This window comes from Muntiacus reevesi, chromosome 3 (assembly GCF_963930625.1).
Source record: "Muntiacus reevesi chromosome 3, mMunRee1.1, whole genome shotgun sequence".
Taxonomy (NCBI): domain Eukaryota; kingdom Metazoa; phylum Chordata; class Mammalia; order Artiodactyla; family Cervidae; genus Muntiacus; species Muntiacus reevesi.
In genome coordinates, this window is record NC_089251.1 from 264,573,155 (window position 1) to 264,695,946 (window position 122,792).

Genomic DNA, 122,792 nt, shown 5'->3' on the forward strand with positions numbered 1-122,792 from the left:
TGGGATTTATTCCAAGTATGCCAGTTTGGCTGGTTCAATAGTAAAAAATTAATTGATGTAATCTAAGATACCAACATGATAAAGAAGATAACTCATATGATCATATTAGTGATGCAGAAAAGAATGACAAAATCCAACATTCATTCTATAATTGAAAACTTTCAGCAAACTAGGAAGAGGGAATCAACTTGATAAAGACCATCTACTAAAAAACCCTACAGCTAATCTTATACTTAGTGGTGAGAAACTGGACCTTTACCCTATGACTAAGAACAAGGCAAGCATATCCCCTTTTACCACTCCTACTCAAGACCTTACTGGAAGACCTCCTGGAAGGAGGGCATGGCAACCCATCCAGTATGCTTGCCTAGAGAATCCCCATGGACAAAGGAGCCTGGCAGGTCTATTGAGGGGTCGCAAAGAGTTGGACATGACTGAAGCGAGCTAGCACAGCACAGTACAAGGAAATAAAAACTATACAAACTGAGAAAGAAGAAATAAAACTGCATTTGTTCACAGACAGAATTACTGTTTATGTAGAAAGTTCTGAAGAATCAACAACAAAAAAATCTGTGAATAGAGCAACATCACAGCACACAAGGTTAGCAGTAGATAAATGTGGGCCACTCTCGCATATACCACCAGAGAACAATTAGAATTTGAAATAGAGAATTCCCTGGAGGCCAAGTGTTTAGGACTCTGTGGTTTCACTGCCAAGGGCCTGGACTCAATCCCAAGCTGGGGAACTAACATCCCACAAACCATCCCACTAACACCCCACAAGTGTGGCATAGCCCTCCTGCCCCCACAAAAAAGTGAAATAAAAATACAGCACCATTTACAAAAGTACACACACAAATGAAAGACTTAGGTATAAATCTAGTGAAATACATACAGGCTGTACATGAGGAAAACTACAAAACTGATTAAAGAAATCAAAGATCTAAATAAATGAGGAGATAGTCCAAGTTCATGGACTAGAACACTCAACATTATTAATATGTCAATTCCTTGCCAACTTGATCTATAGAGTCATGTAATACTAGTCAAAATTTCAGTAAGCTTTTTGTAGGTATTAACAGACTCTAAGGTTTATATGAAAAGACAAAAGACCTAGAATAGCCAACACGATACTGAAGAATGAAGTTGGAGAACTGGTATTTTCAACTTTAAAACTAACTGTAAAGCTACAGTAATCAAAACAGAGTGGTACTGGCAAAAGAATAGACAAGTAGGTCAATGGGACAGAATACAGAACCCAGGAAAATACCTCCACAATTACAGTCAACTGATCTCTGGCAAAGGAACAAAGGCAGTTTAATTAAGAATAGTCTTTTCAAGAAATGGTTATGGAACAATTGGACATCCATGTGCACCCCCCCCATACCCAAACCAAAACACTCCACACAGATCTTACAAATTTCACAAAAATTATCTTAAAATGGATCATGATAGCCTAAATATAAAACACAAAACTATAAAACTACTATATCAAAACACAGGAGAAAATCTAGGTGACCGTGGGTTTGGTGATGAGTCCAGATATAACCCAAAAGCACAATTCATAAAAGAAAAAACTGATGTTGTACAGCATTAAAATTAAAAACTGCTCTTCAAAAGGCACTATTAAGTAAATGGCAACATAAGCCACAGAGAGGGAGACAATATTTGCAAAACACCTACCTGAAAGAGGACTGGTATCCAAAATACACAAAAGGCCCTTAAAACTCCATCAGAAAACAAAGAAGCTAATTAAAATACAGGCAAAGATGTGAACAAATACTTCATCAAAAATGACATAAAGGTGGAAAACGAGCCTTTTGAAAGAAACGCTCAACTTCACGTCATGAGAAATCACGAGCACCAGTTCGAACGGCTAAAACTCACACACTGACAGCACGACCTGGCGCTGGGGACATGGGGCAGCAGCGCGTATGCTGCTGGTGGGGGTGTGAAATGGAACAGCTGCTTGGGACGGTGGTTTGGCGGTCTCTTATAAAACTAGCCATGGTTTTACTTGATGACCCAGCAATCACATTTCTAGGTTTTTACCCGACTGACGTGAACACTTATTTCCACGTGAGAACCTGAATTTGAATGCTCACAGCAGCTTTACTCATAGTGGAGAGCTTGAAGCACAAGCCGTCCTTCAGTGGGATAGCAAGGAAACAGACTGCGGCACAGTCACACAGCAGTAAAAAGGAACAACTCAGGATACACTGAGCAGACGGAAGAATCTCAGATCATGTTGATCAAAATAGCCAGACACAAGTAAGTACATACTGTGTGATTCCATTTACACGAGGTTCAAGAATAGACAAAACCAATCTATGGTGAGGGGCAGTAGATCAGTGTTTACCTGGGGGTTGGGGGGGGTGCAGAAGTGTACTGACTACAAAGGGGCACTGTTTCTAGGGTTATACAGTAACGCCATGGGCTCTTTATTTGGATCTTAGCCATGGCTGTATGCGTGTGTCAAAAAACACAAAACGGTATATTTAAGATGTGGGTATTTAACTCTCTGTAATTATACCACAATAAAATTATTTTGGGGTAAAAGTTAAGATGGTTATTTTAGAGGGAAGAAGAGGGCTGTGATTAGGATACAGCAGTTTGTGACTAGCAAAGTTATATTTCTTACCCTGGGGGATCATTTCAAAGTTGTTCTTTTAAGAACTTACAAGGCTATATATTTGTTTCACATACTTTATCTGTGCTGTGAAAGTGAAAATTAAGTCACTCAGTCGTGTCTGACTCTTTGCGACCCCATGGACTGCAGCCTACCAGGCTCCTCCATCCATGGGATTTTCCAGGCAAGTGTAGTGGAATGGATTGCCATTTCCTTCTCCAGGGGATCTTCCCAACCCAGGGACTGAACCTGGGTCTCCCGCATTGTAGGCAGACGCTTTACCGTCTGAGTCACCAGGGAAAATTTTATAATAAAAAAGTACATCTTTTCAAACGTGTCCCTTTCACCACAGGTTAGGTTGGACTATATAACCTCTAAAATAACTTTAAACTCTCAAACTGTGACTTTTAATTACTATGATAAAAAAAAATTAGGTATTTTCTAGTTAATGATCTTTTGCAATACCCAGGTTTTAAAAAATATGATAAACTTGTGAGTGATAGTTTTCTGGACCAGGAGCCACTGGGTGTCTGGACTTAGCACCATCTCCTGGTCATAAATCCCTGGAAAATACGACTAAGACAAAATCACCAGTTAAGTTGTATACCAACATTTGTTCATACATCTGTAATAACGAAAATCTAACAACCTGAATGTCTTTCTACAGGTGGACCGAGAAGCAACTTGTGGAAGGAATATACATATTCAGATGACAAAATGCTTGCCCTTTAGCAATAAAAAGCAATGAACTATTGAAATAAGCCGTAAGAGTAAATTTCAGCATAAATTTCCACCATACTGAGTAAAAGAAGCCAGACTGCCTCCCTCAAAAAATAATATAATGTATGATTTCATTCATATGAAATCACAGAAAATGCAAACTAGACTGGCAGAAAGCAGATTAATGTTTGCCTGGAGATGGGTGGACGGCAGGTAGGGGTGAGAGGCAAGATGTCATGGAGGCGCAAGGAAACTTTTGCGTCTGATTTCTCCCCTCTCTTGATTGTGGTGAATATTTCATGGGTATTTACGTAGGTTAAATCTTATCAAACTGTACACTTTAAGGTGCTTAATATGTCAATCGATGCTCCATAAAGCTGTTCTTAAATAACAGTGTATACACAGATGATTCACTCTCTCCTCCATCCCCTCCCATCTTCTCATCACATTGTCCTCATAAGGTGAGGGAAGACAGAAAACACCACTGTTCTCACCTGCCCTGACATCAAAGGCTGCACTGACAAGCTTCTTTCGACCAGGGTTATCGAATTATCGAAGTTTTGTTTAAACAGAGATAACAAGTCCTTGGGGTGGCAAAGAGTCGGACACGACTGAGTGAGTGAGCACACACTATACTTTTAGAGAGACCCGCTCTCTGATGTAGGATCCCAAATACCCGGGTCCTGTCCGTCACAAGCCAGCGCACCATGCATCGCGAGGCCACACACACAATGAGAAACAGAGGCAAAGGAGCCCTTTTCTAACACTGTCACTGCGTTGCACACAGCACTATACTGGAGTCCAGTGCACACTCAGCAATGGCTTCAGGTTGAAACACTCTAGTGAAGCAGCCTTGACTCTTCTGAGGACCTCTTTAGCCCAGGCTATGCAGGCCACGTGGTCACACCGGAAGAAGGCAGAAAGCCTGCTTCGTTTCTCTTCCCCAGTCCTATAACCAGATGAGAGTTCACCACTCCAGTTCAAGGAAGGCTGTCTCAGGAGAACCAGACTCTCGTGGTGGTGCACAGGCTTAGCTGCCCTGTGACAGGTGGGATCTCAGTTCCCTAGCCAGGGTTCTAGAGATCCCACATCTCAATGAAGATCCCCCATACTGCAACTAAGACCTGACTCAGTCAAAAAAAGAAGCAAGCAAGCCTTGGCTACCTTCCTACTCCAGCGAGTTCACAGAAGGTAACCTCATAAAGAAAATCCACTCTCCTGGAAGTCCTTCCCCCATTATCGCAGCCTTAACTGTCCTATAACATGACCAATTTATAACATTGGTTCTAAAGACTGGATCGAATGTGGCATAGACTCTCAGATTTGTTTAGGACAAGGTAAAAAGCCAGTCTGGGGACTTTACTGGTGGTCTAGTGATTAGGAGTCCGCCTTCCACTGCAAGGGATGCAGGTTAGGTCCCTGGCTGGGGAACTAAGATCCCGCACGCCACAGGGCAGCTAAGCCTGTGCACCACAACTAGAGTCTGTGTGTTGCAACTAAATTAGATCCCGCATGGCTCAACAGAGATCCCATGGGCTACAGCTGAGATCCAATGCAGCCAAAAAAAGAGAGAGCAAGCCTAGGATACCTTCCCACTCCATTGAGGTTGCAGAAGACAACCTCGTAAAGAAAATCCACTCTCCTGGAAGTCCTTCCCCCATTGCCGCAGCCTTATTTTTTGTACTATAAAATGACCAATTTATATCTACAATGAAGTACAATGTAGTCTCATATTTAAGATAATCAAAAGCTCACAGGCTTTACCATCTGTGACATCTTCAAGATACCAAAGTAAGTGGAACTCTGTGTGGAGCAATCAAACTTTAACAGAGTAGACTCAGTAATGTGAGAGAAACGCCAGAAGGGTAAACGCTCAAGTGATGTACAGTACAGCACTGATGAGCTTCATAAAAAGATGCAAACTGCTTATGTACAAAACCTCTTTGAGTCCTTTATTAACATTTGGAGATGTGCCATACGTATAATTAACAGCATCACACCAGTTACAGAAGTACAGATAACCAAGAATGTACTTCAGAACAAGGATCTCAGAGCAACTTATGGTGTTGCCTGCTCTGAACCTCCACAAAAACCCAACTCAGACACACGCAGGACAGACAATATAACAATTTCACTTTGAAACGGTTCTTTAGAAAATGACAAGAATTGGCAGTTCAAACCCTTTAGAGTGAGATGTGGCAGGTCTCTCAAGTGCCATGGCACTGCTTTAGAAGGCCAGCGTGGGCATCTGAAGGTCAGACAGAGTAAGAACCGACTGGGCCGAGGGGAAGAGGTTTGATTTTCAGTGTAGAGAGCGCACAGATGGTCCAAGTGGATGCTTTCAGTTCAGGCTCAGTATGGGTCCTGCAGGAATCCATCAGATAAAGTTTATCAACTGGAAGGCTGAAAAACGCCAGCCTGTCACTTGTGTCACTAATTCCAATCGGGAGACCCTGTTGCAACAGGAGTCAGGCACGACACAGAAAGCCTGAAAGAAAGACTGGAGTCCACTGTCAGATCAGTTCTGATCCTTCCACATCCCTGGATGTTCTGGGTCCCTCTGCTTCCACGTGTGAATTAAGGAACGCTTGCCTTTACCTCAACGTTCCACTTTGAAAACAACCAATCCCTTCCCCCACCCCCAACATCATTCTCCATAAATTCTTTTTCCAAAGTCCTGATTTGGGGTCTAGACTTTTTCCTTTCGCTTCAATTTTGACACCTTCTTGACAGTCCCATTCTTGTTTAGAAGCTTCAGGACACGATCTTTATGATCTAAAACTTTAAGCATGGAGTCTCTGGCCTCACTGATTTGATCCATCACAAGTTTACACCTCTGCATATTTCCCTGAAACAAAAGACATGACATCATCAATCAGTAATCTTCAAGACAGTATGGCTTTTAAAGAACCTTTCACCTTTGAATTGAGGCATTTTGAGGCTTTCACATAGGAAAAAAACACTTTACTGTTTCTGGATAATGCAGGCTGAAGAAAATAATCGGTTTTTACCAAAGGTATTAGTGGAGAGAAGGGAAGGGAGAAATAAGGGGAGGGAAAAGGCTCCTTCAAACCTGTATTAGTTCATTTATTCGGTGTAAATCATCATCAGTTGCTGCTTTTTTCTTTGGGATAATCCCTTCCTGTAGGTTGGTGAGTCTTTCGTAAACATCATGTTCTAGATTCGTCTGCAACAAACAAGGAGGGAATCATGACCTCAGAAATACTATTCTTCATCAAATTCAGGCAAAAAACCCACCTTGAATCACCTGTGTAAACTGCTATCAGGTCTGTTTGGGTGATAAAATCATTTCTCCCAGTGACTAAGCTACAGTACAGCAAGGAAAGTTAATCAACAATTTACATCACAATTGGCCGTAATTCAGAGTATCTTCTAGGGTAACTTTTCTTTTGCCTGCACCATGCAGCATGTGGGATCTTAGTTCCTTAAGATATCCAACCTGACCTCCTTGCAGTGGAAGCTCAGAGGCTTAACCACTGCACCACCACGGAAGTCCAAGGACAGCTTTTAAATTCTCCCCCAAATACACAATTTCTCTGAAAAACAAGTCTGTAAGTTCCATAAAAATATGCTTTTATGCTAAACTTAAACCTAGCCATGGTACTACTTAAAAAAAAAAAACAAAACTCATAAAAAGACAACGTTCTTCGGATCATGGCTACTCCAAAGACAGAAAGACTTTGTGAGATCAATTTGATCGGCTCCTCTTTATCTTGTTGAAGGAAGGAGTCTCGCCCAAGGGTTATGGAAAGGGCTGAACACAGAACGCACTGGACAGATGAGGTCAACAGCAGTTTACTAGTCAGTATACTCAGGGCCCAGGGGAGGAGGACACTGCCTGCCACGCCGAACCACAGCGGGGCGCACTCCATGACAGAGAGAGAAGACAGGCAGGCAACAAGCAGGGGCTGCAGGAGACAGGCTTCGTAGTACTAGGAGGGCATGGCGCGCCCTGGTGCTCCCAGGAGGGTATCACTGGCTTGTTTGAGTATCTCCAGTTGGCAGAGAACTGAAGCCCACTACTCAGGGAGAAGGAGGAACTATGCCTGATTCCCACAGTGAGGAGCAGAGTGAGAATGGGTTGACAGGCCACCTGAGGCCCCTTCTGTTTCAGATGTCACAGCAACACATAATATGAACCTTAACTGTAGGCCTTACAAACTAAAGTTGTTCAGTATATTTTGGTTATAGGGAAACAAAACTAAGATACATTTAGATTACATCCATGTAACAGATAGTTATATTACACAGCACACATAAAAATTCCACCATGACCCATGTTAACTGGGAACGCTTCAGAATCACTCTAAAGAAAATGTTCTATGAACACAGCTGTCCTCAGCAGGATGTAACTGCTAGACTGCCACCTACCAGCTGCAGCAACTGGGCAGCACAGAGGTGAACCTTCCAGCCTTGGGCACGACACGATACTCCTTTCTGATTAGCTATTTCCTGCAGCATAGCTTTCTTCTCCTCTGGAACCATAAAAAAAATATTAAAAAAATTAAAATATATATATATATATATATATAAAAGTCATTGAGAATATAAGCCACAATATGAATAAAAGCTCTTTTGGTTCACTCCAGCAAAATAAGACTTACTTTGCTAATCTAATGAGTTCAAAAGAGAGGAACCTAATATTCTAAAGTTTTAAATGAGGGAAATAGTCTTTAGTGGGTTGGAGCCTTGCTCATGGGTGATGTTTGCAAGCATGTGGGCATTAAGCTTAGAAGCTCTGTGGTGTTATTTAGATCTTGGAAGAAATCATAGGGCTCCAACTTGAGTAACATTTAAATTCAGGTGGTAAAGTCCACGAATCAGCACTGTAGTAAAATAAATAAGAACTTTACCATTTGGACTGGGGAAAGACAAACTAGGACTGAGGGGCACCTGTCAGAGGTGAGTTTAGATGTATCTGTGAAGTTTTAATATTACTGATCACCAGGACTTAAAATGGATTTACACATTACATGGATAATCAAAAACTATTTTTGAAAAATCAAAAAAATTATATTATTGAAAAAACTAATATTTTTTGTTTAAAAATTCTGGCTGCACTGGATCTTTGCTGTGGCACTCAGACTTTCTCCAGCTGCAGAGTATGGGCTCTAGAATGCATGGGCTCAGTTGTTGTGGTATGTGGGATCTGAGTTCCCCACTAGGGACTGAACCCTCACCCCCCACACTGGAAGGTAGATTTTTGACCGCTGGTCCACCAGGGAAGTCCCTAAAAAATTAATCTTGGAAAAAACCCTATATATATTTGTCAAAACTGATATAATGCATAAGACCAAGACTGAACCCTACTGTAAATGATAAACTCTGGGTGATAATGATCTCGGTGTAGGCTCACCAAATGAGCCACTGTGGTGAGGGAGGCTGTGCATATGTGGGGACAGGGGATGGGGGGCAGATGTGGGAAATCCCTATCTTCCGCTCAATTTTGTTGTGAACCTAAAACTGATAAACTTCACTTCCTAGAGCAATTAACAACAACACAAAAACCCAAACTTATCTGGTAGGCAACTATTAGCAAGAAACTAATTTAAAAATCTCCAACTTTTTGAGATAATTATTGATTCACATGCAAATGTAAGAAATAATACAGAGAGGTCCTACGTATTCTTTATCCAGTCTCCCTCAGGGGTGGTATCTGGCAAAACTGCAGTACAACATCACAACCATGCTACTGACAAAGTCCACTGACTCTGTTCAGCTTTCATCAGTTTTATGTGGTCTGTGTCTGTCGTTATGAGCATTATAAAAAAACGTTTCAGCTTAAAATAATTATAGATTCACAGAAGCTGCAAAGATAGTATAGAGATATATCTGGTAAGAGACCTGTATTTAGAACATAGGAAGAATTCTTAACACTCAACAATAAAGACAAACGAATTAAAAAGGGCAAAATATCTAAACATACATTTCTCCAAAAAAACATATACAAATTGCCAACAAACATGAAGATATTCAACATCATTAGGCATTAGTTCAGTTCAGTTCAGGCGCTCTTTGCGAACCCATGAATCACAGCACGCCAGGCCCCCCTGTCCATCACCAACTCCCGGAGTTTACTCAAACTCATACCCATCGAGTCGGTGATACCATCCAACTATCTCATCCTCTGTCGTCCCCTTCTCCTCCTGCCCCCAATCCTTCCCAGCATCAGGGTCTTTCCCAATGAGTCAACTCTTTGCATGAGGTGGCCAAAGTATTGGAGTTTCAGTTTCAGCATCAGTCCTTCCAATGAACACCCAGGACTGACCTCCTTTAGGATGGACTGGTTGGATCTCCTTGCAGGCCAAGGGACTCTCAAGAGTCTTCTCCAACACCACAGTTCAAAAGCATCAATATTTTGGTGTTCAGCTTTCTTCACAGTCCAACTCTCACATATATACATGACCACTGGAAAAACCATAGCCTTGACCAGATGGACCTTTGTTGGCAAAGTAATGTCTCTGCTTTTTAACATGCTATCTAGGTTTGCCATAACTTTCCTTCCAAGGAGTAAGCGTCTTTTAATTTCATGGCTGCAGTCACCACCCGCAGTGATTTCGGAGCCCAAAAATTTAAAGTCTGACACTGTTTCCACTGTCTCCCCATCTATTTCCCATGAAGTGATGGGACCAGATGCCATAATCTTAGTTTTCTGAATGTTAAGCTGTAAGCCAACTTTTTCACTCTTCTCTTTCATCAAGAGGCTTTTTAGTTCATCTTCACTTTCTGCCATAAGAAAGTGGTGTCATCTGCATATCTGACGTTATTGATATTTCTCCTGGCAATCTTGATTTCAGCTTGTGCTTCTTCCAGCCCACCGTCTCTCATGATGTACTCTGCATATAAGTTAAATAAGCAGGGTGACAATATACAGCCTTGATGTACTCGTTTTCCTATTTGGAACCAGTCTGTTGTTCCATGTCCAGTTCTAACTGTTGCTTCCTGACCTGCATACAGGTTTCTCAAGAGGCAGGTCAGGTGGTCTGGTATTCCCATCTCTTTCAGAATTTTCCAGTTTATTGTGATCCACACAGTCGAAGGCTTTGGCATAGTCAATAAAGCAGAAATAGATGTTTTTCTGGAACTCTCTTGCTTTTTTGATGATCCAGCGGATATTGGCAATTTGATCTCTAGTTCCCCTGCCTTTTCTAAAACCAGCTTGAATATCTGGAAGTTCACAGTTCACTTATTGCTGAAGCCTGGCATGGAGAATTTTGAGCATTACTTTACTAGCGTGTGAGATGAGTGCAATTGTGCGGTAGTCTGAGCATTCTTTGGGATTGCCTTTCTTAGGGACTAGAATGAAAACTGACCTTTTCCAGTCCTGTGGCCACTGCTGAGTTTTCCAAATTTGCTGGCATACTGAGTGCAGCACTTTCACAGCATCATCTTTCAGGATTTGAAATAGCTCAACTGGAATTCCATCACATCCACTAGTTTTGTTTGTAGTGATGCTTTCTAAGGCCCACTTGACTTCACATTCCAGGATGTCTGGGTCTAGGTGAGTGATCACACCATCGTGATTATCTGGGTCGTGAAGATCTTTTTTGTACAGTTCTATGTATTCTTGCCATCTCGTCTCATTAGGCATTAGGGAAATGCAAATAAACACTGCAGTAAAGTACCATTTCAAACCCCTTAAGATGCCATAATAATAATAAAAAAAGAGTAAATGTTGGTGAAGATGTGGAAAAATCAGAAGTCGTATGCATTCCTGGTGGGAAAGTAAAATGTATTTGCTTTGGAAAATACTCTCAAAGAATTCCTAGAATGTTAAATATAGTTACCAAACAACCCAGAAATTCCATTCTTAGGGGTATGTACAAGAGAAATGAAAACAAATGTTCCCATAAAAATGTAGACACAAATGATCATAGGAACATTATTCATAATCAAAAAGTGGAAACAACCCAAACGCCCATTGAGTGATGAATGGATAAATAACATGTGGTATATATCCATAAAACAGAGTATTATTTGCCAGGAAAACTGAATGAAGTCCTGATACATGCCATACGGATGACTCTTGAAAACATTAAATTAAGTGAAATAAACCTGTTACAGAAGACTGCATGGTATATGATTCTATTCATAGGAAATGTCCAGAAATGGGAAATCTAAAGAGGTGGCAAGTAGATAAAAGAGGTTTCCTAGGGTTGGGGGTAGGGAGGAGTGAAGATGGCAGGACTGGCAATGATAGCTAATAGCTAAGTATTGTACCTGTTGGGCTAATGAAAATGTTTTAAAACTAAATGTAGAGATAAACATGCAACTTTGTGAATACACTTAAGAATCACTGAATTGTACATTTTAATAGGTTAATTGCATGCTACATGAATTATAGCTCACTAAAGCTTTTGCTGGGGAAAAAAATAAAAAGATGGTAAAGAGAGGTCCAGTATTTCCCGTCACCCAGTTTCCCCTCACTGTTTACATCTTGGTAACTGCAGTACAGTTATCACACCCAGGAAAGTGCCACTGATGTAAAGTGAGTATGTGTCATTGCATCCCATGTAAATTCATGTGACTGCTCTATCAATCCAGGTTTAGAGCTACTCATCACCACTCCTGTGCCACACCTTTATGGTCACACCACCCCCTCCTCACGATTAACCCTCGATCCACTCATTTCTTCTCTGTCTGTATAACTTTGTCTGTCACTTTGAGATTATATAAATAGAATCACATGCTATGTGTCTTTTTTTGGGGAAGGAAGGGGGTGTGTGCTTTGAAAATTGATTTTTTTTTTTCCAGTAAGCCTAAGCACAATGCCCAAGCTGTTGCATAATCAATAGTTCTTTCCTGTCCATTGCTGACAGGATTCAACGGCTCGTTTGTTTAACTGTCTGACGCCATCTGTGTTATTTCCAGCTCTTGGCTATTATCAAAGCCGCTGCTATGAACACCTCTAGATTTTTGTGTGGACAGAGGGTTTTCATTTTTATGGGATAAATGCCCAGGAGAGCAACTGTCGGGTCATATGGTAAGTATATGTTTAGTTTTTATGAAACTGCCAAACTGTTTTGCAGAGTAGCTCCGTAATGTGTAAAAGACAGCTGAATTATGATATGACAGTGTTCTGCTAAGCAACTTCCCCAGTGGAACTGGAGAAATAAAAAAAAAACAACAACCCTTTAAACCTCTGTAAAAAGGTCCTAAGGGCAAACAGCAAGGCAGAAACATCTATTCAAACCAATATGCTAAAAGGTGAAAGACGAGCAAGTCTGTGGCATCTGAACCAAGACTGATCCCTCTCTCCTTCTCCCTCTAGCTTAGAAGGCGGAGACTGTTCCAGATTGCTGTAGCCCCAAGCATAGCGTTCCCTCTCCTCCAGTTCCCAGAAGGAGCAGGGCATTTCTCATCCTGCTCCCTGTTGCTGAGGGCTAAATCTCAGGTCCTGAGTCTAGTCGACATGTGGGGGCTTCCTGCTTTTGCTCAATCGCCACCTGAAGGAGGGAGACTGTACCCTAGGCAAGGTGAGCTGAGAATACTGGGGCCCAGGAGTCCTTCTCCTGGCTTGTGAAGTGGTGGCATCATCCTAGGAGAGGCAGGCCAAGTGGAAGACAGGCTGCTCACCCCACCTCCCCTCCAACGAGCACTCACCTGCTAAGCTGCCACTGGCCCATCCCCACCTCCAGAGCCCTAGGCTCAGAGATTCTGCCTGGAGAAAGAAACAGGCCATAAAACAGGAAGCTTCTAATCTCTTCCCAAAGGAGCTGGCTCCATTTTCAACAGAGTGTGAAGTTCAAACCTAAAGGTGCTCCCAAGAGCAGTGGAGGGTGTAGGTAAGGCAAGTGGGAGGAAATGTGCAGACATAGTGAAGACACAGCCTAGACTGTGGGCTGACCCATTTGCAGTAAAGAACAAAGAGTGAGATAGCTGGCAGGAGCTCTCCTTGGGGGCAGGATGATTATCAAACAGTGACCTCAGAAACCATTCTGGCAAGGAGCTACAATACGACTGGATTAGTTTGCAGAGGAATTTGTGTTTAAGGGCAAATTCCAGTACTGTGTTCTTTACAGATCAACTGGCAAGCAATAAGTGGGGTTTATCAGTTGGACGTGGTCAGGGAAACAGTAGGAAAGAAGCCTACTAATGCTACTGTCCTCCCACGGTGGCTCTGGGCACACTCAAAGCTATGTCTCCCCAAGGAGGAACATCAGAGGTTTAACACTTGGTGGTGCTGGTGGGGTGGAGCTGATCAGACTTGACTAAAAGAATCCAGCCAGTCACTAAACAGCTAAAAACGCAAATAACTATAGCGGGTCTTTGAGGAGGCAGCAAGACCAGCACCTGGAGTTGCTACCTTATCTGAAATGTCCAGTTCCCAACACAAATTACAAAGCGTTCAAATAAGCTGGGAAGTATGACCCGCACAGGGGGGAGAAAAAGAAACAGGCACCAGAAACTGCTTGACAGAGTGATCAGATGTCAGATTTAACAGAAAAAGATTTCAAAGTAGCCATTATGATAAATCCACAGAATGAAAAGAAAGTACGAGTGAAGAAGTAAAAGAAAGGATGATAATCATGTCACATTAAAGAGAGTATCAACAGAGAGACAGAAATTGTACACCATTAAGAGCACCAATGCATGTATAGTGGAGTACCAAAAGGAAAAGAGATAAAGGAGAAGAAATACTCAAAGAAAAAATGAATGACTAAAGATTTCCCACATTTACTGAAAAACAGTAACGTATGTATCAGGGAGCTGAAGGCTAACTCCAAAGAAGATAAATGCAAAGATACAGATAGATATCATAGTAAAAATGTTGAAAGTCAAAGCTGAAAATATCTTCAAAGGAGTACGATAAAACGATGTTATCACTTACAATATAATCCCATTAAAGTCAACAGCTGACTTCTCAGGAGAAACAATGGAGTCTAGAAGGCAGTGGGATAACAATCAAAATACTCAAAGGAATGTATGAGAAATTCAGTTTCTCTACATCCTCAGCACCATGTGTCTTTATTAGTATTTCTAATACTGTGTTTCCTTATTGATTTTGTCTGGATGATCTGTCCACTGATGAAAGAGGCGTGTTAAAGTCTCCCACTACTATTGTGTTACTGTCAATTTCTCCCTTTATGGCCATTAGTGTTTGCCTTATATACTGAGGTGTCCCTATGTTGGGTGCATATATTATTTACAATTGTTACACCTTCCTGGGTTGATCCTTTGATCATTATGTAGTGTCCTTTGTTTTCTGCAAGTCTATTTTGCCTGGTACCAGTACGAGTACTGCTACTCCAGCTTTCTTTTGATTTCCATTTGCACAGAATACCTTTTCCCATTCTCTCACTTTCAGTCTGTATGTGTCCCTAGATCCGAAGTGGTTCTCTTACAGACAGCATCCTTATGGGCCTTGTTTTTGTATCCATTCACCAGTCTATGCCTTTTGGCTGAAGCATTTAATCCATTTACATTTAAGGTAATCATTGATAGGTATGTTCTTAACTGCCATTTTATTGTTTTGGATTGTTTTCATAGGTCTTTTTTCTTCATAGGTCTTCTTTTGTTCTCCTGTCATTTGATGACTAACTTTAGTGTTGTGTTTGGATTCCTCTTCTAAGTGTGTATCTACTGTCAACTTTGTTTGTGGTTACCATGAGGTTTTGATACAGCAGTCTGTATATAGATGAGATTGTTAATAATTAGCTGCTGGTTTTTAAATTTCAAATGCATTTCCAATATCCTACATTTGTGGTCTCCTTACAATCGCTGGTTGTGATATCATGTTTGTGTGGATATGATTTCCTACCTTTACATTTGCCTTTACCAGTGAACTTTTCCATTGGCAATTTTCTTGTTTCTAGTTGTGGTCTTTTCCACTTAAGAGAAGTTCCTTTAGAATTCGTTGCAAAGCTGGTCTGGTGGTGATGAATTTTGTCAGCTTTTACTTGTCTGTAAAGCTTTTGATTTCTCCATTGACTCTGAATGACAGCCTTGCTGGGTAGAGTATTCTTGGTTGTAGGTTCTTTCCTTCCATCACTTTAAATATATTGTATATTACACCATTCCCTTCTGACCTGCAAAGTTTCTGCTGAGAAATCAGCTGATAACCTTCTGGGAATTCCCATGTATGTTATCTGTTGTTTTCCCCTTGTTGCTTTTAATGTTTTATTTTTGTCTTTTTGACAGAAGTTACTATGTGTCTTGGTGTGTTCCTCCTTGGGTTTTTCCTGCCTGGGACTCTGTGCTTTGTGGAGTTGGGTGACTGTTTCCCTTCCCATGTTAGGGAAGTTCTCAGCTATTATGTCTTTAAGTATTTTCTCAGATCCTTTCTCTCTCTCTTCTGGGACCCCTGTAATGTGAATGTTGGTACATTTAATGTTGTCTCAGAGGTCTCTCAGACCGTTTTAATTTCTTTTCATTCTTTTTTCTTTATTCTGTTTTATGGCAGTGATTTCCACCATTCTGCTTTCTAGATCATGCATACGTTTTCCTGCTTCAGTTATTCTGCCATTGATTCCTTCTAGGGTAGTTTTCATTTTAGTTACTGTGTTGCTCATCTTTGTTCTTTAGCTTTCCTAGGTCTTTGTAAAACATTTTTTGTATCTTCTTGATCTACCCCTCTGTATTTTTTCCATGCTGGATCTTCTTCACTATCATTATTTCAAACTCTTTTTCTGGTAGGCTGCCTATCTTCACTTCACTGAGCTGTTCTTCTGGGGTTCTATCTTGTTCCTTCATGCGGGACACGTTCCTCTGCTGTCTCATTTTGTCTAGCTTCCTGTGACTGTGGTTTCCATTCTGCAGGCTGCAGTACTGTAGCTGCTACTTCTGCTATCGCTCTCTGGTGGATGAGGCTGTCTAAGAGGTTTGTGGAGATTTCCTAATGGGAGGGACTGGCTCCTGCCCAGGGGAGGGTGGAGCTGGGTCCTGTCCCTCTGGTGGTCAGGGCTGTGCTCCGGAAGACTTAAGCTGTCTGCTGGAGGGCACTAGTGGTAAAGAACCCCCCTGCCAATGCAGAAGATGCAAGAGAGGCAGGTTTGATTCCTGGGTCAGGAAGATCCTCTGGAGTAGGGAACGGCAACCAAACTCAGCATTCTTGCCTTGAGAATCCCAAGGACAGAAGAGCTTGGAGAGCTATACTACCAGATCAGAGGGTCAGACAGGACTGAAGTGGCTCAGCACAAGCATGGGCTGATGGGTGGGGCTGTGTTCCTGTCATGTTGGTTATTTGGCTTGAGGCACTCCAGCACTGGAGCCTGGAGGTTGTTAGGTGGAGCTAGTGGCAGCCTCTGGGAGGGCTCATACCAATGAGTGCTCCTCAGGACTGCTGCTGCCAGTATCTCTGACCCTATAGAGAGCCATGGCCATCCCCATGTTTAATTTCCATGGGTTAGAAGTTTTTCTGTTATCTGTCACTGGTTTCTAGTATGAGTCTATCATGGCCAATGAAGATACTCTACCATTTTTCAATTCTCCCCAATTCTCCCCAAATTGTTGAGGTTTATGATCCTAAATAAGGTCTATGTGCATCTTGAGAGAATATGTATTCTGCTGCAGTTCAAGTGTCCTATAAATGTCTACTAAATGTTGGTTTGTGGTATTCACTTCTTGCATATTTTTGCTGATTCTCTATCAAGTGCTTCTATCAATTGCTGAGACGAGTATGTTGAAGTTCTACCTATAGCTACATATTTGCCTACTATTTCTTTCAGCTGTTTCTGCCTCATATTTCTGAAGCTCTTGGTTTTTGTTGACTGTTTTTAAAATCAGTATGTAACGCCTTTCTTCATTTCTGGTAATTTTCTTTCCTCTGAAGTTTATTTTATTTGATATTAATATAACCACTCTTTTTTAAAATTAATTACTGCAATGTTGGTCTTCCATCCTTTTTACTGTCACTCTAGGGATACACTGTATCTGAAGTTTCTTACAGACAGAATACAGTTGGATCTTTTTTTCATTCTCTCTGCCAATCTGTGTCTTAACTGATATATTAGATTATTTACACTTAAGATAATTACTGATATGAAGGCTAAGTCTGCCAAGTTATTTGTTTTCTGTTTGTTTCCTGTGCTTCTTGCCACTTCTTTTTTCTTTTCAAGTGAATTACCTGTTTTCAGTACTCTGTCTTTGTTTATATGAATATGACTTTAGAGCTTAGGCAAAACAGTTCAATTAAAGTTTAATAGTCAAGAGACTTGGCACAAAGTGATTAATACATACATAATTGAACAGAAGATCTAGGAATCATCAATATTTTCAGCTGTCAAATCACCTTTCTTGAGATAGGTTATGAAGAGTGAATTCCAATAAGCAGTAAGTATTTTCTTTAATGGCTTAAAATGTTATTAGGGAAACTGTAAATATTTTCTTGCTACAATATGGAATTCTGTGGTGTGAAAGAAATGTTTGGTGGCTCGTATCCTACTTTCACCAAAGGACATTCTCTGATTTCTCTTTGGAAGTCTCACCCTCTTTTCTAAACTCAGGGTACACCATGAGGAAGAAAAGCTGGGCAGTGCAGCCATCTCTGTGCTTCCATTCAGAGACTGAACTGTCAGGATCTTCACTCCTGCTCAAAGGCTTCAGTCCACACCATCTAACTTGGACTCATCTTGAGGCTTCAAGGGAACCCTCGGAGAAGCTTCCAAATACAGTTTATTTGAGGGAATGGAAAATATGGCCAATTCTCTGAAAACTCACACTTCTCTATGCAATGATTATATTTGAGATTAATAACACTTGAAGTCTATCCATAGAAATATTTGCAGATTCAAGCAAACTGCTATCAGTCATTTTCACTATAAGTGGGCTTATTAGAATGTTATTCTCAAGTTCAACAATCACAAAAACATTTACTGTGTGCTTACGCTAGATCATCCCACATATGTTTGAACAAATGCTGAACAAAAGATCTTTTGTTTCACATATGTTAAACAAAAGGTCTTTTGGAAAATATACTTTCTAGGGCTTATGCTGAATGCACATCTGAGCATCCTGGGACGACTGTGGTCTATGTCCTGTAACAATCTAGTATAGCTCCTCTTCAACTACTTTAGGGGCTAAGGAGGTCATCTGTCACTACTTGGGGAGCTGGCAACATAGGCAGTCACTTATTCATTAGACTGTGCTTCCAGTAAAGTACATATAGCTTTCTAAGGCAAAGGATAATTCTCCAAATTTTATGGTCAACTGCATATTATGATTAAGAGTAAACAATAAAGTCGAGATTCATAACAAAACTGACGGGATTCTTTTTCAAGCTGGAAAACTGTGATTCTATCTTTTCATTCTACTGTGACTTTAACACAGCTGAGTGAAAGACTAACTGCATGAGTCAACACTAACCATTTCTGGCAAAACTGACCTTTGACCCGGACATCACTGTACCGCTGAAAGTGGTGGTAAGCAGCCTTCCAGGGGTTCCGATAGTGACGGAGCAAAGTAATGGGAGGTCTTGGACGCACTGGGACATACCTTACACCTTCTTCATCTATTTAAATGAGAAGAAAAAGAAAACATTATATAGCTTACTATATATTTGCAACAATATTGCTGGTACGATTTCTGCAGATGATCTGTAAGTGAAATCCAGCTCTTGTAAACAGCGTCAAGGAAGCTTTCTATGACAAAAGCTAACTCAAGGGAGCATTACCAATATACTCCTTGGGAGGAGACTTGCGCTTCTCTGCCTTCACCAGAAGGCTCTTGGCAGTGGACTTCTCGTCATCAGTGCTGTTGGTCTCCATCATGTCCCCTTCTTCTGTTGAAATCACGTGCTGCTGCTTCCGAGGCTTTTTCCTTGGCGAAGCACCAGGGGGTAAGTCACTTGTAGGCATGGACAGGTTGTTAGCCAGCAATGCCAGAGACGGAGACACAGTGTTGGTAGCCAGAGGAGGAACTGCTATCATAGGAAACAGGTTGCACATGTATGAGAACCCAAACACGGTGGACAGTGTCAGCTGATCTCCACCACAGAGAAAGTTAACACAGACAGAAGAGAGAGCTAACATTTAGACGTGCCCAGGATGGTGCTAAAGCACTCTAACTGTGGCAGAGGTTGCCCACTGCTTTCTGACACCTCACACCTACATCTCCCTTAGTACAAGTACCCCTCACCCTGAAATGGGCACACTACCGCTCAGCTGAAAGACCATATTTACTAGCTTCCCTTACAGTATGGTATGGCTATTTGAAATGAAAATCCTAGTGCTCTGCAGAAATTTTAAGAAGTTTCCTTAAAAGAAAGAAAGCCTTACCCACTCCATGTCTTCTTCCTGTGACCCTGGAACTCAGATGGGATAGCTGGAGTTCCAGCAGCTATCTTGAATCAAGAGCATTAGGGTCAAATGCTAGGGGTGGTAGAAGTCTGGATCCCTAAAGATTTTATGGAATCCACATATCATGCCTGGACTGTCTGCTTCAGGATTCACTTTAAGGGAAACAATAAAAACTTACATGTTCAAGCCAGTATTTTTCAAGTCTTTCAGCAGTAGTTTCTAGGAAATAACCCATTACCTCATATAATCTTAAAAAATAATCTGAGTAAGTAGACAATATTATCCCTCAATTTAAAGATGAGATAATGTGGCATACATCACACAGAGAGAAAGATGGAGAGCTGGGCACTGACAGAGGCAGTCTGGTTTCAGAGCACAGTCAGTCCAGTGCCTCCAGATAAAGAGCATTCTAAATACAAAGTCAACAACATTTGTTTGGGCTTGTATGGATCATATATCTGGTGACTTGCAATTCATGATAAAAGTTCACCTCAACTCTTCTACTGTATCCTTGGTCCATCCTTTCCTTCTACCATTCCTCAGCCATCCATTCCCAACAGTCATAGCCTTAACTCCGTCATCAAATCTCAATTTCTAACATCTGACTTTCCAGTCAAAAGCAACTCTCTTTCCAGGTCACTTCTCTTAGCAACTCACCTCCAACAATTCTTATACACCACTAAGAACTATTTTCCATTAATCATAGTAGTTTTTTGCTGTCATTCATTGCTCTAATATCTTCTCACTCCTATCACTGGGTTTTAGCTCTCCTATCAATTTTATTTATTCACTACTGTCTCTTCTCATGCTATGCTGCACTCACTAAACAAAAAGTACCGCAGGTTAAACCCAACTCTCCAACTATGAACATACAAAACTCATTTGTCCTGTCTTAAAAATAACTTTTGGGATTTCCCTGGTGGTCCAGTGGTTAAGAATCCACCTGCCAATGCAGGGGACATGAATTCGATCCCTGGTCTGGGAAAATCCCACATGTCACAACCACTGAGGCACACATGCTTAGAGCCCATGCTCCACAAGGGAAACCACAATGAGAAGTCTGTGCACCATGACAAAGAACAGCAACCAGAGAAAGCCCGTGTGCAGCAACGAAGACCCAGTGTGGCCAAAAAGAAAACTCTCTTGGCATCATTTCCCTTCAGGTATTGTCCCTCCTTTTCCTAATGCTTTATAACAAGTCCCTCAAATGCTGTTTATACTCAATGTCTCTCACAGTTATCTCCCAGCTTTCTCCTGAACCCACACCCCACCGTAGCCCGATATGATTACATGGCAACTGCTCTTCTCAAGATCTGCATGACCTTCATGTTGTTACACCCAATGGTCGCGGCTCAGTCCTCACCACTGAGAGATGCACTCCATCTTTCAGCAGCTGTGACCCCTGTCCTGGCTTTCCAGGACATCACACACTCCACGTTTTATTCCTATCACTCCCGCCTGTCCACTCAGTCTCCTGTGCTGGTTCCAGACTCCCCTCCTTTCTCAAAATGTTGCAGCGCCCCAGGGCTCCGTTTATAGCCACTTCTGTTTCTTATCAGCACTCATTCCTCAGACCATCCTATCCACTATCCATCCAGGCTCGTGGCTTTAAACACAATTCATACATACAATGGCAACTCCCCAATTTACACTGGCAACTTAAATTTTCTTCCAAAAGCTAGGCTTACAGATCAGACTACTTGATGTCCACTTGAAAGTCTAACTCAAACTCACAAGGGCAAAAACTCACTCCTAACCTCTCCCTACACAATGGAGGCCCCCTGCTGTACTGAAGAGGAGGGTTTCTAGTTTTGTGTTTGTACTCGGTCGCTCAGCCATGTCTGACTCTTTGAGACTCCATGACTGCAGCCTGCCAGGCTCCTTTGACCATGGAATTTTCCACGCAAGAATACTGGAGTGGGGTGCCATGTCCTACTCCAGGGGATTTTCCTGACCCAGGGATCGAACCCGGGTCTCTTGCACCTCCTGCAGTGGCATGTGGATTCTTTACCACTGCGCCACCTGGGAAGTCCTATGCTTCCAGTTACTAAGATCAAAACCTTTAGTCTCCCCCGATGCTGTTCCTCACACACAATATCCCACTTTAAAGAAATTCTCTCAGTTCTTCAATAGTATATCTATACTCTCACCAGGTCACACCACTGGTACTGCTACTACCTTGGCTGAAACCTTTGCTGGTCCCTGCTGTTAAAGCCGTAGCCTCTAAAAACATCTCCCTAATTCTAATCTTGTTCCCAGTCTTTTTTCTACAGAGTAACCAGAGTGGTCTATTAGAAACAGAAGTGAGCTCAAGTCCCTCCTCTACTCAGAACCCTCTCACAGCTCCCAGCTCCCTCAGCAAAGTCACAGTTCTTACAGAGGCTCACAAGCTCTCAGTCCTGACCCTGCATCTCTGGCCTTCTCTCTCCTACTCCCCTCGCTTACTTAGCTCCATCTGTCAATGCCTCTGTGCTATTTGTTGAGCACAAGAGGCATGTTCCTGTTTTAGGCTTTTACATTTACTGCTCTCTTAGTCTGAAATGCTTTTTTTCCAGATACTCTCACGGCCAGCATTTAATCTCTTTAATGTCTCTATTCAAAAATCATTTCTTTGGTAAAGGTTTCCCTTTAAAACTCTTAAAAAAAAATCACACATCCAGCCCTAACTTTCCCTTACATTTTGTCCTTTATTTTACTGCTTACTACTCTTGCTAAAATGCAGTCTCCAAGAAGATGGAAGATGTGGATGATCTGTACACAGTGCCTGGTGAAGAGCTGGACAGAACCAAGGCTGGTGCCAAGCCCGACAATTTGAGGAAGAACTAGGACCACATTCCCAGTATGGAAAGGTAAGAGGAGCTATCTAGAAGGATGACAGAGCAGATGAACAGCATTTCATTTCCCCTCCAGGGTGACGCATAGGATCTTTCAAAAGAAGTGCTGAGGAATCATAGGGTGTTACCATATAGGATGTTTCATGACATTATAAATGGAAATAAATAAGCAAATAAATACACAGCAGATTTACAAACTGTAGGCACAGCAAGACCACACCTATTAACTGAATGTGTGTTATGGGAGGTGGGGGCCTTCATGCCGAAATGGTAGAGGGTAATACTAGGTAACTATGGCAAAAAGTGACTTGCTTTTCACTTTGGCTTTGTCTGTTTTATATAAATTTCATACACTGAATGCTACTTTTATAGTCAAGAAAAATAAGACTCAACAATAAATAATGGAAAAAACAGAAAACAGGGACTTCCCTGGCAGTCCAGTGGTTAAGAACCTGCCTTCCAATGCAGGGGACGGACATGGGTTTGGTTCCCTTGGCAGGGAACTAAGACCCCACATGTCGTGGGGCAACTAGGCCATGTGTTGCAATGAAAGATGTGACACGCAACAGTGAAGATCCTGAGTGCCACAACAAAGATTTTGTATGTCTAAACAAGGGCCACAGCCAAAAAAACGCCCAAAACAACAAAAGCTCAAAAAACAAACAAATGCCCAGAATTCCAAGCAAACAGAAAGAAAATCTCTAAAGTGACCTGCCTTTTTACAAACTGGAAGTTTAGAGTTGAGAGAAAAGAAAAAGGGAGAGTGGTACTTTTGGGATTTTACTAATCATAAATAATGTTTATCAAGAGGCTATTTTTAACAATGCAAATCTTACTTTATTGCATACACAAGGCAAAAAAAAAAAAAAAAACTGGCAGGAAATAAATCATAAATTAATCAGCACTTAGCTATAATCACATTGAGAAGTGGAGTGTTACCTGCCATATGAATCAACAAGGATGTCACACTCATCTAGCTCTCCAAGATAACCAGGAAGGAGAACTATACCTGTGATTTGGCAGGTGGTAAGCTCTGAGGAAAAATGAAGGATCCTGGCCACAGACAGCTGAGTTACATATGAAAGGAATGATTTTAGTGGGCCCAGACTTTCTCATCTTTTTACACTAAAATTCCTTAACTTGAGATATCTGGTTTTCTTCAACTTGCAAAAATATTTTCAAAGTTCAGACTACCTGCCCCGTGTTGCAAACTTCTATATAACCTGACTCCTCCCCCTGCCTCCTCAGAGCAGCTCTTTAAGGGTCACTTGAGATGCTGTCTCCCAGGCTAAAAGTCCTAAAAATTTCCGCTGAATAAAACATAACTCTCAACTTTTATATTATGATTATTCTTTAAGTCAACAGTATTGTGATCCTCTTTATATGGTAATACTTCCTTAATGAATATAACAAGCTATGTTTAAAGACACTCTTGGGGAAACAATCTTTTCATTGATTTGGGTGAGAAATAAAATTAATTACAAAAATGGCAGCAATATGGTTTCAGTTTTGAAAAGGATGCATTTTTCTATTTATTAAAAACTAATGAAATGGAAATTTCAAATGGGCATGTAGGAGTCAGGCTTCCAGACTGAGGGTCATATAAGAGTTTGGACTCTTGAGGAGAGTAAGAAAAGGGGAAGAAGTAATTGCCAGCAAAAAGTATCCTACAAATGAACGTACCAGAAACTGGTCTCATGATGTCCATTGGTTCCACTTCCTCTTTAACTTTTATCTCAGGTACAGGAGGGCCCAAAACAGAAGACAGACTGCCACCCACAGCTGCTGATGGGGGAGGGGCGGCGGCAATGGTAGTGATGGGTGGAGTGATGGGAACTGCTCCAGGAATGGTTGGAAGGGCGACCGCTGGTTGTGATGGGGGGCTAGCTGCTGCAATCATAGTTGGAATGGCTGGTGGAGGCTGCTGAGTGGTGGGTGGGACTGCAATGGTGGGCTGGTCACTATTTTGACTGGACAACGTCTCCATAGACACAGTGACTGGAGTGGCCATTGATACGTGGATTTCTGACTTGGGTTTGGCACTGAAAAACAAAAGCAAAGATGATGTAGCAAATAACAGAAAATTTACTTAACTTGGATCATCTCAGAACGTGAATATTTGTCCAGCACACAGCACAGCTAAAACTCTATTCCTTGATTTTAGAAGCTGAACTTCAAGGTAACTTTTATAGGGAATTCAAGTTTTAGAACCATTGCCATCACGTTTTTATAGGCAGTAATAAAATTAACTTAGAAAACAAAGAACAGTTTAAAGAAATTACTGAAAGTCACTTCACTGAAAGGCAATCAGTTTTCATCAAACTAGTGTATTTTTCCCTCCAAGAATTTGTTACTGTGTATGTTGCCTTAGGAGCTTTAAATATTGAGCAGATACAAAACAATACAAATTGAGAATAACTTCCCTCCACTTTGCATACCCAGCCCTCTACCCACAGGCACCACTCTTATAACTTTCCAGTATATGTTTCATCAGAGATACTTCAGACACCTACAAATATAGTGTTCAAAAATGTATTGATTTTTGCCAGCTTTATACAACAAAATTAATGTCCTTACAAATTCTTCTCAAACATTTTTTAAGTCAAATATTTCATTTAACAGCTGTAAAAGTTTGCCTATTTATATTACTACTGAAAATTCAAAAGTATCAAAAGCAACACAAGGTAATACCCTGCAAGCTCAAGGCCAAAAACAACTGGACTTGTATAGGCAAAAAATTCAACATTGACTGAGACCTCAAAAAATGAACTAAACAGGGATCAGAAATCTAAATGCAAAAATGTAAAACCATGAAACTTTTATGATCAGAATTCTTAGACATGATACTAAAAGCATAATCCATAGAAGAAAAAAAAACCAGATAAATTGGGCATCATCAAAATTCAAAAATTCTGCTATGCTAAAGACTATTACAAGAGGTTGAAAAGACAAGGCACAGATTGAAAAAAAAAAAAAAAAACCAAAAAACCACCTGAGAGGTGCATCTCAGGACACTGTACTAAGTAAAATAAGCCAATCACAAAGACAAATACAGTTGGTACTTTATATACCTGGCAGGCTCCACATCTGTGGATCCAACCAGCAGGGAACGGAAAATATTCAGGGAAAAAAAATTCCAGAAAGTTCCAAAAAGCAAAAACTTGAACTTGCTGCATACTTACTATGACTTACACAGCAATGACACTGTATGTATTGTAAGTAATCCAGAGATGCATAGGTTACATGCAAATAATGTGCCATTTGATATAAGGGGCTTGAGCTTCTATGGATTTTGGTATCTGCAATGGTATGGGTTATGGAAGCAATGCCCCAGGGATATCGAGGGGGTGATTGTACTGCAGAACTACATTTATATGAGGTACCTAGAGTAGTCAAATTCATTGAAAAATAAAGCAGAAAGGCGATTTCCAAATGTGCACTCATCTGTGGGAACACCAAAATCACAACTAGCTGCTGAACAACCACTGACACGAGGATGTTTGGATCAAAAAAATGACACCCCATGTCCAAGGACAAAGGAGAAACTGCAACGAGATGGTAGGAGGGGCGCAATCATGTTAAAATAAAATCCCATACCTGCTGGGTGGGTGACCCAGACAGAAGACCCACAATACCAAAGAAATTCTCCTACTGCAAAGGATCTAGGCCCCACCCACATCAGACTTCCCAACCTGGGAATTCGGCAAAGGGATGGGAATCCCGGGAATCCAACTTTGAAGGACAGCGGGATTTGATTTCAGAACTTCCACAGGACTGGTGAAAACGGAGATGCTTGTAGGGCACAAACAAAACAATGTGCGCACCAGGACCCAGGGAAAAGGAACAGTGACCCCATTAGAGACCGGCACTGGCAGTGGCCTGCCTCAGGGACCGGGCACTGGCAGCAGCAGTCCTGGGAGCTGCATGTTGGCAGAGACGCTTTTGAAGGTAGCCTTCAGCCTTACCATAGAGCCTGTATGACTCCAGGACTGGGGCGCCTCAGGCCAAACAACTAACAGGGAGGCAGATAGCCCCACCCACTAGCAGACATTGGATTAAAGATTTAATGAGCATTGTCTGGCCCATCAGAGTAAGACCTAGTTTTCCCCAAGTACAGTCCCTCCCATCGGGAAGGTTGCACAAGCCTCTTATCCAGAAGAATCAAGTGCTACGATACCACCCTCCAGAACAAAAAACACATCACAAAAAGCTAACAAAAATGATCACAAGGATCACAGCCTTGTCTGACTCAATGAAGCTACGAGCCACGACATCCATGCAGGGCCAACCACGGTGGACAGGTCATGGCGGAGAGTTCTGACAAAACACAGCCCACTGGAGGAGGCAGCAGCAGACTGCTTCGGTGTTCCTGCTTTGAGAATCCAGGGAGCAGTATGAAAAGACAAAAAGATATGACACAGGAAAATGAGCCCCCCAGGTTGGCAGGTGTCCAATATGGTACTGGGGAAGAGCAGAGAAACAGCTCCAGAAAGGATGAAGAGGATCGGCCAAAACAGAAATGGCACTCGGTTGTGGATGTGTTTGGTGCTGAAAGTAAAGTCTGATGTTGTAAAGAATAATACTGCATAGGAACCTGGAATGTCAGGGTCATAAATCAAGATAAACTGGACATGTCAAGCAGGAGATGGACCAGAATGGGCAAATTTAATTCATATGACCATATCATCTATTACTGTGGGCAAGAATCCCTTAGAAGAAATGAAGTAACCCTCATAGTCAATAAAGGAATCCAAAATGCAGCACTTGGGTGCAATCTCAAAAATGACAGAATGATCTTTGTTAGTTACCAAGGCAAACCATTCAACATCACAGTAATCCAAGCCTATGCTCCAAATACTAATGCTGAAGAAGCGAAGATGAATAATTTTACAAAAACCTATAAGACCTTTGACAACTAACACCCCCCAAAAATGTCCTTTTCATTGTAGGGGATTTGAATGTAAAAGGAGGAAGCCAAGAGATACCTGGAATAACAGGTAAGTTTGGTCTTGGAGTATAAAATGAGGCAGGGCAAAGGCTAACAGAGTTTTGCCAAGAAAAAACACTGGTCATAACAAACATCCTCTTCCATTAACACAAGAGATGACTCTACACATGGACATCACCAGATGGTCAATACTGAAATTAGACTGATTATATTCTTTGCAGCCAAAGATGAAGAAACTCTATACACTCAGCAAAAACAAGACATGGAGCTGTCTGTGGTTTCAATCCTGAGCTCCTTATTGCACAATGCAGGTTTAAAATGAAGAAAGTAGGGAAAAACCACTAAACCATTCAGGTATGACCTAAATCAAATCCCCTTATGATTATACAATGGAGGTGACAAAGAAACTCAAGGGGTTAGATCTGACAGACAGATTGCCTGAAGAACTACAGATGGAGGTTTGTAACAAGATACAAGACGTGGTGACTAAACCATCCCAAAGATAAAGAAGTGCAAGAAGGCAAACTGGTTGAGGTCTTATAAACAGCAGAAATAGAAGAGAAGTGAAAGGGAAAGATATACCCAACTGAATGCAGAGTTCCAGAGAATAGCAAGGACAGATAAGGAAGCCTTAAGTGAACAATGCAAAGAAATAGAGGAAAATAATAGAATGGGAAAGACTAGAAATTTCCTCAAGAATATTAGAGATAGCAAGGGAACATTTCATATAAAGATGGGCACAATAAAGGACAGAAAGGCAAGGACCTAACAGAAGCAGAAGAGATTAAGAAGAGGTGGCACAAATAAACAGAAGAGCTATACAAAAAAGGTCTTTAATGATCTGGATAACCATGATGATGTGATCACACTCCAGGCATCCTGGAGTGTGAAGTCAAGTGGGTCTTAGGAAGCATTACTATGAACAAAGCTAGTTCAGGTGATGAAATTTCAGCTGAGCTATTTCAAATCCTAAAATATGATGCTGTTAAAAAGTGTTGCACTCAATATACCAGCAGATTTGGAAAACTCAGTAGTGGCCACAGGAAAAGATCAATTTTTATTCTAATCCCAAAGAAAGAAAACATCAAAAATGTTCAAATCACTGTACAATTGCACTCATTTCACATGCTAGCAAAGTAATGCTCAAAATCCTTCAAGCTAGGCTTCAATAGCACATAAATCAAGAATTTCCAGATGTACAAGCTAGATTCAGAAAAGATAGAGAAACCAGAGATCAAACTGGCAACACATGCTGGATCACAGAAAACGCAAGAGAATTCCAAAAAAATGTACTTCTGCTTTACTGACTAGGCTAAAGCCTCTGGCTGTGTGGATCACAACAAACTATGGAAAATTCTGAAAGAATACCAGACTATTTCACCTGTCCCCTGAGAAACCTGTTTGCAGGTCAAGAAGCAACGCTTAGAAATAGACATGGAACAACGGACTGGTTCAAATTTGCGAAATGAGTACATAAAGGATGTATAATGTCACCCTGCTACTTAACTTATAGGCAGAGTACATCATGCAAAATGCTGGGCTGGATGAATACCAAGCTGGAATCAAGATCGCTGGGAGAAATACCTAGGACCTCAGATATGCAGGTAATATCACTCTAATGGCAGAAAGTGAAGAACTAAAGACCCTCTTGATGGAGGTGAAAGAAGAAAGTAAAAGAGCTGGCTTAAAAATCAACATTCAAAACATTAAGATCATAGCATCAGGTCCCATCACTTCATGGCAAACAGATGGGGAGAAAGAGGAAATGGTGGCACAGTTTATTTTCTTGGGCTCCAAAATCACTGAGGACAGTGACTGCAGTCACGAAATTTAAAGACACTCGTTCCTTAGAAGGATAGTTATGACAAACCTAGACAGTGTATTAAAAAGCAAAGGCATCACTTTGCCGACAAAGGTCAGTATAGGCAAAGCTATGGTTTTTCCAGTAGTTATGTGTGGATGTAAGAGTTGGACCATACAGAAGGCTGACACTGAAGAACTGATGCTTTCAAACTGTGGTGCTAGAGAAGACTCCTGAGAGTTCCTTGGACTGCAAGGAGAGCAAACCAGTGAATCCTAAAGGAAACCAACCCTGAATATTCATTGGAGGGATTGGCGCTGAAGCTGAAAAGTTCCAATGCTTTGGCCACCTGATGTAAAGAGCTGACTCACTGGTAAAGACCCTGATGCTGGGAAAGATTGAAAGCAAAAAAGAGGCTAGCAGACAATGAAATGGTTAGATATAATCATCAACTCAGTGGACATGAATCTGAACAAACTCTGTGAGATAGTGAAGGACAAGGAAGCCTGGAATGCTACTACATTCCACGGTGTTTCAAGAAGTCAGACAAGACTTAGCTACTGAACCAACAATACAATCATATATATTGATAACTGCCTTAGAGTAAATGGATTAAATGTACCAACCAAAAGACATAAGACTGGTTGGATGAAAATAAAAACAAGACCCATGTGAGACCTAGGGACACTTACAGACTGAAATTAAGGAGATGGCAGAAAGTATTCCATGCAAATGGAAATCATAAGAAAGGTGGAATAACAATATTTGTATCAGATAAACTTTAAAACAAATATTGTTATAAGAGAAAAAGAAGGACACTGCATAATGCTCAGGGGTTCAATCCAAGAAGACAATATAACAATTGTAAATATATATGCACTCAACATATGAACACCTGAGTATATAAGGCAAATACCAACAACCATAAAGGGATAAATAGACAGTAACACAACAATAGATGTAGTTTAATACCCCACTTTCAACAATGGACAGATTATCTGGTAGAAAATTAATAAAGAAACTCAGGGCTTAAATGACATGTTAGACCAGATGGACTTAACTAATGTTCATAGAGCATTCCAACCAAAGCAGCACGCTACACATTCTTCTCAAGTGCACATGTAACATTCTCCAGGACTGACCACTTGTTGGATCATAAGGTGAGCCTTGGTAAATTTATGAAAACTGAAGTCGTATCAAACATCTTTTCTGATCACAATTCCTATGAAATCAGAAATAAAGTACAAGAAAAGAACTATAAAAAACACAAAACACATGGCAGCTAAACAACATGCTACTAAACCACTAACGCGATCACGGAAGAAATTTAGAGAAAACAAAATAACACTTAGAGACAAACGAAAATTAAAGCACAATGGTGCAAAACTTATGGGATACAGCAAAAGCAGCTCTAAAAGAGACGTTTATAGCAGTACAATGTTACCTCAAGAAACAAGAGTAATCTCAAATAAACTACATAACCTTACACCTAAAACTCCTAGAGAAAGAAGAACAACAAAATCTCAAGTTAGCAGAAGGAAAGAAATCATAAAGATCATAGCAGAAATAAATGAAATAGAGACAAAACAATCGCAAAGATCAAGGAAATTAAAAGCTGGTTCTTTTAAAAGATAAAATTGATAAACTTTTAGTCAGACTCATGAAGAAAAAAAGGGAGGACTCACATCAATAAAATTAGAAATGAAAAAGGAGACATTACAACTGACTCCACAGAAATACCAAGAATCATGAGGCTACTAAGAGCAACAGTATGCCAACAAAATGGACAACCTGGAAGAGAAGGATAAGCCAATCAAAAGCAATGAAATTGAAATTGTGATTAAAAACCTCCCAATAGATGAAAGTTCAGGACCTGACTGCTTCACAGGCAAATTTAATCAAACACTTAGAGAAAAGTTAGCATCTATCCTTCTGAAACTGTTTCAAAAAACTGTAGAGGAAGGAACACTTCCAAACTCATTTGTGAGGTCACCATCACCCTGATACCAAGACCAGAAAGTGGGCAAAGAGGGTACATATCTTAACATAATAAAGGCTTTATACGACAAACCTACAGCTAGAGTCACATTCAGCAGTGAAAAGCTGAAAGCGTTCCCTCTAAAACCAGGAATAAGACAAGGATTCTATTCTCACCTCTTTTATTCAACATAATTTTGGGAGTCTTAGTTACAGCAATCAGGAAAGAAAAAGAAGTAAAGGGAATCTAAAATGGATAGTGTGTTAGTCACTCAGTCATGCCCGACTCTTTGTGACCCCATGGACTGCAGCCCACCAGGCTCCTCTGTCCATGAGATTTTCCAGGCAAGGATACTGGAGTGGGTTTCCATAAACTGGCAAAGAATTTGTTAAACTGTCACTGTTGACAAAATGACAGAGTACTAGACACAGAAGATCCTAAAGATGCTACCAAAAAACTACTAGAACTCATCAATGAATCTGGTAAAGTTGCAGGTTACAAAATTAACACGAAGCAATCTGCTCCATTTCTATACACTAACAACAAAAGATTAGAAAGAGAAAATTCAGGAAACAACTCCATTTACCACCACCTCAAAAAGAACAAAATACCTATCAATAAACCTATTTAAGGAAATAAAAGATCTGTACTTGGAAAAGTATAAGATGTTGATGAAAGAAATTGAAGAAGACATAAACAGATGGAAAGATATACCATGATTGTGGATTGGAAGAATCAATATTGTCAAAATGACTGAACTACTCTAGGCAATCTACAGATTCGATGCAATCCCTATCAAATTACCAATGGCATTTTTCATAGAACTAGAACAAAAATCTCTGTATTTGTTTGGAGACACAAAAGATCCCGAATAGCCAAAACAATCCTGAGAAAGAAAATGGGAGCTGGAGGAATCAGACTCCCTGACTTCAGATTATACTACAAAACTACAGTCATCCACACAGCATGGTCCTGGCACAAAAAACAGAATTACAGATCAACGGATCAGGATAGAAACCCAAAAATAAGACCATGCACCTGTGGTCAATTAATCTATGACAAAGGAGGCATGACTGCACAATGCTGGAAAGACAGTCTCTTCAAAAAACGGTGCTGGAAAATTGGACAGCTACATACATGTCAAAAAATGAAATTAGATCAGTCCTTAACTTCAAACACAAAAATAAGCTCAAAATGGATTAAAGACCTAAATGGGAAACTGGACACTATATAACTCTTAGAGGAAAACATAGGCAGAACACTCTGACATAAATCACAGCATTATCTTATTTGATCTGTCTCCCACAGTAATGGAAATAAAAACAAAAATAAACAAATGGGACCTACTTAAACCCAAAAGCTTTTGCACAGCAAAGGAAACAACAAACAAAATGAAAAGACAACCCTCAGACTGGGAGAAAATATTTGCAAATGACGTGACTAATAAACCAAAAAATTTACTAACAGCTCAAAACACCTAACAGCCTAAATACACATTTCTCCAAAGAGAAATCTTTATCTGCACTTGCACAGATAAAGATGCTACTATGAAATGTGCACACAGATTCCAAGGATCAGTTAAGGTAGATAAGCTGGCCCTGTAAGTGATACTGGCAAAAACCTCACATTAAAGGAACTCCTGGAGAAAATTTACAATATTGAAAATACAAAAGATAAAATGTCAGGGCATATCCAAATTTAGAAAGCAATATGACAATTCACTAAAGCATAGAAGTACTATTGCTCTGTATCACAAGTTATATAATGTGAATAAGGCAAGCACTGTTACAACTACAGTTGCCCCTTGGTACTCATCCCCTAGGGGACACGAAAATCCAGATACCAGACCTGTGGATGCCTGTCATGTGTTAACACCCTTGGACACAGAGGGTGTACTCTTGATGAGTTTTTAGAAAGAAATAAAACATTTTAATCCTCAGTGCTTCTGATGTTCCAATTACAGTGTACTAAGTAAACTTTAGTTTTACTATTTTTTTTCCATTTCCCTATATATCATGGGCTTCTCTGGTGGTTCAGATGGTAAAACAGCTGCCTGCAACGAGAGAGACTTGGCAGGGAGATTCCCTAAGGAACAGGAAGAGTGTTTTTAATGTTTTCACAAATGTTTTTAAGGTCACAGAAAAATTATAAATAACCATGTACAGTTTCTGATTACACAGTTATTTGTATATTTTTGCACTAATGTACAAAGTGGTGACTGCAAGTACTCCTACATCAAAGTCCAGGTCCCTGCTCTTTCCTCTGCCCAACAGTCTTACATCAGGGAACATGTGGCTCTTAAACCTCTGCTCAGAGAAGCCTTTCTGTAAGTCATCACCCCTTCTCCCATCACTTATATTCCTTTTACACTGGTTTTTTTTTTCTTCACATATTTATTATTTCTCTACATTCACTAGACAGTAAGCTTAAGGAGAATGGACCCTTTGTTTCAGTCACTTTTATTTCCCTGGATTCTGAAATGATACTTAGTACACACATGGCATTCATAATTTTTTGAATGAAGTTTTATGAAGAAGTAGATCTAAATATATTAGCACAGTAAGCTACTACTAATGTAAGTAAAAAATGCCATATAATAAACAATCAATAAAATCTTATTTTTAAGAATTTATCAGCCTATCTACACATGTATGTGGAAAAGGATGTAGAAAGACACTTAACAAAACTTTAACCAATTAATATTACTCTGGGGTTGCTTTCCAGGTGGCTCAGTGTTAAAGACTCTGCCTCCCAATGCAGGAGATGCAGGTTCAATCCCTGGGATGCGAAGATCCCCTGGAGAAGGAAATGGCAACCCACTCCACTATCCCTGCCTGGAAAATCCCATGGACAGAGGAGCCTGGCAGGCTATATAGTCCATGGGATTGCAAAGACTTAAGAGACTAAAACAGTAACAAATTACTCTGGGGAGTGGGACTAGAGAGGTGAGTGGAGAATGGGACAAAGATTTTTACTTTATACTTAATTTTTATATTGTCTCATTTTCTTTTCCAAAATACTACTTTTAGAATAAGAAGATAAATAAAATAGCATGAATTAACTATCGTCATAATGCCATTTTTGATAGCAATGCCAGGAATGCCATTTTGATAGCAACCCAGGAACTGGGTGTTTACTATAAGGCAGGCTCTATTCTAAGTGCTATGAATACACAGGAATCCTATGAGGAAGATATTATAATTATGCCCATTTCATAAATAAGGAAATTAAGGTCCAGAGAGGTTGAGAAGTGTGTCCAGATCACACAGCTTAGAAAATGAGTTTTTTAGATGCACCCAGACAAATTATGTGAAGTTTGAAATATGTCACTAGACTTTCCTGTCCTCAATTATGTGCTCACCCTGCAGGCCTGGGCGACCCAGACGTACTCCGCACAGAGCTCTCCACGCGAGGGCTGGCCACGTCAGGAGGCTGAGGGGGAATGAGGGTTTTCCGAACTGCCATTCTAGAAGAGACAAGAGACACGACTGGAATACAAGCGTCTGCGGGCATTCGAAGGGTAAGAACTACACATTCACTACGTGGGTCTATGGTAAAATTAAAGCACTATGTTGTCAGGTGCTTTTTAATGGATTTAAAAGTTCTCTCAATGTAATAGAGGCACATTATTTAGAAAGTCAAATAGTACTAAAGAGCTTTTAATAAAACACAGCAGATCTCTTTCCCATCCTTCATCACTTCCTGCCTGTCTCTCTTCAGGAGGCAACTATTTTGACTCTAACCTGCTTCTTCTACTTTCTACCTACACATTTCCTTTGTACTTAAAATTTAAATTCGTTTAGTATTCACAATCATTATTACACCTATGTATTCATATTGACCTAAGCAAGTTAATGGAAGCTGAGTGAAAAAAGTCGATTAAGGTAGCTAGTGATCAAATGTGTCGTGTAGTAGGGAGGCCACCTGCAGCTCAGACCAGAGCTGAGTGATGTGGAAATCATAAGTGGTTCTGATGTGCAGTTTTGGCAGGGTGGTAGAAGCAAATGCTAGAAGAGAAGTGGTTTGAGAGAAAACATCTAGAATGAGAACATACCATTCTGCAACGCAATGAATTCAGATGCTGATCATGAGGGCTGTTAACATCTCAAAAAAGGGTGACACCAGACAGTGTATTTCTCCTGGTGTAACACTAAGACCAGGCTTCCCAGGTGGCCAGTGATGAAGAGCCACCTGCCAGTGCAGGTGTGTGGGTTTGATCCCTGGGTCGGGAAGGCCCTTTGGAGGAGGAAATGGCAACCTACTGCAGTATTTCTGACTAGGAAATTCCAAGGACAGAGGAGCCTGGGGGGCAGCAGTCCACTGGGTCACAAGAACAGTTGGATGCCACTTAGCAACTAAACAACGGAACACTAAACTGCCAACTTATGAAGGAATTTTGCTAGAAGGGGGAAAAACCAAGCCTTTAGATTAAAGTAACAACTTGGAAAATGTGGAGAAGAGAATAAGTGAAACTAGGTGATGGGAGAGGTGGGCATGGACTGTGTTCCCTAAAATGATCCACTGGAGTCCTAATTCTTGGTGTTTGTGAATGTAAAAAAATAGGGTCTTTGCAAATGTAACTAAGTTAAGGATCTTGAGATAAGATCATTCTAGATTTAGAGTCTCTTAGAAAAAACCCTGATGTTGGGTAAGATGGTAGGTAAAAGGAGAAGGGGGAACAGAGGATGAGATGGTTAGATGGCATCATCAACTCAATGGACAAGAATCTGAGCAAACTCCGGGAGACAGTGGACGTCAGAGGAGTCTTGTGTGCTGCAGTCCACAGGATCACAAAGAGTAGGATACAACTTGGCGACTGAACAACAACAAAAAAGTTATAGGGTAGGTCCTAAATCCAAAGACTGACAACAGAAAGGAGATGGAGATGTGAGACAGACAGAGGCAAGGGCATGTGAATATGGAAACAGAAACTGGAGTGATGCATCCACAGGCAAAGCGACTCCAAGGACTGCCAACTGCCACCAGATGCTGGGAAAGAGGCACAGAGTAGATTTTCCCCAAGAAGGAACCAACCAACATGTGATATCAGACTTCTAGTCATCACAACTGTGAGAATAAACTTGTGTTGTTTCAAACCACCAAACTTGTGATAATCTGTTATAGCAGCCCTAAGGAAACTAACACAATGGGGATACAACTGACAAATTCAGGGAAAGAGATGGCGGGGGAAAGGGAAAACTCCAAGGGACAAAAGAGCTGGTAAAAAAAAAGGGAGTGGATAGGCATACAGATAAAACATGGACTAAGTTAATAATTGAAGTTGGATTATGGGAATAAATTCTTATGTTCAAATTTGTATTATGTTTAAACTTTCCACAAAAAAAATAAAAAAGCAAGACCAACTCCACTCCCACCCCAGAAAACAAACAATCCCCCCCAAACCCATAAAGAGATATACTACAAACGCACAGAATGACCAAACTTACAAAGAGTGCCAAATAACAGGTGTTGGTGATGACAAGGGCAATGATTCCACTGCTAGTGACTGCAAATGGGTATAACACCCGAACAAACTGCTGGCGTTATGTGCTAGAGCTGAACATGAGCACAGACTACATCCCAGCAAATCCTGGACATATCAAAGGTGATGTAGAAAGATGCTGGGATAACATTACAGTCCCAAACTGGGAAAAACCTGAAGATCTATGGAAAAATGATGCTATTCTTATATAAGGGTATTGTAAACAACTGAAAAGTTACAATCACAGGTAGCAACATGGATGAATTGTCCAAAACCAAGTGAAAGATGCCTGAGTCACAAAAAGTATATATGATTCTATGGGAACTCAAAAAGAGGCAAAAGAGGGTAAGAAGAAAAATTGGTTAGTAACCTTTGGGAGGAAGTACTGGCAATCACACAGATGTACATTGGGTTCCCTTTGTGCTAACTCATTACAGTGTACATACATTATCTGCACAGTTTTCTATAAATCAGTGAAAATGCTGAAAGAGAAAGAAAGAGACTGGAAGAAGTAGTGCTAGCAAATAGAGACAACTCCTTTATTTTCATTGCAAACAGGAGAAATAAAATGGGGGAGAGAATGGAAGAAAGTGGCTTAATGGAAAAAAATTTTTTTTTAAGATGGAAGAACTGACAGCAAGATTATACTTTTTATGTGAATAACCCACTTGCAAGAAAAAACTGATGAAGAAGGAGAGAGAGAGGAAGAGCTGCAGCTGGAGTAGGTGAGGAAGACTGTGATCGGAGCTCTGAAGAGGTACCCCTGGAGCTCACCTGTACTGGGAAACGGAGGTGGGCAGGGGAAAGAGGCTGGCAGGTAAGATGTGACAGCTAGTCTGTGAAGTTCTCTGGTGCTTGTTGCCATTTTCTCAAGAAAGTAGGTGGCACTTTCATTAGCTACTAGTGAATGTGGGAAGAAGCTGTGGAAGCCTGGAAAAGAACAGAGGTACCTGGTTGTCTGGAAGGGCGGTGGAAGAAAGCAGACAGTGCTGGTCCACCATGAGATCCCAGTGGAGGTGTGTGAGGTTAAGCGGGACCAGGTAGTGTGGTGCTCCCTAACACACTGCTGCACACATGCAGGCAGCATAACACAAATTAGGACTTAACTCTGGTTTTGACAAAGCGAAGAGGAGGGTAAGGAACCTGAGGATGGATGCAAGGAAATGATCGCAATGGAACCACAGACTCTGGACCAGGGAGAGCAGACAAAGATGTCAGGAAAGGCAGTTAGAAGAGTGAAAAGGTGGTTGAGGACCAAGAGGCTGCAGGCTTCCAGCTGAGTCTTGTTGAGTCACAGTTCTGCTGCCAGGGATGTGGAAGGAGGCAGGCTGTGGGCCACTGGGGTACAGAAAACACTGCTCAACTTCTGAGCCGAGGAATGCTTGTGCCCCTGCGGATGCTCTGCTAAGGGAGGGTGGATGCAAGGGACACATTCAAGCAACTGAGAGGCCACAGAGCTGGGAAACGTCAAATTTCTCTTTACATTAAAGATAGTATGACAACCAGACACTATGTGCCTTCTGCAGGACACACAATCTCTAAATCAAACCTGATTCTGTCCCAACAAGGTGGCTGCCAGTCACATGGGGCCACTAAACACGTGAAAGGCAGGAAATGCAAGTGACCAGCAGGACTTTTAAGAATGTTTCATTAGGGGCTTCCCTGGTGGCTCAGACGGTAAAGAATGTTTCACTGAAGTTAATTTGAATTTAAAAACTGGTATTTGACTAGAACAGTCAAATTCGCAGAGTTAGAAAGTACACTGGTAATGCCAGGGGCCAGGAGGTGAAGGGACTGTTAGGGTGAAGGGACAGGGGGGATGGGGAGTTAGTATTTAATGGAGCCAGAGCTTCAGTTTAAGAAGGTGAAAAATTTTGGAGGTGGATGATGGGGAAAGGTGCACAACAATGTGAATGTATTTAATGCCACTGAAATGTACGTTAAATATGGTTAAAATAGTATGTTTTATATTATGTGACTTTTACCACAATAAAAGAAACATTTAAAAAAACATAAAAAATAAAAACTGGTATTTGATTCAGTTATTGGAAAACTTTTCACTGTGTCTGGATGAACCTGGTTATGTGAAACTACTCTTTCAATAGCAAACTTTAAGAAATTTAAATACAGACCAGGAAGCAGATCTCCTGTTGAGGAAGAGTGGACTCAAAGTGGCAATGAGGTGCCAAGAGGACAGTCACCCCATCTCCGGGCACAGTGACAGGAAGGGATGGGGAGGAAGAGATAGCCACCACTCCGGGGAGAGTCGAGGAAAAGGCCATTGAGACCCCAGAAAAGAGCCAGGATCCAATTAAAGCAAAAAGTCATGCTCAGAGAAGTCAGGCCACAGAGGACTTGGATGGTACAGGTGGTCACAGGAGGTACAGCACAAGGGCCTTTGGAGACGACAAAGCAAGGGAGAAAGGCAGATCTCACTGCGTCCCGTGTTGTGAAGTTTTAACATATTTCATCTTGGTGCCGGTGTGTGTCCGTTGTACAGACTGTGCCAAGCATTTTGCGGTTTGTTAAATCAGGAAACTGTTACTCTTCTTCTAGTTTTGGTAACTTACTATGATCCTTCTTCTTCCAAGGCAGGATTCTCCTGAACTGGTACTTTAATTTTTTGGTATTTTCTCCCCTTTTGTCTTTTTGCTCTACTGAGAGATTTCCTCAGTTTTACCTTTCAACTCCTCTACTGAGTTTTCAATTTCTGCTCTCACACTTTTAACTTCAGGACACACTCTTGTTCTCTGACTGTTCCCTTTGAGAAGCATGGCCTTCCTGTTTGATGGATGCAGTTTTCTTTTGTCCTTTGAAGATGGCACTGATGGTGTATGTCTCTGATCATGATTTCTTAGGTTTTGTTTTTAGTTTTATTCTCTTTGCCTAGCCTTTGCATCTTCCAAACTGCCTTTTTCAGTGGTTTCTACCTTGTATTATTAGAATCCCCATCAGGCACCTGATATGCTGGGCTGCATGCTTGTGATGGAGGAGGACTAAAAAGCTGATGGGATGCTCTGAGCTTGCGGCAGGGTTTGTCTACCTTAAGGGTGATCTGATCCATGTCTGAAGGGTCCTTAAACCCTTAGTGTAGGTATTTTTAGATCTTTCCCATCGGGCTGATGGACCCTAGAAGGAGAGTAGAGTCCTCTTCACAATTTCTCTTTAACTGCCAGGGATGTGTCAGCCAAATGGGAGAAGTGGACAGGTAGTCTCAACACGCCGTCTCGGCTAGGTCATTAATCTGTTTCTGGTGCAGTACCATGTCCTCTGTTGTGCTGGCTGATCCTAGTGGGCCATCTGCAGAGTTTGCTGGGGCTGGGGAGGAGCGGCCGTGCAAATCCGCTGTGTGGGCAGAGAAGGCAGGGCTCTAACCACTTTTCAGACAGATTTCAGCCCAGCTTCCTTTTACCCTCAGTTCTTCCTGTTTCTGGTTCTTTTGAAGATTTATAATTTAAATGAGGATGGTTCTCAATTGTCCTCTGCAGACTTAACATCCACCATTCTCACTGCTAAGGGAGTGAGGGAGAGCTTGCCTATCTGCTTTCTCACCTCAAAGTCTTGCTGCTGTTGAGTCTTCTCCTATTCTCCCCATCCCTGTGTATTTATGATCTTTCAAAAAAGCCTCTTTACTAAAAGTTCTGTGGGGTTTTGACAGGAGGAGAAATTAAGAAGAGCATGTTCAATCTGCCATCTCTATTACAAGCTCTGCCTTGCATTTTCCTTGATAAGGTTACTTTGTCATGAACCGACTTGGTATTAAAAGGCAGAGACCTGGATCTCTGTTTCACAGCAGAGCCTATGACCTATGACCCACCAACTCAGAAGTTTATATGACAACACGGAACACCATCTGCTACTAAATATGACCCTTAATACACTTGGAAAACTGTTTGCCTGAAGCAACAATTCATTTAGGATAACGAGGGAAAAACAGACAGCACACATTACCGTGCCTAACTAGATAAGCCTGAAAAATTCAGTACAAACTAGGGGTTCCAGCATTAAACTCTCAGAACCAGAGAGAACTCTCAAAGTAATTAATAAGCAACAGATATTTACAAACTGACACCCAACTGAATCCTGAATTCTTACCCATCTTACAGTCTGAATTCAGCAAGGCTCTACTGAACAACCTGGTCGGCAAGTTATTTTGGCAGAAATCGAGTTTGCTGCAGCACTGGATTAGTGCCTGTTTATACCGATGGCATCCAGAACTAGAGGCGTCACCTGACACTGCTGGGTCGACTCACCCATCGGTGGCAGGCTTCTTGCGGAGTATGCTCGGCCGTGGGGACGAGCCCTGGGCTGGGGCGTTCGTGCTCACACTCTGGCTGTGAGTCTGCACCACAGTTGTTGCCGCCGGGGCAGCACTGAATGGGCTGCTGATAGGGTTGGCTACAATTGTGGCTCCATCCGCCAACACCACTGCTAGAGGACACGGGGTGGGCAGGAGAGGACAGTGAAAAGGAGAGAGAGGTGACATTACTAAAATGTCATGTAAGACAAAGAACAATCATTAGACTACCACACTTAAGAGCACCCACGTTAGGACTTGCCAATTTCAAGAAGAGGAATAAGAACAAAAGCAGATGGCAAAATGGGAGAAGTTATAAAGCCTACTGATCAAAAACCACTTTTCTTTGCTCTACGATCATGATTACTAATAAATAAGACAGATAAAGTACATACCATACTTCAAGAAATGTTCTCCTACAGCCTTTTTCTAAGATATCACCGCTTCTCAATTCCTAATAATGGTACTAACATTCCAGTCTATCTTAACTTTATGCTTTACAGACAACTCCAAAAAAATTTTTAGGAAATTCCTTGACTGCTTATAGGTTAGGACTCTGTGCTTCTAATGCTAGGGCCTGAATGCAACCCCTGGTTGGAGAACTAGATCCCACAAGCTACACAGTGAGCAAAAAAAATTAAAATGAAAAAGAAAATCCTAAAATGGACTGTAAATACTACCCTTATAAGGGTGAATATACTCTCTCAAATAAGAGCTCTCCCCCTATGCAAATGTGTATTAAGCTATTTATACATGTGGTTTCTCATGCTTACAATGATCCTGACAGGTAAGTTCTAAGCAACTCATGTTCCAAAGAGCAAACTAAGGTTTACTGAGGTTACCTGAGACCACAAAGCCAGCAAGTGGCAAAACCTATGTATCTTTTCTTTCCAGACCAAATTCCATGTAAACAATTAAAATTACCTGAAGTCTTCCCTTCGGGCTGAGGCTGCTGGGTCCCTATTGGTGCGGGCTGAAGTCCCTGGGTGCTGATGGGGGCTGCTGAGTGAATTCCCTGTGTGCCGATAGGGGCGGGCTGGATCCCCGGGGTGCCGATGGGGGCGGGCTGGATCCCCTGTGTACTGATGGGGGCTGGCTGGATCCCTTGGATATGCCGAGCATGAGATGCATCCACTGTCATCAACTGCATGGGGTTCAGGTGGACTGTGGATGCCACCCCTACTCCAGTCTGAGCTGTGATGGCAGAGTTTGGAGCCTGAGCTGAAACTAAAAATGATGCAGAAAGTGACAAGAATGTTAGCTCTAATTAGATATAGTCCACCTAAGGAGAAAAACACTCAAATCAAAACAATTTTTCCACGTTCAAGATTTAAACTCTCAATTTAAATTTTCCACATTCAAGATTTAAACTCTCAATTAAACAAAAAAGTGCTACATACATCTCTAAACATTGACATTTTTTCCACCTTACTTTCTACTAATTTGAGATGATCTTTCTGCAGAAACAGCATTAAAATGAGAAAAAAGCAATCATTTATTAAAAGCCAAATGTGAGCCAGGCAACTATGTAAATAATTAATACAAACTTCTGACATACATCCATGCCTCCAAGTCATGAATCTTTGCTTTAATTGATAGAACCACTATCAGAGGAATTTCTGAAATATAGTAATTAATTTTAAATTCTAAAATATGCACTTAAGAGAGAGAACAATCAACCTCTCCTTTTTTCAATCATCTACTGTGTACATTAAAAACTGACTCAACAACAAAGCTGAAAACACAGACATTCCCAGGAAGAAACGAAGTAAGAAAGTATTTCTCACTATTTGTGGAAAGAAAACAAACAAAAGACTTTTCTTCTCAGAAAACAAATCTGGAAAAAGATATATGTATCTTCCAATGTTCCCTGCAGCATTACTTACAATAGCCAAGATATGGAAACAATCCATGTCCAGTAGTGGATGAGTAGATCAAGAAGATATGATATATACACACACAACAGAATATTATTCAGCTATTAAAAAGGAAAAAAAAATCTGAAACACTGCCATTTGTGACAATATGAATGAATCTCAAGGGTATTATGCTTAGTGAAGTCAGTCACACAGAGAATGACAAACACCATGTGACCTCACATACATATGGAATCTAAGACGCAGAAAATCACAAACAGCCCCTGGATGGAGAAGACAGACCAGTGGTGCCAGAGGCAAGGGGAGAGGGCGGGTGAGACAGGCTACAGTGGTGAGAAGGCACGAATTTCCAGCTAAAGATACTAAGTTATGGGGATATAATGCACAGCATAATGATTATAGTTAAATATACAGCACTGTAAATCTGGAAGTTGCTAAGAATAGATCTTAAAAGTTCTTATCACAAGAAAAAAAACAATCTGGAACTGTACAGTGACAGATGCCAGCTAGACCTGTGGTGATTATTCTGCAATATAGATAAATAATGAATCATTATGCTGTACATGTGAAACTAAGGTATGTCAATTATATCTCAATTTTGGAATTTCTTAGCAGAAAAGCTATGACAAATCTAGACAGCATATTAGAAAGCAGAGACAACACTTTGCCGACAAAGGTCCGTCTAGTCAAAGCTGTGGTTTTTCCAGTAGACATGTACAGATGTGAGAGCTGGACCATAAAGAAGGCTGAGTGCTAAAGAACTGATGCTCTGAAACTGGTGTTGGAGAAGACTCTTGAGAGTCCCTTGGACAGCAAGGAGATCAAATCAGTCCACCCTAATGGAAATTAAGCCTGAATATTCATTGGAAGGACTGATGCTGAAGTTCCAATAATTTGGCCTCCTGATGTGACGAGCTGGCTCGCTGGAAAAGACTGTGATATTAGGAAAGATTGAGGGAAGGAAGAGAAGGGGATGATAAAGGATGAGATGGCTGGATGGCTCAAAGGACATGAGTTTGAGCAAATTCTGGGCAATAGTGAAGGACAGGGAAGCCTGGCATGGCAGTCCATGGGATGGGAAAGTGTCAGACACGATTTAGTGACTGAATAACAAATACTTCAATTTTAATAATATAATTAAAAATGTTTTATAAGTGACAGATAAAAATGTAAATTATTATTATGCATAAGAACAATGAAGTGATAGAACATGTAAACTTAAAAGTTGCTGTTACAGTGCAATTCTTCCTTTGTAGAATACACACACACACACAATTTCCAGATCATTATAGTTTCTTCTGAGAAGTGTATCCATGTTATTTATGTTAAACAACAGTTCTTTGGTCATTTGCCTGCTGTAGAACCTGCAGTCTAGTTACTACTACATGCCCTTTTAAGACCCAATCTTATTTCACACTTTATATTCTCACCCACACCATGCTGTGTGTGTGGGGGCTCAGTCGTGTTCGACTCTCTGTGACCCTATGGGCTACAGCCTGCCAGGCTCCTCCCTCCATGGGTTTCTCCAGGAAAGAATACTGGGGCAAGCTGCCATTTTTCCTCCTCCAGGGGATCTTCCCAACTCAGGGACTGATAGTGTGTCTCCTGCATTGGCATTAAGATTCTTTACTACTGAGCAAGATCTAATCCTATTCCACACTTCGCATTCTCACTCACACTATGCTTCCACCAAAACAAAACCACTCTGTTTTTTTTTTTTTTCTTTCTTTTGTCGCTTGAACCCCAAGGCCTTTAATTTGCTGCGAGCATGGCTGGTGCCTGGTCCTCATCCGAGCTCCTCCCAGGTTGCCACCCCCATGCCAGCACCTCCCCGCCTCCCTTCCTGGGTCTCCCAGCTCACACCCCCACAGCAGACACCCAGGTCCCTCCCTCCCAGCCCCCTAGGTAGGGGCAGGCGGGGGTGCCGCCAGAGTCCTGGCCGCCCCCAATATCAGCATGGCCAGGGCCTTGCGCCCCGCTGTGTGGATCTTCTTGTGCCGGTGCAGGTTGGAATGCCGGCTGAAGCTCTTGCCACACAGCGGGCAGGAGTAGGGCCGGATGCCGCGGTGGTGCGCTGGTGGGCGGTGAGGTGCGAGCTGTGGCTGAAGCTCTTGCCGCAGTTCAGGCAGTGGTAGGGCTTCTCGCCAGTGTGCGTGCGGTTGTGCGCAATGAGGTTGGATCGCTGGCTGAAGCACTTACAGCACTCGGGGCATGGGTAGAGCTTGACCCCGGTGTGGGTGCGCTGGTGGGTGACCAGGGCCTAGCTCTGCGTGAAGCACTTGCCGCAGATGAGGCACTTGTGTGGCTTGGCGCCCGTGTGGGTGCCCTGGTGGGTGACCAGGTCTGAGCAGCGGGTGAAGCGCTTGGCGTAGGGCTTCTCGCCCGTGTGGATACGCTGGTGCTGGATCGGCGTCGAGTGGTGGCTGAAGCTCTTCCAGCAGGACGGGCAGGCATAGGGCTTCTCGCCCAGGTGCGTGCGCCGGTGTGTCACCAGGTGCGAGGGCCAGCTGAAGGCCTTGCTGCACTGCTCGCACTTGTAGGAGTTCTTGCCCTCCTCGCCGCTCTCGGGGGTGGTTATGCCCCCTTCTCTGGGTTGCTCTGGGAAGTGGCCCTCCTGGGTTTTCAGGAGGTCGGTGTCAGGCGGGGCTGATTCCGGCTATGACTCCTCCACGGGACGGGGCTGCACATCGTCCTTGGCTGGCCCCGAGTTCTGGCCGCTGGCCGCTTGCTGCCCGCAGCGCGGGGCATCCCCCGGGCTCTTCCCACTCTGTTTTTGTAGGACTTTACATCGCCAAGGGCTCACAGGGACGCAGCCAGCTCCTTGTCCGCCTCCACCGCTCCTCTTCTCCTCCTCCTCATGTTCCGCATGCCTGCTGGAACCTGGGGCCTCGCCCTTGAGAGGCCCAGAAAGGTCTGCTGAAGGGAAACCCCAAGGACAGCCCACTCCTCTTCTGCAGGACCTCCCTGTAGGAGCTCTGCTGGGTGTGGTCCAGCAGCCCTCATTCCTCCCGGGAGAGGTACAGAGCCAGGTCCTCAAAGGTCACCGGCATCTGGGACCAGGCGGTGAGGAGTGCTGCGGCCATCTGCCGGTCTCTGGTCTCCCCCTCGCGGGACAGCACAGGTATCTGGGGGGCTGGGAGGGCTCCTCCAGGCAGGAAACACAGTTTCTCCTGAGCGCCCTGGCTTAGGGGCACCAAGCCCCGTGCTCCTTGAGCTCTGGCCTCCCGCGACACCTCTTCAGGGTGCGGCTCCTCTGGCTCCATCTTGATGTGGGCCTCTCCTACAGGCACTGTCCCCTCTGACTCAGCATTTCTTGACAAGAATGCCCATGACCTGGAGTCTCTCGGGCTCTCTCCTTGTCCTGGGTAGCTTGGATGCCTCCGTCGTCTGCAGACATTTTTTAAATCTCAGAGCCAGAAAGCACCATTGAGTCGTTTGGTGCTCGTGTTGGCCAAGCCCCCTCCAGCTTCTGGCCAGAAGCTTGGGATCCCGAAATTGAGCTGCCCGCTCTCAGCAGCCCTCTCTGCGGCTGCAACCACCCGCCCGGGCCGGGCGTCCATCCTGCTCACGGTCCCGCACGAATGATGTCCTTCCTCTCTCCAAACCCGGTCCAGGTCTCCTCCTCTCCCTGCCAGCCCATAGCCTTCCACCTTTGACCCCGGCCCCTCCAGCCAGCTGGTCACCCGCGCAGCTCTCGGGATCCAGGCGCCCTCCCAGCCCCGCTCTCACCGACATGGAGTCGGAGGGGGCGCTACACGCAGCAGGGTCCCCGCCTCTGGGGAAAGGAGTCTCTGCAGCCTGCCCACTGTTTTTTTCCAAGCACATATTTTATTTAGCTAATACTTTATTCACAGACAGAAATGTGCTTTTCTCCAGTCCTACCATGGCTCTGCCCTATCCATTCTGAAAGATGCTTCCCAAATGTCATTTCTTTTAGGAAATCATTCCTGACCTCCAACCCGACCTTCTCAAGTAGAAATAACCTCTTACCTCAGAAACAGCGTGGCTTTGCTCAAGTCTCTCTTGTGAGCTTGAGCATATTATAGTACCTTTTCACATCTCATCTCCTTACTAGACTCTCAGCTTGTTGAAAGCAACATCTGTTTATAAGTCAATTTTAAAAACAGAGCTAGTATAGGATCTTACATGGAATTTCAATAAATATTTGTGGAATTAATAAATGCATGAATGAATAAACGAATGAATGAAACGGAAAACACCTCTGCAAAAGGTGAATTTTCAGGAACAATATGAGAGGGATCACTTTGCAAAATATACAGATATACCTACAGTCACACACATATATATACAGTTACATATATGTGTCATCACTTTAGTCATGTCCGAATCTTTGCAACTCTATGCACTGTAGCCCTCCAGGCTCCTCAATCCATGGGATTCTCCAGGTAAAAATACTGGAGTGGGTTACCATACCCTCCTCCAGGTGATCTTCCCAGCCCAGGGATTGAACCTGAATGAATCTCCAGCACTGCAGGCAGATTCTTTACCACTGAGCCACTGGGGAAGCCCTATGGTTATATATAGTTATATATATAGACTTATATATTCATCTCTCCACCTAACTTATAACTAATAGACCAAAAAGATCTCATCTGTAAAAGTAACCAAGACCACAAACAATTGTTCTAAATACCATAAACTATATAGTAAAGTGATCCATATTTGGCAAGATCAGAGCCTATTATATACAAATTTTCCTGTTCTGTTCTTGACCTAAAAATATCTGTTTTAAAATAAGCTAATAAATTCATGATACTTGAAAACAGGATATTGTTAGCTGGTTTCTAAATGATTTATTCCTTTGTGTCCATCCATGTGCAGACTTATATGTTTGACAAATACTACACTACCTCTCAACTGCACCAACAGTGATGGCTTGATACTGGAAGAAATAAAGTACTGATTGTGCTATTTATTTTTCTGTGTTAGTGTCCATCAGGGCTACTGCAGAGGTGAAAAAAGAATAATGTAGAGATAGATGACTGGCAGGATCCCCAATACTTCAGAGAGTGTTCTTATGAAGGATTTTTACAATAAAAGTTTACACATAAATGATAGTGTCTGCATAGTCAGCTCTAGCTCAAGAGAGACTCTGCATGTTCTTTTCAGTTGGTTAGCATTCAGAGAAATACACAGTGGTCATGAATTATCTATACCTTCTCCAGAAAGGCAAAACAACTGCACTGTTAGGGAAGTATCAATTGGCTGAGGTAGTGGATGAAGGAAGGAACCTGAAGGCAAGTGCTAATACTGATAAAGAGACTCAAAATTTTCAGCAATCAGTGTAACACATACTCACACACAGACATGCTTCTACAATACTTTTAGCATCCCACTTTTGGCAACAATCAATTAAACAAGATTTTACTTTATAAGACTGCTAATAAAGAACAGTTACAAATTCCTTTCAAAAAGAAAGTTTTGGGACTTCCCTGGTGGTCCAGTGGTTAAGACTCTGAGCTCCCAATGGAGGGGGCATGGGTTTGATCCCTGGTTGGGGAACTAAGATCCCACATGCTACATGTCCAATAAATAAATAAAATAAAAACATAAAAAACAAAAAAGAAAGTTTTTAAAAACAAACATCTCCTCCCCCACCCTCGGCAAAAAAGAAAAAAAAGAAAAAAATCAAAGCACACACACAGAAAATGTAGAGGTGGAAGAATCTGTTTCCAAAGCTGTTTAAACATCCCATGTTTGAAAGCTTTAGATGAGCACTGCCCAACAAAAATATAAGTCATACACGCAATTTTAGATTTTCCAGAAGTCACATTAATATAATAAAACATAGGTAAAATTAATTTTCATGATACATCTTGTTTAACTCAATATATCCCAAAATGATAATTTTAAAATAATAATCTTAATAAGAGTAATTATTAGTAACATGTTATAAATTCTCTTTTCCATATTATGTCTTCAAAATTCAGGGTATATTTTACTCTCAAATCATATTTCAATTCAGAGACTAAGTTTTTATCAGAACTACTTGATTTCTATTTTGATTCCATAAAATTGACAATTTTGCAAAAAGTAGGTTCATATTGCTAAGTTGTTCCAAACATATTTGAAATTTCTCTCATTTTAATTTAAGTAAAACAAAAAATTCAGTTCTTCATTTGTGCCAGGTCCTCTTCAAATGCCCAATGGCCACAGGCAGCCCTGGAGGCACATGAGAAGGACAATGGCTACACTCTGATAACCTGGCTTTCTCAGGCCTAAAGTGAGCTGAGGGTGTCACAGCAAAAGATTATACAAATCCTGCAGGTTAAGTATTGTTTACTTTGGATTGGAAAAAAGAACACTAATAACAAGACTGGATGGTGAATGTTGAGCATAATTGGGCTAACATTAAAAACACAACAAATAACCCATGAAACAGATGCCCCAGAAGAGTATAGGTTTATTCATTTTTAACTGCACTACCATTTTAAGGGATAACAAAACTGCTATCATAATTATCCTCAGGGTGGGATAAAATCATGCTAATATCACTAATAAGTAACAACCTTTTAGAGTCATAGACATGGTGATTTACAACCTTTAAGCTTTAGATTTCAGGCTTATTTGAATCTGAAAATTGAAGCTAGAGTCATTAAATCCATACTAGAAATACCCACTGATGAATTTCTATGTCACTGCTTGCAAAGCTACAACGGTAAAAGTCGCCGTAAGAGTGGGGCTCCTACCTGGATACTGCCGAATGGTGGACACAGAGCTGGTGATTGGGGTGTAGGTGTGCGCAGCCAGTGGGTATGCAGAAGGTGGGTACGTTGGGAGAAAGTACTGGAACTGAACAGGAACAGATGGCCTACAGACGGAACACAGACAGTATGAACCAAAACGGTGTATTTTCTCCTTTCCCTTCAAATGATCCTATCGCCTACAAACTATTCATACTTTTAACTGTCATACCAACAGTTCTCAAATTGGGTTCTGAACAATTACAACAAAGCACACAGACCTAGAGAAAGTAGTATTTTAACAGTGATGGACCTGGAGATTATCAATATTAAGTGAAGCAACTCAGAGAAGACCAATGTCATATATCATCGATATCTGGAATCTAAAATATGATACAAATAAGTAAAACAGGAACAGGCTCACAGACACAGAAAACAAACCTATGGTTACCGAAGGGGAAAGGGGGTGAGAAGACATTAATTGGGAGTTTGGGATTAGCAGATACCAACTACGATATATAAAATAAACACCATGGTCCTACTATATAGTGTAGGGAAATATATTCAACATTCTATAATAAACCATAATGGAAAAAAATACAGAAAAAAAAGTATACATATACATATTAACTGAATCACTTTGCTGTGTACCAGAAACTAACACAACACCGTAAATCAACCATACCTTGATAAAAACAAACCAAAAAACCCCCGAACTAATAAGCATTTCTAGGGGTGGGATGGAGAGGGAGGTGGGAGGGAGGTTCAAGAGGGAGGGAACATACGTATGCCTATGGCTGATTCATGTTGATGTTTGGTAGAAACCAACACAATATTGTAAAGCAATTATCCTTCAATTAAAAATAAAAAAATTTAATTATAAAAAAATAAGCATTTCTATACACCATAATAATCAAACAAGAGTATTTAAAAATGATCCAATTATGAAATCACTTCATATGCACTCTGCTAGGTTCTCACTGTGAGGCAGAAGGGAACTACAAATACAGAAAGGGGAGGCAGTGGGGTTGAACCAGAGGCACCCAGATGTACTAGTTTTAAAAATGTTATCTACTTCCTACCTCTCCTGCTAAAGGGCCTAGAAGAATTGACAATCCAGTAAAGATAAACAGATCTAATGTCTAGATCTTGGTTCTAAATGATGAAAAGGAACCAGGGCTCAGAGAGGTCAAGTTCAAGAGGAGCTTCAAGTATTTTGTTGTGGTGAGAAGAAAGAAAGGGCTAGAATGACCAGGACATAGTAAAACCCACAGTAACTAGTCTGAAGGGGCTCCCAAGGACCAACCTGGAGACAATCTGAGCATTAAAACAGGTGACAGTAATGGATTATAATTATGAATAAACAAAACCAAGTCCATGAGCCCATGTGGATTTAAAAAAACAAAATACACAACAAAAGAATGAGGATTGATAAAACTTCTTTACATGAGGATGCCAATCGATAAACATATAGGAAATGATAAAAAAAAAAAAATCACTATCTTGCAACCATCATATTGCAAGCATCAACAGATCCAGCCAATAATCAATGGAAGCAAAGACTATTAAGTAAAAGTTTACTGGGGAGTAGCATATCTATCGGAGAAGGCAATGGCAACCCACTCCAGTACCCTTGCCTGGAAAATCCCATGGATGGAGGAGCCGTGTAGGCTGCAGTCCATGGGGTCGCTAAGAGTCAGATACCACTGAGCAACTTCACTGTCACTTTTCACTTTCATGCATTGGAGAAGGAAATGGCAACCCACTCCATTGTTCTTGCCTGGAAAATCCCAGGGATGGGGGAGCCTGGTGGGCTGCCATCTATGGGGTTGCAGTCCCACAGAGTCAGACACGACTGAAGCGACTTAGCAGCAGCAGCAGCAGCAGGATATCTATAGTCTCAAGGTATTTCCACACAAATTAGTTATTTACAAAGAAGAAAAATATACCTTTACAGTAGAAAAATCTGACAAACATCAACTTCATGAAGCAATGTTGACATAACCAATAATGGGAGAACAGGAGAGGATGAGTCCTCTGATATATAGCAATGAGAAGAGCTTATTACCTAATGGTATTCAGTCCAAAAATGCACAGGCTGAATCTAACTATGAGGAACAATCCAACAAGTGCAAACTGAAGAATATTCTGCAAAAACAACTGGCCAATCCATACTCTTCTAAAATGTCAATGTATGAAAGAGAATGGAATGCTAAAGGATCATTTCAGATACCCATACTGTGGGTAAATAAGAACAGTTTTGTTCTCTGGAGGAAAATGGGAAATTGTACTTAGGTATAAAAGGGTCATGATGCTGTCATCCTTATATTCAAAATGGCTCAAAATAAATTAAACCGAGAAATACACAAGACAAAAAAAAAAATGATACTAGAACATTCATCAAAAGGAGAATGAGTAAATACAGCACAGCTTCACTCATAAAATTAAAGAAATTACACAATGTATTGGATTTTCAGTGGTAAATTTGAAAATAAGGAAATATATGCCATATTTGTGGGATAATTTGTTTTACTGGAAAATCAAAACAATTGGTGACATGATGGGGCACATTCCCTCCTACCTATTATCACTGCGGGTCTCCATGGCCACAGGATTTGGAGAGGCTCGATGTCCTGAAATGGGAATCAGGCTACTCCTCTCTGCAGGGTAGTCAGGCTGGATCCGAGGAGAAGTGTGTGTGATTTGCTGAGGCACCACCTTAGCTACAAAAAAGTATCATCCAATTACATTACTGCTCAAATGCTTCTACTGGCATGCCGAAACATTCTTGGCTAGGAACAATCTTAAGAATGCAAATGGTAATAAGAAGCCTAGATTTTTAACCAAAATAAAAAATGAAAAGATGAGTACCTATGGGTTCAACTGAATTATTTCAATCTGATAATACACTGATACATTCACAACTGTTACTTGTCAAAGCAGGGTTCAATATTAATACTTTATCAAAAACATCAGCAAGCAGGCCCTTTCTTCCTGACCTGGCTTCCTGGAGACGTTTTTTTTTTAAAAGGAGAAAACTTAAAAAAAAGAAAAAAAAAGAAGTGAATACAGAAATGGCAAATACTTTTGATTCTTCTCCAGGGTCCATAACTAATTAGTAATAATGTAGCTAATTAGTAATGAGATCATTTCAAGCTCAGTTTTCTCATCTATGAGGAAGTCTTCTTTAGAGGACCACTTTATTTTTAAAGTCTCTTGAGTGTCCTGTGATTTTGCATATTTTATGGCAAAAATAAAAATAATAGTTTTCCAATTTAATTCCAGCTGTATAAAGACCCAACTCACACCAATGACAGGCACACATCACCCAAAGAACAGCACACTGAACACCACACCCTGCCCCTGCCCCCATGCCCAGCTATCTTCTGAGGAAGGCAGCTGGGAGGTCGCTGCAGGAAGATGGCTAGGATGCTCAAGTTCACCACTGAGGACGGCCCCTGATGTTTAATACAGACACAAGTCGGCATGATGCACTTTTCATCAGTAGTAAGTAGAGTCTGTGCTGAGTAAAAAGCAACTAAACCTTGTTTTGTCAGTATGCCCATAAAAGGGAGGAGAAAAAATAATGCTTCCAATAGGGAAGTAGCTGTCATTTGGCAGAGTAGCTAAGCAGAGCCTGGTTACCACAAACACATACATGAATAATATTTTTACTTTTTCCTAATTAAAAACCATGTCTTCAATTATTAAAAAAAAAACCCTTCAGGAAAATCACAATGCAGAAATCATAAATTGGGGCTATTTTTAAAGATAATTCATGTTTTCTAAACACCATGATCACCTAATTCTGAGACCACTGTCATGTGTGGAGAAAAATAAGGATGTCACTCTAGTGGAAACAGGCGTTTATGGCAGGAAGGAACCCTATGCCTATGGTTAATCAGGTTTTTCCCCCCGATCCAGTACTTTCCTATTAATAACAATGGCTGAATCCAATACTTAATCTTACCTGGAGAAAGCAAGTGACACAAAAAGTCCCTTAAGTGGCTTTAATACGCCTCTTACACCCCTAACCTGAAAATCAGTATTCCCAGGGTTCTTATCAGGTGTCCTTCTCAATCAAGGCACTTCTATACAGGGATCCCATTATGACGTAACAAACATTGGATTACTACACGAGGAAAACAAAGCTAGAGCAAAAATCCTGATGAAACTTAGACAAAATCACATTAAGTGGCAGATGTTTAAATTTGTTTGGACACTTGTGTCGAATGATTTTCATATCTAGAATTTAGTAAATGGTAAAACGTCGAAGATAAAGGAGCTAGGGAGTTAAGACTATATAACCACAGCCTAGAGTTAGAGAATATAACCACACTCAGCGGAGGCAGAAAGTTGGTAGGTTCAGCCAAATGAATGAACATTATTTGTCTCCTAGTACTTTTGGTGAGTTTATTTCCACAGTATTACTCTTTGGAGGATACAGCGACATTAATAAAAACTGATCTCTAAATAATTCTTCACAGAGAGGGTTCAAGACACAACCAGAGAGCCCCTCTAGGGTACACAGCTCCTCTTTACAGGTCTGATTTTCTTCATAGCTACACATTCTCTAGTGAGACTCTTGACTATAAAAATGAAAAGAATGGGCTTGGCTCTGACTTTATACAGTGCTGAGGATGACTGATGACACTGTTAGGTATAGCCAGAAAACAATCTGCAATGACAACATGGAACAGTCAGCGATCTTTTTCAACATAAGCGCTTTAATGCTAGATACGCCACCCCCAAACTTCACAAAAATGATATTAAATTCAGAGGGGTGGAAAAGAAGTTTAGGGTCTCTAATGCCAAGTCACAGTGAGCAGGAATGTGAGAAAGACCACAGTATTCTCTCGCTAAAAGCACTGAACACCAATTTAGGGGCTGGTACTCTGGTTTCTCTGAAAGAGGAGCAAGAGTTTCCTGGGTCCGACCAATATTCTGGAAATGTGCCCTCAAGTTTGCTAAGAGGACTGTGGAAGCTATAGCCTGTCACAGGCACAAAGGAAGGAAGTGGGGAGGGAGGGCCCACCTCAGAGCTGGGACACAGCAGGCTAGGGAGTCACACTTGTGTGTCTGGTCACCAGGTCTGAGTGTGTCAGTGCGTCCTCTCACAGAAGGCAGCTCTACTTTGAAAAGTACAATATGTTATAAATATAGCAGCTGTCTCGTATCTTTAGGAGTGAAGGAAAGTAAGATGGCACTCTCACTGTTACAGAACCAAGGCACAGTCAACACTACCATCCTGAAACCTGTGACTTGTGGGTTAAAGAGGGTAGTGTTCTGCCTCACACACCACAGTTTATGCTTTGGAAGCTCTGAAGTGAGCTATCAGCTCTGAGGATCAGTGTCAGCAACTCGCAGGCCAAACCTAGCTGATGCCCCCGAACAATGGGTCTACATTTTTAAATGGTTGGGGAAAAATTAAAAAGGAGAATATTTTGTGACATGTGAAAATGATACAATATTCAAATTTCCATGCCCATAGAAAGTCTTACTGAAACACAGCCACACTCATTTGTTTACATATTGTCTGTAGCTAGGTGGTTGCACACACCCATGAAGCCTGCAGAACCTGAAGTATTTATGATCTGGCCCTATGGAAAAAGCTTCCCAATCTCTTCTCTCTATTACTCAACTCTGACGGCCAAAAACTTTACAGATATCTTTTCTTGACCACACTGAACGGCTTACGGGATCTTAATTTCCTGATCAGGGATCCAACCCAAGCCCTGACAGTGAAAGCACTGAGTCTTAACCATGAGACCAACAGAGAAATCCCTCAAAGATTTTTAAATAATGAAAATATACATGTATTTAAAGGGGGAATACACAAAGCCTGGAAGTAGTTTTTTTTTTTTTTGGTTGGCATAAATTTCCTTTAATAATTTCTACATTTCCAATAGGAATTCATTTGAGGTTTAACGTATCAAGCCAGTATTATGTTTTTCAGTTTTAGTAATTCTGGATTCCAGGTCATTTTAAGATGAAAATGGAAATGCAAAGTTTACTTGAGAGATTTAATTTTCTTCTTCTGTAACATCTAAGTCTTCATCCTCTTCATCATCTTCTTCTGTTTGCTGATCCTTTCTTAGTCGACAGGTCAATACCTGTCCTGTTCCAGATACACACTTAGCTAACAATGATCTTTGAAGAGGTGACTTGGAATTCGCTCTTACAATAGCTAAACGGGATGGATAATCTTGTGGATACAGAGAATGTCGGAAAATCTCTAAATCTTTTTCTTCATCAATCTTTTGTATATTTTGGTAGGCAGCAGTGTAGACCTCTAAAGCTTTGCCGTGAAATAACATTTCAATAGTGATAAATTCTGAAAATATAGTCTTTATATCCTTTATTTTCTGCTTTTCAAAATTGTCGAGTTGTTCGGGTAGTATTCATTGTAGCTCTTTGTAATTCAGTTTCTGCCTGTGAAATAACATGTCGATCAGACGGGTTTCTCTGACATGTTCTTTCTAACTGAGTTAACTGTTTAGCTTCTCGATTCCTTGCTGTTAATGTTGCTTTGAGATCATCTTGCTTCATTTTTACAATGGTTCCATAAGCTTTCAAAGGTTCAACTACTTTGGCTTCAAGTCTTTCAACCTCGGCTTGTCGGTAATCCTGAAGTTTGGCAAACTCGTCCGCAAAGTTTTTCAGGCCCTGCTTTAAGTGCGGGGTCTCGGCAGAGGCATACACGTTGATTTCGTTCACCAGGAGGTCCGCTTTGTCTCGCAGTCGGGCGGTTTTCCGCACGTAAGCAGCAAAGATCTGGCACAGCTCTCCGAAATGTTTCTCCACATTGGTGACATCTTGCAGTTGTCTGGTCTGAGCGTCCCGGTTTTCCAAGCTGCGCCTCAACATGCTGCCTCACTCACTGCTGGGGACCCTGGGCCGAGGCCCAACGACAGGGTCTCGGCGCCCGGACGTGCACTGGGGCGCAAGAGCCCACCCCGCGCGCGCGCGCGCCCGCCCCCCTGCGCCGCGGCGGCCTCGGCATTTCCACGGCCAGGAATTTTAGGATGGTCATGAAGTACTTTGGGTGTCACTCAAGACAAGAACATCGGGGAAGTAACGAGGTTTAGCATTCTTCCCACTGTTGCATCACCCGGAGATTTTTCCCGAACAATCTATTAGTGTACAAGTTCCTTCCATTCCCGATTTTTGCTTCCTTTTTGCTTTTCCTGTTGTTCCTGTCGAACTTTTACCAGTGAAGTTAATTTATTTTTTTAAAAGGTACACATAGAAGAGGTGAAGTTTGATGAGTAAGTCCAAAGTGGAGTTAAAATAGTTTACTTTGAGCTCTCAAAGACTGTTACCTTTTCTTGCTCTACCATGGAACTGCCAAATCTGTATGTCAAGTAATATTGAAAGTTAAAAGTCAGTGTTGCTTTGAAAATTAACAATAAAAAAAAGGGCAGTTAAGCCATCTATAAGAAGACTCGGTCAGATGGGCTGAAAAATTCCTTGTAAGCTTCTGTCTGCACGTTGCATGACACTTACCAACTGGTATGTTTGAGGTGGTCACAGCAGTAGCATGGGACGAGTGTGAAGGCATTGTCATGGTAACAATTGTACTTGTGGGAGCTTGTGTGTGTGACACCGATCCTGGAACAAGAGAGAAAGGGAATTTCTTAGCAATAATCGTGCCTCGGATAAACCTCATTGGCTACGATACTGCCACTGTGCAAAGGTAGAAAGGGAATTTCTTAAACAATGGCCTCTCTGGATACATTCCACACTCTCAAAATCCCAAGATTTTGGGAAAAGTTAAGAGAATTTTTTGAGCCTAATTCTCATTCTCTGCCTGAAACTGAGAAGTAAAAATGGAACCCACAACTTAGGCCTCCTCCTTACCTGGCAGAAAGAGCAGGTTGCTGACTTACCAGCCGTGGTTGCAGAAGGAATGGTGTTGGTTGCCAAAATAGGAGCTACGGTTGCTGCAGCCACTGGTGTGCCAGTACTGAAGATCGTTTTCTGTGTGGGGAACAGCCCACAACACAATTATAAACAAGAACTTCTCCCACTCGGCCCCCTTTGAAAGCAACCATTCCCTTCAGTATTGCCAGGCTTTAAGCCAGGCTTGCACAATTCTGGTTTTAGCCCACAGACTACACAGATGGCTCCTTGCCTCTGGTTTTACCTGCGCCATGGTATGCAGCTGCTGTTTTTGTGTCCCCAGCGCAGGGTGAGATGGCAGTGTGATTCTTGTTGTCACATCCCGTGACTGGGCAGGACGTTGAATACTAATTGCTGCAGACGGTGGATGCTGGAGAGACAGAGTTGGTCGACTGGGAAGACAGAAAAGACATGACAATCTATGACTTTTCTCCAGACACAAAGCAGGCAGTCTTGTGCTAGATCATAGTTAAAGAGTTTTACTTTGTCACATGTCTATGAAGTCCACAGGTAAACCAATAAACTTAACTGCCCATCGATTTTCTATCCTTAAACTGCCGTAACCTTTCATCTGGAAAGGTATCAAGATGTGTGCGTTCTAAGTTGCTTCAGTCGTGTCCGACTTTTTGCGACACTAGAGACTGTAGCCCACCAGGCTCCTCTGTCCATGGGATTCTCCAGGCTAGAATACTGCATTCAGTTGCCATGCCCTCCCTCCAGGGGATCTTCCCCACCCAGGGATCAAACCCACACCTTTTATGTCTCCTGCACTGGCAGGTGAGTTCTCTACCACCTGGGAAGCCCATGAACCAAATAAATTAATCCTTAGTCATCTGAGTATCTTCAACATTAATAATCAATACTCTCTGACAATCTCGAGCAAGTATTATTATAATAAACATACTTCACTCTGTGAACAAAGTAAAGATAAGGTTCTGAGGGAAGATTACAGAAAACCCTGATTAACAAGTTTAACCTTGATCCCTGAAGCACTTCTTTCTTTCCCCAGTTTTATATCATCCCTTACCACAAGATAAAGTTACAGTTATGAATGCCTAATAATTCAAAGGGATATCAACACAGATAGCATGTCAAAAGGCAGCAAACTACTGAAATTGCAAAAATGGTAACATAACTGAAGCTGAATTCAAATCAGAGAGAGGGAGAATGGGCTATTTAATAAATGATGCTGAGAAGACTATGTAGTCACTTGAAAAAAATAAGACTGAATCCCTACCTTCACACAGTACACCAGGATAAATATGAAAATAATGAAAGGTTTAATGGAAAAAAACAAAACATGAAAAAAAGATACAATTTTTTTTATAGCCTTGGAGTGGGGGAGAGCTTTCTAACAATCTAACAAAAATTTGAGATTTTTGGACTCAAAATCCAAAAGCTATAAAAGATCAATAAACTTAACTCTAAACAAATAAGCAAACCTCCTAAAACACACTACAAGCAAAGTATCATAAAAAGACTCATAGATGAAAGTGTAATCTTAACATACTAACAGCTCCTAGAATTTCACGAGAAAAGTAACAGTCCAATAAAAAAAGAAGCCAAGGATATGAATAGGCAGTTTGCTAAAAAGAAAACAAAAATGGCCTTTAACAAAGAGCAAAGACTCTAAGTCTTAATCAGAGGAAGAGAAATGTAATTTAAAAGACACTGATAAAGCATCGTTCACCTATCAGATTGGCAAAAATCCCCAAAACTGACAGTGTACTCTGTTGTTTAAGCTGTAAGGGAACAGGAACTTTTAAATATTCTGGAGGCAGTGTAAATTGGTACAAACCCTAAGGAGGGAGATTAAGACACAGGTATCAAAATTATAATCACATTCACCTTGTGATCACTTTTGGGAATTTATCCTACAGATTTCTTGCACACATGCATAATGACCTAAGTATAAAGTTATTCACTGTAATATTATTTATGATAGTACAGGACAGGAAACAAACCTCAAATCCTTTTATACAATGGATCATCATTTTGCTCCTAAAAGAACAATGGAATTCCACATACTGAAATGGAAAACTTTCAATATATGTTGTTATATATATAAAAAAAACAACCCAAAGAGGGATATCTGAATTATGAGACTCACATGCAGCAAGCTGTAGTAAGAGCAGCTTAGGAATCCATGAATTATACAATTTTGGGGGTAAAAGGATAAGTTAAGAATTGCATTTGAGTTTGACTGCACTTGTGAAACACTAGAACGATGCCCCGAAAGCTATCAGCATGTTACTTTACAAAGAGTGTAGCGGATGGGGGACAGGGGGGTGACTCCTTGCTGGACACCTTTTTACGCTTTTGGAGCCATGTGAATATAGATTAGGAGGAAGAAAACAAGAAAATTTAAGCTGTAAGGGTGATGTGACTGGGATCTCATGCATCCAAACTAAGCAATGGTTTCACCATAGGAATCCTCTCTCAAAATGATTTAAAATCAGACTTGGTGGGATATTAGTGAATAACTTTACAAACTGAATTTAAGAGATAAGATCCAGTATACTTCTTCAAAGTGAGGAGCATACTCTGACCCAGTAAACCAAAATGGTTTGTAACAGTGGGAGATGACATTAAAGTAGAACTTGGACCCTGACCAGTTTCAAGATCCAAGAGGCAAGGCATGAACTAGGAATTACACAGACACAGATAAGCTCCACAGGGAAACTGTGTGGTGAAACTCAGGAAGAGAGAAACTGCCATTTTCAGCAGTGCATTTTCATTGGAAAGAGAGAAGTAATGGCCAAAACCCCTCAAAACAGCATCCTGAGTCTTCAGGAAAACTTCTAACCCAGTATAGAGCTCAGTCTATAAGAACCAACTACAGACGGTTGGTTGGTCCACAGTAGGTTCATTCAAAGATTAGGATTCAGAAAAGAACTAGCACAGTATCTATTTAAAGATGGTGCAAGAAAAAAGGTGTATAGAAATGAGGATGTCCACTGTAAATGTTCTCACCAAGCAGATGGAAATTGTGCCAGGAATTAAGAAACTTAATGACATACCTGCTTCTATGAAATGAAAATACAAAGTAAAGACCTAAGAGCTTACTGGAAGTGATGACAAGACAACAAAAGAAAATAAAATAAAAGGGCAGCACTCGAGAGAGAACCAGAAAACAACATTCTGCTGTTTCAGGGATGAAGGCAAAATTAGTAGTCGAACTTGAGACACAATGCTGAAAGTTTGGTAAGGGACAGAAAAATCATGAGAAAAGTAAGCAGAATCAAGAGAGGAAAAAAATAGTTTAAAAGGGTTAGACAAGGAAGTCATGCAAAAAGATCCAACAAGCACATCATCAGATGTTCCTCCCCACCCCAAAAAATAGAACAAAATTGAATAAATATAAAAAGATACAACTCATGAAAACTTTCATAAATATAGTGTTATGGTGCAGATTAAAAAGGCACATCATGTTCCAGAACAAACTGATACGTAATGGTAATGGTGAAATTCAAAGACAAACAAGATTAAAAAAAAATCAGGCTATACACTACTTAGCTCTAGAAAGCAGAGGGAAAATATCTCATGAAAATACTCATGGGAAAAAATACAGAAACCAGGACTTCCCTGGTGGTCCAGTGGTTAAGAATCTGCCTGCCATTGCAGGAGAAACAGGTTCGATCTCTGGTTTGGGAAGACTGTAAATGCTGCAGGGCAACCAACCGCATATGCCACAACTACTGAGCTCACACTCTAGAGCCCATGAGCTATAACTGCTGAAGCCTGCATGCTCCAAAGCCTGTGTTCTGCAACAAGAAAACCCACAGCAATGAGAAGCCTGTGCACCCCAAGTAGCGAGTAGCCCCTGCTCGCCCCAACTAGAGAAAGTCCATGTGTAGCAATGAAGATCCAGTACAGCCAAAATGAATAAACAAATAAATAAAACTTAAAAGAAAAAATAACCCAGGAACCAAAAAAGTTCTTATCAGCCAAACTATTTTTTAAGTATAAGGATATCTGGGAAACAATTTAGAGCATGTGAAAATTCAAAATATTGCATCTATGAGCCCTTGCCGAAAGAGAATAAATTTTATTCAAGAAAGTGATGAAGAACAACAAAAAAATGATCAACGAACTGGCAGACAGGACTGAATTTATCTAACAGATGAAGACATACCACTTAAATTTCTTTGGAAATTTCCTTTCTTTTTCCAGTTCTTGAACTAATTTAATTATTTTTGGTTTATTGGATCTTTTAGAGTGCAGTAGAATTCAATGAAATCATCTGGGCCAGGTGATTTTCTGCGAGGTAGTGCTTTGAAATTTTCTATTTTTTTCTATGGAAATCGGTCTGTTTAAGCTTTCTGTCTCTAGAATTTAAATATTTATTTGGCTGCACCGGGTCTTAGCTACGGCACCTGGGACCTTCATTGTGTCATGTGAATCTTTCATTGCCTAGTTATGGCACACAGGCTCAATAGTTGTGGCGTACAGGTTTAGCTGCTCTGAGGGATGTGGGATCCTAGTTCCCTGCCCAGGGCTCAAACGTGCATCCCCTGCGTGGCAAGATGAATTTTTAACACTGGACCACCAGGGAAGTCCACCACCCATCTCTAGAATTTAAAGGGAATTAGACATTAGAATTGGTTTTACAAAAGGCAGAGGAACCAGAGATCAAACTGCCAACATCTGCTGGATAATTGAAAAAGCAAGAGAGTTTCAGAAAAACATCTATTTCTGCTTTATTGGCTATGCCAAAGCCTCTGACTGTGTGGATCACAATAAACAGTGAAAAATTCTGAAAAAGATGGGAATACCAGGCCACCTGACCTGCCTCCTGAGAAATCTGTATGCAGATCAGGAAGCAACACTTAGAACTGGACATGGAACAACAGACTGGTTCCAAATAGGTAAAGGAGTATGTCAAGGCTGTATATTGTCACCCTGCTTATTTAACTTATATACAGAGTACATATGAGAAACACTGGGCTGGAAGAAGACAAGCTGGAATCAAGATTGCCAGGAGAAATGTCAATAACCTCAGATATGCAGATGACACCACCCTTATGGCAGAAAGTGAAGATGAACTAAAAAGTCTCTTGATGAAAGTGAAAGAGGAGAGAGAAAAAGTTGGCTTAAAGCTCAACATTCAGAAAACTAAGATTATGGCATCTGGTCCCATCACTTCATGGGAAATAGATGGGGAAACAGTGGAAACAGTGTCAGACTTTATTTTGGGGGGCTCCAAAATCACTGCAGATGGTGATTGCAGCCATGAAATTAAAAGATGCTTACTCCTTGGAAGGAAAGTATGACCAACCTAGATAGCATATTAAAAAGCAGAGACATTACTTTGCCAACAAAGGTCCATCTGGTCAAGGCTATGGTTTTTCCAGTAGTCATGTATCGATGTGAGAGTTGGACTATAAAGAAAGCTGAGCCCAGAAGAATTGATGCTTTTGAACTGTGGTGTTGGAGAAGACTCTTGAGAGTCCCTTGACCTGCAAGGAGATCCAACCAATCTATCCTAAAGGAGATCAGTCTTGGGTGTTCACTGGACGGACTGATGCTGAGGCTGAAACTCCAATACTTTGGCCACCTCATGCAAAGAGTTGACTCATTGGAAAAGACCCTGATGCTGGGAGAGATTGGGGGCAGGAGGAGAAGGGGACGACAGAGAATGAGATGGTTGGATGGCATCACCGACTCGATGGACATGAGTTTGATAAACTCCGGGAGCTGGTGATGGACAGGGAGGCCTGGAGTGCTGCAGTTCATGGGGTCGCACAGAGTCGGACACGACTGAGGGACTGAACTGAACTGAGACATTAGAAATTTATCATAGTTATGGATCATTTAAACAGAAAAAAATCATCTGATTATTACAGTTTATGTCTGTTTAACTCCCTAGTGCATTTCTAATACCTAGAATACAGAGGGGGTACACAACAAATATTTGTTTTATGAGTGAAGAGATAGTGTTATATGCTGAAGATACATTTGACAAAGTTCAACATCCATTTTTTAAGTAAAAACACAATACAGTGAAAAAGACAGATAATTCAACATAGTTTAAAGAAAAAAATCTAACCCTAGTTTTTATTGTATACACATTTATACCCTGTGAATTTCATCACACCATCTGAATGTATTAATTTTTAAAAGGTACTATAAAGTTAACATGAATAACACATAGTCTGTTTTATGGTGGGCAATTATATCTCTTTGTACCTCAAACAATATAGTCTATTACCAAAAAGTAAAGTGTCTTCATTTTATTGAAGAGGGGACTAAGGATTAGATTAATTTTAAAACTTGCCTAAGGTTACACATGGAGAAGGAAATGGTAATCCACTCCAGTTTCTTGCCTGGAGAATCCCATGGACAGAGGAGCCTGGTGGGCTACGGTCCATGGGGTCACAAAGAGTCAGACAAGACTAAGTGACTAACACACAAGTCACTAGTAAATGACAGAACTAATGGTTAAAGTTAAGTCCTAGGCACTTTTCTGCATTTAAGTGTTACTTCTTCAGAGTTTTATTCCAGGCCCTCTTCTCATTATATTTATATTTATTCCCCCTGGATAGACTCAGTTACCTAAAGCTTCAACTATAGCCTGTGTTAATGATGTCAAAATCCTGTATCTCAGGCAAAGACATCTCTTCAATAACCTGTTGCCACAGCCAGTTGATTATTTCACAGATAAACTCAGTATCCCAAAACTCAACCTTCTCTCTAAAATCTGCTTTCTTTCCCTTGCCTGCTTTTCATTTACTTGGTCAAACAAGGAAGAAACCAAGAAGGCATCTTGGACTGTTTGCAACCGATAGACAAGGCTTACAGATGGTCTCTAGTTCTTGACAGCTCTGCTCTACGCGTCCACTACCCCTTCTTTTGTTCAGCGAATCACTTTTTGTTTACACTGCCAAAAGCCCCTTCCCTGGTACCCACAAAAGCAATGGCAAGAATCAAGAAAGACCACTAGAATTCTGCACGCTCCAAGAAGATTCACCCCACTGCCTTCCCCCATGGCCCTCCAAGCAAACTAATGGTGAAGGCTGTGAGGACAAATAACATCGTATCTTATTCCTACTGAGTCATTAACAAAAAGCACTGGTAACCATCCCTCACTGACCAGACTCTTTCCCTGTATGGCTTGTAAATCAACTGTATTCTCTTCATTTTTCAAACATTCAATCTTTCCGCTATACCCTCTGGACTCACAATCAGTCTTTAGCGAAATCCCCTACATCCTCAACCTCTTCTGTGAATATATCCACTATCTTCCTGCCCTAATGAATTTTGGTTTTCCCTCTATAACACTGCCTCCCTCAACAGACCTCTCAACTGGGAGCCATTTTCTCTCTCAAAAACTTCTTCTTCATCCATGCTTTCTTCCTAAATTTTATCATCCAGAACTCTTCCCTGGACCCCAAATTCATATATTAACCTTTCTCAACATCTCCACTTGGGGGGCTCAGAAGTCATCAGCACAACCTTAAAATGCCCCAAATCAAAATCTGGAATTCCTGCCCCAAACCTACTCCTCACATTGTTCCTCATCTCAAGTTAAGGCAATTCCACTCTCCCAGCTGCAAAGCCAACCAGTGCTGGCATAATCCTGACTGTTCTCATTCTCCCAAAACCCCATACGTTAATTCCTCAGAAACCCTCTTGACTACCTGCAAAATTCCTTCCAGAATCTTACTGTGTCTTCTCACCTCCAACGCTTCTCTCTCTGGATCCCTGCCATCCCCTTATAAATAATGTTTCTAACTTGGCCTCCTCACAGCCTGCTCTCTCCAGCAGCCAGGCTGATCCAGCTAGTTCAGATTAGTGATGCTTTCCTCCAACCTCTGCTAAGGCTTCCCTTTAAACACACTCCTGTCTTAAAAGGGCATTTGCTTTTACTGTTCCCACTGCCTAGAACACTCTTATCCCAGACATCCAGAGGGCTCATTTACCCTATCTTTCCATTTTCTGTTCAAATGTATCCTTATCAACAAAGCCCTCCCTGATTACCTTATATGAAATAGTAAGCCCCCTGCACTGCCTACCTGTCACTCCAAGTCCCATTTGCCTTACCTAATTTTTCCCTAGAGCACTCTCTGCCACCTAAAAAAACACGTATCTTTCAATTGCATGTCTCCAGTCATAGTTTCAGAAAGAGAAACTCTATGAGGGCAGGAATCTCTTTTTATTTGTTCATGGCTTTAACTTCAGTATGTAGAACACTACATGGTTCATTAAAAAAAAAGCACTCAATAAATATTGAGTCCAATGAAGGAATGAAAGAAGGAAAAGAGGAGGTAAGAAGGGAAGATGACAAGATGGCTGATCTCCAGATCCCCACATATACCTAAGTGTGGAGTCAGTGGCATGGGCTGCTGTCGTAGTAATGACCGGAGACTGCGCTCTGGTGGCTGACACGGTTGCCACCACCGCCGGAGGGATGGTATTAGAGGTGGTCACAGGCGGGCGAGACTACCAAGAGAAGAGAAAAAAATACTTCACTTAAAAGGCGAAATCAAGTATGCCAGGTACTACAAGTATAATGTGAAACCTGGGCCTCTAAATAAGTATGTTTATATCCAAATGAAAGTAAACTCTAACCATTCTCATTAAGGAACTCTTTTTAGACAGGTTGTTAGAAGGCGAAGAGTCAGAATTGTCCAAAAAACCCAATTCTGACTGGACAGTACACAAGTCCCTCCTTTTCAAATATGACTAGATTCAAAATTCTGTCCTACTATTAGCACAAACTGGAAGCTAACCCTTCAGCTCTAGTTACCACAGATCTGTTGCTGGTCTGAGAGCAGACACTTTTCGTGACTATACAATCCTTCACAGAACTGGATGGAACTGCTGGCTCTCATGCTAAAAAAGCGAATACCTGGAAACAGCATTCTTTACCCGAGGAAGATGCAGGGTCCCAGACGCTTTCGTGTGGATATACTTCCCTTACTCCTACGTCCGTGTGTCAGATCTTCACCTGCAAACTAATTGCACACCGGGCTGCCCTGGCTTGTCTGCTGTCAGTTCCTCAATCATCTCGGCTCTAGAGCAGTCCGTCTTTCCCGATCCTGACACATGCAGGTAACTGTGCGCACACTGCCATTCTTGCTCTGTCCTCACCTGCAGACCTGTGCCCACCGCACTGCTCCTACAGTCTGCCGTCTCACACTAGGTCTGCTGTACTGTCTTCCTCACGAGCGAGCTCCTGACCTTGGTTCTCTTTTCTCCAATCCTTTCTAACGTTATCTTCTGAGGCCCTAATCTAGTCTCGAAATGTGTTTTATTAGCCAGCAAGATCTTTTTGTTTTAATGTGAAAGCTCTAGGCTAGGTATAGCTTACCCAGCCTTCTAATCAGCAGTTTCCCGTATTATCTTAAAGCTGTTTCACACATGCTACCAGCCTTGCCCCTAAAGGCACTGAACTTCCATGTTCTGTATATAGTTCAGCCAGGTTAGATTTTCAGAGATATTTCTTTGATCATATACCACTGTATTTAAAAAATGCAGTAGCTCTCTACCGTGTAAAAAACCAAGTTCACACTCTGTCTTAGAGTCTCAAATTTAGAGACATGGTACCACACAGTAACATGTTATACTTCAGTAGTACTGAGGCCACAGATTTCCTTGAAAAAAGTGGAAAAGCATGGACTGTCTTCTTCAAAACACATACCTACGTGCATAAAAAGGTGCTTAAACCTTACAGGTTCACATACCCCTTTCCAAACTAGAACTACTTAGTTCTCACCAGCGTTTACTCCACACTGTGCACACCAAGCGCCAGCTTTCTTGCCTTGTTCGGAACGCTGCTTGCTTCACTCCCTCTTCACGTCTCTGAATCCCCACCGCCACACCCACCCCAGCAAAAGGCCTGGCCTCCCCACCGCTCTCCTAAATTCTCACAGCAGACCACATGACACTTCTCTACATCCTGGCGACTAGACCGGAAGTCCCTCAAGGTTTAAGAACTCGGGAAGTGCCCCGCAGAGCGAATAGCTCGGAGCAGGCCCCTAGCACTTGCTGGCTGCCCGCCCGCGGCCCCGGCGTGCCTGGATGGGCTGGTGGATGATATGTTGCACTGCCGGCTGAGCTGCAGCGGCGTTCGGCAGCTGCGAGGTGGGTCTCAGGACCGTGGTCACTTTAGAACTGGACATCACTGCAGCAGCAGCTGCACCTGGAAAAAGAGCATGTTTTCATTAGTGTGACTTCTGGGCTCACAATTTAAACAGCTGCAATTATATTCCCTATAAGCTCAGTATGTCAGTATTTAGCTTGAGTGTTTTATGTGTATTTCCCATTTCAACACATAGAAATTAAGAAATTAAGAAAACATGCACTCAAGGGCTGAGATTGAGATTAATAATCTGTATTGCTTCTTCAAGGATGTTCTTTAATGAAACTGGCTTTTTGTTTGTAACTACAAGTATACATCAATGAGGCACAACATAGTGCTGTTACCTTGATTCAGGCCGAGGCTTCAGCAGTTAAACCACCAGACAGTTGCACTCACCTGCACCACCACTGCCTTTGCACCATCAGTGCCCATATCAGCACCGAGAAAAGGGCACAGGTATTAGTTTCGACCTCACCAGACTCCCCTGCAGTATCTGAACCTCATTCTGAGAACCACTAAGGTATGTTAAGAGAGATCATCCACTACCAGGTTTTGCCAAAATAATTTTATCCTCTCTCACAGAAGGTGACAATTTCTGAGCAAGTAGTTGAAAACTCTCACTAAACTTAATATTGTACAAACTATTAGAATGTAATTTTAAGAACAAATTCAGTTTATTGCCATATGAACAAAGAGATTTGAGCAACCATTTCCACTAAACTTCAAAAATGCCAGTATTAACATTTGTGAGTTATCTATTAAAAATGAAGACCATGTTTAGGTACTCTTTTGCCCCCTTCTGATGCCTATGTCAGAAGCTTTCTCTATCTCCTTTATACTTTAATAAAACTTTATTACACAAAAGCTCTGAGTGATCCAGCCTCGTCTCTGGCCCCGGATTGAATTCATCTCCTCTGGAGGCCAAGAATCCCGCGTCTCATCGTTCAGCAACAACCTTTCATCTTGGGGGCTCATCCGGGATCCTTCAGGGCAAGATGGGCCTGACAATCTATGTGAGCCTACTTCTGCTGACTCCAGAAATCCTGAGTCTGCCGTTTGATCCTCAAGACAATGCCTTCCTGTCCTGGGCTCACTCCTATGCTGCATTCCACAATCGGTCTAACTGCTGGGTCTGCGGAGCACTCCCCTCTTCATCAGTGAAAGGTGTCCTATGGTGGACATCTCCACTTCAAGGAAAGGACTTTCTCCAAGTCTGCAAATACCTTCAACAATTGCATGTGATGCCTCTTCTTAAAGTGATGACATCTAACAACCTTAAGATGGACTGATGTAACTATGGACATAATGTGACTTTTCATTTTGATTTTAACTTGGTTTAATGACTATTTTGCCTTACATCTGTAACTGTATAATGGGGTTTTCTAACTGTCTAAAAGCTTTTAATTTACCAATAGTTGTCCGAGCTCCTATGAGCCTCCTCCAACTATTACTTGGAGCCCCTGGATCAGACATCCTCACTATGAGGATTAGGAGAATATGCTGCCTCACCAATTTAGGGACAACGCCCCTTGTCAGCTCGGAAGCAGTTATAGAATGAGAACGACGCCCCTTTTCCCTAGGCAACATAATTCTCCTAAAAGAAAAGGGGGGAATGAGAGAGTCATTTCCTAGGCAGGTTGATAAGAAGTCTAGGGGTCCCCAAGGAGAGAGAGGTCTGGGATATTCAAGGAGGAAGAAAGGACAAACTTTTTTACTTTTTTTCCTCTACATTCCTTAGGATTATATAACAATAATGTATCCTGCCTGAGGACAGTCTCTGGATTAAACCCTCTGGCTAATTCTGTTATCTTAAAATGTAAATTATGGGAGTGGGTCTGGTCTTTACAAGGATGTATCCTGCCTGAGGACAATCTTTGGATTAAACCTTCTGGCCAACTCTGTTATCTTAAAATGTAAATTATGGGAGTGGGTCTGGTGAGGTCTTTGCAACCTCCAGACATTCTTTAGATTCATTGGAGAGTATATAACTCCATTGCTAACACTAGCAAAGGGGTACTCTTTTGCCCCCTTCTGATGCCTATGTCAGAAGCTTTCTCTATTTCCTTTATACTTTAATAAAACTTTATTACACACACACACACACACACACACACACACACAAAATGAAGACCATGTTTAGATTACCATAGTTTTTAGGAGCTCCTCATTACTAAAGGACAATTTTTAGATCATACTAAAAATTTGAATTGCTTTAAGTTTACACACAGACACATACTTCTTATTACAACTATAATAAGCAACTATTAGTGAAGTGAAGTCGCTCAGTCGTATCCGACTCTTTGCGACCCCATGGACTGTAGCCTACCAGGCTCTGTCCATGGGATTTTCCAGGCAAGAATACTGGAGTGGGTTGCCATTTCCTTCTCCAATGCAACTATTAGGCCATGCTAAAAATGTGCATTTATCTAAGTTTATTTTTCCTGTCCTGCAGCTTCAAAAAGCTCATTCTGGATATGCTTTGTGTTACTGTATCTTTTACCAAATGTATACCTGTCATTGCATTTCAAGAGTTTGAACAAAACATGCAGCCTTACCTCGAGGTAAATGAGAAGCTCCAATGTGAAGAGGGGGCCCAGGAGCATTGCTGCGGATGATAGACATCTGTACGTTTGTGGTCATGATGTGATGCAGGTTACTGGGATGTCCCTTCAAAAAATAGGATGGAATGTTATTTCCAAGTGTCTGGTTTTAGCCATAAGTGCTTAGGCACTGCTTCTAGGAAGCCAGTTGCCTCTCAATGTGGGCTGGGTTGTTCCTTATAGATAGTGAGCACCCCAAGGGGCAGGACATTCAGCTTTCCTTATACAGCATACCGCACGATGACCTGCGCCAGCAGGCATGTGGTGACAGGGAGGACCCATCAGCTGCCTTGGGTCGAGCTACTGCTACATCCCTGTCACTGATGACACATGTGACTGAGGCCCTGCAGACACCCACATTTTCAGCAGTAGTCTCTCACCCTTGTTTTCTCTTATCTTGGCCAACAGCTTACTTCTTCTTACTCTATTTCCTTTGCATGCCACTACATTCACACATTCTTTATGCCGGCCAGGATTTCCAAGTAAATTTAGTCAATATCCAATGGGCATCCCCCTGCGAGTTCTTCAGCTCACCCCGCAGTGTCCCTTCCTCACACTCGCCCAACCCTGACGCCAGTGCTTCTCAGGTGGACGTTTCAACACTTCTGGGAGTATTCAGCAGTATGACAAAATGAAAAAACAGTGCATCTTTTTGGAACACCAATTTTTTTCTTGTAAACTTTAAGGAGAAGTTCTGAGATTCAGTTTTCACTGGTAAGTAATTTAAAATATTTAAAGAAATAAAACACATATTATGGAGGAGGATTACAATTTAAAAAATGAAGCTAAATACGAGACTTTAAAATAAATGTTCACGACTGGTAGGCTGCTGAGGGAACCTGCCAGTTGCCCAAAAGATACACATTACTCTGTCCAGAGAATAACCTAGAGAGGCACTCCTACTGTGAGGCTGCTCTTAACCCACTAGAATTCTGTACCTATAAACCAAGCACAACTGGATTCTGAGCTCAAAGTCACGGGCTGTCTTATCTAGGTTTGTTTCTCACACTGTGGGTGGAGCCTCGCACACAGCAGATCCTCAATATATATGGGCTAAATGACAAGCCCACTATGTATGTTGGTCTTACTCCCTATGCCATCCCTCTCTGTCAACTCTATTCTTGACCCCTTGCAGATACTGTGACTAGTTAATTTTTTAATTTAGTCCAGTGCCCAACATACTGCTGGCATTCAATAAATAGTGATCAACAGTTTGGCATCTCAGTTTGAAAATCAGCAAATTAAGAGGAAAAAAACCTGTTGTCCACTGATTGTTGCCACAGGAATGGCTGAAGCTTGAGGGATGCTACTCTCCATGGTAACGGTAACCTGCCCTGGAACCTTGGGGGGGAGTGACAAGGTAGAAGGTGGAGCAGGAGCAATGGGACGGCTAGGCATGGTGGGCTTCGGGGGCGGCTGCAAACAGAAAACCACAGGAAACATATCAATAGCTTTTTACTAGTGATGCATTTCATTCTATATACGTACACAAATCAAACCTGGAGAATGCCAGGAAAGATGCCAGAGGCCTTGTATATTTTCTCTCTTAGCATCACAGTCTTTCCATGGAAGTACTACCATTTCCATTTTACAGATGTGCAAACATACAAAGCAAGGCTAAGTTCCTTGCTCAAAGCCACACAGACAGTAAAAACAAGAAACAGGAATAAAGCCCAGATCTGTATGGCTCACAGCCCACATACTTTCTTCTATACTGTGCTGCCTCCCCAAGTCTGGGTGGAAGTAAACAAAACTCCCAGTAACTAAAACATATCCACAAGGTAATACACACAAGGCGATGTTCTCAGGTATCCAAAAATTAGCAAATAAAATCTTGGAGAAGAATGCCACTCCAAGATAAAAGGTACACTAGTACACCCACAACTTTTGAATGAAATCTATGTCAATATGGATACTGGAAAAGATCCTGTGATGCCAACTGCCCAGCGGCACAGGACTAGGTACTGCAGAAGAGCGAAACTCTGTTACAGACAGGAGCTGGACTGATGGGTCAACAAGAGAAAGCTACGATCCCAGGATCTAGCCTGACTTTGCGAGCACTGTCAGAAATACTAGCCAGTCTTTAGCTGCGGTTCAGTGTGACACTTTAAGCCTCTCCATTACCTTCATCAGTCCTTCCGAAAATGACAGTGGCACTGCTGGCGTCAGATGTGCTGGTGGGGCTGCCACTGTGACGGGTGTGCCCGAGGCGACAGCATGGTGCGTAGACAACATCTGCACCTGTGGGTAGGGCCTTACCACAACAGGCTCCTGCTTCTCTTCACGGGGCTGCAGGGAGCTGCTGGAACCCACATGCTCCCGGGCAGCGACTTCAGCATCTCGACTAGACTCATCATTGACTAGCGAAGACACGAACGAAAAACAGTGAGCTCACGTAGCTGAAACTGTGATACGAGACCTAAGACAGTTTCATTTAAAACATTTATTTAAAAAGTTATAAAAACTTAATATTAAAAAGATTACTTTAGTTCTTAAGTCTAAGAACATACAATATTTCAAAACAAATTTCTCAGTCCATATCCCTACAGAGTGAACAAGTAAAGCTCTATTGTTACTACAGTGCATGTACTCTTTGAGATTCAACAATTCCACTTGTAGGGATGTATCTTATAGATACAGAGCATATGTATAAAATGAGTTAGGTATAAGTTATTTGTTTCAACATTTTTATACCAGGAAAGGAATTGAAAAAACCTACAAGTCCATCAACAGTGGTCTGGTTATATAAATTATCGCATACTCACACACTAGACTAGCATGCAAATATAAGAACAAAGCAGGAAAATGTTTTAGGTACTTTCATGGAAAAAATGTATAATATCTATTATGAAAAAGATATATACAAATAGCCAGGTATAGCACAGAGAAAAAATACACACAAACATAAACACATTTCTATTTGAACAGTGATAATGTATCTCCAAATCACCTTGGTTGCCTGAAGGGAAAGAAAGAGATGAGTGGGGGACAGGGAGAAGAGATACTTTTTAGTGTATACTCTTTTCCTTTTGGAATTTTGGACCATGAGAGCTTGTAACGTATTTAAAAGTTAAAAAAAAAATCAAGGAACTAATGTAAATGAAAGAGGAGAGACTGTGAAAATATTAATTTGCACTATCATTTTCCTAAAACAATGCTATTTTTCTGAATATAAAGATTACACTTAAAAATTTTTTTTAAATTATTTGGAAAACTATACAGAAAGTAAAACTGCTCCCAAAGTCTCCCCCAAAAGCACCAAGTTACTATTTTGGTAAAACCTCAGATACTTCTCGGCTCTTTAATTTTAGGTAGGTTTTTATTTATTTTTGGTGTGCCGCACGGCATGTGGGATATTAGTTCCCTAAGCAGTGACTGAACCTGTGAACCCTGTAGTGGAAAACAGATCTTAGGCACTGGGCTGCCAAGGAAGTCCTTATTTAACTATAACCTTCATAAAACAAGTGCACAAACATTAATTTTATAGCTTAGTGAACTTTCACAAACTGAATACACTTGAGTTACCAGCACCTAGATCAATCCGCAGAATACTACTGGTTCCCCCGAAACCCTCCGTTCAGCCTGAATCCAGGCACTGCTCCTCCCAATGATACTCATTACGCTAACTTCTAACACTGCAGGGTACTGCTATCTCAGTTCTGAGCTCTACATGAACACACTTATGCCAAATGCACCAGGCTGCGTCCTGCCTCTCTCACTTACAGGCATGAGGCGTCATCCATGTTACTCCATGCAGCTGCAGACCTTTCATCCTCAGTACAGTATAGCAATTCTTGAATAAATCACAAATTATCCATCTTACTGTCAGCAGGCAGTTTCACTTTCACTATTTATGAATAGGAGTGCTTGGAATATTCATGTACATTTTTTGGTGAACATTCATACCATTTCTATTAAATACATATATATACCGAAGAGAGAAATCACTGACTAATAGATATATACTGTATCATTTTAAAAGGGCTAAATGGAATTCCACTGCATAGTTGTACTATACTTTTTTAAACCATTATATCACAGATGAGCTTTTAAGTTATTTCCAAATTTCTGCTATTATCAACGACTATGAAATAAAAAACCACATGCACTCTGAGTCCTTGTTCGATGACCTGCTCAGGAAAAAATTAGAAATTTTTTTCTTGGAAAAATGTGCTCAGAGAAAAGACGAAAGTATATCTTATATTTTGTTATATATTGATTTTTCTCCTAGCTCATTCAAATTTTTAAAAATTTTGATTTTTAAAATCACTTTATTGAGGTATAATTTGCATACAATAAAACAGCTATTCTAAGAGAATTCAAATTTTTTTTTTTTTTTTTTAACATTCTCACCAACATCTGGTAGCACTAGCGGTAAAGAACCCAGCTGCCAATGGAGGAGATGTAAGAGACAAGGGTTTGATCCCTGGGTCGGAAGATCCCCTGGAGAAAGGCATGGCAACCCACCCTAGTATTCATGCCTGGGAAATCCTACAGGCGGAGGAGCCTGGCAGACTACAGTCCATAGGGTCGCAAAGAGTCAGACACAACTGAAGCGATTTAGCACGCATTCACCAACAAATTGGCAGGTTGGTTAGGTCAAACAGTAAACTTTATACGAAACTGTCAAATTACTTTCCAAAGTGGTTGACTCATCTTATGTTTCCACCAACAGCGTATTAGTGGTCCAGTTGCTCCTCATCCTCACCAATTCTTGATATGCAGACCTTCTAGTGGGTGTGTATTGGGTATCTTATTGTGGTTTTAATTAACATTTCCATGGTGACTAGTAATGTTGAAGCTCTTTTTATATGAACACAGGTCATATTTCACAAAGAGAAATAAATATATGTTCATATCTCTAGATCTTTTTTAATCAATCGGCCTTACTGAGGTATAATTTACATATAAAATTTACTATTTTGTTCTATAAAATTAAATGTACATAAACATATTCAGTATTGTAATCACAACACAATCACGACATAGAACATTGCCTATTACTCTAACAAGTTCATTCATGACCCTTTGCAGTCAGTTCCCGCCCCTCCCATCCCTACTCCTTAGAAAACACAGATCTGCATTCTATCACTATTGTTTGGTCTCTTCTGGAATTTCACAATACAATAAGTGATCCTTTCGGTCTGGCTTCTTTCTCTCAATAAAATGCTTCTGACGCTCCTCCATTTTATTACATGTAATGCTAGTTTGCTTCTTTTTATTATTGAGTATAATTCTACTGTATGGATTAAACCACACTTTGCTCATCCAGTCACCAGTTGATAAAATCTGGGTTCTTTCCAGTGTTTGGCTATCATGAATAAGGTTTCTATGAACCATTGAGGAAGTCATTGTATGTGTGACACACAATTTCATTTATCTTGGGTAAATACCTACGAATGAGATTGCTGGGTTGTATGGTAAGCTCTTGTTTAATTTTTTAAGACACTGTATCAAACTGTTTTCCAAAGTGGCTAGATTATTTTGCATTCCCACCAATGTATGGATTCTACTTGCTCCACAAACATGTCAAAACTTGCTATCGTCAGTCTTTTTTAGTCATTCTGGTGGGTGTACAGTAGTTTCTTACTATTGTTTTTAATTTGCACTGCCCTGGGATTAATACAGTTTAATTTTCTTAATGTGTTTACCTGGCTTTTATACAGCATCTTTGATTAAGGGTCTATTCAAATATTTTGCCCATTAAAAAAACCAAACCGGCTGTTTGTCTTTTTGCTTTTGTGTTAAGTTTTTAACATATTCGGGATATAAGTCCTCTGTTGATACATCTATCACAAATGTCCTCTCTCATTTGCTGGCTTGCCTTTTTATTTTACTTAATGATGTCTTTTGCAGAGCAGTCATTTTAGTATAATGCATTAGTTGTCTCCTTTATAATCAGCATTTTTTGTGCCCTAAGCAATTTTTACTTACTCCAAAGTAACAAGTAGTTTCTTCTATGTTTTCTTTTACAAATTTTAAGTTTTATATTTAAGTTCACAATTACACATTGAGTTAATTTATATGCATGGTGGACACAGAGGGCAAGGTTCATTTTTTTCTCATATGAATATTCTAGTGTTCTAATACTATTTCGTCAATACCCTATTGAACTCTCTATGTAGTTTTATAAAAAATCAATTAACCATTATGTGGTTAATAAACCATTGTGGTTTATTTCTGGATCCTCTAGTTAGTTCCAATGATCCAGTGATTTATGCCAATTTAACAATGTCTTCATTAGTACAGCTTTATACCAAGTCTTGAAATAAGGCAGCAGATAAAAGGCAACTTTCCTCTTTTTTGTCCAAATTGCTTTGGCCATTCTAGGTCCTTTGGTTTCTACATAAATTTTAGATTCAGCTGTCAGTGTTTAGAAAAGTACCTGAAGTGAATTTGATTAGGATTTATATGAATCTACAGGTCCCTCTGGGTAAAGGAAAATACTGAGTTTTCCAATCTATAAACATGACAGATCTTTTCATTTACCTAGATCATTAATTCCTCTCAGCAATGTTTTACATAGTTTTCTAACCCCAGGTCATACACATATTATGTTAACTTATTCCTAAGTATTTTTTAGGTTTTTTTAATGCCATTGTAAATGACATTTTAAAAATTTCGCTGTTCATTACTAGTATTTAAAAATATAACTGATTTCTGTACACTGAACTTTTATCTTGCAACTTTACTAATTTCACTTATTAGTTCTAACAGCTTTTAAAAACATTCTTTAGTATTTTTTGTATATATGATGATTGTGAATAAAGACCACTTTACTTGTCTTTCCATTTTCAATTGATTTTTTAACCTTCCTGACTACCCAAACAGATTTTCCTCTAAGTAAAATTTTAAAGAAAATGGACAATTTCATAACTTTCTCCCAAACCTATTTGTCCAGGAAGACTTTGATTTTTAACACTTTCATTAAGTGTTAAACACTGATCATTTTCCATTAAGCTCTTCTGAAACCATTTATTGTTTCCTTCCAGGCATTTGGAGTTGTTTGCTTTCATCAGAAAGAAAAAAAAATCTTCTAGCAGTAGTTAAGACAATTGATTGTAATCTATACTTTTGAACTGTGAACATGTACTTAAAATCCTGACATGCTTAGGATCCCAAATTACTTCTTTCAATAGATGCAACATGAAATACAGAAAGACATCTAACCACGTAAGGAAAACTTTTGTTTTCTTTCTTAGACCAATTGAAGGAAAAAAGAGACACGTTTCGGAAGTAAAATTACAGAAATTTTTGGCCTAAGTCAATGATTTCCCTCTCAACAAAATCTGAGGGCAATTATTGCTAACTGATACCCTTCTTAATGAGCAGTATAATTCTTACAAATCGATGTTCAAAAATATTCTCTTCAGCTATGCTCCTTTAAATTATTCTGGTGTGGGAATTCCCTGGCAGTCCAGTGGTTAGGACTTAGTGTATTCACTGCCATGACCCAGGTTAAGTTGCTGGTTGGGAACTAAGATCGTGCAAGCCACACAGCTCAGCAAAAAAAAAAAAAAAAAAAAAAAAAAATTCCACTGTGAATTTATACCAGAGGAAACATTGTCAAAAATATTTGTTAAAGAGAAAAGAACTTGAGGCCGCTCTGTAAGAATTTGTTGATGTCTACACTGTAGCAAGAATAGCACATGCAAAGGAATATGGACAGATAAGTCCTGGCTTTCTTTCTAGGAGGAGGTCCTACCCTGAACTGCTATGCATGATGGAGTCAGTAAAGACTTCCCAAAGAAAAGTGACATCTGAGATGAAACCTCAAGAAAGAACAAAGACTATCCAGATAAGTAAGTGTGGAGAGGAAGAAGAAAGACTGTAGCCAAAAAAAAACCCCACAAAACACAAAAAACAAAAAGCACAAAAACCAGACTATGTAAAGTCCCAAGGTCAAGAAAACTGGGAACTTATCGCTTACTCAGAAAATGTCAGCAGCTACTGTTAAGTAGGAGGAATACCATGATAAGGAACACAGAAATCAGGCAGTAAAGAAAGGAATAGAAAAAGGAGTACTTTATTTCACTTTGCCAATACAGAAGTAATAATAGTTTTTACTTGATATGTATAACATACAGATTATTTGAAGGAGTAACTCAACTTCAGCACTGCTGATTAGATTGAATACTTTGTTGGGGGTGGGGAGGTCTGTCCTGCATAATGTAGGATATCCAGCATCATCCCTAGACTCTAAATAAATATCAGATACCAATAGCACCCCCTACCTGTGACAACTAAAACTGTATCCAGATATTGCCAAACACACCCTGGCCAGCTAAATCATTACCAACTGAGGCCACTCACTGATTTACAGCATTCAGTTAAAAACCAAGCTGCATATATGTGCGCATACACATTTTAGAAAAATCTCTTTTCCTAAACAGTAAGTTCCTGAAAGGCAAGTTCCTATAAGTTCCCATGCCTCTGCCCACCCTCATGGCACTATTATTATACTTCTGGGCCTTAGTTAAATAACAACACATTAATACATTTAAAAAATGTATCTTATAAGCATGCTTTAAGTTTCACTTATACTCTGGCACATGTGAATTAAGTGATTAAAACAGGACGGAAAAAAAGCCTTATTTACATTAGAATTATAATATATATCCCTTCTTCAAATTCAATAACCTAGTATTTATTAAAACCCCACCAAGAATTTGCTAATTTTTAAGTTAGAAAACCTGCACTATTTTAAAAGCAGAAAGCAATGCAGAGAAATATCACACATCTCACCTGTTGCAGCTGGGTTTATCAATCCTGCAGAACCACTGGTGGCTATCTGTGAAGGAGCCTGGCTTAGCCCGGTGGAAGGGGTTCCTAACCGAGGAAACTGTTGAGAACTCATTTCCACCTGCAGTGCATAGTCACATGGTTATTACTGGATTCTGAGATTAGAACCAATAATGAGAAATTAAACCATTTTTAGTACCTATATCTTCCTTTTAGGAAAGCAAATGCAGCATCATTTATCGAAAATAATACTTGCGTTCAATATACAGTGCAGAAATGGTCTAAAGTGTTTCAGTTATCCATGTACATATGGTCAATTAATGGTAAAATCATTTATGTAATACTGAGGGATACTATGACTCCCTCCCAAATACTTGTGAATTGCCACACGAAAAAGTCGACACTACATCGTGTGCAACAGCCACATGACATGTATTAACACAATACATACATTTCTCTGTAAAGTTTCATGACAAACGGGTTGTGCCTTTGAAAGCCAAGCTTCACACCAAGGTGTACAAAACTGTCATCAATGTGTCAAAGGAGGAATCGGAGGCAGATGCCCTGTCCTAAGAAACGATCAGAAGCCTTACATCAAGACCTGATCCAAAAGGAATTCTCATGTTTTTCTGCACAGGCCTTCAGTGACAGATTTCATCCCGCCCTTTCACAGACCGCCACCGAGCCAGAGGGAACGGAGACCTTCGCCACCTTCCCTAAAATCGACCCTCACTTTCCCCTCAGGAGCCAAGCTCTGCCGAAATCCTCCATACGCCCGCAGTCCTACCTCCACCCCGAACCCCACAGCTGAGGTCGGAGGACACGGGTCTCCAGACACATGGGGTCTCTAAGACTTCTCCGGGGAGGGGGTTAGGCATTCTGAGGAGCTCAGGACCAGTATGCCTCTTTACCTGCAGCCGCCGCCCGCCGCCCTCCCCTCCCTCCCGATTCCACCTCGCCAGGCTAAGAGGGCCGCGGAGGACCCATCTCGGTGGCGGCGCTGGGTTCCGAGGTCGCCGGGAGGGCTCGCGCCACAGCGCGCCTCGGACCCGCCGCTGTCCAGCTCCTCTGGCCCCGCTCACCCGGGCCACCCGGCCACCGCTCCGCTCCAGTCCTCTTCCCCCGAACCTGCCCCTACCTCCCCCGCCTGTCCATTGGCCCCACGCCGGGCGCGTCACTCCAGCGCCCGGACCAATCCACCGCGGTCTGCTAGCTCTGATCCCGCCCCACCCTCCCGCCGACTGCCAGCCAATCAGGCGCGAGCCTCACCGGGGCAGCCCAAAGCCCTCGAGGCTGAGCCAATAGCAGAGGAAGACAGGCGCTGCCGGCGAAAGGGGCGGGGAGCTAGGAGGCCCCGCCTCGGTCGGGGTCTGAAAGCGGCGGGCGCAGGGCCCGGATGTGGAGAGTCACTTTAAACTGCTCCAGGAGCCAAACTCCTTGGGCTGCCCGCCCGCCCGCGCTCCCCCGGCCTCTCAGCTTCCCCGCCAAGGCCCACGCCCGCCACGCCCCCACGCCCGGATCAGCCCAGCCCTCCCGACGCCTCTCCTTTCCTTGCCGCAGGACACCGGGCCTTTGCCGCCGGGCCAACTGCCGTGCTCAGCTCGCGAAAGAGCACAGGTCTACGCCGCAGGAGACGAGGCACCGCTGCCCTTCCCCGGGGACGCGCAGCGGGACGGACGCTGCAGCCCGGCTCGGCCGCCCCGCCCCCTCGTCTCCTCCCCTCCCCTTCGCTCCCGGGCGCCTGTCCCGCCATTACCTGAGTGCTGCGCCAAGTGGCCGCCGCGCCACTTCGAGCTTGCTTCCGTGCGCTCTCCGCCTGTGGAGCCGACGTCCTCGGGCTCCGGGACCTGCCGCCACCGCCGAGGCGCTAGCACTCTGTCCCCCACCCCTCAACCCAGCGCCACTGCTTCCGCCGCCGTAACGAGCCCCTCACCCATTGGCTGGATTAGGCCCCGCCCTCCTCCGAGGAAGCCAGTCACCGCGCAGTGTGAGCAGAGAGCGGACTGGCCAGCCCCTCGGGGCCGCTGAGGCCTCTGGGAAACGTAGTCCCTGATGCCTAGAGGGCGGGCCTGGGCGGGGCGTCCTGGCGACCCGACCCGGGTAGCACACCCCTTTGCTGTCTGAGTTGATTCTGCCTTTTCCGTGTGCCTAGTAGAAAGGTCCCACCCTTTTGCTTCAGCTGATGGCACCAGGTTTCATTTTCTCGAGGGAGGTGCCTCGCGGGAAAAGAGTAATGGAGGCCGACTACACTGGGCCGAAGGAGCTGCAGGCAGGGCCGAGGGGTTTTCTGACTGTAATTGGTGTTTGCACCGAGGCCATGGCCCGCGAAGCCTGAGCATCGTGGGAGGATGAGATGCACGAAACTGGAGCGACTCTGTTGGGTTTACGCTGGACTCCGCGTCGGGAGCTGCTCATCGGGCCGGACCCACCAGAGAGCTGAGCTGAGCACTCTCAGGTTAAAGCCGGCTCGGAGAGGCGAAGGACTCGAACACGTTGTACCTGCTTGGTTTTTCCAGATTGCGAAGAAGCGGAGGGAGTGGTGGTGGTTTGCTGTTTTGTTTAGAGTGGAGGGATGGCGTTTATATGGTTGTACAAGACTTGGTCAACACTGCCGAAGCAAAATCTGAGTCTGATAATGATGATGATGTCTCCCTCCTTCCTTCCCAGATGGTAATTTAGGTCTGGAGTTTTGTGTTAAGAAATAAAAAGGGCTCACATCCTTCTTCCTTTCATGTACAGCTATGTTCTTGCTAGGAAGAGCGTAGCTCGTGGCTACAAGAATGAACCTAAAATATCCCTCTCCTTCCTCAAGCCACTTTGGTTTCACACTCTCTTCCCTTCTCAAATTTCTTCTAAGAGTAACTGATGTGGTATACCTTAGCCTCCTCTCTCCTTAGGCAGTTGATTCTGCCTCTGCCGCTGCTTCCCAGGCTGCTCCCCCTAAGTTGCCAGTGACCCTCTCACCTCACCCAGTGGTCCTTACTTAGTTTTCAGCTTGTCTAGTTTCACCAACATTAGTTCCTCCTTAAAATATTCTTCCCTCTGGGGAAAGAATACTGAAGAATAGATACATGTGTATGTGTAACTGAATCATCTTGCTGTTCACTTGAGACTAACACAACATTGTAAATCAACTATCAACTCCTTTGGTCTCCAGAAACACACTATTTCCTGATGCTACTTCTGTCTCTATTAAGCTCCTTTATGCCTTGTCTTTCTCACATGTACCGCATTCTCCAAGGCTCCAGCCCTCTCTCAATGCTATGCCATCTTCCTGACCAGTTTAACGCACCCTTACAGCTTCAAATATCATTTTCAAAAATGACTCCGTTTCATTGGTGTGGTGGCCTCTCACATGATTTGTACACATTCCACAAATATGTCTCACAAACCTCTGAGACTTAACATATTGGCCACTTTTGTTGATTTGCCTCACCTTTGTACTCCTGATTTCTGGGTTTGGCTAATGGCAGTGGCATCACCGTCCACCCTTTCTGCCTTTGGTTTTATTCTTGTTGGTTTCCACTCTTCATCTTCCAGAGTCAGCCTATGGAGTTCTGTACTTCCTTTTCTGTTGCGTTCATAGACTTGGCTCAACATTTCATTAATTCCTGTCTGGACCTTACTAGTGTTGCCTCCACTTAGATCTCTTCCTACCCCCAACCTGTCCTCTGTAGAGTTCTTTTTCTAAAGCATTCCTCTGTATCTGTTATTCCTATCTATGATGTTCCAGTGACTTCAGAATCTATTAATATTCCAAATCCCTAAACCCAGTTCAAAGGCTGGCTTTAGTCCCTCCTAACTCTCATGTATGGTTGAGTACTGTCTCAACCATAATTTCCACCTGTTCTCCACACAGCTTGTCTTCCAAGCTTTTGCTCAAGCTTTGCCCTCTGCAGGCCCCACCTTTCAGTGGCATATAGCCAAGTGCTGCCCATTTTACAGTGCCTAAGTGGAAAGAAAGGAATTCCTCTCTTTCCCATACACTATGGGATACTTCCTTAGATATTTCTTCAGTACCTCTATTATAGCACTAATATATCTACCCTGTCTTCCTGGATTAGGCAGAGAGAGAAATTACTCATCTTTGTATCTCCCATCAACAGGAAGGATTCAATAAATACTTGCTAACTATAATCCCAAATACATCCATAGTACATGAATGAAATCCAGATTTTCATTAGTTACTGCCTTATTCACTTACATCTCTAGTCCTTCACATAATGGATACTTGAAGGAAAACAGATGTTTCACCCCTGGTTGAGTTGCTAGGGTTTAGGTTTCCCGTTCACTGAACTTGGTGTGCTGAAGACAGCCTCTGTGTTGCACATTCAGGTTGAACCTTCCACATTTTGCAGGTCTTCAAGCACCCCCGGCCAGCTGCAGGGGCTTATTAGTATCTCGGGTTCTTGAAGAAAATAGTTTGGATGGATTGAACAGAGACACCATCAGACACCACATCTGCTGGGCGGTTCTCTGGTAACAAGGAAGGTAGATTCTCAGTGCAAGTGTTCTGTGGTGGTCAGTCAAATATCAGTGGGTCATCTGCACCCTCTAGTCTGCAAGTATCGGTGAAACTCTTTGGCCTCGGCCACTGACCCTGTTGGCTCTCAGTCGGCCTTGTGGAGCCTGATGATACTGACTCTTTGGTTCCTGAAGGTCTAGAGACTCTTTGGCCCAACTCCAGCCAATAAAGTATAGTTCCTTCCAGTTAACTCATCTGAAAAATTACAGTAACATTGTTTTTGTTTTTTTTGTTATTTGATCACTAAGTTGTATCCAAATCTTTGCGATCCCATGAACTATAACCCGCCAGACTACACATATGAAGGATGTGACAGATATGAGCTTACCTACAACCATTGTGACATGGTGGACAGACTCTAAAAGTGAAGTGAAAGTGAAAGTCATTCAGTCATGTCCTACTCTTTGTGACTCCATGGACTATACAGTCCATGGAATTCTCTAGGCCAGAATACTGGAGTGGAACCCAGATCTCCTGCACTGCAGGTAGATTCTTTACCAGCTTAGCCACAAGGGAAGCCCAGACAGACTCTAGGACAACCTCTAATGATCCCACTGTTGGTGCTTATGTCCTTTTGTCTTTCCATTGTATGTGGCAGGACCTGTGACTCTTCTAATAAATAGAATATGGCAAAGGTCATTTCATTGACCATGTTACATTGTAGAAAACTCTCTCTTGCTGCAAGACAGTCTAGGGGTTCTCATATCTGGCCTGAGGAAGCAGCTATGCAGCTCACATGGCAAGGAACTGGGGGTGGCCTGTAGGGACTACAAGCAATCTCTAGCGGTTGAGGGTGGCTTCCACCCAAAGACCTGCAAGAAGCTGGACCCTCACCCTACACATCAAGGAGATGAGTTCTGCCAACAACCTGAGTAGGGAATGGCAAACCACTTCAGTATTCTTGCCTTGAGAACCCCATGAAGAGTATGAAAAGGCAAAATGATAGGATATTGAAAGAGGAACTCCCCAGGTCAGTAGGTGCCCAGTATGCTACTGGAGATCAGTGGAGAAATAACTCCAGAAAGAAAGAAGGGATGAAGCCAAAGCAAAAACAATACCCAGTTGTGGATGTGACTGGTGATAGAAGCAAGGTCCGATGCTGTTAAGAGTAATATTGCATAGGAACCTGGAATGTTAGGTCCATGAATCAAGGCAAATTGGAAGTGATCAAACAGGAGATGGCAAGAGTGAATGTGGACATTCTAGGAATCAGTGAACTAAAATGGGCTGGAATGGGTGAATTTAGTTCAGATGACCATTATACCTACTACTGTGGGCAGGAATCCCTTAGAAGAAATGGAGTAGCCATCATGGTCAACAAAAGGGTCTGAAATGCAGTACTTGGATGCAATCTCAAAAACGACAGAATGATCTCTGTTCGTTTCCAAGGCAAACCATCCAATATCACGGTAATCCAAGTCTATTCCCCAGCCAGTAATGCTGAAGAAGCTGAAGTTGAACAGTTCTATGAAGACCTACAAGATCTTTTAGAACTAACACCTAAAACAAATCTCCTTTTCATTATAGGGGACTGGAATGCAAAAGAAGGAAGTCAAGAAATACCTGGAGTAACGGGCAAATTTGGCCTTGGAGTACAGAATGAAGCAGGGCAAAGGCTAGTAGAGTTTTGCCAAGAGAACACACTGGTCACAGCAAACACCCTCTTCCAACAACACAAGAGAAGACTCTACACATGGACATCACCAGCTGATCAACACCAAAATCAGATTGATTATATTCTTTGCAGCCAAAGATGGAGAAGCTCTATACAGTCAGCAAAGACAAGACCGGGAGCTGACTATGGCTCAGAACATGAACTCCTTATTGCCAAATTCAGACTTAAACTGAAGAGAGTAGGGATAACCACTAGACCATTCAGGTATGACCTAAATCAAATCCCTTATGACTATACAGTGGAAGTGAGAAATAGATTTAAGGGACTAGATCTGATAGACAGAGAGCCTGATGAACTATGGACGGAGGTTCGTGACATTGTACAGGAGACAGGGATGAAGACCATCCCCATGGAAAAGAAATGTAAAAAGGCAAAATAGTTGTCTGAGGAGGGCTTACAAATAGCTGTGAAAAGAAGAGAAGTGAAAAGCAAAGGAAAAAAGGAAAGATATTCCCATTTGAAAGTTCCTAAGAATAGCAAGGAGAGATAAGAAAGTCTTCCTCAGTGATCAATGCAAAGAAATAGAGAAAAACAACAGAATGGGAAAGACTAGAGATCTCTTCAAGAAAATTAGAGATACCAAGGGAACATTTCATGCAAAGATGGGTTTGATAAAGGACAGAAATGGTATGGACCTAACAGAAGCAGAAGATATTAAGAACAGGTGGCAAGAATACACAGAAGAACTGTACAAAAAATATCTTCATGACCCAGATAATCACAATGTTGTGATCACTCACCTAGAGCCAGACATTCTGGAATGTGAAGTCAAGTGGGCCTTAGAAAGCATCACTACGAACAAAGCTAGTGGAGGTGATGAAATTCCAGTTGAGCTATTTCAAATCCTAAAAGATGATGCTGTGAAAGTGCTGCACTCAATATGCCAGCAAATTTGGAAAACTCAGGAGTGGCCACAGGACTGGAAAAGGTCAGTTTTCATTCCAATCCCTAAGAAAGGCAATCCCAAAGAATGCTCAAACTACCGCACAGTTGCACTCATCTCACACGCTAGTAAAGTAATGCTCAAAATTCTCCAAGCCAGGCTTCAGCAATACATGGACCATGAACTTCCATTCAAGCTGGTTTTAGAAAAGGCAGAGGAACCAGAGATCAAATTGCCAACATCCACTGGATCATTGAAAAAGCAAGAGTTCCAGAGAAAGAGCTATTTCTGCTTTATTGACTCTGCCAAAACCTTCAACTGTGTAGATCACAATAAACTGTGAAAAATTCTGAAAGAGATGGGAATACCAGACCACCTGACCTACCTCTTGAGAAACCTGTATGCAATTCAGGAAGCAACAGTTAGAACTGAACATGGAACAACAGACTGGTTCCAAATAGGTAAAGGAGTACGTCAAGGCTGTATATTGTCACCCTGCTTATTTCACTTATATGCAGAGTACATCATGAGAGATGCTGGGCTGGAAGAAGCACAAGCTGGAATCAAGATTGCTGGGAGAAATATCAGTAACCTCAGAAACACAGATGACAACACCCTTATGGCAGAAAGTGAAGAGGAGCTAAAGAGCTTCTTGATGAAAGTGAAAGAGGAGAGAGAAAAAGTTGGCTTAAAGCTCAACATTCAGAAAACTAAGATTATGGCATCTGGTTCCATCACTTCATGGGAAATACATGGGGAAACAGTGTCAGACTTTATTTGGGGGGGCTCCGAAATCACTGCAGATGGTGATTGCAGCCATGAAATTAAAAGATGCTTACTGCTTGGAAGGAAAGTTATGACCAACCTAGATAGCTTATTAAAAAGCAAAGACATTACTTTTCCAACAAAGGTCCATCTAGTCAAGGCTATGGTTTTTCCAGTGGTCATGTATGGATGTGAGAGTTGGACTGTGAAGAAAGCTGAGCGCCGAGAAATTGATACTTTTGAACTGTGGTGTTGGAGAAGACTCTTGAGAGTCCCTTGGACTGCAAAGAGATCCAACCAGTCCATCCTAAAGGAGATCAGTCCTGGGTGTTCATTGGAAGGACTGATGCTGAAGCTGAAACTCCAGTACTTTGGCCACCTCATGCGAAGAGTTGACTCATTGGAAAAGACCCTGATGCTTGGAGGGATTGGGGGCAGGAGGAGAAGGGGACGACAGAGGATGAGATGGCTCGATGGCATCACCGACTTGATGGTGATGAGTTTGAGTAAACTCCGGGAGTTTGTGCTGGACAGGGAAGCTTGGTGTGCTGCGATTCATGGGGTCGCAAAGAGTCGGACAGGACTGAGCGACTGAACTGAACAACCTGAGCGAACTTGGAAACCGATTCTTTCTTTGTTGAGCTTCCAGATAACAAGCTAGTCCATATGATACCTTAATTGTAGCCTGTGAGGCCTGATCAGAGGACTGACCAAAAACATGCCAGGACTCCTGACACACAGAAAGTGTGAGATAATCAGTGTGTGTGTTCTTAGTTGCTAAGTTTGTAGTGATTTGTTATGTAGCAATAGCTAACTGATACACCCAGAGTAGGATGGCATTTGATCCTAGGGCAGCTGTTCTTACTACATGCTGTCTGGAAGGGACGTTCTGTCCAAACTAGAAAAGATGCAATCAACCAACCTTCTCAATTCTCTACAGAATGGGATTGCTATCTTCTGCTTTACCAAATCTCACCTAATGCCTTATCAGCTAAGTTGGCAGCACCAGCTCCAGCCTTCTATTCTGCTTCCACTCCAAATGGTCTAATGCTGAGTGGACTGTAGTTCAGTCCTGATACTAACCACCCAGAGTTAGCACAGGTCCACAGATTGAGAACAGAGTTCTCCACAGGGTTGCCTTCACTTCAGGTGTCAGCCACAAGTCTCAGGGGCTCCCCAGGCCACCTATACTTCTAGCTCACTCGCTGCAGCCAGGAATGTGTTCAATAGTTGACTTGAATGACTCACAGAACTCAGGGAAGCACTATATTTACTATTACAGTTTTATTATAAAGGATATGCATAGGGTGAGGTCTGAGAGGGAGCATAGAACTTCCATGCCTTCTCCTCATAGAACTGGGTGCGTCACACTCCCAGCACATCAATGTTTTCACCATTCCAGAAATTCCTCTGAACTTACAGGGTCTCTACTGGGATTCCACTTTAGGCGTGATGAATTAAGCTATTGGCCATGTGACTGAACTCAATCTCCAGCTGTCTTTTCTTCCCTGATGGCTGGACAGCTGAAAGTCCCTACCACTCATTCTAAAGGTATCTAGGTACTATACATAAAAGAGATTAATAATAAGGACCGACTGGGGCTTCCTGGATAGCTCCGTGGTAAAGAATCCACTTGCTAGTGCAGGAGATGCAGGTTTAATCCCTGGGTCAGGAAGGCTCCCTGGAGGAAGAAATGGCAAACCACTCCAGTATGCTTGCCTGGAAAATTCCATGGACAGAATGGCCTGGCAGGCTACAGTCCATAGGATTGCAAAGAGTCAGATACGACTGAGCAAATGAACACGCAAGAATAGCCAATTAACAATGTTGTGATAGGTTCAGGTGCACGCAAAGGGCCTCAGCCATATGTATACATGTATTGATTCTCCTCTAGATTCCTCTCCCATCCAGGCTGCTATATAACACGGAGCAGGTCTCCCTCTGCTGTACAGTGGGTCACTGTTCGTTGTCCATTTTACATATAGCAGCGTGTACCTGTTGATTCTAAACTCCCTGACAGTCCCTTCCCCTGATCCTATCCCCAGCCCCGGGTAACCATAAATTCATACTTGAAGTCTATGGGTCTGCTTCTGTTTTGTAAACAAGTTCATTTGTGAAGACACTATTTTTGAGCAAGGAGGAAAGATTGGCTATTGGGTAGGCAACCAGTAGTATTTGCATAGACCTTACCCAAAGTGAAAGTGAAGTCATTCAGTCATATCCAACTCTTTGTAACCCCATGGAATGTACTCCACCAGGTTCCTCTGTCCATGGGATTTTCCAGGCAAGAATATTGGAGCGGGTTGCCATTTCCTTCTCCAGGAGATCTTCCCGACCCAGGGATTGAACCTGGGTCTCCCGCATTGTAGGCAGATGCTTTACTGTCTGAACCACCAGGAAAGTACAGACCTTACCCAAAGGATAGAATAAACACAAAAAGTAGAGAGTTCTTTGACTTTGTGGGAAGTTGAGGAACTTCTACAGGGAACCACTACATGGGAGCATTGTCCATGGTTAAAAAAATGCCAGTGTCCTGGGTCCCATTCCCAAGAATGGCTGCCAGATCAGAGTTGAGTGTGCCCACAGCAGAGCCTAGGTTATTGCCTGTGGTACGAGCAGGGACAAGAGAGATTATCCTAGCAGCCAGAGCTGAAGACAATGGCACATGTCCCATGGAGCAGACAGGAAGAATCACCACTCACTGTACCTACTGAGTGGCAGGGATTCCACAGATGCTAGGTGTGCAGAGCCCAACAAAACAGGTCCATTGCCACCCTTCGGAACCATTACATACATACAAAAATCTGCCCTACAAAGAGGTGAAGCCCGACTATAAGAACTAGTAATTCGTGACCATTGCTATAACAATGCTTTTATTCCCAGGCCTGTGTGGACTTGGAAATCTCAGTTAAGAACCATGATTGAATGTTGCAGTGAGCAACTGGGGTTTCAACTGATCCATATTCCTTCCTGTTAGAAATTACTCATCTTCACAACCCTTGAGTGTGATTCTGACCATCACTCGGCCCTGGCCCCTGACCACAAGGAAGAGTGTGGGCCGCACTGGAAGAGTGAATCCTTTCTCATGAACTGGAGACTTGCATGGACCCAGTAACCCATGGCAACCCCTCAAGGTTCTGATACAACAGAAAGCGGGGGCTGCCTGGGCTCCTGCTCCCACACCCCCACCCCCACCCCGTATCCATGCCTTCAGTTCTTCCTTTGGTTTGTGTGCTCTCTAGTATGCATCTAGTTTTCTACTGCTGTTGAAACAAAACCCCACATTTACCATCTCATTGTTCTGCAGATGGGCCAGGAGGTACCAGTCAGGCTGCTTTCTCTTCTAGAGGAGAATCCATGTCCTTGGTCACTGGGATATATAATACCTAATACTATGCCTTTCCAGACCTTACTATAAAGCTGCTATAACCAGGACCATGCTGCTGCTGCTGCTTCATTGGTTCAGTTGTGCCTGAGTCTGTGCAGCCTTATGGACTGTAGCCTGCCAGACTCTTCTGTCCTTGAGATTCTCTAGGCAAGAATACTGCAGTAGGTTGCCATTCCCTTCTCCAGAGGATCTTCCCGACTCAGGGATCGAAGCCTGGTCTCCTGCATTGCAGGCAGATTCTTTAGCACTGAGCCACCAGGGAAGCCCAGTGAGTACCACATGGTATTTTATTTCAGTAAGGATAGATGTGAGGGCTTCCCAGGTGGTGCAGTGATAAAGAATCTCCCTACCAATGCAGGAGACACAGGAGATGAGGGTTCAGGCCTTGGGTTGGGAAGATTCCCTGGAGTAGGAAATGGCAACCCACTCCAGAATTCTTGCCTGGAAAATTCCATGGACAGAGGAGACTGGCAGTCTACAGTCCATGGAATCACAAAAAGTCAGACATGACTGATCAATGGATCAAGTATGAAGTTTAAATGTGCCATTCGTGGAACAGAATAGAGTCTAGAAATAACTCCCTCTAGGAAATGATTAATTGCACTTCAAAATGGTGCAAAGATTATTCAATGGGGACATATTTGGTTGGCCAAAAAGTTCCTTTGGTTTTTTTTAAGTAAAAATAAAAGTCACATTTTTTATTTTCATCAACAACTTTATTAAACAACATATTTACCATTTTGTTCCACTACCTTATGCCATTTTTCAGGCAATTTCATAATTCCATCTTCCCCAAACTTTGTGTCTTTTGAACAAAGAACTGTTCCAAGTGCCTTTTATAGTCTTCCAGGGAACTGAAATTTTTTCCACGTAGAGAATTTTGTAAAGACCAAAAATAAATGGACATCCAAAGGTGCAATGTCTGGTGAATATGATGAATGAATCAGAATTTCCCAGCCACACTGTAACAGTTTTTGCATGGTCATCAAAGAAACATATGGTCTTGCGGGATCCTGATGGAAAATTATGCCTTTTTTGTTGACTAATTCTGGATTCTTGTAGTAGAGTGCTGCCTTCAATCAATCTAACTGGGAGAGGTGTTGGAACAAACTATTTGGTTTTTCTGGTAGAAACTCATAATAAAGGCCTCTCTTCCAATCCCACCATATACATAACATCATGTTTTTTGGATAAAGACTGGCCTTTGGCATGGTTGGTGGTAGTTCATTTCACTTGCTGCACCAGTCTCTTCCATTCCACAATATTGTACAATATCCACTTTTAATCACCCTTCACAATTTGTTTTTAAAGTGGAATTTTTACATTTAAATAGAGAATCATTGGCAGAAATACAATCAAGAAGGTTTTTTTCACTTAACTTCTGTGGAATACAAACATCAAAGCAATTGACGTAACCAAGCTGGCACAAATGATTTCCAATGCTTGATGCCAATATTTTGAGTATGTCAACTGTCTCCCTCATGGTATAACATTGATTGTTTTTGATTAATGTCTCAATTTGATCACCATCAACTTCAACTGGTTTATCCCACCACGGAGCATTGTCCAGTGAGAAATCTACAACACGAAACTTCACAAACCACTATTGGTGTGTTCATTTATTCATAGCACCTTCCGTATACACTGCAAAAAACATTTTTTACAGTTCAGTTGTGTTTTTACCTTTCTTGAAATAATAAAGCATAGTATGCTGCAAATGTTGCTTATTTCTTACACTTTCAATATGAAAATGGCTACACAAAGATTCACCAATTTTGATAACTTTTTAACAAAATGCATGCTAATATGACAGCTGTCACAGTAGTTTCAAATGAAGTCAAAGACAACTAAGTGGTACTAGAATCATCTTACAGAAAAGAAAATGAATGAACCTTTTGGTCAACCCAATAATAATCTTTTCAATAACAATTGCTGGAACAATTGAATTTTTGTATGGAAAGAAAAATGAATCTTGACTTCTACCACAGCATATAAATAGTTAACTCCTGTTGAACATATGGATAAGCCCTTTAAGTATCCATACATTAAAAGAAAGAAAAAATAAATAAAATTACCATCCCAATTTCTTATTGGTTATATAAATATTAGTGAAAAAGCCCTTTAAATGTCACATTTAAAGATATATTCTGTGGCAAAGAAGAGAGAATATAAAGAACTACTCTCCCATTATGCATGGATATAAGACATTTCACCTTTTATAAACAAAGTAATAAATTTAAAGATATCTTTAAGTGACAGTGAACTGTTTCATCTCATCTGTGCCAGTGATAAACATTTAAAAGAATACATATAGAATTTTCAGTCCAACTCAGTGAGAACAATGAGGGTGTAATTCGTACAACTCTTTCAAGTTAGTATCTGATATGTGTGGCAAGGCTGTTGTATGGAGTATTTATTTGTATATTTATCACATATTGAGTGCCTAGTGTGAGCCAGGCATTGCTCCAAGTGCTAGGGATATAGCAGTCAACAAAACAGGCCTCTTCTTATGGTGCTTATTAGTTAGTACTGTCTACAGTTAACCTAACAACATTGTAAATCAACTATACTCCAAGATAAAAATAAAAATTTTAAAATTAAAAAAAATGCTAGATGCTAATGAAAGAGAGTGTATTAGAAACTACCCCATGGGCCACCTGATCTTTTCTTCAAACCCAACCCAAACATTCTCTTTTATGATTTTGTCTTTATTGTGGCTCTAACCACAGCATCTTGCATTTTATCTCTTATATTTGCCCTAAGATAAAATCAATAAACACAGTAAAAAGGTAGAAAATTAACCTTAAGTACAAATGGAAATTTATAGAATTGGAAAATACAATGTTGAATAATACACGTTAAATTAAAAATGTAATAAAAGAATGAGAAGTTATGTATACTTAGAACTAATACAACCTTGTTAATCAACTATAGTCCAATATAACATAAAGATTTAAAAAAAGAATGAGAAGTTATGGAGTGGCAAATATTATCAAAGAACAAAGCGTAGATAACTAATATCTATGCCGCTAATACCAATGCTGATTGGAATCACTATTTTATGTATCATAAAACGCTGTCATCCAATGGAATTTTGCCAAATCCCTGGACATACTGACTAATGACATGAAGTTGTTAATTTTATTAAAGTAAAGTTGCTGAGTAGCCAAATTTAAGACACAGGTCTCATCCGAAGCTGAGGCAAATCAGGCCCACTCATTATATCCTAGTCAAGTCATTGTTAGAAACAGTTCTAAGCATTGGCTATGGGTGCTAGAGTGCGAAACACATTTTCTAGTTGAAAATCAGTCTTTTTAGACAAATATTATAAAGACGATATTTGGGGACTTCCCTGTTGGTGCAATGGGTAGAAATCCACCTGCTGATGACAGGGGACATTGGTTCGCTCCCTGGCCTGGAATATTCCACATGTCACAGAGCGATGAAGCCCATGTGCCACCGGTGCTGAGTCCAGGCTCTGGAGCCTGAGAGCTGGAACTAAAGAGCCTGTGCGCCCAGAGGCTGTTCTCCGAAGCGAAAGAAGCCACTGAAATGAGAAGCCTGCGCATGGCAACTAAAGAAAGCCCCTGCACAGCAACAAACACCCAGCACAGCCAAAAATAAATAAATAAATTTAGAAAAGAAGCCAATTTTTTCAAAAGATGATATTTGGGCAACAAAATTGGAATATTTAATTTTTCTATTCTTTTAAACTAAATTTGAAACCACAGAGAAACATGATTTCAACAAATTCAGGATATTTCAGGGGCCAAGTTTGTTAAACTTGTTACAAGTTTAAAAAAAGTGATTGCTCTAGCTACCATAGTAAGAAAATGTTACAAAGAAGATAGTGTGAACAGAGAAATTGTTACATCTCACATCATCTGTCTCAAACTTCTGTTCATTACTTTCCAAAAGAAAAATCTGAAATGTTCTTTCGAAACATCCCACCCTCACCTTCTCCCTATTTGGATAAAATATCCATTTGCTGATAATTGAATTAATTTACACTGAAGGATGATGCTAAGACATTAAGATGAAAAAAATTCAGTTATCAAGTACAAAAGAACATATTATTCTCATAATCACTGTTCTCGGGAACCTGCTGGCATGAATGACCGTTTTCAGCCCTGACCTGACAAGCATCAGAAGATAGACCTGACAGTGCATCAGCGGTGTGTGTCTCATTGTCCCAATGTTTCAGGCTGTACTGAACTTATCAAAAAGCAAGTCTGTTCACTGTGATATACATAACATCTTTCTTAATTTGTTTTTAGGGGGAGAATTTGCCTATTATATTTAATTATTAGTAAATAACATTTTATATAAATATAGATATGTTTTTACTATATATCATGAGCTGAATTGTGTCTTCCCTTTCCCAAATTCATATTCTGAAATCCTAAAACTTTCAGTACCTTAGAATGTGGCTGTATTTGGAAATAGGGCTTTTAAAGAAGAGATTAAGTTAAAACGAGGCCATTAGGATAGCTCCCAATTCAAACTGACTGGTGTTTTTAAAATAAAAGGGGATTAGGACAGAGGCACCAATGATATGCTTGCACAGTGAGATGGTAACCATCTATAAGTCAAGGAGAGAGCCCTCAGGAGAAACCTGCTGACACTTTGATCTTGGACTTCCAGACTTCAGAATTGAAAGGAAATAAATTTCAGATGTTTAATCTCTATGGTCTGTCATATTTTGCTATGACAACCTTAGCAAACTACATACTTACTATACATATACTGTGTATAGTCAGGTATTGTTTTGTGAAATTTTAGTTGCAGTTGTGTGTATGTACATTGGGTCTCATTGCAAAATGCATTTCTTATATGGGTTGTAGGCCAAAGTGTTTAAAAAACATTGAGGTAAAGGAAATGAAGGATTTTGCATCCCAGTTCTGAAACAAGCCAATTGAACTAAAACTTTCTACTAGGCAAATCTAGAGAAATCTTAGCTCCACTTTTACCATGAAAGCTCTAAGAACAAGAAATGGCCTCTAGGACTTTGGGTTCCTCATGAAAATAATTCTAGAATAGTGTTCTGGAGTGGAGTCTGGGGACAGAATTGACAGGGTCTATGAACTTCTGTAATGCTGAAGAAACTGAAGTTGAACGGTTCTATGAAGACCTACAAGACCTTTTAGAACTAACACCCAAAAAAGATATCCTTTTCATTATAGGGGACTGGAATGCAAAAGAAGGAAGTCAAAAAACACCTGAAGTAACAGGCAAATTTGGCCTTGGAGTACGGAATGAAGCAGGGCAAAATCTAATAGAGTTTTGCCAAGAGAACACACTGGTCACATCAGACACCCTTTTCCAACAACACAAGAGAAGACTCTACACATGGACATCACCAGCTGATCAACACCAAAATCAGACTGATTATATTCTTTGCAGCTAAAGATGGAGAAGCTCTATACAGTCAGCAAAAACAAGACCAGGCGCTGACTGTGGCTCAGATCATGAACTCCTTATTGTCAAATTCAGACTTAAACTGAACAGAGTAGGGAAAACCACTAGACCATTCAGGTATGACCTAAATCAAATCCCTTATGACTATACAGTGGAAGTGAGAAATAGATTTAAGGGACTAGATCTGATAGACAGAGAGCCTGATGAACTATGGACGGAGGTTCATGACATTGTACAGGAGACAGGGATGAAGACCATCCCCATGGAAAAGAAATGCAAAAAGGCAAAATGGTTGTCTGAGGAGGCCTTACAAATAGCTGTGAAAAGAAGAGAAGCGAGAAGCAAAGGAAAAAAGGAAAGATATTCCCATTTGAATTCAGAGTTTCAAAGAATAGCCAGAAGAGATAAGAAAGCCTTCCTCAGCGAACAGTGCAAAGAAATAGAGGAAAACAATAGAATGGGAAAGACTAGAGATCTCTTTAAGAAAATTAGAGATACCAAGGGAACATTTCATGCAAAGATGGGTTTGATAAAGGACAGAAATGGTATGGACCTAACAGAAGCAGAAGATATTAAGAAGAGGTGGTAAGAATACAAACTGTACAAAAAAGATCTTCATGACCCAGATAATCACAATGTTGTGATCACTCACCTAGAGCCAGACATCCTGGAATGTGAAGTCAAATGGACCTTAGGAAGCATCACTACGAACAAAGCTAGTGGATGTGATGGAATTCCAGTTGAGCTCTTTCAAATCCTAAAAGATGATGCTGTGAAAGTGCTGCACTCAATATGTCAGCAAATTTGGAAAACTCAGCAGTGGCCACAGGACTGGAAAAGGTCAGTTTTCATTCCAATCCCTAAGAAAGGCAATCCCAGAGAATGCTCAAACTACCACACAGTTGCACTCATCTCACACGCTAGTAAAGTAATGCTCAAAATTCTCCAAGCCAGGCTTCAGCAATACGTGAATTGTGAACTCCAGATGTTCAAGCCGGTTTTAGAAAAGGCAGAGGACCCAGAGATCAGATTGCTAACATCCACTGGGTCATTGAAAAAGCAAGAGAGTTCCAGGAAAACATCTATTTCTGCTTTATTGACTACGCCAATGCCTTTGACTGTGTAGATCACAATAAACTGTGGAAAATTCTGAAGGAGATGGGAATACCAGACCACCTGACCTGCCTCTTGAGAAACCTGTAATCAGGTCAGGAAGCAACAGTTAGAACTGAACATGGAACAACAGACTGGTTCCAAATAGGAAAAGGAGTACATCAAGGCTGTATATTGTCACCCTGCTTATTTCACTTATATGCAGAGTACATCATGAGAGATGCTGGGCTGGAAGAAGCACAAGCTGGAATCAAGATTGCCGGGAGAAATATCAATAACCTCAGATTTGCAGATGACACCACCCTTATGGCAGAAAGTGAAGAGGAACTAAAGAGCCTCTTGATGAAAGTGAAAGAGGAGAGTGAAAAAGTTGACTTAAAGCTCAACATTCAGAAAACTAAGATCATGGCATCTGGTCCCATCACTTCATGGGAAATAGATGGGGAGACAGTGGAAACTGTGTCAGACTTTATTTTTTGGGGCTCCAAAATCACTGTGGATGGTGACTGCAGCCATGAAATTAAAAGACGCTTACTCCCTGGAAGAAAGTTATGACCAACCTAGATAGCATATTAAAAAGCAGAAGCATTACTTTGCCAACAAAGGTCTGTCTGGTCAAGGCTATGGTTTTTCCAGTGGTCATGTATAGATGTGAGATTTGGACTGTGAAGAAAGCTGAGCACCAAAAAATTGATGCTTTTGAACTGTGGTGTTGGAGAAGACTCTTGAGAGTCCCTTGGACTGCAAGGAGATCCAACTAGTCCATTCTGAAGGAGTTAAGTCCTGGGTGTTCATTGGAAGGACTGATGCTGAAGCTGAAACTCCAATACTTTGGCCACCTGATGCGAAGCGTTGACTTATTGGAAAAGACCCTGATGCTTGGAGGGATTGGGGGCAGGAAGTGAAGGGGACGACAGAGGATGAGATGGCTGGATGGCTTCACCGACTCGATGGGGATGAGTTTGAGTAAACTCCGGGAGTTTGTGATGGACAGGAAAGCCTGGCATGCTGTGATTCATGGGATTGCAAAGAGTCAGACATGACTGAGCGACTGAACTGAACTGAACTGAACTGTGAACTTGGATAGAGAAAAGGTACATGCTTATTTTCACTGAGGTGTACCTGAAAGTTACTGTTTCCTTTCAGTATAAGTAGAAGTAATAAATTTTAGTAATATTGGTAGTACTTATAACTCTGTCACCAATTGAAATTATGTATATTTTCATATCATATTACACAAACTCTATTTTAAAATACAAGTTGTAATCATTCCTGTATTGAAAGTATATTGGTTATTAGATTTATTGACAGAACTTGTTATTTAATATATTAATAAAAGAGCACATGTATTATAATGCACAAATTTGTTTTTTAAAGTATATTTTGGTAATAATCATGTTCATATATAATGTTTCCCCTGAGACCCTAGGTACTTTATCTCATGTGTTTAAGAACATTCTTCTGATTTCATAAGACTGCCAAAGTGGTATGTGGCAGATAATTGGTTAGGAAAACCTCTACATTTTAATAGACTCAGGTCCTGCCTTTGCTACATTTCATCTGAAGCCTTTCTTACCTGTTTCTTTCCACTTCCATGCTTTTGGCTATGACCGAGACTCTCATTCTGACTGGTCTCTTTTAACTGGGGAGTTCTTTGGTTCTAACTTTGACCTGACATCTTCCCAAAGGCTGCCTCTTTGCTTACACCCTGCCCTTGCAGTGCAGATCAACGGCAGTGGCTCTGCCCTGGAACCTAACCTACACGACAGTGATTCCCAGATTGCTGAGGGCCAGAGAGAAGAAGGTGTCTTCGCCACCCAAGGTCACAAGGCCACCCAAACAGCTTATGGCTGCTAGAAAACCAGCTAATAACACAAGCAGCACAGAATGGGAACCCCTGTAGACCTGTTCCAACCCACTGAGGGTGTCTGGCTTACATCTGTGGCTTCCTTCATCACGTCGCTTCCTGTGAAGACGTCTAGCTCATGGCCTGAATTTGTATCCCCACACAAGGCCATCCAGACCCAGGAGGTCCACACTGCCGGTGTCCACCGTCCGTGGCCACATGGAGCTTCACTCCCCACAGTGCGGAATCTGTCAGTTCACGGTAATTGGGGTTTTCACCCCTGTGGATTCCCCAGGCACACAACACTCTTATTCTGGGCTCACCCACCTGGCCAACCCTGGGGGAATTCCACACTCCCACAAGGAACAGAGTGATGTCTTCCAGGGGTGAGCAATGACCACACTAAATCTCCTCCTCCCACCCTCTTCTTGAGAGGGATGGATCGTCATGAGCACTTGGCCCCTGCTAGGCCATTGTGTCAGTAGCACACGCTGGCCTCTAGAGGGAGCCCCATGAACGATGAAGAAGAGGAGCAGCAGCTCTGAGCATGGGGGATGGAAACCTTGAATTCCACCTGAATTGGGGGATGGGGCTCATGTCTGGGCCTCATATCGTAGGTTCACGGATATCCTTTGGTTTCCTTTGGGCAGGAATGCCCGACTTAATTTACTCTGTCTGGTCTGGCTTCCCACCAGTCCCTGCCCACAGCCAACGTTTGTATATGTGGGGATCATGATCCAGATCGATTTTTTAAAATCCCTTTTATTTTTATTTACCACTAGTAAGCAATTAGGAATTAAAATAGGAAGGTATCTACAAACAATAAATGCGGAGAGAGTGTGGAGAAAAGAGAATCATCCTACACTGTTGGTGGGAATGTAAATTGGTACAGCCACTATGGAGAACAATTAGGAAGTTTCTTAAAAAAGCCAAAAACAGAGCTACCATGTGACCCAGCAATCGCACTCATAGTCATATATCTGGAGAAAACCATAATTTGAAAGGATGCTTGCACCCTGATGTTCATTGCAGTAGCCAAGATACAGAAGCAATCTAAACTAAATGTCCATTGACAGAGGACTGGATAAAGATGTGGTATCTATCAGTCAGTTCAGTCGCTGAGTCATGTCTGACTCTTTGCGACCCTCGTGGACTGCAGCACACCAGGTTTCCCTGTCCATCACCAACTTCCAGAGCTTGCTCAAACTCCTGTCCATCAAGTGGAAGATGCCATTCAACCATCTCATCCTTTGTCATCCCCTTCTCCTCCAGCCTTCAATCTTTCCTAGCTTCAGGGTCTTTTCCAGTGAGTCAGTTCTTCCCAACAGGTGGCCAAAGTATTGGAGTTTCAGCTTCAGCATCAGTCCTACCAATGAATATTCAGGACTGATTTCCTTTAGGATGGATTGGTTGGATCTTGCATTCCAAGCACTAGGTCTTCTCTAGTGGCTCAGTTGGTAAAGAATCTGCCTGCAATGCAGGAGACCTGGGTTTGATTGCCATATCAGGAAGATCTCCCAGAGAAAGAAATGGCAGCCCACTCTAGTACTTTTGCCTGGAAAATTCCTTAAACAGTGGAGCTGGGCAGACTATAGTCCATGAGATCACAGAGTCAGACATGACTGCAATTTTCATTTTTCCAACACGACAGTTCAAAAACATCAGTTCTTTGGTGCTCAGCTTTCTCTTTAGTCCAACTCTCAAATCCATACATGACTAATGGAAAAACCATAGCTTTGACTAGATGGACCTTTTTTGGCAAAGTAATGTTTCTGCTTTTTAATATGCTGTCTAGGTTGGTCATAGCTTTTTTCCCAAAGAGCAAGTGTCTTTTAAGTTCATGGCTGCACTCACCATCTGCAGTGATTTTGGAGCCCAAGAAAATAAAGTCTGTTACTGTTTCCATTGTTACTCCATCTATTTGCCATGGGACAGGATGCCATGGTCTTAGTTTTTTGAATGTTGAGGTTTAAGCCAACTTTTTCACTCTCTTCTTTTACTTTCATCAAGAGGCTCTTTAGTTCCTCTTCACTGTCTGCCATAAGGGTGGTGTCATCTGCATATTTGAAGTTATTGATATTTCTCCCGGCAATCTTGATTCCAGCTTGTGCTTCATCCAGCCCAGCATTTTGCATGATGTACTCTGCATATAAGTAAAAGAGTAGGGTGACAATTTTTAGCCTTGATGTACTCTTTTCCCAATTTGGAACCAGTCTGTTGTTCTATGTGGTATCTATATCTATATCTAAATCTATATATGGCTTCCCTGGTGGCTCCGATGGTAAAGAGTCTGCCTGCAACACAGGAGACCCGGGTTCGATCCCTGGGTCAGGAGAAGGGAATGGCAACCCATTCCAGTATTCTTGTCTGGAAAATCCCATGGAAGTGGAGCCTGGTGGGCTACAGTCCATGGGGCCACAAAGAGTTGGATATGACTGAGCGACTTTCATTTTCATCTATATATAATGGAGTATTACTCATTCTCTAAAAAGAATGAAATAATGCCATTTGTAGCAACATGGATGGACCTGGAGATTATCATACTAAGTGAAGAAATTCAGAGAAATATCAAATATCATCTGATAGCCCTTATATGCAGAATCACAAAAGAAAGATACAGATGAACTTGTTTATTAAACAGAAATAGACTTACAGACTTAGAGGATTATAAGTGGGGGGGGAAGGGGGGGAGGGAGAGACTGGGAGTTTGGGATTGACATGTACACACTGCTATATTTAAAATAGATAATCAACAAGGACCTTCTGTAAAAAATAAAATAAAATAAAGAAAATAAAATAGGAAGGTATTACTTTTCACAATGTTTTAAAATCAGATATGATTAGATGGCAAGATTTATACATCAAATAGTATAATTATACACCAAATATTATAATACAATGTTAAGAGAAATTAAGGCAGACTTAAAGGAGGTACATGCCGTCTGCATGGACTGGAAGATGCTGGGTGAAAACATCTATTCTCCCCAAAATGATACAGACTAACTACCATCCTGGCCAAAACCCCAGCAGGTTCCCCCGGCCACCACTGCTGTGTGTGTAACTATAGCAAACTGATTCTAAAAATTTTTCTGTTATGTTAAAATATATTCAACAAAACGTACCATTTTAACTATTTTAAAGCGTATAATTCAGTGTTTTAAAGTGTACAACGGTGTTCAGATAGATTCTTGACCGCTCAGGCTAGCCTGGTCTCACCAGCAGAACTCATGCACTCCCTTAAAGGAGACTCTGGATTTTAGCAAATGGGGACAGTGAGTGTAGAAAATAACTTCTGGGACAGATGTGTATACCTACTCTCATCCAGGCTTCTGTTTAGGAATAAACAATGCTCTGCATCATGTTTAGCTTTTTTCCCCCCCATTTAAACTGATTGTTGGAAACACTTCACCACTATGTAATTTTTCTTTTCTCACTTTTTAATTTAGGACAATTTAAAAAACACACAGAAGGGTTGACATTGTTGCATAATGAACAGCTAGATTCCACCCACCTAGATTCAACAGTTGGCAACATTTTGCATAGCAGTTTTTTAATGTCTGCTTTCTTTGTCCTCTCACCCATTCTCTTACATGTGATTTGTTTGTTGACACCCATTTTTTTCCTCCTAGACCATTGGGAAGTAAGTTCAGCCATTAAGACCCTTTAACTTAGAATGCCTCAGTATGCATTTCCTAAGAATAAGAAGTGTCTCCTAAAGAAATTTAATACCATAGAAGTTGCTCTGATGAATTCCACGTCCCCCAGAGCCCCTGGCCATTTGTTGCTCAGTTGGGAGAGTGTCCTTCCCCACACCGTGTCGGCAATGACAGACTCCAGGTGCCACGCTCTTCCCAAGGGCCTGCTTTTTATGGTTTACCTTCCAGGCTTATTTGTTCTAGACTTCCAAGGTACAAATAACCCACTGGTCCTTATATTTTATGCTTCAAATTTTATTCCTTTGAATAGACAATACTTTCACACATTATAAAAAAGTGGACAGTGCAAAGTCTCCCCCCTTCTCCTCTTTCTCTCCCCCTCAGATTCCCTCCCTGGAGGAATCTTACTAGCTTAATGTGTGTCATTCTTAGGAAAGCTTATATGTTTACAAGCATAAACATAAATGTCATTGGTTTTCCTTCATTGCAGTAATAATAGCATATTATACACCCTCTTTTGTGCCTATTTCAATCTATATTTTAAAATATATAACTCAAAGTAAAAGCAAAATTTTATACCTAAAATGTGCCTAAATTCAAACTCTTCTGCAGCAGTCAAGCTTCAACAACAAGCTTTACATTGGGGGGCTAGAGGTTTCCACTACCTTAGGAGAGAGTTTTGAGGCCACAAAAGTAGTGATTGCTCAGGGAGCCTCTGGTCTTATAAAAGGGTTTCCATGGAGACTCCTACCAAGTACCATCAATTCTGTCTGATATGAAAGGCAATTCTATCTAGTACCAAACATATTCTGAACAACACAGTATTGACACTGTCTCTTCCTAGTACAGTGTATATCATATTAAAAAGTACCTTTTCTAATATTAAAAGTAGTAAACAGTGCAGGGCAAAGACTAATAAGAGTTTTGCCAAGAGAACGCACTGGTCATAGGAAACACCCTCTTCCAACAACACAAGAGAAGACTCTACACATGGACATCACCAGATGGTCAACACCGAAATCGGACTGATTATATTCTTTGCAGCCAAAGATGCAGAAGCTCTATTTGGTCAGCAAAAACAAGGCTGGGAGCTGACTGTGGCTCAGATTATGAACTCCATATTTCCAAATTTGGACTTAAATTGAAGAAAGTAGGGAAAACCACTAGACCATTCAGGTATGACCTAAGTCAAATCCCCAACAATTATACAGTGGAAGTGACAAATAGATTTAAGGTACTAGATCTGATAGACAGAGTGCCTGATGAACTATGGACTGAGGTTCATGACATTGTACAGGAGACAGGGATGAAGACCATCCCCATGGAAAAGAAATGCAAAAAAGCAAAATGGCTGTCTGAGGAGGCCTTACAAATAGCTGAGAAATGAAGAGAAGCTAAAAGTAAAGGCAAATAGGAAAGATATTCCCATTTGAATGGAGAGTTCCAAAGAACAAAAAGAAGAGACAGGAAAGCCTTCCTCAGGGATCAGTGCAAAGGAATAGAGGAAAACAATAGAATGGGAAAGACTAGAGATCTTTTCAAGGAACTTAGAGATACCAAGGGAACATTTCAAGCAAAGATGGGCGCAATAAAGAACAGAAATGGTATGGACCTAACAGAAGCAAAAGATATTAAGAAGAGGTGGCAAGAATGCACAGAGGAACTCTACAAAAAAGATCTTCATGACCCAGATAATCATGATGGTATGATCACCCACCTAGAGCCAGACATCCTGGAATGTGAAGTCAAATGGACCTTAGGAAGCATCACTATGAACTAAGCTAGTGGATGTGATGGAATTCCAGTTGAGCTATTTCACTATTTCAAATCCTAAAAGATGATGCTGTGAAAGTGCTGCACTCAGTATGCCAGCAAATTTGGAAAACTCAGCAGTGGCCACAGGACTGGAAGAGGTCACTTTTCATCCCAATCCCTAAGAAAGGCAATCCCAAAGAATGTTCAAACTACTGCACAATTGCAATCATCTGACACACTAGTCAAGTAATGCTCAAAATTCTACAAGCCAGGCTTCAGCAGTACGTGAACCGTGAACTTCCAGATGTTCAAGCTGGTTTTAGAAAAGGTAGAGAACCAGAGATCAAATTGCCAGCATCCCCTGGATTATCGAAAAAGCAAGAGAGTTCCAGAAAAACATCTATTTCTGCTTTATTGATTATTCCAAAGCCTTTGACTATATGTATCACAATAAATTCTGGAAAATTCTGAAAGAGATGGGAATACCAGACCACCTGACCTGCCTCTTGAGAAACCTGTATGCAGGTCAGGAAGCAACAGTTTAGAACTAGACCTGAAAAAATAGACTGGTTCCAAATAGGAAAAGAAGTACGTCAAGGCTGTACATTGTCACCCTGCTGATTTAACTTATATGCAGAGTACATCATGAGAAACACTGGGCTGGATGAAGCACAAACTGGAATCAAGATCACTGGGAAAAATATCAATAACCTCAGATATGCAGATGACACCACTCTTATGGCAGAAAATGAAGAAGAACTGAAGAGCCTCCTGATGAAAGTGAAACAGGAGAGTGAAAAAGTTGGTTTAAAACTCAACATTCAGAAAACTAAGATCATGGCATCCAGTCCCATCACTCCATGGCAAATAGATGCGGAAACAGTGGAAATAGTGGCAGACTTTACTTTTGGGGGCTCCAAAATCACTGCAGATGGTGACTGCAGCTACGAAATTAAAAGACGGGTTACTCCTTGGAAGAAAAGTTGTGACTAAAATAGACAACATATTAAAAAGCAGAGACATTACTTTGCCAAGAAAGTTCTGTCTAGTTAAGGCTATGGTTTTTCCAGTAGTCATGTATGAGTTGGACTCAGAGTTGGACTATAAAGAAAGCTGAGCACTGAAGAATTGATGCTTTTGAACTGTGGTGTTGGAGAAGACTCTTGGGAGTCCCTTGGACTGCAAGGAGATCCAACCAGTCCATCCTAAAGGAAATCAGTCCTGAATATTCATTGGAAGGACTGATGTTGAAATTGAAACTCCAATACTTCAGCCACCTGATGTGAAGAGCTGACTCATTTGAAAAGACCCTGATGTTGGAAAAGATTGAAGGTGGGAGGAGAAGGGGATGACAGAGGATGGGATGGCTGGATGGCATCACTGACTCAAATGAGTTTGGGTAAACTCCGGGAGTTGGTGATGGGCAGGGAGGCCTGGCGTGCTGCAGTCCACGGGGTCGCAAAGAGTCAGACATGACTGAGTGATTGAACTGAACTGAACTGAAACAGCCTCTATACCCCAGAGCCTGCTGAAATTATGCACACTTGCAACCCTAAATGTGCTTAGCCTGCTGACCCTACTTCACCAATTCCTTCCCCTGGGAACCGCAATAAGAGCTCTGCTCACATTTCCCCTTGTTCTCTCTGCCTCCTGGCTGACCCTGGGGCTTCCCTTGTGGCCCTGCTTGGTGCAACGTGTCCTCTCACCTGGGAACTGTAAGAAACCATCTCTTCAGTACCAATTGTTTTCTGATCTGTTGGCTTCACCACAGCTGAATGATATTTAAAGCTATGTTTGAACACAATTTTGCAGTTATAATTGAGGAAAGGTATGGAGAAGGCAATGGCAACCCACTCCAGTATCTTGCCTGGAAAATCCCATGGACGGAGGAGCCTGGTAGGCTGCAGTTCATGGGGTTGCTAAGAGTCAGACATGACTGAACAACTTCACTTTCACTTTTCACTTTCATGCATTGGAGAAGGAAATGGTAACCCACTCCAGTGTTCTTGCCTGGAGAATCCCAGGGATGGGGGAGCCTGGTGGGCTGCTGTCTGTGAGGTTGCACAGAGTTGGACACGACTGAAGCGACTTAGCAGTAGCATGGTAACATAAGGGCTTCCCTGGTGGCTCAGTGGTAAAGAATCTGCCTGCAATGCAGGAGACCCAGACTCAGTTCCTGCGTTGGGGACTTTCACTGGAGGAGGGCATGACAACCCACTCCAGTATTCTTGCCTGGAGAATTCCATGGGCAGAGGTGCCTGGCAGACTACAGTCCATTGGATTGTATAGAGTCAGATACGACCAAAGCGATTGAACAGCAGCAGCATGTAGCATAAGTGAATATGAATTTGAGCAAACTCCCGGAGGAAGTGGAGGCCAGAGGAACCTGGCATGCTGTAGTTCATGGGGTCAAAGAGTCAGACATGATTTAGTGCCTGAACAACAACATAGTAACACTGCAAATGAGGTTATACCTTGAAGTTGCATATCTATGTGAGTGAATCAAGAGAGAATTGCAATGGCTTGTCCAGTACTAGATGAATTAAGTTAAATTCCTCTCAAGACTAAATGGCAAATTGAGATTTGAAGCCAATGAATATAACACATGGATTTATCAGGTAGACTGATCATTTAAAAGATAAAAAACAGAGCTAATCATTTGATTTCTTTACTCATAAAAGGGAAATTTAACTTGTAAAAGGGAATTTAACACTTAAACCCTAACAGATTTTCCTTCTGCACTCAGCAGTGGCCACAGGACTGGAAAAGGTCAGTTTTCATTCCAATCCCTAAGAAAGGCAATCCCAGAGAATGCTCAAACTACCGCACAATTGCACTCATCTCACACACTAGTAAAGTAATGCTCAAAATTCTACAAGCCAGGCTTCAGCAGTACATGAACCATGAACTTCCAGATGTTCAAGCTGGTTTTAGAAAAGGTAGAGGAACCAGAGATCAAATTGCCAACATCCGCTGGATCATCAAAAAAGCAAGAGTTCCAGAAAAACATCTATTTCTGCTTTATTGACTATGCCAAAGACTTCGACTGTGTGGATCACAATAAACTGTGGAAAATTCTGAAGGAGATGGGAATACCAGACCACCTGACCTACCTCTTGAGAAACCTGTATGCAGGTCAGGAAGCAACAGTTAGAACTGGACATGGAACAACAGACTGGTTCCAAATAGGAAAAGGAGTACATCAAGGCTGTATATTGTCACCCTGCTTATTTCACTTATATGCAGAGTACATCATGAGAGATGCTGGGCTGGAAGAAGCACAAGCTGGAATCAAGATTGCCGGGAGAAATATCAATAACCTCAGATATGCAAATGGCACCACCCTTATGGCAGAAAGTGAAGAGGAACTAAAGAGCCTCTTGATGAAAGTGAAAGAGGAGAGTGAAAAAGTTGGCTTAGAGCTTAACGTTTAGAAAACTAAGATCATGGCATCTGGTCCCATCACTTCATGGGAAATAGATGGGGAGACAGTGGAAACTGTGTCAGGATTTATTTTTTTGGGCTCCAAAATCACTGCAGATGGTGACTGCAGCCATGAAATTAAAAGACGGCTACTCCTTGGAAGAAAAGTTACGACCAACCTAGATAGCATATTAAAAAGCAGAGACATTACTCTGCCAACAAAGGTCCATCTAGTCAAGGCTATGGTTTTTCCACTAGTCATGTATGGATGTGAGAGTTGGACTGTGAGGAAAGCTGAGCGCTGAAAAATTGATGCTTTTGAACTGTGGTGTTGGAGAAGACTCTTGAGAGTCCCTTGGACTGCAAGATCCAACCAGTCCATCCTGAAGGAGATCAGTCCTGAGTGTTCATTGGAAGGACCGATGCTGAAGCTGAAACTCCAATACTTTGGCCACCTCATGCGAAGAGTTGACTCATTGGAAAAGACCCTGATGCTGGGAAGGATTGGGGGCAGGAGGAAAAGGGGATGACAGAGGATGAGATGGCTGAATGGCATCACTGACTCGATGGGCATGAGTTTGAGTAAACTCCGGGACTTTGTGATGGACAGGGAGGCCTGGTGTGCTGCGGTTCATGGGGTCACAAAGAGTTGGACACGACTGAGCAACTGAACTAAACTGAACTGAAGAGCAGTACAGAATATGGCAGCTAGTTCCATTCAGAAATGCATGTCACTTATAGATTCAACATAATCTGTATCAAAATCCCAACTGTCTTCTCCCCAGCCAATTCTAAAGAAAATCAATCAGGAATATTCATTGGAAAAAGTGATGCTGAAGCCGAAGCTTCAATAATCTGGCCACCTCATGCAAAGAGTTGACTCACTGGAAAAGACCCTGATGCTGGGAGAAATTGAAGGAAGGAAGAGAAGGGGATGACAGAGAATGAGATGTTTGGATGGCATCACCGACTCAATGGACATGAGCCTGAGCAAACTCTGGGAGATAGCAAAGGACAGGGAAGCCTGGCGTGCTGCATTTTGTGGGATCACTGAGCTGGACATGACTTAGCTTCTGAACAAAAACAACAAAGCTAGTTTAAAACTGTGTAACTTACTTATCTTAGATGCCTGAAAGGTATGTTCACACCAAAGTGAACCATTTCCGTTTCATGATGGAAAGAATATTTCAAATTCAAGGTAGCCTTTAAGTTTCTGTATTAATTTCCATTATATATTAGACCTAATAGGTTATTACATATAACATGCTGTTTTACTTTATTATTTTGAGTTAAGAAAATAGTAGTAGTTGCTTGAGAGATTATCATAATAAGTGAAATACGTCAGGAAGAGAAAGACAAATAGTATATGATATTGTTACTTATATGTGTAATCTAAAGTATGAATCAAATGAACCTGTCTGTGAAACAGAAACACACTCACAGACACAGAGAGCAGAGTGTGGTTGCCAAGGGGATGCGGCATGGGAGTGAGATGGACTGGGAGTCTGCGATCAGTGGATACAAACTGGTGTACATAAAATGGGTAAGCAAGGGAGCTATACTCAATATCCTGTGATAAACCATAATGGAAAAGAATAGGGAAAAGAACGTATATTTATGTATAACTGAGTCACTTTGCTGTAGAGCTGTAAGTAACACATTGTAAATCAACTATACTTCAGTTAAATTAAAAAAAAATCCATTATACCTGAAAAAAAAAAACTACAAAAAGAAAGTTGCTTGTAAAAAGTTATCCCCAGTAGCCATTTAGTTTTTATTCTGCCAAACTGAACCTTGTAGAGCTACCTAGTGCAAATCCATTAGCATAGCTCAGTACAACACAAAGGCAACCAAAACCCAGGTACCATCTCCCAAGCTGCAGATGGGCCTCTTCACTTAGAATACTAGGCAGGTTTACTTCCTCTGGTGTTTCCCCATTTTCGTCTAAATTAATTGGCTTGCTTTCTTTATTATAGGTTTCTGTGTTAAATGTAAACCATCTTCTGGACTTCCCTGGTGGCTCAGCGGTGAAGAATCTGCCCACCAGTGCTGCAGACACAGGTTTGATCCCTGATCTGGGAGGATCCCACGTGCTGCAGGACAACGAAGCCCACATGCCACAACTACTGAGCCGGTGTCCTAGCACCCAGGAACTGACGCTGCTGAGCCTGCGTTCAACGGCAGAAGCTCGCACACCCTGGGGCCCATGGTCTGCAACAATAGACGCCACCACAGCACAACAAGGGAAAAGCCTGCTCGGGAACGAAGACCCAACACAGCCAAAACCAACCAAATAAATAAATAAAATGATAAAAGCATTTAAACCATCTTCTGAGAGGTATAGGAGGAGGAAGTTCTGGAGAAGGAAAGTCTAAGACAGGAATATTGGCTATTAGAATGTCCTTGAATTTCTCTATATTTGCTGCAGAGTTCTTCCAGGAAACTTGATGTACCTCTTTGCATTTGTGATCTTGGTTGTCTGTTTTTCTTTATCTTTTCATTTTTCAGGATTTGCCTTCAGTGTGTGGTGTTGGTGCTCATTCTTTTTGTGAAGCAAGTATAGTAGTGATTCTTACTGCTGCTGTTGCTGCTGCTAAGTCGTTTCAGTCGTGTCCGACTCTGTGTGACCCCATAGATGGCAGCCCACAAGGCTCCCCCATCCCTGGGATTCTCCAGGCAAGAACACTGGAGTGGGTTGCCATTTCCTTCTCCAATGCATGAAAGTGAAAAGTGAAAGTGAAGTCACTCAGTCGTGTCCAACTTTTAGCGACCCCTTGGACTGCAGCCTCCCAGGCTCCTCCGTCCATGGGATTTTCCAGGCAAGAGTACTGGAGTGGGTTGTCATTGCTTTCTCTGGTAGTGATTCTTAGGTTCCTTTCAAAGAGTCTAGGATTTTCTAGCAGGTATTTATCTGTAAAAAGGCTATACTTCGGAAAGAAAGAGAAAGAGGCCTAAACACCAATAGTTTTGCCCTTGACTACATTCTTCTGGGCTTTTTTCCGCGGTTCTGTGTTGCCTTTGTCCACTTTCTTGGTTCTGAGATTTCATTTCATTCTCTCTCTAAGCTAATATGTTAGCCTGTTCCTATTTCATGGGTGCTGGCAGAAATGACCAGACTCTTGGATCAAGTTTCATTGCATGGATATATTACAGACAGCATAACAAGTAGCATCAGCATTATATGTGCATGATTTTTTTTCTCACCACCGCCTCCACAAGTCCCATGGAGGTGACACAGCATGGGCCTGATAGCTTTTGTGCACACAGTGAGTTTTCATGACAGCTGAGAAACATGGAGCTTGGAGAACTCACTATTTTATAGCAAGCAGTATGCAAGCCTGCTCTCTGCCCCAGAGAGAAACAGTCTCACATCTCTTAGGGCTGCTTGCCACAAACACATTCCTAAGAAATGGCCTGGGATTAGTCAGGGTAGTCAGGGACTTGTGTTCTTGGCATAGTGTTATAGTGTTAGTCGCTCAGTTGTGCCAAACTCTCTGTGACCTCATGGACTGCAGCCCACCAGGCTCCTCTGTCTATGGGATTTTCCAGGCAAGGATACTAGAGTAGTTTGCCATTTTCTTCTCCAGTGTTTCTGTCATACCCAGCAAGAAATGAGAGACACATGGAGAACTGTCTGTTTCAACATACTGCTCCTATTTCACATATGTGTTGACCTCCCAACAGGGCTCCCCTAGGTAATCCACCATCTAGGAGCTTCTTGGATGGCTGTGCTAATGATAGCCAACAATAAGCATAAAAGATAAAACTTTATTAGTGCTCTCACCAGTGGGGACTATCAAAGGAGAAGGGGCTTCATCAGCTGGAGGTAGGTGATGACAGAGTAATGGGAAAGGTAGCCAGATTACAGAAGTAAAACTATTTATGCATTAATTAGGAGTGGATCACATTTTGTACAAATTCTTATCTGACTGGTTGGATTTGGATCCTAAGAAGTGTTCACAGGTGCCCCCGAAAAGGGAGCATACTTGTGAGCTCAGTACATGTGAGGTACGGGGTGTCAGTGAGGGAAGGGACCGAGGACATACAGATGGGATGACGTTGTGGGCATCCCAGAGTTAAGTGGGGCTTAACCAAGCTGAAGTGGGTCTTAGGAAGCACTACTATGAACAAAGCTAGTGGAGGTGATGGAACTCCAGCTGAGTTATTTCAAATCCTAAAAGATGATGTGACTGAAGTGAGCAGATTTGGAAAATTCAGTAGTGGTCACAGGACTGGAAAAAGTCAGTTTTCATTCCAATTCGAAAGAAAGGCAATGCCATAGAATGTTCAAACTACTGTACAATTGCACTCATTTCACATGTTAGCAAGATAACTCTTAAAATCCTTCAAGTTAGGGACTTCTCTGGTGGTCCAGTGGTTAAGAATCTGCCTTGCAATGCAGGGGACACAGGCTCAATCCCTGGTCAGAGAACTAAGATCCCACATGCCATGGAGCAACTAAGCCCATGGTAACTAAACCCATGACAACTAAGCCCATGATAACTAAGCCCATGGTAACTAAGCCCATGATAACTAAGCCCATGATAACTAAGCCCATGATAACCAAGCCCATGATAACTAAGCCCATGCCACAACTAAAGATCCTCCACAGGTCAACAAAGAGGCCACATGGTGCAGTTAAGGCATGTCACAGCCAAATAAATAAATAAATATATTTTAAAAAATTCTTCAAGTTATGCTTCAACGGTACGTGAACCGAGAAATTCCAGGTGTACAAACTGGATTCAGAAAAGGCAGAGGAACCAGTGATCAAATTGCCAACATCTGTTGGATCAAAGAAAAAGCAGGGGAATTAAAAAAAATCTGCTTCATTGACTACATGAAAGCCTTTGACTGTGTGGATCACAACAAACTGGAAAATTCTTAAAGAGATGGGAATGCCAGGCCACTTTACATGTCTCCTGAGAAACTGTATGCAGATCAAGAAGCAACAGTTAGAACCAATCAAGGAACAATGAACTGGTTCAAAATTGGGAAAGGAGTCTGTCAAGGCTGTATATTGTCATCCTGCTTATTTAACTTCTATGCAGAGTATATCATGTGAAATGCCAGGCTGGATGAATCACAACCTGGAATCAAGATTACTGGGAGAAATGTTAACAACCTCAGAAATGCAGATGACACCACTCTAATGGCAGAAAGTGAAGAGAAGATAAACAGTCTCTTGATAAGGGTGAAAGAGGAGAGTGAAAAAAGCTGGCTTAAAACTCAATATTCAAAAAATGAAGATCATGGCATCCAGTTCCATCACTTCATGGCAAAAAAGAGGGAAAAAGCAGAAGCAATGACAGATTTTATTTTCTTGGACTCCAAAATCACTGTGGACGGTGACTGCAGCCATGAAATTAAAAGATGCTGCTCCTTAGAAGGAAAGCTATAACAAATTTAGACAGTGTATTAAAAAGCAAAGACATCACTTTGCTGATAAATTTCTGTTTAGTCAAAGCTATAGTTTTTCCAATAGTCATGTACAGATATGAGAACTGGACATTAAAGAAGGCTGAGCCTTTACTGAAACCTCAGTAAATAACAAGAAATTGATTTTCCATTTCCCCGCAGCTCATGATTGATCTGCTCTCCTCTCTGTTGATAAACGTGGAGTGAATTGGGTACTTCTCTTATTTTTGGAGATGTTAGGCATCACTCCCCTTTCCAGAAAGGCATTAAGACATCAGGACATATTCACAGAGTTATGACTGTCTAATTTCGAAGATTTTGTAACCCCCATTGATTGTCTAACTATGTAGTACCAAATTAGGCACTTGGCTTATGTCCTAGTCAATCAGTAATTTCCTCCAAGCTTGCCTGTCTATTATTATAGAAGGTATATCAGAAATTCCTTTCATAGGGATAAAGTGGCCCAATGAATACTACTGTATGAGCAGGATTAGAAACTGTGAGGGGACAATTTTCCGTTCCTGCAGCCTCCTGTGTCCTTCAATCCATGCCATTTGCTGGGACAACTGACTCTGGGGAGGACTCTCAGAGCAATCAGGTGGGCATGGGAAGTGGTGCAGCCTACATGCTCTGTCTAGGCTACACTGCTTCACAGTTGAAGTGAGAAGAACACAAGTGAGAAAAATGTCAGCTAAGCCTGAATTAGCCTCTGTAAGTTGGCTGAGGCTCAATCACGTATCACCCAGAATCCTGGGCTAGACAGAAAGAACAAAAGAGAAGTTGGTAGAGCTGGGATACTCACACCTCACACAAAAAGATAATGGGACCATGTGGCTTGCGACTACTGTTTCTCATAACTATCTGTGCTCACAAGCCAAAATTACTTTTTTTTTTTTTTGGCCTCACACCATACAACAGTGAAAGCTTGGAGTCCTGACCACTGGACTGCCACAGAATTCCCCCAAATTACTTTTTTAATGGCAACTGCGGTTATCCCCATTGCTAGTTTTCAAGGGGCAGAGGTCAAGCACAGGCCAAAGACCATTATAAATAGAACTGTAGCACAGTGGACAGTTAGCATGGATAGAGCAGCAATCAGAATGGTTTCACTCAAGAAATCCTTGCTGATGGGTTGTATAACATGATATAATAAGGAATAAAATATGTGAAAACTCCACTAGTTGTAGTTGCCATTAAGAAGCAAAATTGTTTTAGTTGTGGCCTCCACAGACCTGATTTGAGCCAAACATTGTAGGGTCATTGTCCATCACCCGATTCTCACACAGAGGCAGTTTACAGACCCAGGGCCTCTTAAATTGAAGGGGAAGGAAATCTCTCTGAGGAAAAACCTTGAGAGACTTCCTTGGTAGTCCAGTGGCTAAGACTTCATGCTCCCTATGCAACAGGGCCTGGATTTGATTCCTGATCAGGTAACTAGATCCCACATGCCTCAACTAAGACTTAGTATACCACAGCTATAGATCCCGCATGACGCATCGAAGATAGAAAATCCCAGCTGCTGCAACTAAGACCCTGTGCGGCCAAATAAATGAATTAAAGAAAATAAAAAGACCCTGCAATGTGGCTACTCTTCTTCCTTGCTTTCCAAGTGCACCTGTGACCACTTACCTACGTGATTGTGTGTTGTAGGAAGGAAAGTGCTCAGAATTCTCAAGGATTACTGGATGCTGTCACTTAATTGATGTTATTTTCTTTTAAAAAAAATTATTTATTTAGGCTGGGCTGGAACTTTGTTGCTGCGTGAGAGCCGTCCAGCCGTGGTGAGCAGGGACTACTCTGTTGCGGTGTGTGGGCTTCTCGTTGCTGTGGCTTCTCTTGGTGAGGAGCATGGGCTCAGTAGCTGTGGTGAAGGGTTTAGTTGCCTCTAAGCATATGGGATCTTCTGGGATCAGGGATCGAACCCTCGTCCCCTGCGTTGGCAGACAGATTCTTAACCACTGGACCACCAAGGAAGTCCCAACTGATGCTTATTTTCTGATGAACCTTTGTGTGGTAGGCTGAATAATGGCCCTCCCTAAGTAGTTCACTTCCTAAGCCCCAAAATGGAACCTGTGAATAGATGACATTACTGATGTCCTTAAAGATCTTGAGATGGGGTGATTATCCTGAATTATCCAATGGGATCTTAAGGGTCTTATAAGAGGGAGACAAAGGGTCAGAGAGAGAGGAGACATGATGACAAAAGCAGAGGTCAGAGTGTGCAAAGCCATGATCCAGAGAGAGTGGGAGGCTTCTAGGGGCTGAGAAAGGCAAGAAACTGCTTCTCCCTTAAAGCCTCCAGAAGGAATGCGGCCCTGCTGACCCATTGTGAACGTCTGACCTCTAAAACGACAGTGGAGTTCTCTGGTGTCCTAGTGGTTAGGATTCTGGGCCTTTACTGCCATGGCCCTGGGAGATCCTGCAGGCCATGTGGCCAAAACCCCCCCAAAACAACAAAAATAACAACAAAAAAACTAACAAAACCATGTAGGACTTTGCACTTTACTAGTCAAAATGGGGACTTATGGAGTCATATTATACAAGAAGTTTTTATCCAAGTCTAGTGGCCTGTGAACTCACTCTGTAATTTTTATGTCTATACACAATAATAGAATCCCAGTAGCTCTCTGACCCATAAAACAAAGTTTGCTAGTAAGGTCAGAATTGCCAAGTGGAAGCCTAGGAAATACCCCACACATCACAGAAAAAATATAACAACCTTCTGGGAAATTCCAGAGATCAGCACCATCAGTTAAAAAAAAAAGGAAAGATGTAGGGGTAATTATTCCCATTTATCTTGCCTATTAGTTTTGTGCAAAAGACTAATTTCAGAGAACAAAGGATTATTGTAAATTTAATTCTGGTTGCATCTGATTTCATAATATTGTCTCTTTAGAGCAAACTGTCCTGTTTGGTAACTGGTTTGCAGCAATCATATCAACTGGAAATTGATGTGGCAAATGCCAATTAAACAAAATGTACTAGAATTTGTTTTCCCCTGTCAATGAGAGCAGTAGTGTACCTCCATCATCTTTCCTCAAAGATGTTGAATCCTTGGCTCTATGTCATAACCTAGTCTACAGAAAACAATCTGTCATTAAGTCATCATCCTCTTCTAAGGCATTGAGTAAATTACACTGGATCTGATAATGAGGATACCTCAAATGCCCTAAATTTCTTTAAAAAAATATAGTATTAAAAAAATCTTCACTCAATACATTTATTCACTTTTATTTTTGCTTGCTTTTTGGCCATGTGGCATGTAGGATCTTAGTGCCCTTGATAGTGGAAGCACGGAGTCTTTTTTTTTTTTTTTATGTCAAACTTTGTTAAAGTATAGTTTACATATAATAAAGTACAGTTGGATTAGTTTTGACAAATGTCTTGGAGCCATCACCACAGTGTAGATAAAATATTTTCATCACTTCAGAAACTTCCATTAGGCCCTTTGTAGCCAATCTCCTTCCCCAACTCCTGGTACACAGAAGATTACCTTTTGAATCCTATTAGATACCTATTGGATCCAGTGAGTTCTGTCATTCAATAACTAGAACTCTCTGCATGTTCAACACAGAAATCAATCATTTAATCCACCAGACACAAAATATACTCAAAAAAGGACTACAATAAAGGAATTCTCAATATAAAGCATGCCAATTAGTGACCTTGGAGCACCATTACTGAGGGACCTTTTTCACTTTCTTGGTTGAATCCAAGTGTTAGTCACTCAGTCGTGTCCGACTCTTTGTGATTCCATGGACTGTAGTTGGTCAGGCTTCTCTGTCCATGGAGTTCTCCAGGCAAGAATACTGGAGTGGGTAGCCATTCCCTTCTCCAGGGATCAAACCCGGGTCTCCTGCATTGCAGGCAGACTCATAACCATCTGAACCACTAGAGAAGCCCAGTTGAGTCCAACATCCATGAAATTTAAGCCCCTTTAAGGAAACATCGGAGAAGGCAATGGCACCCCACTCCAGTACTCTTGCCTGGAAAATCCCATGGACGGAGGAGCCTGGTAGGCTGCAGCCCATGGGGTCGCGAAGAGTCAGACATGACTGAGTGACCTCACTTTCACTTTTCACTTTTATGTGTTGGAGAAGGAAATGGCAACCCACTCCAGTGTTCTTGCCTGGAGAATCCCAGGGATGGGGTCTCGCAGAGTCGGACACGACTGAAGTGACTTAGCAGTAGCAGTAAGGAAGCATGGAATTTTAGCCACTTGACCACCAGGGAAGTCCCTGGATTTCTTTTTAATACTCTTGCATGACTGAGGATGGGAGAGAAACCTCATAAAAATCCAGAAGTTGGTCACTTTGTTAAAATTTCTAGAGGTTTTTTTGGTCTTGGATATGTTGACATGCCTCCTCCTGAATGAAATGAGTTACTGTAGCTTGTGCCCCTACCACTAATACAGAGACATAGTGTTTTGGTGGGTCACTTTGGATTCTGGAGGCAACATATACATTTGGCCCATCTACTGAGTAATACATAACATTTCAGTTTTGAGTGAAAATCTGAGCAAAAGAAGGCACTGCAGTTTGTTCAACTTTACTGCGAGTTGCTCTGTCACTTGAGCCTAATAACCCAGCAAATTCGATAATTCCAAAGCATCTCTGATATTTTGATGGTTGTGATGGGGCTTCTGGAAAACCTCAATAGAGAAATGTCAGCTCAAACTTCTAGGGGTTTTGGACCAAAGTAATGCCATTTTCTGAAGATAGATATTCCCTTTTGTGAAATACCTCCTGATTTACTCCTCAGCCCTAGCAGAGACCAAAGGGAAACTAAGTTATTACTCCACCTCTGTTGGTTACTATGATCTAGGTGTTTGTTATTGGATCTACAAAGCTAAAAAGTCGTGCACACCAATAATTCCCCGTCAGATGGAAACAGTACATACAAGACTGCATGAACATTTCCTGAAGACACAAGTGAGTTGTGTGAGCAAATGGCTTTGACCCCATGGTAGCTACTCCTGCTGTACTGACCCTGCTCTCTCAACCCACATCATGGCCTCATGGGGAGTTTCCTATGACCCATCCACCTAGAAAGGGAAGTTTTGATGCTGATCAGGGTTCTTGACCTTCTAGAAATTGACTAGAAGCCAGACAAGAAACTCAGGCAAGGCTCTAATGGGGCCCCGGCTACAGCAGGAGGGAGACAGAACAAGGAATAGGTTCTCTTGCTTGATTGCTCCCTGGGTGGGGGTGAGCTGGCTCCTCACATAGGGGAAAGGTGGGGTGTGTCTAGGGGTCGGACTGGAGGAGTGGCTTAGGTGGTTTGTCCACCCCTTGGATGGTATAGTATGCAGAGAGCGTGGGCAGTACCCTGCTTTTGCTCCCAATACCCTGTTTCTGCTCCAGAACTGGCAGTTGGTTTTTTTGGCCTCTTTGTATCATTTGTCCAGAATTTGTCCCATCTGCACATTCATGCAGTACTTTTGTTTGGTCGCATATAGTTTCTCTGTGTGCTTCCCGGGTGCCTCAGTGAGTGAGGAATCCACCTGCCAGTGCAGGAGATGCAGGGTTCTCCTGGGTCGATCCCTGACTCGGGAAGATCCCTAATAGTAGGAAATGGCAACCCACTCCAGTATTCTTGCCTGGAAAATTCCATGGACAGAGGAGCCTGGTGGCCTACAGTCCACGGGGTGGCGGAGTTGGAAATGACTTAGGGACAGCATGCACGCACACATAGTTTCTTTGTATTTTATTGCTCAGGGAGATGTGTGTCCAGGTGCAAATACTGCAGCACTGCAGTAAAGGTCCCAGGTCCCAGACTGTCTCAGTTTTCCCCTCAGGCTTGGTTTATAGATGTTTCCGTATAAGGATGGCTCAGCAGTCAAGAATCTGCCTGCCAATTCAGGATACACAGGTTTGATCCCTGGGTCTGGAAGATCTTCTGGAGAAGGAAATGGCAACACATTCCAGTGTTCTTGCCTGGGAAATCCCATGGACAGAAGAGACTGGTGGACTATGGTCCAGGGAGTTGCAAAAGAGTTCGACACCACTTATTGACTAAACAGCAAGAAGGAGATGATGCATGCATGCCAAGTTTTTTGCTTTGAAAAAATGTAGACTCAGAAATTTGTGAAAAAATCAACTTTGTTTTCTGCAACCAGTTTCTTTGTTGACCTTAGATTCTTACAGTGCCTAGTCAGTTTTGTATGTTACATTTAAGTTTAGCCAAAGGTGTACATAGAGGCCCCTTAAGAGTGATTTCAGTTTCTTGCAGATTTGCTTTGTAGGTTCCATGTAATTCCCACTGCCAACTTTATAAAAGCTGTCTCTAATTTGTATAGATTGGAACTGTTTTTTTCACATTTATTTTATTGATATGTACTTGAGTTACAATGTTAATTTGCATAGTGTTAATTTCTACTGTACAACAAAGTGATACAGTTCTCTGCATATATATATTCATATTCTTTTCCATGATTTTTTTGAAACTATGGCTCTTTATTTTCACAGGGACAGTTCACAGGAAATATCAGTAGCTTTTGTTTAATATAAAAAAAGAAAAAGAAAAAAGCACCACCCCTACACAAACGCCATCCTTGAGAGCTTACATCTGTTATTAGAAGCCTGGTTAAAGGATTCATAGCTTAGAGGGAAATACAATGCAGATTTCTCTAGATAGCAGTTATTAAAGAACTTTGAGGTAAGAATTTTAAAGCTAGCTTGGTGGGCTTATTTCCTAAGCTCAATGTGATTTGGAAGAGGTGTCACAGAACTAGGTATAGGGTAATGGGACAGTGGTCACTGCCTAGAGCCTTGGAATGGATTTTACTGCCACACAATGCAGGCAACAGAGACTGAGATAACAAAACATAATCAAGGTGCCAACCAACGTTTTTGGATCGCGCATTCATCATATAGGTCCAAAAGTTGTAGGCATAGGCCGTGTTGGGGTAGAGGTGCCGGAAACTGTCAGTGAGCGGCACAGCCTGCAGCAATTCCCCAAAGCCCTGCCGCTCTTGTGGAGTGAAGCCAGCATTCTTTTTATTTCCCTTTGGGTTGTGAAGGTCAAGTTCTTCATGAGCCACGTTGAGGTCCCCACATAGCACAAGGGGCTTGCGGGATGCCAGACCCTGCAGGAATTTGCGAAAGGCTTCATCCCAGCACTGGTGATACTCCAGGCACACCAGACCTCGGCCTGCATTAGGCACATCGGCTGTCACCAGCACAAATGCATCATATTCAGCCACAATCACTCGGCCTTCCTGATCATGTTCTTCCTCACCGCTGCCATAAGAGACTTTGAGTGGGCACTGGGGGGAGAGGAGGCCCATACCACTGTACCCTTCCTTGTCTGAAGGAGCTGACCAGTACTGATGGGATAATCCAGACAGTTCTTGAAGTTCAGCTGGTAGTTTGTTCTCTGAACATTTGGTCTCTTGGAGGCACAGAATGTCTGGGGCTTCTTCCTTTATCCAATCTAAACCTTTCTTCTTAATCCAGGCTCGAGCCCATCCACATTCCACGAGCAGATCTTGAGTGTGGCTGATTTGCCACTGGGTGAGGTTTTCTGATCTGGGGGGTCTTCATATAGAACTGTGCCCTCTCCTACGGCCTCTTTTTCATTCTTTTTCACTCCTGCCTTACTCTTCTTCGCCTCTGGCTCAGTCTTGGGCTCTTCCGCGTCTTCGACCACCGCTCCCTTTTCCCCACGTTTCGGCATGACTGTAATGTACGCCCTTCTGCACCAGTTCCACTTGGCCCACTGAAGCAGTATTTTGATTGCGTTGCCCTTTAGCTGACCTGCTTCAGTCCCTTTCCGGCCTCTCCTTAACCCAGCACAAAGACATGATTTTTTTTTTTAAAGTCTTTATTGAATTTGTTACAATATTGTTTCTGTTTTATGTTTTGGTTTTCTGGCCTCAAGGCATATGGGATCTTAGCTCCCCAACTAGGAATCAAACCCATACCCCGCACATTGGAAGGTGAAGTCTGAACCACTGGACTGCCAGGGAAGTCCCTCCATTACAGTTTATCCCAGGATATTGAATACAGTTCTCAGGACTATAGAGTAAGACCTTGTTGTTTATCTATTCTATGTAATAGTTTGCATCTGCTAATCCCAAATTCTCAAGCTTCCCCCTCCCCACCCGTAACCCCCCCCAGCCATCTGGCAACCACAAATTTTAGAACCTGGTTTCTGGCCATAAGATATTCTCTGGATGTTGTTCCCCTCTCTTTCTCTGAGTATATCCTCCTCCCCGCCAGACAACTCCCTTTTCCTTGGGCAGTTCAAAGTTTAATTCCTTCCTCTTTTTAATCCAGTCTTGCATCCTCCTCCAACAATTTAGTAAGACAGAGGAGCTATATGACACTGTATCAGTTCAGTTCAGTTCAGTTACACAGTCATGTCCAACTCTTTGCGACCCCATGGACTATAGCATACCAGGCTTCTCTGTCCATCACCAACTCCTGGAGCTTGCTAAAACTCATGGCCATCCAACCATCTCATCCTCTGCCATCACCTTCTCCTCCTGCCTTCAATCCCAGCATCAGGGTCTCTTCTAAGAAGTCAGTTCTTCACATCAGGTGGCCAAAGTACCGGAGCTTCAGCTTCAGTATCAGTTCTTCCAATGAATATTCAGGACTGATTTCCTTTAGGATTGACTGGTTTGATCTTGCAGTCCAAGGGACTCTGTGGGTTGCCATTCCCTCCAGATTTTCCCGACCCAGGAATCAAACCGGGGTCTCCTGCATTGCAGGCAGATTCTTTACCAGCTGATCTACTAGGGAAGCTCAAATAGATATGTGCCACTGTATAGAAGTAGCTAAATAAGTGGCAGTGACATTAAGTGCTAAGAGTTCCAAGGACAAATGTGGACCAGATTTCCTTACAATAAATAGGCACTTCAATGCAGGAGCATGTGAACATTGCATAAGTGGACATGTACATTCAGACAAGGAACCACAGGTTAGGAAAGGGGGAGACACAAGGGCCCAAAAAGGCCTATTGTGAAGCAGAGTGGGGACCAGTGGTGCAGACCAGACACTGTCCATCAAGTTCTCTGAAATGATAAAATTAGAAACTGAAAAGTTCCCCAGGAGCTTCGGTTCCTTTTTATAAATTAAGGATGTCATTATGGGGCCAATCAATAAAGATGAGAGAATAAGATGCTGGATCAAAGATGTAAAATAAGAACTGATTCGACAGAAATACAAGTAGAAGAAAGATGCAAATGTAATCAAAGATAAAGCAGTGTAAAAATACTTAAAGGTAGGCATTTACAGTTAACTTATATATGGCTATTTTTAGATATTCTGTCTTTCTGTGTTTATTAACTTACTTTTGGGCAATTTCTTTTGCCAGATGGTGTAGAGCCCTATACCAAGGTCACAGGATAAAAATCTCTGGAATTGACCAACATGCATAGCATAGCAACTGTTGCCATGAGCCTCTGGGATCTAAACCAGCCAGTTCCCTGATCCCATATTAGGTAAAATATCCACCCTACTATCCACCCTATAGTATCCTAACCAATCACCTAATGCCACCATTTCAGTAAGAGCTTTCTCTGTCTTGAGGCTATAAAAATTGGCTGCAAGGCTGTGAAAGGGCTCCACTCTCCCTTGAGTTAGCCCACTATTCTAACAGCATCTCCCACTCTCATATACTTTACTGTCTGTCATTCTGCCTCATGTCTGGAAATTAATTTCCAACCTGTGTACAGACCGCAACAGATCATTCTTTGTTGGGAACTCTAGTAAGACAACTCTGTAAATGCAAAATATATACTAGTTCAAACACTTAATACAAAAAAATAGTAAAATATCTTAATAACATTAAAAATAACTACACATTTAAAGGCCCTGGTTGCCTTACAAGGACCAGGTGGCCTGGGTCTGTAGGGCCAGCACCCCTGAGGACATAACTCTCCCATTGGGTCTGCCTACTCTTGAGTCCCGTGTTAGGAGAAAAAGCACACAGAGTCAACAGTGGGCTTTCGTTTTTGGAATTACAAACAGAGTTTAAAAGTTGAAAGAGTCTATGCTCTGTCTCTTAAATAGTTCAAGGAGACTCACTGATCTCATGGCAGGTCCTTTGCCCACAAGCTGACAGGG

General features: G+C 41.8%; 1 protein-coding gene and 4 pseudogenes across 4 annotated transcripts; all 5 read right to left on the reverse strand.

Moving 5' to 3' along the window:
* Positions 1-5,286: 5,286 nt before the first annotated feature.
* On the reverse strand, positions 5,287-80,763 carry SAP130 (Sin3A associated protein 130). Of its 4 annotated transcripts, XM_065931987.1 has the most exons (22): positions 79,937-79,971; positions 79,306-79,423; positions 78,858-78,975; positions 72,237-72,472; positions 71,370-71,528; positions 70,068-70,179; positions 67,448-67,572; positions 65,746-65,870; positions 57,673-57,820; positions 57,416-57,506; positions 57,033-57,137; positions 52,108-52,249; positions 49,533-49,654; positions 41,870-42,172; positions 40,902-41,079; positions 34,528-34,632; positions 24,123-24,481; positions 18,981-19,229; positions 18,693-18,818; positions 7,742-7,845; positions 6,423-6,536; positions 5,287-6,197 (listed from the first exon to the last, which is right to left on the reverse strand). In XM_065931987.1, the coding sequence occupies exons 3-22, from the start codon at positions 78,967-78,969 to the stop codon at positions 6,039-6,041; spliced, it is 3,174 nt and encodes a 1,057-aa protein (XP_065788059.1). In that variant the 5' UTR covers positions 78,970-78,975; positions 79,306-79,423; positions 79,937-79,971; the 3' UTR covers positions 5,287-6,038. The 4 variants fall into 4 exon arrangements, with proteins under 4 accessions (XP_065788059.1, XP_065788060.1, XP_065788061.1 ...); XM_065931988.1 differs by lacking the exons at positions 79,306-79,423; positions 79,937-79,971 and adding an exon at positions 80,611-80,763 and having other exon boundaries at positions 40,902-41,076; XM_065931989.1 differs by lacking the exons at positions 79,306-79,423; positions 79,937-79,971 and adding an exon at positions 80,611-80,763 and having other exon boundaries at positions 18,981-19,226.
* On the reverse strand, positions 44,724-46,219 carry LOC136163528 (transcriptional repressor RHIT pseudogene; annotated as a pseudogene).
* On the reverse strand, positions 55,505-56,393 carry LOC136163529 (CBY1-interacting BAR domain-containing protein 1 pseudogene; annotated as a pseudogene).
* Positions 57,164-57,224, reverse strand: LOC136165572 (U4 spliceosomal RNA; annotated as a pseudogene).
* Positions 80,764-119,338: 38,575 nt separating the features above from the next.
* LOC136163531 (DNA repair nuclease/redox regulator APEX1 pseudogene) lies at positions 119,339-120,457 on the reverse strand (annotated as a pseudogene).
* Positions 120,458-122,792: the final 2,335 nt, after the last annotated feature.

Excerpts from the sequence above, each read along its gene's own strand:
- SAP130 (XM_065931986.1), bottom strand. The coding sequence starts at position 78,969 with ATGAGTTCTCAACAGTTTCCTCGGTTAGGAACCCCTTCCACCGGGCTA. Across the intron at positions 71,529-72,236 it reads TTTCGGAAGGACTGATGAAG|CCGCCCCCGAAGCCCACCAT; the intron begins GTAATGGAGAGG and ends TTCTGTTTGCAG. Across the intron at positions 70,180-71,369 it reads CAACAATCAGTGGACAACAG|GGACATCCCAGTAACCTGCA; the intron begins GTTTTTTTCCTC and ends TATTTTTTGAAG.